General features: G+C 38.8%; 3 protein-coding genes across 8 annotated transcripts in view; 1 reads left to right on the top strand and 2 right to left on the bottom strand.

The window, feature by feature from the left end:
- LOC311624639 (myosin regulatory light chain 12B) overlaps positions 1–3,569 on the bottom strand; it is a 14,992-nt gene extending 11,423 nt beyond the window's left edge. Inside the window, exon 1 of one of the 3 annotated variants that reach the window (XM_084888151.1) lies at positions 3,246–3,569. The gene's annotated coding sequence lies outside the window, so the exon portion shown is untranslated. Of the gene's footprint in view, positions 1–2,245; positions 2,362–3,242 lie in introns of those variants that run through there. The other 2 variants (XM_084888152.1, XM_084888153.1) reach the window with 2 other exon arrangements.
- Positions 3,570–7,369: 3,800 nt separating this feature from the next.
- Positions 7,370–18,204, bottom strand: LOC311624637 (myosin regulatory light polypeptide 9). Of its 2 annotated transcripts, none has more exons than XM_084888148.1 (4): positions 17,811–18,204; positions 12,199–12,400; positions 11,408–11,569; positions 7,370–7,870 (listed from the first exon to the last, which is right to left on the bottom strand). In XM_084888148.1, exons 2-4 carry the CDS (start codon positions 12,380–12,382, stop codon positions 7,698–7,700), a joined length of 519 nt encoding a protein of 172 aa, XP_084744274.1. In that variant the 5' UTR covers positions 12,383–12,400; positions 17,811–18,204; the 3' UTR covers positions 7,370–7,697. The 2 variants fall into 2 exon arrangements, with proteins under 2 accessions (XP_084744274.1, XP_084744275.1); XM_084888149.1 differs by lacking the exon at positions 17,811–18,204 and adding an exon at positions 13,679–14,466.
- Positions 18,205–34,050: 15,846 nt separating this feature from the next.
- On the top strand, positions 34,051–142,987 carry MYOM1 (myomesin 1). 3 transcript variants are annotated; one of them, XM_084888077.1, is made up of 38 exons: positions 34,051–34,460; positions 37,776–38,112; positions 50,690–50,830; positions 55,731–55,962; positions 56,557–56,714; positions 64,620–64,712; positions 66,459–66,547; positions 66,657–66,719; positions 67,788–67,952; positions 69,792–69,953; positions 74,902–75,043; positions 77,690–77,889; positions 79,708–79,764; positions 84,889–85,013; positions 87,277–87,460; positions 88,245–88,419; positions 92,464–92,585; positions 93,757–94,044; positions 95,955–96,151; positions 99,042–99,168; positions 102,496–102,680; positions 108,284–108,398; positions 117,867–118,023; positions 118,593–118,699; positions 118,900–118,944; positions 121,505–121,641; positions 123,999–124,143; positions 125,300–125,359; positions 125,884–125,951; positions 128,894–129,007; positions 129,504–129,591; positions 130,622–130,660; positions 130,751–130,856; positions 133,978–134,144; positions 136,805–136,841; positions 137,088–137,110; positions 139,367–139,422; positions 142,228–142,987. In XM_084888077.1, the coding sequence occupies exons 2-38, from the start codon at positions 37,799–37,801 to the stop codon at positions 142,516–142,518; spliced, it is 4,974 nt and encodes a 1,657-aa protein (XP_084744203.1). In that variant the 5' UTR covers positions 34,051–34,460; positions 37,776–37,798; the 3' UTR covers positions 142,519–142,987. The 3 variants fall into 3 exon arrangements, with proteins under 3 accessions (XP_084744203.1, XP_084744204.1, XP_084744205.1); XM_084888078.1 differs by lacking the exon at positions 93,757–94,044 and adding an exon at positions 84,039–84,074; XM_084888079.1 differs by lacking the exon at positions 93,757–94,044.
- The last annotated feature ends 1,192 nt before the right edge of the window (positions 142,988–144,179 follow it).

Genomic DNA, 144,179 nt, shown 5'->3' with positions numbered 1-144,179 from the left:
ATCTACTTTGGCAGAGCCAACTTCTGAGCAAAGGCACAGGGTGAGACTGAGAATGGATGAACACAAAAAAAGCAGAGAGCAGCAGTTCTTGGGCTGAAACCTAAGATCACTTCGATTCAACTGTCATCTTCACCAAGGTCTATTTTATAAATTTCTTAGATTCCCAAGGTCATTACCATAGTTCAGACAAATGTTTGTGCTCACTGGATTCATGAGCAACAGTTTGAAAACAGCAATTATAAAGAAAATTTAGTACTTATGTTAAAATACCCCACAAAATTAACCTCATATATTTAATAACGTGATTGTTTTTAAGATGCATATTTATGCAAATATGTAATCAATTCAATAAATTATATCTCCCCCCCCCCCAAGAGCTTTACTCAATGTTTACATCTTTTTTCTTAGCACCAGTTAAATTTTCCTTGTAGTATATGGTTAAATTTTAATATTTAGCACATGCTGTCATTTATTTTTATTTTTATCCTTACTGGAGGATACTTTTTTTGCTTGTTTTTAAAATTTTTTTAGAGAGAGTAGAAGGGAGAGGGAGAAACATGTATGTGTTGCCTCCTGTACCGACCCTGACTGGAGATGGAACCTGCATAGGTTATGTGCCCTGACCAGGAATCAAACCCGCAACCTCTTGGTGTACGGAACGATACCCAAACCTAGCCACAATAATAATATTAATATAATTTCATAATAATAATATTTCTTCATTATAGATTTTATGATTGTCCCAGTTGGCAGTAAACTTTCCATGCTTTGAACTCCTATATAACTTTGTTTTATTACAATAAAATTTATATATGTTGAAATGCACAGATCTTAAAATAAGCTTTGGTAAACGTGTATACTCATGTAACCACCACCCCAATCAAGTAACAAATGTTTTCATCACGCCAAAAAGTTCCCTCGAAGTCAACCATCCTCTCTCATGGGCAACCATTGCTCAGATTTCTATCACCATAGATTCATTTGTCTTCAACTTCTTATAAATGGAATTATACTGCGTACATTCCATATGCCTGACTTCTTTCACTCAATGTAATGTTTTTGAGATTCGCCTATCAGTGATTCATTCTTTTTTTTTTTTTTTTTTTTTTTTTTTTTTTTTTACTGTCTAGTAGTATTCCATTGCCATGCCATTTACATATACATGTTTATGACATTTAGCCTTTCTACCTTGGATTGCAGGTCTACTAGAGTGACTTACACACGGCAGGTGCTCAATAATTACTAGTTAAGTAAATACATAAACATGCTTCCCTCCTATCACAAATAGAGTTACATATATAGATGCATATTATAAGGTAGGACATGTCTCTGATTCCCAAAACAAGGCTTTTCTCTACGATCTACCCATGGATTAGCATAAACTTCACTGAACCCTTCCTGCAGAGATCCTTACCAAAATTACCAGCTACCGTTATTTTATACCTGGAAGAAACAGTACTAATAGCCAATAACCCAGTGCTAAATATGTGCGAGGAATTGGTCTAAGCATGTTATGGGATAACATATTTAATCCTCACAATAACTTACAATACAGATGAAACTATTATCCCCCTTTCTTAGATGAGAAAATCAGGGCAAGAAGAATAATCAATTTGCCTATGGCCATGCAGCTAGAAAAAGGTTGAGCTTAGATCCAGGATCTGTCCTCAGGAAGTCTAGCCCCCAGAGCCTGTATCACTCACTAATCTATAATATCCCGCATATCGGCAACTGAAATTCTCGACCATGAAAATACACATAGCCAGATGGGAGTAATAAGCAATGCCACCACACTGCTCAAGTGTGAAATGAGGAAGATCTCAAAAGTTGGCGGCAATGAAAACCATTCTTAGATATCTGGTGTCTGAATCTTGGGAGAGGGACAACCAGCCTCATTTAGGGGGTCCAAGTCCTCGTATCTTTGCTAACCCCTCCAGCCTGGACCTGAGGATTGTCCTTCCTTCAAAGTTGCCGCTCATCTTGTCTAAATGTGGTCCTGCTGAAACGTAAATGAATGTTGACTCAGCCATGGTAGTTGTATCACTCAACAGAGCCTAAACAAACACAAACTTGTGTGTTTTGTTATGAAGTCCAGGAGGGTCCACCTGATGCTTTCAGAGAAAATGGGTGACATCCCCTCAAATGATCTTAGGCCAGTCATCTCACTTCTCTTGGTTTATTTCCTCAGTCATAAAATGAAAGATAATCTATAAAGTTCTCTTGAATTCTAAAATGCTTTTCTTACCAACGGACCAATGCAATTTCACCTTAAACAAAGGCTGCCAAACTAATCTCTAAATACCCTTTCTTCATATTACTTCCTGGGTGAAGAATCCAAAACGACTCCTTAATGCCTCTTATGTAATCTTCTCTTTTTCCTCCAGTTTACAAGGCATCCATAAAAAGGCCACATTTATCATACCTACCCATCCACCCACCTTTAGTTCCAACTATTACTCCTTATAGTTCTGTTCCATTCAAGGTCGTCTTCCCACCACCTCCTTTCCACTCGACACAATTTCCCACCTTGGCTGCTTTTGGACTTGAGACCTCCTACCACAGATCCAGCCAGAAAATACTAAATTCTCCCTTCTAGGGCTGACTCCAAGGCTTCCAACGAGGCCACAATTCAATGGAAATCCTTCCTAATTTTTATGTATCCTTTTCTCCAATCAACACGAATGCATTAAATCTTTATAAGATGCAAGCTGCAGTGAGACAACTCCTAGGGACGTCATGGCATTGTGTAGCCTATACTAACCAGCACCCGGTATAGGTTAAAATGTTTCTCGAATAGTTTCCTTGGACGTTTCATCGAAGGCAGGAACCGTGCGTCCCTAGACTCCTGCATCCCCCAAAGGCTCAAGCCCTGGGTGCGGTACAGAACGGGGGCTCAGCCCCCGAAAGGACGGGCTGGGCCGGCGGGGGCAGGGGCAGGGGCGGGGGCGGGGGCAGGGGCAGGGGCAGGGCAGGCACCAGGTGTGATGTCATCCTGGGTGCCGCGGGGCCGGGGCCCGGCCACCTCTTCCAGCCGGGCCTTTTCCCAGGCGGCTCCCTCCGCCCGGAGCTTCCGTTCAGGCCGGGCCGGGCGGCGGCCAGGGCTCCGCGCCCACCCTGACAGCTCCCGCCCCCCGCCCCCCGCCCTCCGCTCCCAGTAGCAGTCCGACCGCCGGCGTGTGCCGGGAGGCAGAGGGGGCCATGGGGGCCCCAAGGGTGTCCGCGCGGGGGCAAGAGCCACTCACCACCGCCGCCGCCAGACACCAGAACGCGGGCTGCCCTGCACCAGACGACCGGCGACTACGACGATCGCGGAGCTGTGGCGCGGCAGAGGCGGGGCCGGCACTTCCTGCCTCGGGAGGCGGACCGGAAGGCGCACCGGAAGGCGCGGCGGGAACCACTCGGGAAGGGGGGGTGGGCGTGCGGCGCGGTGCTCCGTCGGGCTGGAGCGGAGCCCGCCGCGGCCCCTGGGAGCGGGGCTGGCCGGCGAGCACGGCCGGGGTCTTCGCCGGCTTCCTCAGCCCGGCAGGTGCGGGGGGACGGGGAGAGTGCAGCCCCGCCGCCGGCCTTGCCCCCCTCCGCCGCCGCCGCGGTCCCCGCGCCCTTCCGCATTCCCGGCGCCGGCCGGGCCTGGAATTTGACCCGGGCGGGGCGGGGCGGGGCGGGGCGGGGCGCAGCCCCTCTGGGTTTCGGGGTTTCGGGGTCCCGGGCGTCGGGGACCGCCCACCCTGGGCTGCAGAGTTAACCCATAAAAGTACAGCGGGACTAGTTACATTTGAACTTCAGGTACAAGTAATTTTTGGGGTATGTCCCACGAAATACTGGAAAAGGGAAAAGGGCGCGGGCAAACCTTTTTAAATTGCACTCCAATCCGAATCATCTTTTACTCTCTCCCCTTCCTCCCCCCCCTCAAATTATAAGGTTTACAGAACCAGGTCAGGTTTCATTCTCTTTCCAACCACAAGGAAGTTTTATTCAAATTACTTGCTTTCCTTTGGGTCATTCAAGAGATGTCAGAAACACACACGCATACAATCGCTCACATTACTGAATGCTCTTGGCCAAAAAGGAAACCACGAAGCTACATTATTCAAATTTTGTTTTGGTTACTGTTAGTGGCTGTGACCTCACTCTGGAATAATATGGATAGCACTATTTCTGAATGGAGGATAGGCAACTTAGTAGCAAACCTTTATTGAGCACTTGTGATTGCTTGAATGCTAGCTGGATGCTGGGGAGATGAATAATTCAGTCACTTATACTCTAGAAATGTTTGATCAGAAATTCCTAGATGTTAGAAACTGTGTTCAGCACTCTATACAGTAGTTCTTAAATAGTAGCATGCATAAGGAAAACCTGGAGGGCTTGGTAAGATTCTTGAGCCCCAGCCCCAGATACTCAGATTCAGTGGGTTGAGGGTGAAGTGATAATTTGTATTTCCAGGGGATGCTGATGCAGTGGTCCTTGTCCCAGACCAAATTCCAGTTCCTAACTGAATGCAAGTCATACCTGGGTTCTAAAATACTCAATTTCCCGTTGCTGCATTCTGTTCTTGGTCCAATAGTTAAAATAATTTCCCCCCCAAACCTAAGGTTTTGGCTTCTTAGGTCTTTTGTCTTAGTACTCAGATTCTAAGTATGGTCTATTACCATTGCATAAACCCTCAACCTGGCCACCTTAATAGCTGAGACACCCTGACTGTACTTTGACCATTACCACAGAAAGTTCTATTAGGTAACAGTTCTAAAAAAATAACTCTAAGGTATATTTTTCCTCTCAAGATTCAAAAGAAAAATAATATTAATGAAAAGCTGAGTATCTAAATATCTAGCACTTGGGAAATGGTTATTTATGGCATATCCTTCTTAAATATGTCTAATATAACTGAGAAACTAAAATTTAAATTTATGGTTTTCATAATGTTTTATGGCTCTATCTCCCTCTCTTCAGCCCTTTTACTGTTTTCTGATTCTTCTTACAACTTGCTGGCACCCCTCTAAGTCTAGGTGTGAGACCTCTTGCTGTCCTTTCTCTCCTACTCTGTAGAAAATCATTGCCTTTCCTTTTCAGAATTTGCTTCTGTCTCAGAGTCTGGCTATCTTCCCTCTTTCCCAGTAGCACTCACCAATTCCTGCTCTCCAGTTATAGGCTTCTGGATCAAGTAAAATTTGGGATCTGGAGTCCAAATGACAATATAATCCTAACAAGGCTACCCCTGTTAGGTTGGTTTCAAAGAAGGTTTGAAATGGTTTGTTTCAAGTATGATTTTCATCATGGAGACTGGTTTTCAGTCAAATCCACTGTTGGAGTAGATGCTTTAGCTTTTTTTTTTTTTATAAATATATTTTATTGATATTTTACAGAGAGGAAGGGAGATAAGAGAGCTAGAAACATCGATGAGAGAGAAACATCGACCAGCTGCCTTCTGCACACCCCCTACCAGGGATGTGCCCACAACCAAGGTACATGCTCTGGACCGGAATCGAACCCGGGACCTTTCAGTCCGCAGACCGACGCTCTACCACTGAGCCAAACCGGTTTCGGCAGATGCTTTAGCTTTTTATTAAGCAGTCAACTTCCCTTAAGCAAAACCTACTTACTACATAGAGAATGCTATTACTAAATTAGGAGACTTATTTCACTAGGGAGCCCATGCACTGCTCCTAATGGCAGCCAGTTCTTTGAGCAGTTATCTGAAATGGAAATGGGGACACTGCAAGAAATAATTTTAGTAAACGAGACCACTTTTCTTCCTAAGTGGAAAACAATGTTATTTGTTCTTAACTAGAAATCTGTTAACAAAGCAGAAGTGATCTTTTTTTCAGTTGAAGTGGAAGTTCGATTCAGCAAAGTAAGATTTTAACATCATGGCTATAGCCTGGAAAAAATACTTAAGGCAGGTGGTTAAGATTCTAAACTTAAAAGGGGCAAAAGGCCGAAACCAGTTTGGCTCAGTGGATAGAGCGTCAGCCTGCGGACTGAGAGGTCCCGGGTTCGATTCCGGTCAAGGGCATGTACCTTGGTTGCTGGCACATGGGATGATGTTTCTCTCTCATCAATGTTTCTAACTCTCTATCCCTTGCCCTTCCTTTCTGTAAAAAAAAACAATCAATAAAATATCTTCAATAAAGGGGGCAAGAGCAGTCATGGTACTGGTCCTTCTACTCCTGTTCTATAAAGCTGGCTCATCTATCCTGTTGAGTGCAAAGGTCTGCCACCCTGAAGGTATTCAATTAATTGTTTATTGAGTGAGGTAATGATTTTGTCCAAAGATAGTTTGGTTAATAGTAGCATAAAATGTAAAATTAGAGTAATTGTCAATTACTCATCTTTATAGGCCAATTGTAAAATTTTTCAACCAATTCCTCCCACAATGCTTTAACTTTTAAATTCATCAATCTTTCAGCTTTTTGAAGTACAAAGCAAATGAAAGTGTCAACCATTTCCTTATTAACTCTGAAACAGTCCTGCATTTCTGAAATAGCAGAAGTTATTTTGAGTATTGAAATAATGATCTCACTTTCCCAAGCACTTAGCTTCAGCTGTTTTGTTTGTGGGCAGGGCAGGAATGTCCAAAATTCACACATGGACTCATGGTGAATCTCTGCATAAACAAACATGGTATTTCAATATGGATTATTGTGTTAAAGAAAAGCTTTATATAATAAAAAAAATGGTGTACTGTATTTCCAACGTTTTGAAATACAAAAAAAATGTATCTTGTTAGAAGCATTTCATAGACACTTGGAGTCTAAAATAGTTTTAAAAATTAGGACAAATTAAAATTAAACTCATTGGCCTGGTCTAATTTTAAATGACACGAAAAGCTTAGGACAGATAAGGAGGAATGTTGGTAGGTATGTTAAACTTAAGGATTTAAAACTACTGAAACTATCATATATATGCAAATTCTATAGCAAATTATTATTATTTTTTAATATATTTTATTGATTTTTTACAGAGAAGGGAGAGAGATAGAGAGCTAGAAACATCAATGAGAGAGAAACATCGACCAGCTGCCTCTTTTGCACAGCCCCTACCGGGGATGTGCCCGCAACCAATGTACATGCCCTTGACCGGAATCGAACCTGGGACCTTTCAGTCTGCAGACTGACGCTCTACCACTGAGCCAAACCGGTTTCGGCGCAAATTATTTTTAAAATTGGAAGACAAAGTGCAGGAAACGCAGTTAAGGAAGTTAAACTTGTATTTCTTTGGGAGGGAATAAAATGAATAGCAGAGGAGATAGGACTGTTAGAAAAACTGGGAGAAGTAAGAAAAAGGTCTAACAACCACACCATTTTCTTTCATTGGAAGATGCAACTAAAACCAATACAAGTCTATTTTGATAAATAAATAAGTCTTAAACAAGTAAGTTTTGATCATAAAATTTAATTATGTTTCAGAAAAAAATTGAGCTAATTACTTTCTCTGAAAAAATATATTGACTCTGTGTAGTTTGCAGTTATGGGGGGAGATGGAGGCTGGTAAGTTCAATGACCTATTTTCTATACTGAAAATAACAAAAAGTCCTATTTCCAGTCTGATTATAGAGATGCATGTGCCCCAAATGGCTGAGAATAAATACCACAAGAAAGGCAAAAGCTGCAAAGCTAGGGCATGTTATAGACTCTAAGAAAAAGTCTCAGAAATACCCAATGTGGCGGCAAAGAATATTTGGCTACAACTTGGAGTTCTTTTCAGTCATCTTTATCTTTTGCTCCATGTTTAAGGATGCGTGTGAACTCGATGTAATTGAAGTTTCCCTTTTTATCAATGGGCGCTTCTCTGTACAGCTCATCCACTTCCTCATCTGTAAACCGATCTCCCATTGTTGTCAGCAGCTCTCTCAGGTAATCTTCCTGAATGGTGCCTAAAAAAATAAAGAATGGAGGTTCAGAATATATACTACTCTAAAGATTAATTACAAGGAGCATCTACACTTCACTATGCATGCTCTATGCTAAGAACTGTGAATATGCACATACATGAAATACAGGACTCTACATGGTTAAGTCAGCCTGAGCAGTTGCCTAGAAAACGGGTAGTTGCCTAGTGGTATTAACCTGCTCTGCTCTATCAATCTTCCTCCACATCCATCTCCTGATCTCTTGATAATAAGGGCTAAACTTATGCCTAAATAAAAGCAATACAATATGATTAAGGAATCTATGCTGCATAGTTCCTTAAAGTAACATGAATGGTCATACGTATTCTATAAGTAAATAACTCTAAAATCAATACCACATTATAAAATCAATAAAGTGCTTCAGTGGAAAGAATGCTGGAGTCTTGAGGTCCAGTTCTAATAAGCTATGTTATTTCAGGTATTTCACTTTAACTCTGACTTTGTTTTTTAATATATAAAATGAGATTCTTAAATGTGTTCTGGTTTTTTTTTAAACAAACCTAATTTAGATTTCATAACAAATATGGCCAGGCCCAGAGTGTGCAAAAATATTCTATAAATATCTGAGCATTAATTATGCCACAGTCACTGGGCTAAAAATTGGGGATAGGAATGATGAGCCGACAGGTGTGCTTTCTTCTCGGGAAGTGTGAAAGCAAGTTTCTTATAAAACCTAACTGCACATGACAATCAGAATCATCCAGAGAGCTTAAAAAAAAGAAGTCCTGATGTCACCCTTGCTTCATTATATGGCATTGATATTTTTATTCTTTAAAATTGATTTTAGAGAGAGAAAGGAAGGGAGTAGGAGAGAGGGAGAAAGACATCAATGTGAGAAACATTGATCAGTTGCCTCCCCCACAGGTACCCGGACCAGGGATCAAACCCGGAAACCTGGGTATGTGTCCAGGCCGGGAAATGAATCCGCTACCATTTTGTGTATGGGACAATACTCCAACCAAATGAGCCACTTGGCCAGGAAAAAGAAAAAAAAGAAAAAAAAGAAAAAAAAAAAATATATATATATATATATACATATACATATATATATATTTTTTTTTTATTATTATTATTTTTTAATCTCAGATTAAACTGGAAAAACAACAAGAACCATAGCTCTAGAGTTTCTTATGGGAAGTGACCTTATAATTTAAACTAATTTTATAGGAAATATATTATCCTTGGGTGAGGATAAAAAAAACAAGTAAGAAAAATCTTAGATTTTCAGCTTGTAGAAATAAATCATCATCTATAGCCAAGTCATTCAACTATCACATGAACTAATCATTGACTATGCGCAATGGGCTGTGGTGGGTGGTAGAAGGGCTTACAGAGATAGGAAAATAATGCCATTGAAGACACAGCCATTACCCTAGAAACAGAGAGAGACAGTGATAACGAAGTAAGTATACACAGTATGTATCAGAAGAGAGATAAATAAAATTATTTGGAAGTGGAAAGAAAGGAGAGATGCTCTAGCTGGTTTGGCTCAGTGGACAGAGTGTCGACCTGCGGACCAAAGGGTCCCAGGTTCATTTCTGGTCAAGAACACATGCCCAGGGTTTCGGGCTCGATCCCCAGTGAGGGACATGCAGGAGGCAGCCAATCAATGATTCTCTCTCATCTATCTCTCCTTCTCCCTTCCTCTCTGAAATCAATAAAAATATATTTTAAAAAAAGAAAGAGACTTTAAATTTTTTGAGTAGGAAAAAACTATGAAAATATAGACTAGGCTCTATAAAAAATATGACAATTGAGGAGTTTGAAGAATGGATAAGACATTTTACTCTTATGGTTTTATTCCCCTCAATTAAAAACAAACATCTGCTTACAATTTAAAAATTCAATCAATACATAAGTGTCTTTAGGAGGAAAAAAAAAGTAAGTGTCCTCTGCCTGCCTCTTCCCCGGTCCTCCCAGGGGAAAAAAAAAATGTTAAAGAGTTTCAAGTTCAGGAGTGAGAGGTGGTATGATGAGGGAGCCTTAGAGGCAGAAATGGTGGAGGTAAATTAAGACAACAATGCATGGAAGGAGGCTAGAAAGATGATATAAAAGTCGAGAGTGGTATACTTGAATAGGGCAAAAGAGGCTATATTGTGGGGAGCCTGGAAAGCCAAACTGGGGACAGTACACTCCCATTACCAAACTGTGCTTGGCTTATTTAAACTACTCCAAGTAATGCATAACCAAAGGGTGTGCCTTCCTTTTAAAAGCTTGCCCCCTTGCCGAAGCTGGTTTGGCTCAGTGGTGGAGCGTCGGTCTGCGGACTGAAGGGTCCCGGGTTCAATTCCGGTCAAGGGCATGTACATTGGTTGCGGGCACATCCCTGGCGGGGGGTGTGCAAGAGGCAGCTGGTCGATGTTTCTCTCTCATCGACGTTTCTAGCTGCTCTCTCTCTCTCTCTCTCTCTCTCTCTCTCTCTCTCTCTCTCTCTCTCTCTCTCTCCCTTCCTCTCTGTAAAAAAATCAATAAAATATATTAGAAAAAAAAAAAAAAAAAAAAAAGCTTGCCCCCTTATCTTTTCTCTATATACACTCTGTCAAAGGATCAGGCATTTATGTAGTTATCTTTTTGGGTTTTTCCTGAGAGTTAATTCTGGACCAGGCAGTAATGCTATTATCTCATTTTCTCATTTAATACAACAACTCTATGAGGTAGCTAATATTATTGCCCATTTTACAAATAAGAAAACAGAGATTAGTTAGTTAAGTAACTTGCCCCAACTCACACAGTTATTAGGCAGAAAAGGAATATGAAACCAGAGAGTTTCATACCAAATTTAAACAATCTCAGAACTGAGAGGTACCTGATAAACACAGGACTGTACTGGTGTCACAGCCTATAGCAATTTATACTTTACCCAAGATTGCACTGGTAAAGTTATTCATTCAACACATATTTACTTTAAGCCTAACCCTTATGGAGTATAACTTCCTAAAAACTTTCAAATACACCCATTAAATTTTAAATAAAATATTTAAATGCAGAGGCAGTAAATTGAGTGATGCCATAGGAGAAGCATATCTAAAATAAAACTGAAATCAATAAAATGGGGGTGTGCAGGAGGCAGCTGGTTGATGTTTCTCTCCTATTGATGTCTCTAACTCTCTATCCTTCTCTCTTCCTCTAAATAAATAAATAAATAAATAAAATAAAATAAAACTGAACACACAGGTAAGGTATAAACCTGAGAGTACTATATCATCATATTTCAAGTTATTTTATATATATATAAAATATATTTTATTGATTTTTTTTCACAGAGGAAGGGAGAGAAAGAGGGACAGAGAGCTAGAAACATCGATGAGAAACATCGACCAGGTGCCTCTTGCACACCCCCACCAGGGATGTGCCCGCAACCAAGGTACATGCCTTTGACTGGAATTGAACCTGGGACCTTTCACTCCACAGACCAACACTCTATCCACTGAACCAAACTGGTTTCGCCAAGTTATTATGTATTTTAACTACCATAACTAAAAATTAAATCATGGTAATTACCAGTTGCTTCTTCATCAAAGCAAGCAAAAGCATTTCTGATGACATCTTCTGGATCTGTGCCATTTAACTTCTCACCAAACATCGTGAGAAACATGGTGAAATTTATGGGACCCGGAGCCTCATTCATCATGGCATCTAGATACTCATCTGTTGGATTTTTTCCTAAATGAAAAAGAGGACCATAATTTTGATTACATCACAAAATAGATCACCTATTCATCATAGTACATATTTTGGCAAAAAAAGACTGTCAATTTGCTGTTTACCTTCATGATAGCAAAACTACTAGGAAAATAGTCTTCTTAATGAATAGGGCCTATATTAAGAGTGGAGATTATATACTATTCCATTGTAATGTTAAAAGGAATGATAATGCTCTCATAATCAAGATCAGTCCTTGCAATACAAAAATAACTGGCTCCTAGCCCAATCATGAGGCCAGAAATATGCAGGTGGTCCAAGGACCATACTTTGGGAGACAATACTCTAGACTTTGAATCTCATTTAGTAAACTATAACATCATTAGACTGGCTTCACAGAGCTTTAAGACTTAAAAAATAAAAATAAAAGACTTTACAAAAATCCTATCTTTAATCATAAAAACATAATATGCTAATTAGACCGGAGGTCCTTTTTGATGTCCTTCCTTTCAGACAAAGCCAAAGCGGACGAGAGCTGAGGCAGAGGCAGCAGAGGCCCCAGCCATGGCAGCGGCAGGGCCAAGGCCCTTGCACAAATTTCGTGCATCGGGCCTCTAGTCTAGTATATTAATATTAAAACTGATCATTACCCAGGGAGGCAAGCATATCATGCAAATCTTCCTTGTCAATGAAACCATCTCTGTTCTGATCAATCATGTTGAAGGCCTCTTTAAACTCCTGAATCTGTGACTGATCAAACATGGCGAACACATTGGATGTTGCGCGCTGGGGGCGCTTCTTGGTGGTCTTGGTCTTTGCCCTTTTGCTCGACATGGTGGTGGTGGTTGGATCCTAATTAGGAAGGGAAATATAAAAAGACAAAGAACAACAAAAGGTGAAATGAATCTTCCTTATATGTTTAAGCTACTTAGAAACGTGTCTAAAAATTATTCAGCAAGATAGTATCACTTGGCAAAAATCTCTCAATTAATTAACATTACTCTTGGAACCAAACTACAAAGAGAACCAGAATTAAGCTTTGAGTTCACTCATCTTAGTAGTTGTGACATTTAATCAATAGTTGATCACTAACTTTAACTTCCAAACTATAACCAACATTAATTCAAAGCCTAGAGCATATCAAGATTGCATATCCCCATGTTGCTGTATACCCTAATAAGAACTGATAACCAAATCTACTGGTTTAATAGCAATACAGAAACAAGAAACAAAAGAACGCAAGTACCCTGGGGAAGCAGTTCCAGTTCTATACTTAAGTGACTTGGAAGTATTGAGGAATACTAATTCATTTTCAATAGGTCTATCCTTCTACAGCCCTAACCTATACTAGTTATTCCATTCTAAAGTAGACAGAAAGTAGGACGACTAACTGGTGAAACACATCTTCATCTCTTAATTTTTATTGCCAAATATTTTCACTTCTAACTAGCATTTTTTACTGCACCCTTACTTCTGGAATCTTTGTCAAGAAAGTTATTTGTTGCCCTAGCTGATTTGGTTCAGTAGATAGAGGGTTGGCCTGAGGACTGAAGGGTCCCAGGTTTGATTCCAATCAAGGGCATATGCCCAGATTGCAGCCTCGATCCCCAGTTGGGGGAGTGCAGGAGGCAGCCAATCAATGATTCTCTCTCATCATTGATGTTTCTATCTCTTTCTCCCTTTCCCTTCCTTTCTGAAATAAAGATATATTAAAAAAAGAAATTTATTGAAAGGCTAACTGAAAAGTATAGAAAACTCTGAAGTTAATTAATCTATAATTAATATTTCCACTGATATTTCCACTGATATTTCCACTCTACACAAATCAATTTCTTGCACAGAGTCAAGCTTGAAGTGACTAAGTTTTCTATACAAAATCAGAGCATAGTATTTTTTAAAACTAATTTAGTTTTTCTTTTTAAAGTTTGGAAACTTATCTTTGCCCTTTAATAATCTAAATTTATCCCTATAAAATTTAAGTTAAAAGCAAGAAGAATACTAACACCTAAAATGAAAAGGCTGAATCTTTAAAAAACAAACAAACAAAAAACAAAACAAAACAAAACAAAACTATAACATTTTAGTTGGGAGTTAAAAATCCCATTATCATCAGATAAAATTTTACCATACCATCCTTCAGAGCTCAGGTGGTGATAGTAGTCTCCAAAACCTCTAATGAGCAAGACTAAGACACTGTACTGAGTTATATTCTTCCAAGAAGGTCTAAAATAGGCACCACTGATTTCATTCTCTGACCAGGATAACAATTTTAAAGCTTACGTTCTGAAAACATTTAGCTATGATGTAGCAAAACACTATGCCCTTGGTCTAAAAATAAGTCCGTGGGTTGCAAAGAATGAAGCACTACCTAGATCTCAGCACTGCAAAGTGACCTTAGAATACAATGCTTTGTATGAGTTTAAAGTTACTTCTTACATTCTTTCCTTGGTTATACCATATTTTCCAGACAAAATTCAATCATGGAAATAATTAGAAAAGCTCTGCCTTAGTTTCCCCTCCCCCAAGCTAAATATGTTCTTAGATTTTAGTAGGAAATTCCACAAAGAAAACTCACAAATTCTAGTCCATCCAATACAGCACCCTGTGGCGAAACACTGGAATGGGTTGTTGGCAAGACATAACTTACATGACACTGAAATTATGACATATACTTTTTCCCGATTTCCAAGTTTCCTTTAATCACCCTTTAGAAGACTGTCTTTCATAATTTACCGAAACCATTATTTTCATGCTGTAACATGAAATTCACAAAAGCATTATTTTCATGCTGTAACACCTTCTCTGGATAGTAAATTCCATTATTAACTACATAAAGCTGTAACTTCCCCCTCTATTCTAAATGTAGTTTTAAAAACTGCAAGAAGTATGGAGTATATTATCCCGTCATCTCCTAACTGTTCTGAGGGACTGAGGGTAAGTGGTTGAAACCCGATGAGTGGCACTTATTTGCCAGTGCAAATCTGTTTATTATTTTAGGCATGCCATGTCATTGCAAACCAAAGCACATGTTTAAAAATAGTCTGTTTTGTTTGACAACATTGTCTTCCTCTAATGATGCAGGAATGTCAGTTATTATAAGACCAAAGAAACGGATGAGAATTTTAAGTCAATGGTTGACAACTGATTTTTGAATCTACAAAACCTCATGTTGTATGGGGGGCGGAGAGGGGGCGGCCTCTAGGTACTTTTTAAAAATACTTAATTTGGGTTATAAAGTAATATACATATGTTGAATTCTGATGTATTTCCTATTTGTCTTTCTTTTAATCATACATTCTTTAAGTTTGTAAATGAGTTATAGTGTTTTTTTTAAAGTTATAAAGTTTTTTGGGTCAGCACTTACCTAGAACTTTTCTTTAGCTCATTCAATATTGATCATCAACCTTTAATATAATCAATTAATGGCAATAATGTGCATCAAATGCCACTAATGTTGAAAACTATTTAAAAATTAACAAATATAAAGCAAGTGTCCTATCTTTAAGGAGCCTAAAATTATGTTGGGGAGGCACGATAAAGAAATAAAATGATTGGTTCAACTTATGAAATGAGTCACATAGTTTTCATTCCAGAAGTATGACTCTCAAGTTAAAACAATGTGTGACAATGAAAAATAACTCAAAGGTAGTACATGATTACAAAATACTGTGATTTCTGAAAAGATCTTTGTTTCTAAAAGAGGGGGGATAAAAAGACCCTGAAAAACCCTGTTCCACTTAAGAGCTACAAGACATTAAAATTAAGAGATGCAGATGTTAGTCTTAATTTCTACCAAACATTGGTAGTGCAACATTGGGAAAGTTATTACCTTTTCAAGGAAGTTATAATCTATTCTATTCATTTATCTCCTATCAGAATTCCTGGGCCTTTCAGGATAGGGAGTTTAGCTTCACAGCTAGTTGTTCCAAAACAAGGAAAGTCAGTGTATTTTTTCCTACCAAACTAACAGTATGGGGTGGAATAAACGCCAGTGGAGAGGGAGCCAAATCAGGAACTGTGCTATGATCCCAAGGAGCAAATTCGTATGATATTGTCATCATATTCCTTGCTATGACTAAGTTTTCAGTACATTTTCACTTTCCCCAAACAATTAAGACTGTAACTGTCTTAATATAACAAGACCTCAGAAAATGCGTAATTCTCAGAGAAATTTAAAAATCTGGGATAAAATGAAAATATTTCATATAGCAATGTGAGTATTCTTTATTTAAGATGGGAAGATTACCACATAGACACCTGAGAATTCCCAATTATGAGGATCCTCACTCATTCTAGAGTCTATTATATTTTTCAAGCATTTAATGGAAGATCTTTGGTGTGAAGGCATATGTGTTGTATGAAACTTAAAAACGGTGATTTGCCGAAACCGGTTTGGCTCAGCGGTAGAGCGCCGGTCTGTGGACTGAGGGGTCCCAGGTTCGATTCCAGTCAAGGGCATGTACGTTGGTTGCGGGCACATCCCCGGTAGGGGGTGTGCAGGAGGCAGCTGGTCGATGTTTCTCTCTCATCGATGTTTCTAGCTCTTTATCTCTCTCCCTTCCTCTCTGTAAAAAAATCAATAAAATATATTAAAAAAAACAAAAACAAAGAAAAAAAAAACAGGGTGATTTGCAGATCACGCTTCTTTCTATGAAATACATCAAGATTTCAGATGCTTGAGCAAGTCAATAAACAGTCAACAAAGGTCAGGGAGATTCAGTTTACAGATCTAAAGGAACAAAATGTTTTAAACCAAGGGAGTGGAGTGTTGGTGACAAATGACTTTGTGGTTTCATTTATTTATTTATTTTTGCTTGATTAAATATAAAATCATTTAGGGGTATGACAAAAGGAGAAATACATGCAAGGAAGATGTTAGCATAGATTAAATAGTATAAGTGAAAAATAAAAATCCTCAAAGAGGATTTCCCCACATACCAACGGCAACCAGAAGATTTTTCAGAATCTCTCCATACTATGGTTTCATTTATAAAATGAGATTAATCCATAGTAGTATTACATTAGGCTACTCTTAAAGTGGTAATAAATGTCAGATAACATAAGACCTTTTCTGTAGAATTACCATTCAAATTGACAGTATTGTGGGAGATACGATATATTCTTTAAGAAAAAACTCCCATCTTGGAAACACTTCCTAGTATTTGGTCAGCTTCCCAAATACAAACCAAATAATTTAACCAGTGCACCTTTTTTTCAAGCTAATTATATGTAACATTTTTTGTGCCAACCAGTTTTTTAAAAGTACATTTTAAAGTAGGTGCTTCTGTTCTAACTAAACCAAGTTTTCAATTCCTGTGCAAACTTCCGGCTGCCGGTAGGGTGAGTTTTTTTTAAGACTGCCACACCCAAAAAGCTCTCAGCACTTGACAAAGGCATTTAGTTGTCGGGGTTGACTTGCCGGTAAAGCCTCATGTTGGAAAAGAAAACGTTTTTCTGGTTAACTTTCATCATAGCAATTTTAAACACTTTCTTCACCTATGGATATAAAAATTTTTTGCACTTGTTAAATTCTCAACTGAACACATATTTCTGTTCCAAAGTTCTGTAAAGAACGAATATGTGTCCTCATACGCCCAAAAGTTAACACTGGCAAACTGACTTAGTCCAAAGTCTCCACTCCAAGGGAACACGGTGTTATGTTTTGGAATTTTTCCGCAAGCCGCAAACAGTCTCTCTCTCTCTCTCTCTCTCTCTCTCTCTCTCTCTCTCTCTCTCTCTCTCTCTCTCTCTCTCTATATATATATATATATATATATATACATATATGTATGTATTCTAATTACAGAAATGGGATACTGAGCTGAGGAAGCTAATTTAATTAATTCTTCCTACTAAACGTAGCTCCGCAGCTGCAACAACAGCTGCGGCAGCGGGGCGGGGCTCGGACGCCGGCCTCTGGTTTTTACGCAAATTCTCCCGAATCGGGCAAGTCTACGTTACAAACTAAACATAGTCCCGGAGTCAAGAGCCGGGAGGCTCGGGTTGCACGGGCCGGGCTTTCGCCCAAGCTGGCGGCGCCGGCGGGCTGAGCCACACTCCCCGAGCCCCAAATTAGGCGAAGGCGTCCAGGTCGCCGTTGGGCCGCTTGGGCGGCGGCCTCCGACCCCGGAGCTGGCCCCGCGGCTGGAAGCCGGGCACCCGGCTCGCACACCTGCCCAGGTGCGCCGCCGCCCTCCCGGCCGCCCGGCGGAGACGGGTCCGCGGGTGGCGCCCCGCGGGCCGGGCCGCGAGCACCACTCACCCCGAACTGCCGCGAGAATGGAGCGCTTCAGAGACCCTCCTCGCCGCCGCTATCGCCGCCCTGCTACACCCGGAGCCGCTAAAACACAACACTTCCGGCCTCCCCTCCGCAAACCGGAAAGGAGCCTGGTCACCATTCTTTGCCAACAGGATGGGCCTGACTTAATGGAAAGGCGACGGGGGTGCGCAGTTGCCACTGTTCTAAAAGGGCGCAATTTTGACCGAGTGCACAGGAAGGACTATAAAGCGGCGACTTAGGAATGAGTCACGTGTAGTGGCTCGTTGGATATAACGTCTGAGTTTTTGTGTGTTTTTGTGCCACTCTTCTATGTATTTCTCTCCCCCCCCTTCCTGTGAGCAGATGGTTGGGTCTGTCCTTGGGGTTAGCCGCTGCACACCTACCAGGGTACCGCCAGGGGCGGGGCTTGTCAGTCCAAGTCCTTGTAAGGGAAAGCGCCGAGAGGGCTGCGCGGCCCACGTGCCTGGCTTAGCCCCGCCCCCCGGCGCCCAGGTCGGCCTCCGGGTCGTGCGCCTGCGCGTAGGACTCACCTCAGGGACTGAGGGTCGCACAGATGCGCGTTCGCGTCACCGCGTAGGTGGCCTTAGCGCGAGCGATTTGATCTCCGTGCACCGTGTTATTATTATATGAAGAGGAGCCAATTTTGTGAAGTCCCAAGGGCCCTCAGCCAAACGGCCACTACCGCTTTGGCCCAGACGGATTTCAGAAGGTCACAAGCGGCCGAAGACTTCCTTCTTCAGAAACGTTTCCTATTGTTTTTTCCTGTCAGAAGAGCCCCTCTGACAACTAGGAGAGCTGACTGGATCCGACCTGGAAGACAGGCGACCAGATACCAGAGCTTACTATTGATAAATCTCTCCCCAACCTCACTGTGGTGCAGATTTGTGGCCGGTTGCAAATAGGAGTAAAAGAGTCGGGACTATTTCTCCCCCCCCCCCAGCTCTCCTGGCCTAGGGACAGCTCTGAAAATGCACCTTGTTAGGGGAAAAGAGAAAGCGTTCCCTTATTCTGTCTTTTTCCGCCCAGAGTCTGGTGTGGTGCGGGTCACCTCAGATCTCTGACCTCGTCCAAGAACAAGGTGAATGGGATGCGGTCATCCTCAGGTCAGCACTAAGGTTCAGTGCCCGGCCTGGCTCCTGTGCCAGCACAGTTCTGAGGTGTGGAGTTGCCCCATGGTCCCCTCCTTTTAAAAGCTGCTCTCACTTGAATCGCCATGCCGAAAAGAAAGGTAAAGGTGCAGAAGAGTACATTCTAAATATCGAGCTGCACTTTCAGGGACCTCAGGAGCATCTCATCTGTTAAACAGACAGGGTGGCCTCCCAAAATGTATACACACTTTGAATAATTATTAATTCCAGTGGGTTAAATCTGAAAAGAAAGAAATAATTGAGCCATCAGCTGCTAAAGTGCATATACATTTTTGGGAAGACACCCTGTATATTTCAAGTTAAAAGAGTTAAAGTCAATGAAAAATAAATGACAGCCCCAGTTCTATAGCATGACTGAAACAAAGACGGTTAATTTCCTAAACTGCCTTGATATCACTTGGAATACTAGTTAAAAATACAAATTATTCAACCAACTGAGTGAGAATCTATTAGGGCATGTCCAAGGAAGTCATCAATTTAACAGGGTTTCTAAGCGACTCATCACAAAAGGTGGGAGCATAGAGTTAGATGGCTTAGGGTCTAAGGCTTGGGCAGTGACAACTCAGACTCCAAATGACTGGGTGGGAGACTACAGTTCTTGGAATTGGCAGCAGTGACAGGACCCTACAGTTGAGCACCCTGCAGTGCACCCACAGCCCAACTGAGTGGAGGTCTGCCACCACAGAGAGCTCAAGCCTTCCACAACTGTCCTTGAGAAAGAAAACTTTAACCTAGGGGTGTCGAACTCAATCAGAGAAGGGGCCAAAATCTAAAATCCAGCCTAAATCGCGGGCCGAATGGTTTACTGAACAGTCATAAACTGACAATGTCATAAACTGACAGCGGAGTGCAGTGATGACAGCGCAGTGCGGGCCACATTGCAAGGCCTGGCCCGCGGGCCTTGTGTTTGACACATGTGCTTTTAACCCATAATAATGAAATCATTTTGTTTCCCCTTCAGCTCCGAAGGGAGCAGAAACTTTTCCTTCTGCAGTGTCAGAGAATTGCCTTGTTCATCTTCCTTTCCCCCCTCAAAGAACAGGTAAACAGTGACTGCATTGCCAACGTGCCTTTTAAATATACACGGTGCTGTGGTTTATGGTTTTTTAAATAGAACATCATTGCTACCTGTTGGATGGAGAGAGAGGGGATAGCAAGGACCACAAAGGCACAGGGGCTGTTGGGGAATAATTGTGGTACAGATTATTACAGTACAGTATCGGTAAGGCCTATAGAAGGAGCACACAGGAGGAAATAAATCTGTCTATAGAGATTTGTGGAAGCAGAGGATTACTGAAGAACTGATTCTAGAAGTCAGTGGGGAAAGAGGAGCGATTCCAGGCAAAGGGAGTCGCATGTTTGATTGTATGAAGGTGATCAGGAGGCAAATATTTTTTAAATACCCACAAATAAAGTTAATACCTAAAACAAAAATTAAGGGTTTAGGCTTATTTCAACAAATTCTTTCGTTTCCTCATCTGAAAAAGGGCATAGTATTAATACCCACTATATTCAACTATTATGAGAATTGAGACAATCCATGTTATTTACTTAGAAATATTTGGTTGCATTAAGGCACTGAAATTTGGAGTTCGTAGAGTAATTAGCCTACCCTGACTAATTAATATACCAGTGCTTTGTCTACTCTCCTGGAGGAAATAGGCTGAACTTCAAGTGGGCCCTTGATGCTACCTTGATGCTCATAACATTTCTGTAGTTCTTCAATGCTTCTGCTCTCTTAGATGTCAGTTTTATAATTTGTTTTCCTATACCTTCAACACCTCCCATTCTTGCTCTTCTTTCTAAGTCGCTGAGTAAAAAATGACTCCCACAAGCTCCCACCACCATACCTACCCACCAGCTAGCATCTGTCCCCATATGTTATCTTCACCCTCCTCTCTTCTTTCTTCACCAGTCCTCCATTTGCTCTCATGTCACTCCAGTAATTCTGTCCTCTCCTGCATCATCAAGTTGTGTTTCTCTCTCTTTCTCTCTCCATCTCTTTCCCTCCAAGTATTCCCATCAACAAGTATGCTGTAAGTGTCTCATATGTGGCAGGCAGAACCAGGATTCCTCAGAGATGTCCACATCCAAATCTCCAGAACCTGTGAATATGTTTGGTTATGTGGCAAAGAATTAAAGTTGCTAATGAGCTGATCTTAAGATAGGAAGATTATCCTGTGCTATCCCAGTGGACTTGATATAATTACAAGGGGCCTTAAAAGTAGAAGAGGAAGGCAGGATAAGACAAAGGGAGGTAGAAATGTGGAAGAATGGCCAGAGTGATGCAGTGTTGCAGACTTTTCTCAAGATGGAGGAAGGGGAACATGAGCAAAGAATGTGGGTGACCTCTAGAAGCTAGAAAAGGCAAGAACATGGATTTTGCCCAGAACCTCTAGAAAGGAATACAGTCTTGATTTCACATTATCTGCCCCTCCCTCCTAGTGAGACCCAGTTTGGACTTCTAACCTATCAAATAGTAAGATAATTAAGATGTGTTGTTGTAAGCCACTAAATTTATAGTAATTGGTTATTGTAACAATGGAAAACCAATAATGACAAAAACAGCAATCCTCTTCCTGATGCATGATCCTTCAGCTATTGTCTTATTTCTTTAAAAAAATATTTTTTTATTGATTTCAGAGAGGAAGGGAAAGGGAGAGAGAGATAGAAACATCAATGATGAGAGAGAATCATTGATTGGCTGCCTCCTGCATACCCCACACTGGGATCAAGTCCACAACTTGGGCATGTGCCCTGACTGGAAATTGACCTTCTAGTTCATAGGTTGATGCTCAACCACTGAGCCACGCCAGCTGGACTTCTATTCCGCTCTGCTCCCGCCGCCCCCCACCCCCGCCCCCCCTTAGTAAGACTCTCAAAAGAGGCACCTATTCTCACTGGCCCTAATTCTCTTTTAACCCTTTCTAATAAGACCTTCCCCTCCCAACCACCCCACAAAACATGGGCTTATCAAGGACACCAATGACCTCCATGTCATTATGACCAATTAGCATTCCCCATACAGGTTTGGTAAGGTATTCACTTCCTCACCTTTGAAGCACTTTCTTCTCTCTTTTCTAGGATGCTGCATTCTCCTGGTTTTTCTCCTTCCTTATGGCTACTCTTCAGTTTCCTTTGCCAATTCTTCCTAATTTCCCTATTCCCTTGGAGTAGCTGAGGACTCAGTGCTTGGTTCTCCTTTCTGTCAACACTCCTTCCCTAGCAGATCTCATTCACTCTGAAGCTTTAAATACTACTTAAACAGTGAGTGCCCCCTGCGGGGCTGAAAGAACTGGGGGACTCTGGCAGGGCTGAAGGGACTGAGGGGACTGGGCACCACCATCTTGTGGCTATGGGTGCCACCACCTGTGTGACAGTGTGATGGTCAATTTGCATATTCCCTCTTTATTAGATAGGATTCATATAACATCTGCATGAAGAGATCTACTAGGCCTCTCATCCTTCATATTCTAAAACGGATCTCCTAATCTTACTTTGTCTTCCTACTAGCTTTTCTATGCAGGTTAATGGCAATTCTATACTTTAAGTTGCTCAGGTCAAAAACCTTTGACCCATCTTTGTCACTTCTTTTTCTTCCATGACCCTCATCTAACCTTTTTTTTTTTTTTTTAAATATATATTTTATTTATTCATTTATTTATTTATTTATTTATTTATTTATTTATTATTTTTTACAGAGAGGAAGGGAGAGAGATAGAGAGCCAGAAATGTCGATGAGAGAGAAACATCGACCAGCCGCCTCCTGCATACCCCCCACCGGGGATGTGCCCTCAACCAACGTACATGCCCCTGACTGGAATCGAACCCGGGACTCTTCAGTCCACAGACTGACGCTCTACCACTGAGCCAAACCGGTTTCAGCTAACCTTTCTTTTTTAAAAAATATTTTTTTATTGGTTTTGAAATAGGAATTTTAGGGGGATAGAGACAGGTTTAGGAAATTTGAAAAAAATGAAAGAGGTCCATGGAAAAAAACACAGGGCTACAGACTGGGAGAAATTACATTTTCATAAGACAAGAAAGTTGGGGGAGGAAGCAGTTACATTTCCACAAGACAAGAGAGAGGCAGCAGTTACATTTCCATAAGATAAGGAAGCTTGGAGTAGCAATGAGGGAGGGCTTCACATGCCCCGGTGAGATTTGACCTTTGAGCTCAGGAGTTGCTATAGTGACCAAATCAAAGGGATTTTTAAAACACACACACACACACACACACACACACAAAACACACACTCACTCACACACACACACACACACACACACACACAAAGGGAATATTGACCAATCAAGGAGATATTAGGACACAGGAACGGTAGCCTTCATAAATCCAGGAAAAAAGGAACTCGGTGGGACTCTACCCCTCCTCATGTGGGAATCTGTACTTGTTCTTCAGTAAATTTCCACCTTTACTATATTGTTGTAGAAGTCCAAAGAAACCCAAGCAACACTCTAGAGAGATGGAGTTACACAACTTAATTATGCCAGTGGTCTCAGAGGGGTCACCTCCAAAATCTGAGCAAATCAATATGGTGGAAGCCATATTTGGTCTATTTGTTCCCCTAAATATGGACGGGGACTTCAGGACCTTTTGTGTGTATGAATCTCTTTCACGGCCCGCGTAGAAAGAGTTCCAATTCAGGGTTCAGGTTCTGGAGAAGGGCCACACACAAATGAAGAGACTTGAGACTTGAAGAAATTCAACTTGGCGATATGGGGGGCCAGGAGGTAGTCCAACTCTAGTGGGAGAACTACTCCTGCTCTGGCCCTGCCATCCCCTTTTATTGAGGCTTTGGGGAAAACATCTTAGGCAACATAAATAGAAATTTACATGTAGCCCTTAGGCAGGAAATAACAAAAACTTACACGGGACAAAACTGGGTGGAGGCTGCTTCAGCTAACAATATCTCAACTAAAGATTAGAGCAATTAAGGTTGTTGACCAGCCTTCCTGGCTTCCTGTCAACATCTCTTTTTTAGTGAAACTGACTTGTTTTCCAGCATTTGTGGACTTTGCAAAAAACCCCTTGGGTTGGGATGGGGGTCTTGAGATCATATCTAAGGGCCTGGCCTGGTGCCAGCGCTGATAACCCCCCTCTGTGTTGGGAGCCAGCAGAGTTGAGGCAAGCAACTCAGTCTTAAGGAAATAGAATTAAGTTCCTTCTAGCAGAAGTTATGAGGTGCCCTGAGGGCTTGGCCAGAAGATAAGATAGCCTGCAGCTTAGCATCTCCTGTCTTCCTGCCACTTCCCCTTGCTGATCCTCCCCCCCCTAGATAGCCCAGCCTTGGAGTGTTGCACCTTGGAATGTCACACCGCCCCTGGCAGTTAGCCAATCCTGTGTTGCCAGTTACCAAAGACCCCCCTGCATAGGCAACCCTGCCCCCCTTTGTCTCTGCTGTATAAATACAGCCATTTCAGAGAATAAAATCGGAGCTTGATCAGAACCTTGTCTTGCTCCCATTCTTTCGCGTTCCTTGTTTGCCTCATTCTCTTAGGTGGTTCCTGCGGGTCCCCGTTGTTGTCCCGCAGGCCGGGACAAAATGGCGCCCAACGTGGAGTGCTCCTGAGGACCGCTGACGAGAACATCTACCGGAGAAGCCCTGGCCAGGCACCCCCAGAGTCGCCGCGAGGACCCGTGAGTGAAGACTCAGCATTGGATCGCCACGGTCACGCCCGCCGTGAGACAGATCGGAGTAAAGGTAGGTAGATGATTTTTCAAACAAGATTTCAGAACATTTCACCCCTTTTTTGCTCGATTGTCATTATTGGTTCTCTTGGTCGATTCCTTTCTGTCCACTAATAAGCACTCACTTGCCAATCTGGGGAAGAGTGAAAGGTACCCACTTTTGGCTGTGAGAACTCCGAATCACTTGAACTAGTACCGTCTCCCGGTTTTTTTGGCGAGAATTCTCTCCAATTAGATCTACTCTTAAAACCTTGAGCTTGCTTTGAACAAAAGGTCGTTCAACCTCACAGACTCAACCACAGGGAGATCTGCGCGCCTGAGGAGGGCAAACGGGGTCTCCCTGTCTGTGAGGATCCGTGTAGGCGGATTATACCTACCGACTGTTTCACGCAAGCAAGGGAGTAAAGGGTAGAGTCGAAAAGAGAGTAATTCCGCCTGAATTCCTGGGTTGACGAGAAAATTCAAGCTGACCCGGCACGGGGTTTATACGTCCCGGAGGCTTACGTGGAGAAGGGATCTCTTTGAGAACCATCCAATCGACCAATAATGGGGAATTCTCTTAAGTTGTCATGAAATGTTCCTTGACGGTGTCAAGATTTCCCTCAGAATGCGAGGAGTAAGGGTTAAGAAAAAAGAATCTTAGAAAACGGACTCAGGGAGTCCCCTCAGACACGAGGAATTAAGGCTAGGAAAAAGGATCTTAGAAATGAAAGTGCTCTTTAGAGTGAATGTTGAAGTCTATGTGATCACAAAATAATGTTGTTTTTTGTTGAAATTATAATCTTAGTATATGTATGGAATTTAAAATCTATAATAAGTGGAACTCCACTGCTGAAACTACCTGTGACTTAATGCCTTGTTTAAAAATTATAAGAAAACTCACAGGGAAATGCAAATCTTGGCCAAATTGGGTATTAATTATTATTTCAGAAATCCAAAGGGAAAAAAAAAAAAAATTTTGAGATCTGTCTATCTTTTAAGCATGAAAAGAAATTCAGCCAGATCTGTTGCTGATGCTTCCCCTGAAGTAAGCAGAATGTGGGGGAAGGGAGAGACATGAAGTGATCCAATGTAGAAGCCCGCTCTCCTAGTATATTAAATTAACAATTTCCTTTCTTGCCATAAAAAAGTTTTAAAAATTTAGAAATGCGTCTGGGATATCTGTGCACCTGTAAAGAGAAAGCTAGTATAAGACTAAATACGCGCACGTCCGATTTCGGATTTTAAATAAGTTTGAACTAGCTGTAACTTTTTACAAGAGCTACAGAAATGAAAAACCCAGAACTGATTCTTTTTCCTGAGAAAAACAGCTAAAAAATCTTCTTGAAAGAAATTCGAGCTAATTCCAGCAACAAGATTCACATTTCCATAATAAGAAATAGTTTTCAAAATGCTAGTGAACCTTTTTAAAAAGTTAACTTTTAAGGCCTTCAAGAAAATAAGTAAATTTGTCTCTGTCATAGAATTTATCCAAAGTAAATACTTTAAAGATCTAATCTAAGTAGTCCAGATAACTGGCTACATCCTTTGTTGAGGGAGGAAAGGGTAAAGTCCCTTCCCCCAGCAGACAGTTAAGATAGTGTCCTGCCAGTAGCTGTCTTAAAGAATGTGATAATTTACAGTCAATAAACAAAACCTAGTTTCCCAGAATCACTGGCAAATAAAAATTAAAGTTCAAATTTGCCTCATAAAATCCTAGAGGACAGAATTGAATCTATTAATTGATTATGTCTTGTATTTTTCTTAGAAATATAAACTGTTAGTTGGTCTGAAGGTTGTGGGTTATTGTTAAGCTGATTAACATAAAGTGTTATTAATCTAAGAACTACTAAATATATTTGACTTGCCAGCTTTAAAAATTCAAAGTTCAAATTAAATTAGGAGAAATTATAATAGAGTTGTAATGATTAGGTACTTAAAGCATAAAAACTTATTTTTAAGATATTTCCTCTAATAATTAGGAATTCAAAATAAATTGCTTATTATTGATCTAATTAAAAAGAAGATTAATTCTGTGATCTCCACCAAAAATTTTTCTATACAAATACTAGTCTAAATCTAATTGATATCTTTAAGATGTAGATATTTGTTGGATGGTTTTTTCCATGTTAAAATTTCAAGGCCTTACTTTTTAAAACAGATCTAATATACTTGAAATTACATGGAAAGTCTTATCAAGTAAAAATTAATAGGTATATATTAAATATTATGAAGGTTTTCACCTGTGGGAAAGGCAAGGACAATATATTTCTTAAAAATACCCAAATTTTTCAACAGCAATAAGATTTCAAGAAAGATAGAAGCCATACTTTTGGATCAGACCAATAAAATCTTTGCCATTATTTTTTAAATTAAAAATACCTACTTAAGTTACTTTATAAATTAGCTTTTACAATATAATCAATGTCATACAAATTAAGTTATTGTACATGAGAAGCCAATGTTTTATAAATAATTGAATCCTAACTGTATGTGGCCGCCTACATTTTAATCAAGCTAAAGGCAAGGCAACATTTGTGGCTTGTGAATTCAGAAATAAATTTGCTTTATTTTTAAAGTAAAGATACCTTGCTATGATAGCAGTCAGCATCTATGCTGCCCAGGACAGGGCAAGGAAGGTCAGTGTACTCACCCTTCTACATAGAAGTCAAAATACTTAATATTTTATATTCTACCGGGGCTTAGGGGCTTAATTTATATCTAACACAGAATAGTATTAACAACCACATTAAAAGAAATTTTTTATCTCAGGTATTAACCATTTTTACAGATAGATCCAGTTCTAGAAAGGCTAGATATACAGCAGCAGAGGAGCAAAAGTCCTTCAAACCTCTTATATTTCAATAGAAATACAAGCTCTTACTTATGCCTTAACAGATTTTACTTTATGGAGCCCTTCAATCTATAGTAATAGTACTTATATGGTAAATATAGCAGAAATTATTAAAACAGCTATTATAAGGCACATTAATTCAGAGGAACTTTTCATTTAATTTTCAGTCTATAAAATGTTTTTTGAGAATGACAATTTCCATATTTTATTAGAAACAATGTCCTCAGAATATTATCCAACTTCCTATACCAACCTTACGAATAAATCCCCCAGGACTTAAACCTAATCAAGTCTGGTAAAATAAATGTCACTCAGTGGTGGAAAGAGCCATTCGTACTCTTAAGATCATTTTAAAAACAAAAAAGGAGAAGACAGATGTGTCACCTCAAAAGAAGCTCAGTCATACTTTTTATACTTTAAAATTTTTTAAATTGTGATGCAGATCGTACAGCAGGCGAAAGGCATCAGGCCTCCTGTACAATAGCCTCCACCGAGTCAGCTAGGTAGAAGGAAGCATAAACCAGGAAAGAGTTTTATCAGATTCAGTAATAATGCGGGGCTAGGAGTGGTTGTACATTCTTATACTAAGTTATCTAACCAAGTAATCAATGATGTCCAAGGCCTCTCTAGTATCATTAATGATCTCCAAGACCAAATTGACTCCTTAGCTGAAGTTGTTCTACAAAATAGGAGCAGGTTAGACTTACTCAGAGCAGAACAGGGAGGGATATGCTTAGCCCTACAGGAACGTTGCTGTTTCTACGCCAACAAGTCTGGAATCGTCCGAGACAAAATCAAGAAACTACAGGAAGACCTGATAAAGCGGCGGAAAGAACTGTTCGAGAACCCTCTCTGGAGCGGACTAAACGGACTTCTCCCCTACCTTCTCCCCATCCTGGGCCCCCTCATAGGTTTCTTATTAATCCTATCCTTTGGCCCCTGGGCTTTTCGGAGGTTAACAGATTTTGTAAAACAACATATTGACAGCATCTTGGCCAAACCCATCCAGGTACATTACCACCGTTTAGCCGTAGCTGACCACGAGCAAGATTATGAACTTTACCATCACTCCCTCCCTGCGGGGACAGCATGATGACCAGAGGGATGCTTACCTACTCCTCACCAAGGAGAAAGGTATGGGTACCGATATGGGTGCAGAGCAAAGCACTGCAAGGGAAGGTCCAAAAAATTTTCCGACCCCCTCTTCCCAAGGGAAGGTCACGGGAAAATTTCGATCCCCTCTGGATTTCCCTGTGAGCATACCTGGTTTGCATAGAGGTTGGTATCAATACAAATCCAATCGGCTCTGCCTCTCCTCCCCAAAAGATACCAAGAGCCACTAACACTGGTGGGCCTGGGAAGCCCACGGGAGGAACCAGGTCACTACTCCCCCAATCGGTTAAGGCCCACCCTCAATTAAGACAAAGGGAGGAGATGTTGGGAGCCAGCAGAGTTGAGGCAAGCAACTCAGTCTTAAGGAAATAGAATTAAGTTCCTTCTAGCAGAAGTTATGAGGTGCCCTGAGGGCTTGGCCAGAAGATAAGATAGCCTGCAGCTTAGCATCTCCTGTCTTCCTGCCACTTCCCCTTCCTGATCCTCCCCCCCTAGATAGCCCAGCCTTGGAGTGTTGCACCTTGGAATGTCACACCGCCCCTGGCAGTTAGCCAATCCTGTGTTGCCAGTTACCAAAGACCCCCCTGCATAGGCAACCCTGCCCCCCTTTGTCTCTGCTGTATAAATACAGCCATTTCAGAGAATAAAATCGGAGCTTGATCAGAACCTTGTCTTGCTCCCATTCTTTCGCGTTCCTTGTTTGCCTCATTCTCTTAGGTGGTTCCTGCGGGTCCCCGTTGTTGTCCCGCAGGCCGGGACACCTCTGGGGCTGTGTCTTGTTCATGGTTTTATGGCCTCTGTTAAATGTGAGCATTTAGGTAACAGGTCTTGCAAGACCAGTTTGTGGAGAAAGGGGCAATGACTTAATTATAGGTTATCAAGAATGTACATTAGCCAAAACCGGTTTGGCTCAGTGGATAGGGCATCAGCCTGCGAACTGAAAGATCCCGGGTTCAATTCCAGTTAATTCCAGTTCCTTGGTTGCAGGCACATCCAGTAGGGGGTGTGCAGGAAGCAGCTGATGGATGTTTCTCTCTCATCAATGTTTCTAAGTCTCTGTCCCTCTCTCTTCCTCTCTGTAAAAAAAATCAATAGAATATATTAAGAAAAAAGAAAAAAAGAATGGACATTAGACTGCTGGCACAGATTCAGATTGCTAGCCCCCCAAATATCAGGGTTACATTGGAATTAGCCTTTTAACCGTCTCAATACCATCTTCCATCTTCCAGTGGATTCATTTTTCGACTCTGAAGGACAAAGAATCAGGGAACCATCCTGCCCAGGGGAACACTGCATGTACCAGTTTAAAAATCCCATATCAATTTCAGAGAGGAAGGGAGAGAGAGAGAGAGAGAGAAAGAAACATCAATGATGAGAGATAATCATTGATCAGTTGCCTTCTGCATGCCCCACACTGGGAATCGAGCCCACAACCCAGGCATGTGCCCTGACCTGATCAGGAATTGAACAGTGACCTCGTGGTTCATAGGTTGACGCTCAACCACTGAGCCATGCCAGCCAGGCACCCTCACTCATCTAACCTTTCAAACAAAGTATCTTCAGGGTTTAGAACAGTAATTAGTGCAAACCTAGTGATCAAGTCCTTTAAAATATGTCATAATATGATTGTTTCACTATCTTAGAAATGACACAGAGGAAAGAAGAGAGAGACCTGAGCAAAAAAAAATTTAAAGAGCTCTATGAGACCTAACTGACTCCATCAGAAAAAGCGATCTATAATAATAAAAGCATAATATGCAAATATTTGAAAGGATTACTCTCTCTCTCAAGCCTAGATTTTTGCAGTAGCCTTTTAACTGGTCTTCTTCCACACAGCCACAGAGTTATCCTTTCAAATCATCAGTTAAATCATGTCATTATTCATCTTGACAACTCCAATAGTATCTTACCTCATTCAGAGAGAAAACCAAATGCTTTACAATGGCCTGCTAAGTCATTTCTAGATTCCTATCTCTGATATCACTGATTCTTTCCTCCATCTGGTTGGCTGTGTTTCTTTTTTCTTCTTCTTGTGTTTTTTGTTTTGTTTTGGTTGGCTGTGTTTCTTATGCTCAGGGGTTCACTACTAATCTCTTTAGTTGAATGCTTCATTTCCAGGATTTCTGATTGGTTCTTTTAAAAGTTTTGATCTCTTTGGCAAAGGTAGTAGGAAAACGTAAGGGAGATTTAGGAAGTAGTTAAGTGAGGAAAGTAGCCCTGTATTGAAATTCAACCAGATAAATGTTATCAAACTTCTGTATGGCCTGCTAGGTCCACAATAAAAATTCCTGAATGCATTAAATTGACTAATTGTGTTTTCTCACATCTTATTGAATGTTTTCAGAATTGCAATCTTAAATTATATGTTATTTATATCACATATTTCCATGTGTTCTAGTTTGCAGATGTTCACTACAGCATTTTCTTTCTGAGCTACCTCGCTACCATGGTTACTCGCAGTATGTGTTGGTCTCTTCTGTCTAGGTATCTGGGTATTATTGACCCTTCTCTAAGCAGGCTTCTCTGAGAAGTATTTCTACTATTTTCCAGTAGGTGGAGCTGAAACACAAAATTTATATTTCTGTGGTCTACCTCAGCTAACTTCCCTGGCTGCCATTAGACAGGATAGCCATGCTGCTTGCTGCTTGGAGGTGGTGTTGTTTTGTTTTTTTTTGTTTGTTTTTTGTTGTTGTTTTTTTGCCCTCACTGTAATGGTGATCCTGGACCTCCAAAGGGTACTCTACCTCCCACCCCACCTGACCTGCACGTGACCTAGGGATCAGTCACAGAGGGATTCTGCTGCAATAGCTTTCCATTTACAGGTAATATACTCCTCAACCCAAAACCAAGAGTGACAGAAGGTGAGTTTTGCGAGTCCAAGGGGTGGCAGGGCTCTGTGGTCCCATTTCTTTGTCTGAAACACCAATCACCTGGCAGTGGATGTTGTGATAGAACCCCTGTGCTGTGCCCTTGCCCCAGACTATTAGCAGATCAGCTGCTGTTCACACCACTTCTGCTGGAGTGCCCACCGAGATTCCCTCTTGCTCAGGCTTTCTTCAGTGCAGTAGCCAGGTTTTTTTGTGTGGTTTTTAAATTTTTTTCTTATATTTTTATTGATTTCAGAGAGGAAGGGTGAGATAGAAACATCAATGATGAGAGAATATTTGATCGTTGCCTCCTGCACTTCCCCCCACTGAGCCTGTATCCTGGGCATGTGCACTTGACCGGAATAAAACCTGGTACAGTTCACTCTGCTGGGTGATGTTCTATCCACTGAGCCAAACCAGCTAGGGTTGTAGCAGCCAGTTTTATTATCTCTTTCTCAGAAGGCTGCCAGGTGATATATTTGTACTACTGGGGATGTGGGTTAGCTTGGTATCCAGTTCCTCTTCCTCTGAGATCTTAAGAACATGGCTATATAGTCAACCACCATAGTGGGTAGGTCAGGACAGCCAGAGATCTCAAAGATGTGCTCAATGTAGGAGAGGTTGTCTTTGTCCAGCTTGTTGTGACTTTCCAGTAAGCTAAACCAGGCACTGCCTGTTGTCATCTCCTCAGACTTCTCACTGGGGATGTCCTCCTGATTTGAGCTGTTCCAAATCATCAAGGGTGATGTTGTCGATCAGGTCCTGAGGAGGGTCCTGTACTTGGCCTTGACACCTCGGAGCTGAGTACACAGAGTACAGGCACTCCAGGGTCCCTGGTTCAGGCCAGGCTGAGGGACAGCGGCCCCCCCCCCCGCCCCCCCCGCCCCCCCCCCCCACAAATTTGTGCACTGGGCCACTAGTGTTATTAGAAAAGGTTGTATCAAGATGATGTTATAGCAGAAAGATCATTTAGGTCTTGCTCATACTTCTTTTGTAAAACTTGTAAGAATATAAATGGTCATAATACAAGTTAATATTTAAATATACAAGTGAATACTTGGGGAACATAAAGCTTGGAAAATTCTCCTATGGGTTCCAGACAGTGCACTTATGCACACTACCCAGGGGTCTATTTAAATAAAGAAACGCCAGTTTAAATTTTATCAGAACTAAGTGAAATATATCCTTTTATATACTTTAGGAAGCTCAGAAGCTGACCATTAGTTATAAGTGGAGACCTATATTGCAATTGAAAAACTATTTCCAAATATTTAGTTTCTAATAAACAAAATGTCACTGGCGGGTGGATATGACAATGCATGACAAAAAGTATATAGGCTTTGGAATTCAAATATCTCTGAATGTATTGCATTTATGTCATTCACTAGTTGTGTGCTCTTTGGCAAATGACTTGGCCTCTCAAAGCCTCCGTTTCTTCAGCTACAAATTGAAACTAATGATACCTGCCTTTCAGAGTATTATAAGAAATAATGAGATTATGTATCTAAAGTGCCTATCACAGTATCTGGATTTGATAGGTCCTCAATAGTGTTAACTGTGGTTATCAAGAAAGTACTTATAAAGTAGACTACAATATAATAGTACTATCAGAACATAACCTGCTCAATACAATGAGTTTAAAATTATTGTATCAGTAATAATAATCTGACATTTACTTAATCTTTATTCTATGGCAATCCTGGGTTGTGTGTTCTCTGCATTATCACATTTAATCTCCACAGCAGTCCCACAATTTGGATGTTGTTATCCCCATTTTAGAGAGCAGGAAAATGAAGCTTAGGGAGAAAAAATGAAATGTTTGAGGTTATGTGGCTATTAAGTGCAAAAAAATGGCCTGGAATCTAGGTCTAGTCTTAATCAAAAGTGCAGGCTCTAACTACCAGGTTTTGCCACCTCTTACTTAGTTATAAAGTCTGAAAACACACACACACACACACACACACACACACACTCACACACACACACAAAGAAAAAGAATCTCTTGCCAAAACCGTTTTTGGCTCAGTAGATAGAGCGTCGGCCTGAAGACTGAAAGGTCCCAGGTTCGATTCTGGTCAAAGGCAGATGACCGATGATTCTCTCTCATCAATGTTTCTAACTCTCTGTCCCTCTCTCTTCCTCTCTGTAAAAAATCAATAAAATATATTTTAAAGAAAAAAGAATCTCTTGTTATATAGAATGACCCTACTCAACCTTTAGCAAAGATAAAACATGTTGCTTCTCAAAGGCTTTAATTAATGACTAGGAAATCAAACATTCAAACTTTAAGCTCTGACTTTGTAAATGTTTCTGAAATGAAAAAAACGCATGGCTGTATCATCAGGTCGCAATTGCCATCACGTGTAATCCATTTCTTACTTGTTTTGCCTCTGGCTAGCCTCAAGTTCTTTTTCACCTGTGTCTTTTAAATGCACTCTACATGCGTTATGAACAGCACACCCAGAAACATATCTTGGCATTAAAATTCCATGAAGTCCATGTTGGGAATCAGATTACTACTTTTATTTTTAGCTCTCAAGATTGCACTCTTTCCATTGCACTTTTAAATATTTAGTGATAAAGTAATATTGATAATAGCTCCTCTAGCCAAATAAAAATCCTAACTTTGGTTTAATCAAGCCAGACCCATTGAGTGTCATTAATATAATTACGTTACTAAGGCAGCTACCAGCCTGTGCCTCTCTTCTTCCTCTCAGTTTAGGACTAGCCTCATTTGCTGCTATATTTATCTGCCTTCTTGGCCATAAAAGGCTGGCTGTGTGGCTCTGACATTCTACTGCCTGACCACATGCATTATTTTTGAACTGGCCCCCAGGGTCCTGTCTTCAGTCCTGCCTCTTAACTTTTTCTGGGATTCAAACTACGTAGGTTTTTCATCTCTTATCCAGTCCTACAACCACGTTGGAACATTTTTTTTTACCACCGCCACTCTTTTGGAACCTGGTAAGTGTGACAATGAGACAGAAAAATGCTCTAGATATTTTATGTGCTTACCAGTACTATGGTGTGTGTGGTTTCTTACTATCTTCTGAGTTCAGCAGTTTTCTCAAAGAGATGTCAGAATAGCAGAGAAATAGGACAGTGGAGCCCCTGGGAAGGAAGACAAGAGCAACAGAGTGCCAGTTTTTGCTGGCCCAGCTCTTCTCTCAGCTCATTGTATTATTTTTAAATCAAGCTACCGTTCCTGGAAATAATGGCTGTCTCGGATGGAACTGTGTGAGTTAGGTACTCTTTACAATTGAGTGGTTTGGTTGAAATCTGGAATGGAGATGTGGTGACAGGAAATCATGTACTTTCTATCCTTTGTACGCCTACAATACTCCCTGATTACAAATCAGACCTAAAGGAGGTAAATTAACTCTGAAGCCACTAGTTTCTAACTCAGTGATTTTACTCTGACATTGCCATGTAGGTAAATGTAAAAGGGCATTATTATGATATTCCTGACCTGAAAATGGTCAGACAGTATTTCAGAGGCAACATAGATCCCCACATAATGACCCTGAAGTTAATTTAACACTTTCTGTGACTAGTCTTTATCAGCTTTTGGCCTCTAATGTCTATACAAAAGTATCACATTAGGATTTCAACTATGGGGTTAGCATTTCTTCCTAAATTCCCAAATTATTTTCTAGCAGAAAATGCAGGTCTTAGAGGAACAGAAGACAAACCATTTTTCCTCCTTACATACTCTAGATGTCTTGTGTTGGGGATAATCGTTGCTTACAGACGAAGAGACAGTAGTTGTACCTTGATTCCAGAGGTCAGAGCTGTGACGATCAGCTCTGTTAACTTAAAGCCAAACTCTGTATACTTGTAATTCGTTATCTATGTGCTTGGAATATTAGGTCTTATTAAAAATAAATATATTTGGGGAAAATAGAAATCAAGTGGAAAATGTAATTGGGGCCCTAACCAGCTTGGCTCAGTGGATAGTGCTTCGGCCTGCAGACTCAAGGGTCCTGGGTTCGATTCTGGTCAAGGGCGTGTACCTTGGTTGCGGGCACATCCCCAGTTGGGGGTGTGCAGGAGACAGCTGATTGATATTTCTCTCTCATCGATGTTTCTAACTCTCTGTTCCTCTCCCTTCCTCTCTGTAAAAAATCAATAAAAAATATATATTTAAAAAAAAGAAAAGAAAATGTAATTGGGGCAAGATATTTAAAATTTTTATTTTGTGAAAATAACAGCATTTCAAGTCATCCAAATTGTGAATTTAGCTTATAACACAATACATAGGAAGGTCACTAATAATTTATTTGAATCTCATTCTAATAACATTTGTTATGTTGCAATGCAGTATGTATCATTACAGAAATATCTAATATCTTTATCACTTCCAAACATGATATACTTTTATATTAATTTTATCCCTTTGTTTTATCAAAATTTATGTAATAATTATTAATTACACATGATAATTATGTATATTTTAGAACAGAAAACAGCAATCTATTTAAGGGTTGAAGCAAAGTTGCTTGCTAGTCGCTATTTTTTTCTCTTGGGAAATGCGATGTAGACTGATATCCTTCATGAGCCCGAAGATAAATATTTCTGGAGTGAAGTTTATTGGATTTTCTTCTATAGGGAATGCATGCTGACTTTTTAAATAGTTTAAATAAAAGTAGATTTAAACTTTGACAAGAAATATGGCAAATTTGAAGGATTTACTCCTCATTTAGAACTTAAAGGTTTTGGAAAAAATGACTTTTACTTGTGAAATTTAAAAAGAACACAGGAAAAGCATTAAAATTGGAATGGGGACTCCATAAAACTATTACTGCATCCAGGGTTGTCAGTGTGGCTGGTAGGCTTCTGTCAGTGGACAGATTATTCAAGAAAACTAATGAAATCTCCCCACTCTATGCTAAGCAAACATATTTAACTTTCAGTAGAACTGTTGGCTCAAGTTCACAATGAAAATTGCTACACTGGTAACTGACATTTTTATGTTATAGAATTAGAAACCTTCATATTTTTAATGGAGCAAATTTTTCTGGTTTGACACTATACCTTTTTTTTTTTTTTTTAAACTATTTGTGAGATTTGAGAGAGCTCATGATATAATATAAGCACATTCCAGGGTTCAGGCTTTGGACTTCCTTTTCCATTTTCAATCATTCTCTCTCTCTCTCTCTCTCTCTCTCTCTCTCTCTCTCTCTCTCTCTCTCTTTCTCTCTCTCTTTCTCTCTCTCTCTCTCTCTCTCTCTCTCTCTCTCTCTCTCTCTCTCTCTCTCTCATTTTTCATTTAAATATCATGTGTAAGCTGGTGAGTCCCAATAGTCAGTCTTCATCTTGGACATTTACCTTATTCTCCAAAGTCACATACCCAACTTTCCATTTTATATCTCCAATTGGACGTCTAGCAGGTATCTCAAATGTAGAATGTCTTAATCAATCTTATATTTTTCAATCCAAACTGCTGATTTCTTACAATCTTGCCTATCTCAGTTAATAGCAACTTCAATCTTGCAATTATGCAAAAACCTTAATTTCTCACTCTTTTTCTTTCACATCCCAAGCCAGTACTTTCAGCAACTACTACTGATCTACCTTCAAAACATGTGGGGAGTCTGATCACTTCTCACATTTCCACTGCTGCCTTTATCATCTCTAGCCTGGACTAGTGCAATGGCCTTTATATTAATTTGCTAGAGCTCCCATTACAAAGTGCCATAGTCTGGGTGGCTTAAACAACAGAAATTAATCTTCTCACAGTTCTGGAGGCTAGAAATCTGAGACCAAGGTGTTGGCAGAGCTGGTTTTTCTGAGAAGGTCACGTTGGATTTCCACTCAGGGCACATGCCCTGGTTGCAGGCTCCATCCCCAGGATTGGAAGCATGCAGGAAGCAGCCGACCATTATTCTCTCTCAAAGTTGATGTTTCTCTCCCTCACTCTGAAATCATAAAAATATATATATTAAAAAAAAAAGTTCTGAGGAAAAGCACGATGGCCAGGAAAGGGAAACGTTGTAAAAATTGAATATATATATATGAAAGGGAGGAAGGAAGGGGGGAAAAGAGAAGAAGGGGAGAGGAAGAGAGAAAGAAGAAAAGAAAAAGAAAGCTGCACAAGGACAGCTGGGCATGAACTAGAAAGTTCAATGGGTAACAACCAGTTAAGCTATATTTCACACCATTTTCCATTTACTCTTTGGAAAAGATAAGAGTATTAATGTTTACACATTGGTTTTGATTACTTCTTCTCTAGGATTTGTTTCTTAATAATTTACTCAAGCAATTGTTGCTCTCTTATAGGTCGCCTGGTCCCCTGGGGGTTCATGATGTCTCTGCCGTTTTATCAGAGATTGCATGATCACTATGATCGCAGCTACCGTAACAAGGACCTTCGCACCACCATGAGCCAGTACCATGAGCAGGAGAAGAAAAGTTCTGCCATCTACACACATGGTTCAACGGCCTACAGCAGCCGCTCATTGGCTGCACGCCGCCAGGAATCCCAGGCCTTTAGCCTGGCGTCATCGTCATCGGCCTCCTACCTGCAGCAGGCGTCCCAGGCCACCACCGAGTCCTCTCTGGCGTCTGCAGTCAGTCGGAAGGCGGCCTCAGCCTACGATTATGGCTACTCCCACGGGTATGTCAAAAGCAGCCTTCTAACCTTAGGGCAAAGGCTCATTCTTCAAATAACCCCTCCCATATCACGTTTTCTTTTCTTTTCTTCCTGCATTTAAACCAGATGTGGAGCAACTGTGTGTATTTGGGAGACCTGGGATTTCCTATTTCCCTTCACCCCATCTCTTTAAGTTTCACAAAGTGCTTCACAGTCATCTTGAGGAGCCTTGCTTGATTTTTAGAAGCAGATACGGCTTGCCACAGGTTGCATTCAATATCAGAGAGCCAGAAATATCATTTCGACACTCTCAACAGGTTTCCTGGCTTTCAGAATGTTTCTACTTAGATGAGAAGGCAGTAGAAAACTTAAAATTCACAGGTCACAGGAGTCCACACCTCCGCAAAGATGGGTTCCAGTTTTTCAGTATCCAAAAGCCAGTGTTAAAATTCAGCAGTTATTTAGGCAGCAGATATTTTCTTCAGCTGGAACATTTTATTAAAACACTAGAGGCCTGATGCACGAAGATTCATGCAAGAATGGCCCTTCCTTCCCCTGGCTGCTGACACTGCCTTCACTCTGGCCAGGAGCCGCCTTTTCACTTTCCCTTGCTGCCCAGAGGCCCAGAGCAGCTGGACAGTGCAGAAGGTCTGGTGGTTGCCATGGCGACGATGCAAGCCTCCCACCCTGCCCCTGGCTGCTTGGTGCCTACATATGCAAATTAACCAGCCATCTTTGTTGGTTAATTTGCATACTCCTGATAGGCTGGTGGGCATTGGTCAATTTGCATCTTTCTCTTTTATTAGTGTAGATGCCCTACTTCACTCAACCGAGGAATACTAGGAACAAACCTGGAGTCTCACAGAATTAGATTTATTGACCCATTTCAAATAAAGAGTTACTATAGGATTCTAGAGAGAGTGGAATTTAGATGTAAGTCTGGTCTGCAAAGGGAACCCAGGATGCCATTTTTTTTGAAACAGTGAAGTTGAGGGAAGTATGAACTGTCCTATTAAACCCATTATGTGGAATCAGCTCTGGGGCTGAGGATCAAGCTGCTTTTCTGTGTCAACAGCTCCTGAGGTCTTCTAGGCAAGAGTGTGATGTCATATTCTTACTGATAAAATTTCAAACAGCAACCTAGTAGTCTTTATATTAGAGAAGAAAGTTTCAGTGGTCACTCAAAGAAGGAAGTTGCCATGACACCTTATAGCAGCAGTGTTCCTTGGGAGAAATGTGTCCTGTGACTTTGCTGTTGGCTTCTCTGTCTGTTGTTCCAGCCTGTTGAGTAGATATTTACTTTCTCAGGCCAAGCTAATTTAAAAAATATATATTTTATTGATTTTTTTCAGAGAGGAAGGGAAAGAGATAGAGAGTTAGAAACATCGATGGGAGAGAAACATCGATCAGCTGCCTCCTACACACCTCCTACTGGGGATGTGCCCACAACTGGGGATGTGCCCGCAACCAAGGTACGTACATGCACTTGACTGGAATCGAACTAGGGACCCTTCAGTCCGCAGGCTGACGCTCTATGCACTGAGCCAAAGGTAATCCAAGCTAATTTTATTTTTTTAACACCCAGAATGAAATGTTTTATGGGATTAAAGCCCCCTGGTAAGATGTATGTGATTTCATTAAAAATCAATCTATTGCTGAAACCGGTTTGGCTCAGTGGATAGAGTATCGATCTGCAGACTGAAAGGTCCTAGGTTCGATTCTGGTCAAGGGCATGTACATTGGTTGTGGGTACATCCCCGGCAGGGGGTGTGCAGGAGGCAGCTGGTCGATGTTTCTCTCTCATCGATGTTTCTAGCTCTCTGTCCCTCTACCTTCTTCTCTGTAAAAAAATCAATAATATATATATATATATTTTAAATCAATCTATTGTCCTCACAAAGAATTGCTGAATTTTAACACTGGGCTATGTGGTAAATAAGGACCTGCTGCCTCAAATTCTTTCCAAACCATCTGACATAGGTTGCATTTTTGTTCTAAATTTGAAATTTTTGTTCCAAATAATGAAATTTTAACTCTTATAAAATTTGAGCCCACAAAATATCTGTTAGGACACCTGGAAAAGGCATGTGTTTTTTGAAATTAAAATAGTGATTGAGGAAACAACACAGTGGTTTGTATGAACAGAAGTGAAGAAGGTTTCTGAAGGCAGAAATTCCTGATTTCCTATTGGGATTAAGTAGCACCTGAGGTAGAAAAATAATTACAGTACTGTTTCCTATAGAAAGTTTATTATGTGAGACTCTTTATAGCTAAAATGGCTAAATCTTCCAATAATTACATAGAGCAAATATTTTTTGAGAGGAGGGCTGTCATTTCATGGGCATGACAGTGACTTCCTGGGAGCTTCTGCTATGTTCAGTAACAGAGCCAGAGTCCGGTGGGGTTTACCTGGAATGTATGATGTCAACATTTTTAAATTCCAGTTAAAATGGAACAGGCTCATTTTGCAATCTCACTTTCATGAGTCATATTCTGCCATAGGATATTCATAAGGATCTCAAATTGGCTGCAAATGTGGAAATATTGTCACTGAGAGAAATTAATTTCTTTTAGCACTTGCTTCAAATGAATTGTCTTGCAAAGGAAAGTTGGAAGGAATTAACACTATCTGTATGTAATAGCATCATTTTGCTATCCTGAACACTATCCCATAGATATGTTTAATAACCTCATTTAGGAAAGCAGCTGTCTTATAAAAGAGGAGGGTTGTATTTGAAATATTCATTTTCCTGGACTATCTGTGCTGACTCTATAGAGGATGGTATTTTCATTATCATACCATTGTTAATTAACTCCTTGTGTACTTACTAAATTTTCCTAATGTTATAGAATCTATAGAATTTATGAATTTGTATTGTTGTGCTCTTTACTTCTTCAACTCTACTAGTATTGCTAAATTTTATGTTAAAATTACTTCAATTTTACACATTTTTAACCACACATGCAATATTTATATTTATTCATAATCTGATCTATTACAACAAACATTAGTAATTAAACTTTTGAGAATTTTTATATTTTATTCAGCAAAAAATATTTGCTCTATGTAATTATTGGAAGATTTAGCCATTTTAGCTATAAAGAGTCTCACATAATAAACTTTCTATAGGAAACAGTACTGTAATTATTTTTCTACAGTCAACCTCATACCTTGTAACTTCCTGCTATGTATGTATAAATATTTATGTAGGTAGGTATTTATTAATGGCTTTCTGTATTTGAATAACTCATGTTATTCATGTAAAAACATGTTAACCTATAAATGAAAAGGATAAAAATGCCAATATTTTCCTTTGTATAATGCAATGTAAAAGAAAAGAAAGCCAACCTAATTCTGGAAATATTTTAATCTTTCTTTTTTTAGACCTAGAGCTAATACATGCAGGTAATATTTCTTGAACATTTCAAAATCTTCATAGTTCTTATAGGTCCTATTTTAGCCTTTTTAAAAGTGCAGCAACTTTTTCCTGCTAAGTGAATATCTCTCTGGATTGTGGTCAGTTGTTTATTAAAACCCCTATGGTTGGAACTGCAATTCTGTGGAGTATGTATAAGCACTAGGTGTGATCTAATTTTAGCCTCTGCTTTGTAGTTAATGTCTACCCTGTTTCCCCGAAAATAAGACAGTGCCTTATATTAATTTTTGCTCCCAAAGATGCCCTAGGTCTTATTTTCAGGGGATGTCTTATTTTTCCATGAAGAAGAATACGGTACACATTTATTGTTAAATGAAAATAAAGGCAATTTATTACCTGTATACGGAACAGTAGTACGGTAGTTGTCAACACAAACCAGACAAACTGTGAATCCTATAGTATCAAGAATTTACTCATTCATTCATTCAATGACAATCATGTCATCATCTTCTGGAACATCATCATAACAATTCAATTCCTGAATTTCCTGGTGAATTTCTTGTGACTCCATTTCTTTCAGAATCAGTGGACCAAATCTCTCATGTTTAGCAATAGCACTGTCTTTAAATGAGTACTTCTTGTCAAGGTAGCCTGCTCCCAGTGCATTTGCAATGCAACTGTCAGTGATTTTCTTCCAGAATTCTTCACCCAAGTTACAACTTCTTGCAGTTTAGGTTTCACAAAGTTTCCACGCTGATTTCTCTCCATTCTATTTTTAATGTAGTTATTAATTTCCATGCGCAAATTGTCTTTGAATGGCTTGCTTATTGCATATCAAGAGTCTGGGGATAGGCCCTCATTCCTGCGGGAATCATTATCTGATCTATTTTTCTTTCGTGAAGAAATGTCTTCAGGTCTTTAATGTGGTGAGTGCTGGCTGCATCCCAGACTAGCAGACCTCTTTGGCTCCCTCGCATAACAAGCAGCAGCATTAAATCGACCCACTTCCTTATAACTGCTTGTGTGGCCCAGGCTTTTTCAGTTTCAAGAATAAAAATGCCCAAAACACGTTCAATCTTTTCCTTCTTGCCCTTAGAAATGATTAAAGGTGGGATTTTAGTGCCATGCAGACGAATTGCCAAAATACAGGAAACACGTGCAGTTTCGTAAGCAGTGGAGGGATTGTACACTAAGGAGGCACCCCGCTGTTCAATTGTTGTTTGAGATGATTGGCCCATAAACACTGCAGTTTCATCCATAGCAATCATGTTGGAAAGATTGTATTTAGAGATGTCAGCATCATCAATAAAGGACTTGAATGCAAGTGCTCGCTTAATAACTTGAGTATCTTCCAACCTAAACAATGTTGTACTGGTAGATCTTCTTAAAGACAGTTCACTTTGCTGAAGGAAATTATCCAGCCAGTGTTGTGATGCTTTGAAGTCTTCGGGGGCTATGTCAAACTGTGGTGCCATTGCAAGGGCAAATTCTTGAATCTGAGCTCTATTCACAACCAAAGCCTTTGCTCTCCTCTCAACAACCCATTCACAGATCAGGTCTTCCAGCTCGGAAAATAATGGTTGCCGACCTGATCAAAACTTGTGCTTTTTAGCATTTCCCTTGTCCATTTGTTCAATGAGGTTACCATACTCTGCTCGCCATTTTCGGACCAATCGGATACTCAACATCTTCTCTTTGCAGAAAGCAGTAAGATTTTGGCCCCAAGAGTCTTCCATGATTCCTTTCTTGTACACCACGGAGTAGCTTTTTCTTTTTGCACTCATTTCTAGGGGTAAAAAAAAGGAATTCGGGTATCAAGGTGGGGGGAGGGGGATCACTTAAAATGACACAGGGGGAATCAGAGGAGGGAATCAAAATGGCACAGGAGAATCAGAGGGTGGATTACCATTTTAGTAATCCCTTTGGATTTTCCTGTGTCATTTTGATTGCCCCCTCTGATCCTCCCGTGTCATTTTAAGTGATCCCCCTCCCCCCACCCCTGTGCCACTGAACACCTTCACCAGACATCCCCCCTACCCCTTTATCAGACATTTACCCCCTGGGGCCTGCCTAGGGACTGTCACTGGGCTTGCTGGGGCCTGGATCTGGGCTGGAGCAGTGTCTGCCACTGACTAAGAACCTTCAGTCATCATGAGGGCAGCTGCGAGCATCAGGTAGTGTCATCAGAGACAGACAAGCACTCACCACCTTCGCCGTGTCCCGTCCGCTCTAATCCGCCTGTTCTTCTACATGCATCTGCAAAAGTCTCCTCCTCTCTCCCACCCTGAGCTCACTCTGACCTCTGCTCTGTCTCCACACAGCAGTGATGTCAGGACTTCGCATAACGTCACTGGTTGCTAGACGCCAGTCAGGGCGGCCCTAGCAACAAGTTTACAGTAAATTAATTTTCATTTTGAGACGGAGCCTAGAAGGGGCCTTATTTTTGGGAGGATGCCCTATATTTCACTCAGAAGGAAACCTGTAAGTAGGTCTTATTTTCGGATGATGTTTTATTTTCGGGGAAACACGGTATTATCCTATATAATAAAAGCCTAATATGCTAAGTGTCTGACTTTTGACAGTTCAATCAATTGCTATGACATGCATTGACCACCAGGGGGCATATACTCTGATGGGTAGGTTAGCTTGCTGCTGGGGTCTGGCTGATTGGGACTGGGCGAGATAGGCCAGACACGCCCTGGAGCACTCCTGCAGTCCCTCCTCAGCCCCAGTTGTGTACTGGTGGGGTCCCTCTGCCTGGCCTATGGGAATTAGGCTGAAACTGACTCTCCGACATCCGCTGAGGGGTCGCAGTTTGCGAGAGGGAGCAGGCCAGGCCAAGAGACCCAACCGGTGCACGAATTCGTGTATCAGGCCTTTAGCTATACATAAGGAAAAATGTATATTGTATATTGGTATTGTAGCCTGCACCCTATCCCAATATAACACTTTCATTTCTTGCTTAAAAAAGGTTATATTTCGGATGAATAATCAATACAGCAGGTCCTCAAATAATGTTGTTTCATTCAATATCATTTTGTTATAATGTTGACAAGGAAAAATAAATTGATTCTCAGCCGAAGCTACTGACTGTGTGGAGTTCTCCCCACATATGTGTGGGTTTTCTCCAAGTATTCCAGTTTTCTCCCACTTCCCAAAGATGTGAATGTGCAGTGAGTTGGCTTGTCTATATTATCTCAGTCTGAGTGAGTATGGATGTGGGTACTTCTTGCAATGGAAGGGCATTCCATCCAGGGTGGGTTCTCACCTTGCACCCTGAGCTACCAGGATAGGCTTTGGCCACCCTTGGCCCTGTTCTAGGATATGGATGTTAGAAAATCATTATTTTACTTGTTTTTATTAATCTTTCTTAAATGTCTGTATATCTCACATTTATTTCAGTACTTAATATTAGAAGTGTTTATGTCTCTATTTAGAAGTTTAGTGATGTTTTTGTGACCAAAAATATGCTGAAGGAACATAAGAATTATTGATAATTCTTATCTATATCAATTAACCTAAGGTAAAATTTATTTTATTATACATTCTTTCACTTAAAGTTGCAGTTTCCACAGACCTATTAAAAACGTTCAGTGAGGACTTACTGTACAACGTTCTGGGATTTGTCTTCCAGAATTTAAGTAACAAGAAATTGACAAGTCGCATTGCTTCCTATGGAGTAGGAGAAGGTCAGAGGAAAATCTAATGCAAGCAGAAAAGCCACTTAGTTCTTTAAAAGGCAGTTAAGTTATGCTCTGAATCCCAAAGGTAAGCCCTGAGTTCCAGGAGAGGAGCTTTCACCAGGCACCAATCTCTTGCCTCCAGTCTCACTGCTATAAATGTGCAGCTCTTTGGCAGAAAAAGTCTCACTTCTGGCGATACCAGTTTCATATAATCAGCAATTTGTAGATGAAAAGGACTGTGGAATGTTAAAACAGGAAGAGGCCAAAAGTTCACCTAAGTCAAGCCCCTCCTTTTATAGGCATTTTAACCGAGGCCCAGAAACACGTGATTCATACTCTGCTTCCTGTGCGATACTATTTGCAGGTAAAACTCAAGTTTAGATGATACAACATACTCTCAGAAAGACATTAATCTTCCCTAGGCAGGTGAGTTATGCTGTCAGAAGGAAAGCATGTCCTTTAATAGAATAGGAATGGAATGAGTCAGCTAGAGGTAGAGGAAGGACAAAGCCGTTACCTCCCAGAGCTGGAGGTGAAATGTTAGCTGTGTCCACTGTTAGTTCTGCCACGCAGTTGGGTGTAACTGAGCTTCCCTGCAGAGATCTCGGAGTTCTGGAAGGTTAAAGGATCCATTGCAACAGGCTTGACCTTTTCCACAGCAGGCTTTCTAAATGAAACAAGAGAAATCAGGAGCACCTCAAATAAGGATGGTAACTTTCATAAAATGTCTAATAAACCACAGGGACCATCCCCAAAGTGGAGTAGGATGTGGATATCTGGCTGCTTTGTAAATAAGTTAATAAGACTAATCTTTATAAACTCTGGACCATGTTTAGTCTGCAGACTTAGACTCCATAAGGCATCTTCTGCTACCATTGTCAAGTGTCCTGCTTACTATGATTTCTAGGAAATATGAAGTAAGTTCTTCCACTTCTGCTTAAAAATAGGTCATAAGCTAGTCTAGTTAAATTAATTTCTTAAATAGTCAGAAACAGATAAAAACGGAATAGTGTATGTAGATAAGACCCATAAAAAATTTAAATCTTTCAGTGTTTTACCCACCTACCCTTTCTGGGACACAGGATTGTTCTACATTCAGGGTGAGAAGTGTTTCAGACCCTCATGGTATTTGCTTTTAGGTCAGCTGAGAAGAGTTACTGAAAAGAAGAGTTTAATATTACTTCTCAGTAGAAATTTAAATAATAAAAAAGCAATAAATTCAAGAAAAAACTATGGTTATATTTCTATTTAACCTCTCAGTTTCTTCATCTGTAAAATGAGGAAAAAGATTATCCCTCAAGTTGGGAGATCTTAGCTAAAATTTTTTAAAAAACTAAGAGTGAGATTTTTATGGCCATGAGATTGAAATGAAAAAGGGGGGAGGGGGAGGGCTAAGTGTATGGTAAATAATGCAAAAAAATAAAAACAAAAAGCCAAGGAATACTTATTTATTATGATGCTACATGTCAGTAAATTTCAAGGGTGATGTTGGTCAAACTAAATTCATGCTTTCCCAGCTGGTGTGGCTCAGCAGTTGAGCATCAACATATGCACCAGGGGGTCACGGTTCAATTCTAGGTCAGGGCACATGCCTGGGTTTGCAGGCTCAATCCACTGTAGGGGGCGTGCAGGAGGCTGCCAATCAATGATTTTTTTTTTCATAGCAGCTTTATTTTATTTTATTTGATTTTTTTAAATTAAATTATTATCTTTGTACATATACCATTACCCACCCTCTCCCATCCATGCCCTCCCTCCCCAGAGTTTTGTGTCCATTGGTTGTACTTATATGCATGTATATAAGTCCTTTGGTTGATCTATTATCTCCCCCAGATCTCCCTACCCTCCCGCTGCAATTTGACAGTCTGCTTGTTGCTTTACTGTCTCTATATCTATCTTTTGTTTCTTCAGTTTATAATGTTGTTTATCATCCATAAATAAATGAGGTCAGGTGGTGTTTCTCTTTCATTGACTGGCTTGTTTCACTCAGGATGATATTCTCTGCTTCTCTCTCTCTCCCCTTCCCTTCCTCTCTGAAATCAATAAAAATGTATTTTAAAAAATAAAAATAAATTCATGCTTATAACTTACAAGATACATTTTCTGCAAAGTGTATTAACACAAGATGGGCTCTTTTCCGTATCCTACATGTCTACTAAGTTTGATGTTCTACTGAGACCTATATAAGTGTCCATATTGGGAAACCAGAGAATGAAAGGTCAATAGAAAGTATTGAGGCTGACATGATGCCAATATCAAAGGAACAGCATAGAACAAAACTGTTCTAATTCAAAAGTATATCCACATTTTTTTTTCCACAAAAGCTTAAAGAAACTATTTTCTTTTAAGAGGAGGAAATGTGGCTGATAGAAAAGTTGACATGAGAAAACAGAATGTGAACTTCAAATGCTTATTCCTGACCCTCCTGGAGATTTTGAAGGTGAAACAAATGGAACTTCAGATACTAGAGGTCCTGAGCAATGATAGCCAAGAAAGGCATTCTTGAGAAGCTGGCCCAAGGGTCAGCAAAACCACTGCTTCTTTCTCCTCTGGTACACAGCTGAGCATTTTGTTTATAAGCAACAGTATTAGGTTGTAAATGTATATAAATATTTTAGTTTTAGCCGAAACTGGTTTGGCTCAATGGATAGAGCGTTGGCTTGGGGACTGAAGGGTCCCGGGTTCGATTCCAGTCAAGGGCATGTACCTTGGTTGCGGGCACATCCCCAGTAGGGGGTGTGCAAGAGGCAGCTGATCGATGACTCTCTCTCATCGATGTTTCTAACTCTCTATCTCTCTCCCTTCCTCTCTGTACAAAATCAATAAAATATATTTCAAAAAAAAAAAAAAAAGAGGGTTTAAAATAAATAAATAAATAAATAAATAAATAAATAAATATTTTAGTTTTAAAGAGAAATTTTTAGAATAATAAAAACGAGTTCAGCTTTTTAATGATCCCTCAGTAAAGTTTAATGGCAAACATATATAATTCACCAATCAAAATTAAGCTTTAATTTTTAAGCTTTTTTACATACAGCTCATTCTGGGATGTCTTACCCATCTTTCAGTGCCCAGCTTTTCACAAAGGATTCCCTGATAAGCCCAGGCAGAAATTCTCTGTAAGCCTGTGAATTCTAATTTTGTTTGCATTTATCTTTCTGCTTATCTACCCGCCTTCTTCTGTCCTTCCATCCTTTTTCTATTGACATAATACAACTTGCCAGGGCTGGTAGTATTTACTCCCCTACTAGATATAAAGCTCTCAGAAAACAAGGGTATTTATCTTCATATCTCCCTCCCATCCCAGTGTTAAGCACAGTACAGAATTTTTCACATAATAACGCCAAATAACTTTCTGTTGAAAAATGAAATTGCTATAGAAAATTCAAAAATAAAACCTGAAAATTTCAGTGGTACTCTAACATATAACATAATCCAAAAGTCTATTGTTCCATAAAATTTGAAGTCAACTTATTACTGTATTTTCTAAAGTATCAGCTGGTTTGGATGCTAAGTTTATGGCAACTTTATAAGGAGCTACGCCATTGTTTTCCAAAATAGTTATACCATTTTACATTCCCAAAACAATATATGAGGAGTCTAGTTTACAAATATTGTTTTTATTCTGTGTCTTGTCTTTTCTTTCTCTTATCAGAGTCTTTCAAAGACTAGAATTTTTAATTTCAATAAAGTTCAATTCTCCAATTTTTCTTTTTGAATCATGCTTCTGGTATTATATCTAAGAACACTTTAGCTAACTCAACACCATAAAGAGTTCCTCTTATCTTCTAAGAGTTTTATAATTTTAGCTTTTATATTTAAAAATATAATCTATTATTAATTATTTTGTGTGTGTGATGTTGAGTAAAATTACAAATTAATCCTTTGACAATGGATATACAATAGTCTCAGCACCATTTGTTGAAAAGACTATCCTTTTGAGATCAACTAAAGGACTTGTATGCATGAATATAAGCCTAACCAATAGACATGAACACCAGGGGGGTGAGGACATGAGTGTTGGAGGGGGTGTTGGGGGATTAATGGAGGGATGAGGACACATATGTAATACCTTAATCAACAAAGAAATTTAAAATAAAAAATAATAAAAATGCTCATATACGATTAAAAAAAAAAAAAGACTATCCTTTTGTTCATTAAATTCCTTAGCACCTTTGTCAAAAATCAATTGACCATGAATGTAATGGTTTATTTTGGGACTCTCGATTCTGTTCCATTGAACTATATGCCTATCCTTATAATGTACATTTTTTTTTAGACAAATTGCGTTGGCTAGAAGCGCCAATAAAATGTTGAATAGAAGTGGTAAGAACAATATTATAGCCCTGTTCTAACTTTATTTATTTATTTTTTTAAAATATATTTTTATTGATTTTTTACAGAGAGGAGGAGAGAGGGATAGAGAGCTAGAAATGTCGGTGAGAGAGAAACATCGACCAGCTGCCTCTTGCACACCCCCCACCGGGGATGTGCCCGCAACCAATGTACATGCCCTTGACCGGAATCGAACCTGAGACCTTTCAGTCCGAAGACCGACGCTCTACCACTGAGCCAAACCGGTTTTGGCCCCTGTTCTAACTTTAGAAGGAAAGCATTTGGTTTTTACTATTAGATATGATATAAGCTATACATTTTTTATAGATGGCCTCAATCTGGTTGAAGAAGTCTCCTATTCCTATTTTGGCAAAAGTTTTCAAAATGAATGGATGCTGAATTTTGCCTAGTATTTTTTCTGTATCTATTAATTGATAATGTAGTTTCTTTTTTTTTATTCTATTATACTAATTGATTTTCCAAATGTTAAAGAAACCTTGCACTCCTGGGATAAACTCCACTTGCTTTTATATGTTGCTGGATTTAGTTTGCCAAATATTTTTAAAGGATTTTTACCTCTATGTTCATGAGTAACATTGATCTTAGTTTAAAATTTTTTCAAATGTTTATGTTTTGTTTTGTTTTTTAATTGTGAGAGAGAAGAAGGGGGAGAGAGAGAGAAATATTGATTTGTTGTTCCATTTATTTACGTATCCATTGATTGCTTCTTGTATGTGCCTAAGACCATCTGAAAACACAGATATTTACATTACGACTCATAATAGTAGCAAAATTACAGTTATGAAGTAGCAACGACCCTGCTAGTGGTTCTCAACCTGTGGTGACCCACAGATTGAAAACTGCTGCTGTAGAGCCTAAGACCATGAGAAAACGCAGATATTTACATTATGATTTATATCAGTAGCAAAATTACAGTTACGAAGTAGCAATGAAAATAATTTTATGGTTGGGGGTCACCACAACATGAGGAACGATATTAAAGGGTCACGGCATTAGAAAGGTTGAGAACCACTGGTCTAGAGGTCTTTCTCATTCACTTTAGTTCTAAAGATAAAAGATAATTATAATGTTAGAGATATAGGATTCTATGACACCCCTCCCCCCAGTTAAAACCTTATTTTGTAAGTATTTTGAATATTTTAAAGACATTTTTGCTTTTGTCTGATATTAGGGCTTTTGTTTCAGATTTACAGATTCCAGTCTGATGTTAGAAGATTATTCATCCAAATATAGCCCCCAAACAAAGAGAGCCAAGAAGAGCCTTCTCTCTGGGGAGGAGAAGGAAAATTTGCCAAGCGACTATATGGTACCCATTTTCTCAGGACGGTGAGTACGCATTCTGTTCCTGGCCTTGATTATAATAAAATGGAGAGTAAATGTCAAGTAATAATAATAATAATAGCAGCTACCATTTATTGACCATTTACTATGTACTATGAGAAAGGTCTGAAGAACCTTGAAACTCTATGTAGAGGGAGATGTGATCATTGTTAAAGTCTTTGCCATCACATTGGATGGCTACATGAGAAAAGAAAATGATCAGTAACTTAAAAACAACAACACTGATTTCTATGCCCTAACCTGTTTGGCTCAGTTGATAGAGCATTGGCCTGCAGACTGAAAGGTCCCAGGTTTGATTCCGGTCAAGGGCATGTATTCGGTTGTGGGCCCAATCCCAGTAGGCAGCTAATCAATGTTTCTCTCTCGTTGATGTTTCTAACTCTCTATCCCTCCTCCTTCCTCTCTGTAAAAAAATCAATAAAATATATTTAAAAAACTGATTTCTAAAAGGAAGGGAGAGAGAGAGAGATAAAAATATTAATGATGGGAGAGAATCACCAACTGGCTGCCTCCTGCACACCCCACACTGAAATTCAAGCCTGCAACCCTGACCTGGAACTGAAGTTCAACCATCGAGCCACACGAGCCAGGCAGTAATTCTACTTATGTAACTAGTTGAAATTAGAAAGAGTTTTGGATGCTAGTGAATAAATACTATACCTAGTCACTATAGAGTGAAAGAAAGATTCAAAACTCTAAGATGTTGGATGAACTGAAAAACAAAATAAAATGATATGTTTAGGTAAATGGAAAATATCTTGGTTGCCTGTGTGGTTTTAATTATTATTCATTAGGAGGAAAAAATGTTAGAAAACATAGACTAAGGAAAAGAATTACATCATATTTTGATGTCTGGCTTATATTTGTTGAATGTAGAATAGATTATTGGAGGTAAATATCAAACAAAATAACCACTGAATCACAAGTCTGAGTAATTTCTCAAGTCTGAGTAACGCCAAATTTCTGTGTTTATAATATAAACATGTTTTTTGAACGATAATAATATCCAAAGGAATCTTGAAAGAAAACTTGTCTGAGACACCAAATTAAAATTTAAGGGGAATTTTGTGAGCTTTCACCTGTTGATTTTCCTTTGAATGGAGGAGTATTAACAGAGTTAAGGTGATATTCAAAATGAGGTCATTCTCTCAGGAAAATGCTGTCAGGAAATTCAGTAGGCAATAATGTAGTTATGATCTTTGCTTTACTATGATTTTCTTCCCCCTGCTCTTTGATGGCTCCTTTCTGAATCGTTTCAGAGGCTAATGTCATAATTGCTCTGAACCCAATTAGGAAGATAAGGGAATAAATAATATTCAACTTTTAGCCTTTTATTTGATATCTTTAATTTTTTGATATCTGATTTTTAAATGAACTCTCCAGAGAAACATGCTTATATTACTAAGTATACCTGCCCAGACTTAGCCTCTTCACAGTTAGTGTAATATGTACTCACATTTGTTATAGGAGATGGGCAGGGGAGAGGAGGTGAAATATTTTATTTTTTATTTCTGTCCTCACTGTCCTAAAAAATTATTTAAAAACCATCAACTTAGCATTAACCCTCATGGCATACTTCTCTACCTGTGTGGCATGAAATGAAGTTTTCCACTGTCTTCTCCCACCAAACAATTTTGTGTCTTCAAGGCCACTCTCAAGAAATCATCATTTATAAAATAAACTGTGATAAAAGAAAATGTGAATTAAAAATAGATATTATAGATTTTATTTCCAAATCTCCTTTATTTTTTAAATGGAGTCATCTCCTATATTTATTACTATTTTGAAAATAATACTTCATAATATGTTTACAGTATTAGCAATCTAAGAGAAGGATGGGAAGGAAATGAACATTTGTTGAGTACCTATTGTTTTCTGGGAATAATACTTTATAGAAACTATTTTGCTAAATCCCCAATATAGCCCTAGAGAGGTATTAGTATATCAATTTTTGGAAAAGAAAATCAAAGCTCAGTGACTTGTTACAAGTCTCATGGCTGGTGATAGAAGAGCTGAGAGTCCCCTTAACACTGGGCAATGTAACATACATGTGTTGTATGTATATTTTTGGAAAATACAATTTCTTTGCATGGCACTTGAAAATTCTACTTCTTACACTAACATACTTTGAGTTTTCTGTGTCACCACAGGTTTTGAGTTGAGACCATCAGAGATAATCACAGCATCAGGGATGTTTTAAATTTATTTTAAACAGCATATGTTTGTCAGCATGTTAGCATCATATTATTGTACCCAGATTATAGCAGGCTTATCACTGACCTGCATTTATATTTACTTAAAGGCAAATATTCTTGCTGTTCTGGGTTAAAAATATTTTTTTAAGTGTACTTGAGTTTTCATGTGAAATACTTAGAACTTTTTTGAGGTTAAGTTTATTTGTAAATGGAAAAGGCATGGAGATTGTGACTCTATTCTGCCCTCTAGAGCTATGCCAACATGTCCTCAGAAGTAATGTGAGCTTAAAATTAATGTTCTCTTACATAGTGTTATCACAATTCAGGGCAATACTAGCACTGAATATAATCCATTATTATATATATTAGAGACCTGGTACACAAAATTCGTGTGGGGTGAGGGGGTCCCTCAGCCTGGTCTGCACCCTCTAGCAATCAGGACCACTGGCTCCTAACAGCTCACCTGCCTACCTGCCTGATTGCCCCTAACTGCTTGCCTGCCTGCCTGATCACTCCTATCCCTCACCTGCCTGCCTGATCACCCCAACTGCCTCTGCCTCAGCCTCTGTCACTGCAGCTTCGTCAGGAAGGATGTCCGGAATGACATCTGGAAGGTCGTTTGGCTGTCCAGTCTAATTAGCATGTTATGCTTTTATTATTATAGAAATTGAATCATACTAGGAAGTTCATTTAAAATATTTCTATTGTATTTTAACCTCTATAGAGAATTCCAGGCACTTTCATATGGTTTGTTTTGTATTTAGTTATTAATTCATTCCCAATCTCATTAAAAGAAGAGAAGGAGAGGTAATTATATTAAGACACTAAGCTAAAATTGTTCTTTTTATCTTTTTCTCCTCCTCAACTATACTGTATATACTACTAAATTCCTTAGTAGAGACTGGGTTATTCATATTTGGAACAATAGAGATATCGAAAATGAAATTACAACTTATTAAGTTTAGTAAGAAACAGAGTAGATTAGTTTTGTCTACCAGATATTTTAGTAATATTCCATAAGAAATTCCAAACTTGGGAAAATGTTGACTCACATTCTTCAACAATTTGCATAGATTCAGGTGCCAGGAACTTGTAAATACAATGGCAGTGTTTGCTTAAATTTAGAGGTAATTATTATTGTAAGAAAAGCAAATATACAATTCTGCCTTGAGAGGTTTAGGGAGACTCAATTTCAAAAGAATCTTCAATCTAATCAATATACTTCCTCACTGAAACATCTAATGGGTTCATAACAAAGGTATTGAAAGAGATAAAAATAATCCAAGTATTTTTGACAACATTAATAAACCATAGCACAAATTCTATCATAAACTACTGCAGAGCACTTTTGGATATTACTACTCACTTGCCATTATCATCAATTATAAATAAAAACAAGTAACTTTTATAAATGTCACTTCAAATGCAAGTTTTAGCATCTCATTAGAACTACTTATACGCCGTATTTTCTGGCGTATAAGACGACCCCCTAATTTTACAGTTAAAACATAGGTTTAGGCCTATATTCGCTGTATAAGACTACCCCCCACTTCAAAGAAAAGACTTACTTTGCCGTCAAGATCTGCAGGTAATTTTTGTGCAATTTTGGTCTTTTGCCCCCAATTTTCGGTTGACTTTTTTTCTGTTTCAAAAGTCGTCTTATATGCCGGAAAATACGGTATGTGCAAGTACAAATAAACACCATCATATTAAATATATACAAAAAAAAATATATATATATATATATATATATATATATATATATATATACACACACACACACACACACACACACACACACACACATATATGCACATGAAACCTTTATTATTTAGAAAAGAAATTCAGTAAGCATAAGGATCTCATGTAAATTTAGAACTTATTTATACATGCAATAGCTCTGGCCAGTGCCTTACATCACTGTTATAGAACTGAGTTATAGAATCCAGATTAAGCACGTTAGTCATGTATCAGAATCACAGCACACAAACTGCATTTGATTTTATAGTATCACTAAGAGGCCTGGTGCATGGGATTCGTGCACTTGTGGGAGGAGTGGCCTGCGGGGATCGGCCTGCTGTGGGAGCGCTGCTCACCCCGGTCAGCAGAGAGGCGCTCCGGCTGTGGGAGTGCACTGACCACCAGGGGGCAGCTCCTACACTGAACTTCTGCTCCCTGGTGGCCAGTGCACATCATAGCAATTGGTCGACCAGTTGTTCCGGTCATTCCACCTTTCTCTCGCTGGGCTTTTATTATATAGGATGTTTTCTGAAAGGAAGTCATAAATTAAACTTTTATTATGGATTCAATCATATTTATACACACCAAGGAAACGACCATGGGCAAGTTATCTAGCTTCTCTGAGCCTTATCATATATCTAAAATTGAAATGATAAAGTTTTAAAGTTTACCTCATAAGGTTGTTGTGGTAAAATGAGATAACGTGTGTAAAAAGCACTTGGCAAAAGTCCAGGGCCACCAAAGATATTATTATCATTGTTACCACTTTTTGTTAAGGTGACAATCACTTCATATGTAAAGAGTTAGTTCCTAATTAACAGGTTTTTCTATCAAGTTTTCTTTGGGCATGGTGCACAATGTCTGAGGTCTGGTAGTTGGAACTTAGTAAAATTAGGCAATGTTATCACTGCTATCCATAATATCTATATTTTGCCATTGTTATATTCTAGCCAAGTGCATGTCGGTGGAATTACAGACACAGAAGAAGAAAGAATTAAAGAAGCTGCTGCTTATATAGCCCAGAGGAATCTTCTTGCTAGTGAAGAAGGAATCACAACATCCAAGCAGTCCTCAGTATCGAAACAGTCTTTGTCCACTCTCCACCAGGAGGAAGTTTTTGAGAAGAAGTCAAGAAAAGTTGCACTTCGAGAAAAGGCAGAACACCTGTCACTAAGAAAAACAGTAAGAAAAGACAAGCTAATATAACTTACAAAAGTAGAAATGCATGTTGTGTGTGTGTGTGTGTGTGTGTGTGTGTGTGTGCGTGTAGATAGAAATTGACTTGTTTCAAAAGAAGAGATATGTGATCTTGTGGAGAAATAAAACTAAAGAAACTAAGAAGAAAACATCAAAATATATTTTCTTCTTTTTAAAGAACACTCTTTAATATTTCATTTAATACTGGTTTGGTGGTGATAAACTCTAGCTTTTTCTTATCTGGGAAGCTCTTTATCTGTCCTTTGATTCTAAATTATAGCTTTGCTGGGTAGAATAATCTTGTTTGTAGGTCCTTGCTTTTCATCATTTTGAATACTTTGTGCCAGTCCCTTCTGGCTTGCAAAGTTTCTGTTGAGAAATTGAGTACCACATTTACCTACTTAGTACTGCCATCTTGATCAGAATAAATGGTGTATTTATTTTAAAAAAGGAGCAAGGAATATGCATTTGACTTAAATATAAAAGTCAGGTTCCAAATAGAAGAATTATAATTTTGGTTTTTGCTTATTTTAATAAAATAAGTAACTCTGATTTTATAATATTTTGATTTTTTTCCAGTTAGAAGAAACTGAGGCATTTCATAGAAAGATGAATGAAGATCATCTTCTCCATGCTCCTGAGTTTGTCATCAAACCTCGTTCCCACACTGTTTGGGAGAAGGAAAATGTAAAATTACACTGTTCTGTATCCGGTTGGCCAGCACCTCGTGTCACATGGTATGTTATCTTTTTGAAAACTACTCCTAAAATCAACTATACAAAATTATCATTACCTCTAGTGAAAATATTCAGCATTATAAATATGCAGGATTCATTGAAAGCATTTACAAATTTTTATAGATTTTTAAAATAGTGAAGAAAGTATACTGGGATTAATATTTTATGTATGGGAAAAACAGTCTTGTATACATTATGATACATACATTATAATTATACTGGAGGCCCAGCGCATGAAATCGTTCATGCCCCAAGCCTTAAGCCACCTCACTCACCCACCACAGTGAGCCAGGGGGCAGGACCAAGAGATGGTCAATGCATGTCATGGCAACTGGTCAAGCAGTTGTTCCAGTCGTTATGTTTATGGTCCCTGGCCTTTTATTATATAGGATTATACAGATGGGTCTTTATCTTATAAAAGTGTTAAAATTTTATCAACATATTTACATACAAAGACAATGTATATCTATAATTGCTATGGATCATAAAAATTTGTTCTCATAAAATATAGATATCATTTTGTGATGAGAAGCAATATTGCCTTTTAAAAAATAATTAAAACCCAAAGGGATCCAACTCTACTAATCATCTGATTTGAGGTCTCAATGTGTTTTTTCTAAAGCCAAGAAAAAGAGGGGATTTGATGGTAAATATCCTATATTATAAAGATGTAATATGCAAATTAACCCTCATGCCCTCACAAGATGGCTGCCTACCAGGCTGGCAGGGGAGTTAGTGAGGGATGACCCAATAACTGAATAAGCAGACTATGTGGGGTCACCAGGCCAGCAAGGGCTTAGTGAGGGATGACCAAGTGACTGAATAGCAGACTGTGTGGGGTGACCAGGCTGGTGGTGAGGGGGGCAGTTAGGGGTCACCAGACCAGCAAGGGGGGGCAGTTGGGGCAACCAGGCTGGCAGGGGGGGGGCAGTAAGAGGTAACTAGGCTGGCAGGAGGGGACAGTTGAGGGTGACCAGGTTGGCAGGAGGGGCAATTAGGGGCAATTAAGCTGGCAGGGGGGCAGTGAGCGGTGACTAGGCTGGCAAGGGGGCAGTTGGGGTCAACCAGGCCAGCAGCGGTGGCAGTTAGGGGCAACCAGGACAGCAGAGGGGGGCAGTTGGGGGCCATCAGGCTGGCAGGGGTAGGCAGTAAGGGGTGACCAGGCTGGTGAGGGGCAGTTAGGAGAGACCAGGCTGGCAAGGAGTGGGCAATTGGGGGCAACCTGACTGGCAGCAGGGGACAGTTAGGGGCAACCAGGCATGCAGAGGAGGGCAGTTAGGGGCAACCAGGCATGCAGGGCTGGGCAGTTAGGGGTGATCAGGCTAGCACGCAGAGGCAGTAAGGGGAAATCAGGCCAGCAGCGGAGGGTGGGGGGGCAGTTAGGGGTGACCAGGCAGGCAGGCGAGGAATTAGGAGCAAGTGATCCAGGATTGTGAGAAGGATGTCTGACTGTCGATTTAAGCCCGATCCTTGTGATATCCCCCAAGGGGTCCCAAATTGGAGAGGGTAATGACTGGTCTGAGGGGACTCCACCCCCCCCCCCCATGCATGAATTTTGTGCACTGGGCCTCTAGTTACTAAATATGGGGCCTGAAGGAATCTTCTTTTCATAAAGAATAAATGCTCCCTTTTTCTTTCCATTATATATGGTAACAAAACAAAAAAAAATGTGCCAAAACCGGTTTGGCTCAGCGGTGGAGCATCGGTCTGCGGACTGAAGGGTCCCAGGTTCGATTCCGGTCAAGGGCATGTACCTTGGTTGCAGGCACATCCCCACTAAGGGGTGTGCAAGAGGCAGCTGGTCGATGTTTCTCTCTCATCGACATTTCTAGCTCTCTATCTCTCTCCCTTCCTCTCTGTAAAAAATCAATAAAATATATATTTTTAAAAATGTATACACACTTTGAATGATTACAAAGTCAATATTTATTAACATACAGTTCATTTTCAAATTTTAAAAATATCTACAGAAATGAGTAACTTTTTTTGTCAATGACTGTTTTTAAACTGATGACCATTTTGGTCTAGGAATTGCTGATAATGTGAAGCAATGGAAATTGCAAATATCAAGAATCATTTTGTGCGGTACTTGTATGCCCTCAGTTTATCAACTGTTGCTGTTATGTATTGTAAACACTATCCTTTTGTAGCCCCATAAAAAGCCTAGTGGATACATTTTCTTTGTAAGCTTAGTCTGGCTTCACCCATTATTTCAAATCAATTAAACCCAAAAAGGAGTGAAAATTGAGTTATCAGCTGTTAAAGCATTTATGGGGGGACACTTTGTGACCCCCCAAAATGTATACACACTTTGAATAATTATAAATGTATACATACTTTGAAAATGTTTGTATTTCAACCGCATTTTCAAACATATATATATATATTTTGTTGGTTAATAATAGGAATAATTGTGTGATAATGCTTCATGTAGTCATGCTGCCTCTGTTTGCGACAGTTAGGTCCTTAGCCATGTATTTCAAAGGCATGTGTGCCTGTGCCTGGCTCCCTAAAAGCCCTTTCCAAACTTGACTCCAAGTTTCCACTAGGCACCCTCGGTCATGGAAATCCCTGAGGTCTAGCAAACGATACGCACATGCAGCAGCTGCTCTTTTGTCAGTCCCACGTTGTTTTTCTTAATAGGCAGTATTTATATAATAGCTTGTACGACAGGTTATATATTGGTTTAAAAGGCAGGGGAACATTTATATCTGTATAGTCAGGAAATTCCATATCCACAGTTTCATGTCCACGGATTCAACCAACTGGAGAATGAAAATATTCTGGAGGGAAAAAAATCCCAGAAAGTTCTAAAAAGTAAAACTTGAATTTGAAACATGCTGAGCACTGTGCTGAATCCATGCAAATGAAATTATGTGTAGGCATGCTTTATTGTAGCCTATTTGCAAATATAGATTACGTGCAAACATTACACCATTTTATATAAGGGACTTGAGCATCTGTGGATTTTGGTATCTTCAGGGGTCCTGGAACCAACCTCCTGTGCATACCAAGGGAGGGTTGTATTTGTATAAAGGAACTCTGGAAGAAGAGGTAAGAATGGTTGAGAGTTGACCTATGAATCAGGAGGTCATGATTCGGTTCCCAGTCAGGGCACATTACCAGGTTGAAGGCTTAATCTCCGGTGGGGGATGTGCAGGAGGCAACCAATCAATGATTCTCTTTCATCATTAATGTTCTATCTCTCTCTCATTTCTCTCTGAAATCAATTAAAAACAAACAAACAAACAAACACAAACGAAATGAATCTAAGGAGAGCAATAAGCTCTGGGGAAGGAGCTGGGTAGAAGACAGACAAGTGTGAGAAGGAGACTGCTCCCTGTGCACCCTTATACTTTCTGGTTCTTGGACCATACAAATGTATTGCCTAGTCATTTAAAAAAATTATATGAATTACAGTAAAAGAAAATAATTCTTTTTAAAAGAAGAAGAGAATTAAAAAGAGCCAGATTTCACTGGGTTTCCAACCCAAAGTCCAGATCAATTTTATCAATGAGAATATGGATTGTAATCTGCAAGGAGATTCACACAAACTCACTGGAGCATGTGTTGGTATCGGTGAGCAGCATTCATTCAGTCAGTCATTCAACACCTTTTTGAATCTATATGTGGATACTGGGCTAGATCCTTAAGTGAGACACGTAAAATACATGTTTGGAATTCTTCACATTGCCCCTAAGGTTATCGGCAAATAAGGACACTTAAAGAAATTGTCATTAGGCATGATAATAATTTAAAACCTAGGAATGAAATAATAGAAATATATTTTAGAAATAATGTAGATTTGGAAAGGTCTTATTCTATTTTTGAATATAATGAGAATTTATAAATTCTATTATAGATTTTGTATTGAATTTGTTTATAAGAATAGAGTTATTCACAATGTATTTAAATCTAGTATTTGCTGCCATATTAACTTAGGAAAACAACGTACATTTAGAAAAGTTAAAATTATTTGTAATTTTTAATTACCTCCCAACTTAAGGGTTTGGGGTTTTATTTTAGATTTTTTTCTATTTATATAATTTCAAAATCTATTCAAAGGGGATAGATCTCTCTCAGCTCATTGGTTTTTAAATTGGGTAATAACTATTTACTCAAAACATAAGGTTGAATTCTAAGCAATAGTCACTTTTGTGGTGGGATTCAATATGATAAATACCATTTTGCATGCATTATTTGCTGATAGAAAAAAATTAGACTGAAGCCTTTTTACTTGACGATGCTTTATACCACCAAAGACCTTTCATTGTTACCCTTGTATCCAAACAGACATTTGTTTAGGGGAATTTAGTGTGTGTTTTACACACATAAACTAAGAGTTTATTCTAGAAATAGTTATAGTAAAATACAAGCTCATTAATTGTTCATAGAGGCTACATTAAAGTGATAAGTGAAATAGTAAACATCTGAATATTCATGAGAATTTCAGAAACCTCTTGACAAAATATCCCAGGTTGTAGATTGCTTTCCAGAATTAGCTGATGACTGGCCACTTTGGAATTTCACTTTCCAGAAATAACAAGCTGTGAGGCATATACTAATACAGAGCAGGCCAAACACCCTTCCTTTCTTTTCTGACTTACTGCTGAAGATAGCCAATGTCAAGTGACCCAGAATCTGAATGCTTTGGTGACTTCCTTGGAAAACAGAATTGAATTGCTTTTTACTCCTTGCCTGATGCTTTAAAACAGGCTTTTCTTACAGTGACAGCTGGCATACCAGAGGACTAGGAAGAACCTCTAAGTGGTGTGTGTGTGTGTGTGTGTGTGTGTGTGTGTGTGTGTGTGTGTGTTAAACTGATTTCATGTGCCAGGTGGTCACCTTAAAAAAGCCGTTCAAGTGTTAAGTTGGTTAGTACTTGAGAGCAAGGAAGGGGAACAACCCTGGGAGCTGCAAAATCCTGTTTTAACTCAAACTTTATGGAGATATGAACAACATTTTTTGTCAGAAGCCAAATGGACTGTCACCAGTTGTTGGGTCAAGTAGCACATACCACAGCCTTTGGTGTCATATTTCTCCTCTTATGCAAAAAGGAGCGACTGAAAACACCCAACACATGAAAACTGAGCAAGAGGGAGCTTTGAATCAAGTGTGAAATTACCTAGCCTAATTCAATCAAAAGAACATGTCAATTAACAGATTCTACCCTGTCATTTGTCAAAATGAGGAATGTTTGAAATTAGAAGCGGCCAGCAGATTTCTTGTTACAGCCATCTGATCAGATAGTCCTGTCTGCCTGGGGCCCTGTGGGGAGGCAGCTGTCTGAAGCTGCTTCTGGGCTGGCAGGAAGCAGCTGGCGATGTGTTCTATGGTAGGTTATGCCACTACGACTGCCACACAACTGCAATTTTTTTTTCCCACTTAAAATTTTTTTTATTTTCCAATTACAATTAATGTATAATATTAAATTAGTTTCAGGTGTACATCCCAGTAATTAGACATTTACATAGTTTACGAAGTGATCACCCTGGTAAAACCCACCTGACATCATGCATTCAACTGCAATTCTTAAGCCAGTCCAGCCCTCTCGTTTTTAGATATGAGAAAACTGAGACACAAAGAGCCTCAACTTACTGTTTTTATGCGCACTTATTTTAAATTATCCATACCAGAACTCTGTTTCTTTGGCCCAAAATTATGGAGCTATAATTAATCAATTGCATTACACAACAATTCCATTCAATTTCACATACACAGGGTGCCAAAGATGTGCCCATGACTCATATTTCCTTGAGAATGGGAATAGAAATAAATATGGATGAAACACAGTCTCCATTATCAAGGTACTGGGAGCTTAGTGGAAGTGACACATATTTAGCAATAACTTAATAGATTATACCTTGCAATTTGATACAAGTAACACTGGTGCAGAGAGGCAGGAAAAATTAATATTGTGTGGGATCTTAGGGAGGAGTTTATTGAAGTGGCATTGGATATGAATGTTGAAGGATGAATTGGGATTTTGATAAATGGAGAAGGAGAATGATACATTTTAAAAAGTGCAGAAAATGGCCCTCGTGGGGTGACTCATTTGATCATCCCATGCACCAAAGGGTTGTGGTTTGATTCCTGGTCAGAGCACACACCTAGATTGTGGGTTAGATTCCCAATTGAGGCATGTAGGGAAGCAGCCAGTAGATGTTTCTCACCTCCATCTATGTTTCTCTCTTTCTGTCTCCTCCCCACTTCCTCTCTCTCTAAATTCAATCAAAACATATCCTCAGCTGAGGATTAAAAATAAAATGAAACAAATACAAAGTATAGAAAATGGATTTGTGTTTTAGGGGCATAGAGGCTGTGTGCACACACGTATGTGTGAGTGTGCAAGTTGGCAAGAGGAAGGAACTGATTAAAGATTATTTTCTTTCTTTCTCTCCCTTTTCACCACTTTCCCTGATCCCAAACCTCTTTATAACCATTTCCAGAAGTCTGAAGAAATAAAATGCTGCTAGAGAAAATGGAAGCGTCACATGTTATCAGGAGCCAGACTGTCTGGGTTCAAATCCCAGCTCTGCTATTCCTAGCTGTGTGAACTGGGACAAGTTACTTAGCCTCTTCGTGCCGGGGCTTCTTCATCTGGAAAATGATGTTAGAAACCGTTCTGCCTCATGTGGTTGTTGTGAGGGCTGCATTTACAATCTATTCATAAAGCACTTAGAAGCTTGCCTGGCTCTAGTAAATGTTCTGTGTCAGTTGTGGTTATTCATGTTATTTATGTTATCTGTGCACATAAAGTGGCATGTCTGAAAGGAAAACAAGTGAAATCCAGCTCCTCTTTTGGAAGGAAATAGCTTAAGCAGGAGAGACTGGCACCATAGCTGCTGGCTACTGAGACCTTGAGGACATAGTAAAGAATCAAGGTGCCACTTCTAGACTTGGGAGACAGTGTCTCAGGAAGGACCCTTCCATGTAACTTCTCTCTCTGAGGTCTGAGAGGCTTACCTAGAGGTGGGACAGTCAGAAAAGGGGAAGCCTTCAGCTTATATTTGTCAGATTTTTTTTTCATGATTAATATTTTAAGTTCTTCCAAGCCAAGAGCCATGCTTGCTTATGAGTGAATAAAACTCTTACATATAATGAGCTTTTAATATAACTGACATTGTTTTTTCACAGCATGAAATGTTTTATAATATTTTATAAATGTTTTCACAACAAGAATGTTTTATAATAACCCACAAATAAATGGCATATGATAACCCACAAATAAATGTTAGTAGGAAGAATGTTTTACTTTAATCCTACATAGACAGCCAACAATAAAGCCCCTAACACAAAAATTTCCCCTCTGTTGTGTCAACAATGGTCAAGTTTTTCTTTAGATCTTTTACTGAAGGATAATATGCATACAAAAAGTACATATTATATATGAATGTAGAACTTTGATGAATTTCTGTAGACTACACATACCCTGTAACCAAGCACCCAACTTGCCTCCTTGGTATTTCCTCCACCCACCCCTCCGCTCCACTGCCCTCCCTGACCCCAGCGGGAAATCACTTTCCTGACTTCTGGCAGCATGAATGGGTCTTTTCTGGTTTTGCACTTGATATAAAAGCTATCATTGTACTGTGTACTTTCTTGTGTCAGGCTCTTCCACTCAACATTATATATGCAAGAATCAACCACATTGTTATGAATGGTCAGCTTCTTAAATGTACTTTTTATGATGAAGAACAGGAAAGTAAGTGCATTGAGGAGTTTTATTGCATTAACTGTGCATTTTTATTTAATCTACTGTAGACTTGCCTTTGTTGAACAGATGTTGCTGCTGACTTCAGTGCCATGTTTACAGGTGTTCCTTCAAGAATTGTGTGTGCTTTTAATCATGAAGCTATTTGCATACACTTCAACTTACTTCCTCTTGTTCCCATTGTCTCGTAGGTATAAAAACCAGGTGCCAATAAATGTCCATGCAAACCCTGGAAAGTATATTATCGAAAGTCGATATGGAATGCACACGCTGGAAATTATCAAGTAAGAAGACATCAGGGTCTGTGTGTGTTGCCTTACAGTGTCTCATGGAGGCATTTCACCTCTCCAATAACAGCTATTCCCCCTCCTTGTTCCCAATGCAGCACGATCACCATGGGGGAGCAAGCACATGCTTTGCTTCTCTAGGTGCCTAACTAAGAATGATATGCATGATTCATTCTTACCAAGCCCACTTTACCTATTAAAGTGATCTTAAATTTGAATTTAGGCAAAGATGAGAAAAAATTCACAACTTTTTATCTTTTATATGCTGGAGAGTTTTTCTTAGATATCAGTAAGAAAATAAGTTATATAAATAGACATTAATATTTAATTATTTTTTAGTGTTCCAAATCATCATCATCATCATCATCATCATCATCATCATCATCATATTCTTTTGCCTTTAATTAGTAAAGGCCATGAAGGTGGGTGGATGGCAAAGAAAGGAAGTAAGCTGGACTAGGAGAAATTGCTCTTTCCGTAAGCTCACCAGGAACTATGGAAAATTATCCACCTGCACTATCAACCTGTAGATGGAGGCAGGGTGGACATTAGGATGTTTTTAAAGCAAAATTCAAAAGCAAAACCCATATTAAAATGTCTAAGTCCTCAAAAGTTTATTGTGTCCCCTCAGATGGCTTTGCAATCCAAAAAAGTTAAACAAACTCCCACCATCTTCAGTTCACATAAAACCATGACATGCTGAGATGTCAAAGTAAAACCCACAGCATTCTGATCTCAAAAGATTTAGAGCCTTCTCTTTAGATCAGAGCAATTGACCTGTGATGCTGGGTTTCAAAGAGATGCCTGGCACCATGTGACACCACCAACCTCTGACCCTGACCTCAAGTCATGTCAATTCTGCCGGTCAGTTGTTCTATAGAGACAACAGTGAGTAACGTGGTTGCTTGATAATTAAATGTTATGAGAAATACAATTGCATCGACCCTCCTGGGGTTCTATTCATGTCTGTGAAATTTCAGTAAGAATTAAGTTTTTATGCCTGGAACTAAACTTTCAGGGACAATGAACAACACAGACACTGGTAGTGATAAGACACAAAATAACCTGCTTGGTAATCTTAGCCTGTTCATCTCTCTGTGTGATCATTGTCTCCCTAAATCCATTATTAAGACATCCCAATTTCCGTATTATAACTCAGAGGACCTTCCAAATGGCAGTTCTTGTGTCGTGCTGAGGGCCAAAACTCTAAGTGTGGCCTGAACCTTAGTAGAATTAAGGGATGAGTAGCTTGTTGTATTTTGAGGCTAGAATCACACATTAGGCCCACTGGACCTGGTCTGGGGCTCAGGGAGGCCATAGCAATCTAAAAGGAGAGATTGTTTCTTTCCCTGTCGCCCCTAGACTGAAACTCACCCTGAGGGAAGCCAGCAGGGAAGCTGTGCCCTCAGTTTATCATAATGCTCTTCATGCTGCAATGTATGTGCTTAGCATTTTATTAACGTTTTTTGACATTAAAAATGAACCCGGGCAAGGGTCACAATGGACTCCAGGTCTTCTCCCTTTCTGTGCTGCCGGCTTGAATCTGCTGTAAATCTCATGAACTATTGTACATAAAATCCCACAGGGAGCCAGATCAGAGAGCAGCTTCTTCAAGAGATCCTTAGAACCAGGCTAGCCACTGGTTTACAGTGTGCCGTGGTAGCAAAGAGACCCTTGCAGGAGCAGCTAGTAATTACAGGGCATGCCACTGTGAGGGCCACGCGTTTCTCTACGTTCTTTCAGGTGTGATTTTGAAGACACCGCTCAGTACCGGGCCTCGGCGATGAACGCTAAAGGAGAGCTTTCAACATACGCCTCGGTTGTGGTAAAGAGTAGGTTTGCTGGACTTGTTTTATTCAAAATGCACTTTTTAATAATTTTTTCTGATTGCTAAAAAGCTAACTAGAAGAACCTCACATGCATTTCTGCTTTCTCTTCTAGGATATAAGGGAGAGTTTGATGAGACTCGCTTCCGTGCTGGGGCTTCCACCCTGCCCCTCAGCTGTAAGTTTAAAAATAGATTTGCTAAGTGCCATCTCCATTTAAAATTCAGCATAATAGGCTGCACACCTGAAACTAATATAATATTGAGTATTATTAAAGTAGAGATAATAATAGTACTTACCTAATAGGGTGATCATGAAGCTTGAGTTAACAGATATTAAACATGTGGAACAAATTGAACTCAATAAATGTTAGCTTGCCTTTTCAAATTAATACTAAGAGATCTTAGGAACAGAGATGAAGCATGAAAGAAAGGGCCCAAGTGTTGGGAGTTGAGCAGTTATAGGTTTGAGTTTTAATTTCCCATGTGATACCTTTGAAACCTTGTCATTAGCTCTGTATTTGTGAACTTCTACATCCCATCTGGAAGAGCGGAAAAACTAATATCTATGCCATGGGGTTTTTGCAAGGATTAAATGGCATGCTAATGGTAGCTTGCCTGGCATATAATAACCCACAAATAAATAGTTGTTATTTTCTCAAGTCCTTTCCTTTGAGAAAATAGAAAATAAAACCTGGGAGACTTTTTGATGCATGCATTTACACAAGCTATAAATAAGACATTTCTAAGAAAAATATTTTTAAAGTTACAATATTTTAAACTTTTCATTTTCCCCATTGACATTTCTTGTAATACATCTTTTACTCAGATTATTAAAGAAACTAAAGCAACTTCTGAAAAACTAAATTTTTATGATGAATTGATATAGCTATTTGTTACAAGCAACAAAGTTTAAATGAACTCAGAATCTAAAATTAAAAGTGCATATGTATATTGCAACTAAGTCTAAGCTAAATGTGGTATTAATTTATGTTTTATATAAAATGACCTTTAAATTATATTAATTATAAATAAGCTTTTCTGACCAATGAAGCAAGAATTTTCATGTATAGAGTTTCCATTTCTCACAATGTGCTATGTACTTCTTTTATAAGACTTCATTTTTGCTTAGATAAATTATTTGATCAGCATTTGTTGTGACTGCTCTCTGCCTGTGGTTATTAAAATGCTTGTGTCTCTTTGATGAAAAGAAATAAATTGCTGGTATTTGTTTTTGTTGTACCCAGTTGCCGTGACCCCTTATGGCTATGCGTCTAAGTTTGATATCCACTTTGATGACAAGTTTGATGTGTCTTTTGGGAGAGAGGGTGAGACGTTGAGTCTAGGCTGCCGTGTAGTCATCACCCCTGAAATAAAGCATTTCCAGCCAGAGATCCAGTGGTACAGAAATGGTGAGCCTTGATAATGAATTCTCAATTAGGTTCTTATTCACAAAAGGTCACAGACTGGGCTTGGCACTGGAGCATGAATGTCTATTAGACTTTTTCAGGGTTGGCAGAATTTGAACATTAAAGGATGTTTTAAAAGATTTTTACACATATATTAAACTAGCAGAACTTCTATAATATTTGTGAAAATTATAACTTACTGCTAAGTAACATGAAAAGGATTACCAAAAAATGTTGTTTTGCTATTATTGTAAGTTGGCTATACATTCATTTTATAAGTTACTTTTATTTATTAAAATAAATGGAAGTTTATAAACCAGTGGGATTAGGAAACATGTCAGTTGTGCATGGGGTCCCTGGGCAGTCTGGGGCAGCCTGGCGTTCCAGGGCAATGGCTGGGACCTGGGCTGGGCTTAGACTGAAACCAGCATGGTGCAGCAGCAGCACTGATGTGGACGTGTCCCTAGAGGAGGAGAGGGGCAGCATGGGAGCCATCCATGGAGGCCATCTTGCCTGTCTATCCCCACGACTTACCTTTGAGGAATCTGCATAGATATTAACTCCCTGGCCTGAACACTGTCAAGAACTGTCAGCAATCAGACACTAAACTTTGTCAGTAAAATATTACAAAATAAATGTGTGTACATAGACATTGCAATAATGCATGTAAGGTAGTTGTTAGAATTCTTCAAAGAATTTAGAATCTCTGATTATGAAAATTTCCACAACATTGCAAAGCAACTACGTAGAGACTTAGAAATAGAAACTAAGTTTAAAGATTGTCCCATTCAAAAGAACACTATTTTTGTATGAAACTTTGGATGAAACAATTATTAACAAGTAAGATCATTTTGAAATTAATTTTCCCTCTTAATTGAAGAGATAATGATAGAATGCATAAACATGTGTTTGAATTATATACAAACCATGAAGTCATTTTCAGTTTCTTGTATGGCCACCACAAATTATGGGACATGTTAAAGAAAACATTAAGATGTAATTATGTAAATTACATTTAAAATTAAATTTAGACTTACATGAAACTGATTTGTATGGGGATTAAATCTTTTTAGAAAAATTGTTCTTCAAGAATAATCATCTCTAGAGTAGTAAAATTTATATTTTGAAATAGTTTATCAGAAAGTTAACTTTATGACACCCTAACTATGAGACTATTTAATATAAATTTATGTAACACCATAACTAACACTCTTAACAGCTGTAATAATAGTGGCATTAGCAGAAGAATTCTTCTCAAAATGAAAAGTTTTCAAATTTTCTTTGTGATCTTGTATTTGTAAAGCATGAGCGATGTTGCTTTCAATTATATCCACTTAAAATGAAATTGTTAAAGGTATGAATTTGATGGCGTAATAACTGAATTTAAAAAAAATCAAGCCAGAAATATTATCATTAAGATATCACAGTAATAAAGTATTATTTTTTATAAAATCATGGCACAAAAATATTAGTTTTTGTAGTTTATATTATTCCTATTACATTTTATAAGTGATAAACTATCTTTAGAAGAAAAAGCCTTATACTTTTTAATGTACTTTTTTCTCTGCTCTTTGAACAAGAGACCTTTCCATTTTATTTGCATTGGAGGTTATGCATCTGGCACTGGTCCCTTGCTTCTGATCTAGTATTTTTACCAATATAAATATGGCAGAATGACTCAAAGCCCTAGAGAAATCCTCTTATAGTCAAATAGCCTTCAATATAGAAAGGGAGAAATAGAGAAGGGTAGAGGGAGGGAGAAGAGAGAGGTTTGAAGGGGAAAGAGGAAGAAGGGAGAAATAGAGAAAAAAAATCAGTTAATTTGCTGACTTCTCTCGCCAGGAATACCTGTTTCTTCATCAAAATGGGTTCAAACCCATTGGAGTGGAGAGCAGGCATCACTGACATTTTCTCATCTCAATAAAGAAGATGAAGGCCTCTACACAATCCGTGTACGAATGGGAGAATATTACGAACAATATAGCGCTTACGTCTTTGTTCGAGGTAAGACCTAGCAGAAAACATCTTTTTTTTTTTTTTAAATATATTTTATTGATATTTTACAGAGAGGAAGGAAGAGAGATAGAAATGTCCGATGAGAGAGAAACATTGACCAGCTGCCTCTTGCACACCCCCTACTGGGGATGTGCCCGCAACCAATGTACATGCCCTTGACCAGAATCGAACCTGGGACCTTTCAGTCCGCAGACCGACGCTCTACCACTGAGCCAAACCGGTTTCAGCAGAAAGCATCTTTAAAGAATCTTTAAAACACCAAGACCAAATCAATCTATCCAAACATGTTTTATGTAATGTTAAAAGAGCTGTTTGAAAATTCTTCCAGATTACATGGCATAGGTATATCAACTTCCAGACCTGATGCAAAGAAGTTAACCCTGAAGGCACTATCCCAAAAGTAACTAGTTTCAAAATTGTGTTACTGTCACTAATGTTAGTACTTTCCTCATCTTCAATAAACTAACCATGCAATTTTTATAGGTGTTCGAGTGGAGATGTTAAATCCTTTATGAAAAGCGATCTTAATTTATAGAAGCTGCAACAAAAGGATGATGTGTTATTTGGGAACTCACTCTTTAATATCTATTTGGGGAGCAAGTTTATTATTTCATTTCTTAGCTTTTTAAAATAGTTTTGGCTTTAATGGACTAGTAAGCAAAGTGATACAACTTAATTCTTTTTTATTTTTTAACATTTTTTAAAAAAATCATTTTTTAGAGAAAGAAAAAGGAAGAGGGGAGAGGGGGAGAGAGAGAGAAACATCCATGTGAGAGCAAGACATTGATGGCCACCTACCTGGGATCGAGCCTACAAGCCAGGCATGTGCTCTGACTGGGAACTGAACTGATAATCTTTCTGTTCATAGGGTGATGCCCAACCAACTGAGCCACACCGGCCAGAGCTATAACTTAATTCTTAAAACAAACTATAATAATCAATTTTAGGATTCTTTCTTTTTCTTCAGCAGTGTCTTGAATGGATCATATATGTACAAGTGGGAATGTTATTTCTACATGAGGCCCTAGCACATTGGGAGGGCCACTAATACATCTAGGCTGGTTTTCAGTGTTCTTTTATGTGATGGTCTGCCAGGTGTTGCTACAACAGAAGTAAGAGGAGAGGCTCAGGGAAACAGAGAGGAAGGGAGAGGGAGAGAGAGAGAAACTTCAGTGATGAGAGAGAATCATTGATCAGGTGCCTCCTCCAAGCCCCCTTCTGGCATTTTAGCCAGAAACCCAGGCATATACCCTGACCAGGAATTGAACTGTGACCTCCTGATTCACAGTTCAATGCTCGACCATGGAACAACACTGGCCAGGCAAAACAGAGTATTTTATACTTACAAATCCAGAGACAGGAGGCAGAGCTTACCATGTAGAGCACATGGGAAAGAACTTCCATTGGTTGGTCAGGAGGCAGAAGGGGCAGGAGTTAGGGGAGAGCCTAGATGTGACCTTTAATGAAGTTTCTGTGGGAAAGGCAAGACAGAGCAAAGAAGTTTAGGATTGACTCCTGTGAATAATTTAAGGATGGTAACCTAGTTATGCAGTACCTGGCCCTGGGATGATTAAGGCAGAGGAATATTTCCCTCTAGGGCCCATGGGCCAGACAACGGAGGCCTGGCTCTGGATGAATTAATTTGCATATCAAATACATGCGCCGGGCTGAGGCCTCTGCTATCTCCAAGAATTGGCTAGCTCCAGCCAGAAAGGTATATAAGATGTCAACATATCATATGTACAGAAAATAGATAATATGTGTTCTTCGTGGGGAAGAAAAAAGATAAAATAAAATAAATAAGGAAAGAAAAAAAAAGAAAAGCCTTTCATTAGTTTACCATTCAGAGATATCCAGTGTTATAATTTTGTTACATAGCTTTCTAGACCTTTGTAAATGGGGTGGGCAAATACAGGTTAATAGTTGTGAATACACAAAAGAAGTTTATTCTTATATTATTATTTTTTAATTATTGTATTATTTTCCATATTAACAACTATAAACCTACTTTTGCCCATCCCTGTATTCTTTCCTCTACATCCCCTATAGAGAGAGGGTGGAGGGAAGAGTTGATAATATGATAAAGGATGGGATAGAAATGTCATGAAGAAAGAATTACAAATGGAAAATATGTAAAAAAAAAAGAGTTATCACTAGTAATCAAAGTAATTAAAATGATATAATGTGTTAATCTATCAGATTGAAGAGAATGAAAAGATTTTTTAAATCCACTGGGATAAAGGAATGGAGGGACAAATTCCTATTGTAGAGAGTGTAAATCTGCTTGACTTTTCTCGGTGTGTTTGCCACTAGGTATTGTAGGCATATTTTCAATAATTCTAGGAACTTGAATGGACAAAGTTGAAAGAACAAATTGTATGCTTATATGAAAACTAATGATGTATGCTTATATGTGAGATAATATATCAAGAAAAATCAGTTTACATGAAATTATATAGTACCATTCCATTTTATTTTAAAAACAATCACTTTTGAGTTATAAATATAGAGAAAAAAATCTAGAAAAAATGTAGGCCAATATGTTGGTAGTAGTATTCTCTGAGTTATGGCATTTAAAAGATATTTTCATGTATTTTTTTGATTATCATATATTTAACAAGCATGCAGTACTTTTATATATAAACTAGTGGCCCATTGCACAAAATTTGTGCACAGGGGCGGGGTGTCCCTCAGGCCCTATAGGGATCGGGCCTAAACTGGCAGTCAAATATCCCTCTTGCAATCTGGGACTGCTGCCTCCTAACCTCTCACCTGCCTGCCTGCTTGATTGCCCCTAACCACTCTGCCTGCCAGCCTGCTTGCCCCCAACTTCCACCCCCTGCCAGCCTGCTTGCCCCTAACTGTCTCTGCCTCAGTCCTGCCACTATGGCTTTGTCTGGAAGGATGTCTGGAAGGTCTCCCAGTGTAATTAGCATTTTACCCTTTTATTAGTATAGATAAACATTAGAATTATTTCCATTTTGGATAAAGTTATTAATAGCTTGTGTCAGATGTCAAAATATAAAGAGAAGCAGGATAATCTTTGACCTAATTAATCAAACCTACAAAAAGTTTGGCTATTTGGAGGGTTTGGAGAAGGCAGGGCAGAGGCTAAGGAAAGGTTAACATTGACTGACTGGGGGCTGTGAGCCAGAGAGTCCATAGCAGCTGCTAGGAGCCAAGAGCACAAGTGTGAAGTAACATAACACAGTATTTGAATTTGGCTTCCAGCAGCTGCTAAAGAGAAGCTGTTTTTGAAAGACTGTCAAGCCCATATCTTATAAGCAATTTTATAAAAGTACTGAAAAATGACTCCCTAAATGCCAACTGTTAAGTACAATGGATGTTCAGTGAACTAAATTTCTTTTAATATATTTTTAAAAATGTATTTTTACTAGAGGCCTGGTGCATGAAATTCGTGCATAGGCAGGAGAGGGGGCTTCCTCTTAGGCCAGCTCTTGGGTCGTTACTGTGAGGGCATCATGACCAATTTGCATGTTACCCTTTTATTAGTATAGTTTTATTTCAGAGAGGAAGGGAAAAGGAAAGAGAAATAGAAGCATCAATGATAAGAGAGGATCCTTGATCTGCTGCCTCCTGCATACCCCGAACCGGGGGTGAGCCCACAACCTGGGCATGTGCCCTTGACTGGAACTGAATCTGGGACTTTCAGTTCTCAGGCTGATGCTCTATCCACTGAGCCAAACCGTCTAGAGCTTAATTTAAAAATATATATATATTTGTATTGATTTCAGAGACAAAAGCACTCTCTGTTGTGTGGCATGTGGGCATTCTGCATTTGTTTCAGGCACCAATTAGTTTTCCTCTAGCAGGAGACATTTCCCCAGAGACAGACTGCAGATCTCATGGGGCAAGAAACAGAATGTTCCGAATCAAAGTGACTTGAACTATTCACAATGCGCACTTATTAAATTCAGAAGTAGACAAATATTTCTGCCCTGTTATCAAATGTTTTAGTAACTCAGAAGACCTATGCAAGTGTAGCAGATAGAAAAAGAAAGTGTTTATTCAGTCAACAAGAGCATTTTCCCTTGGGTAAGTGGCTCCTACATATCTCAGCCTCCTCTCAGACTAACTCCAATTCTGAAAAGGCTGACCAGATGTCAGAAGAAATTGTCAAATGTGGATGGATTCCTTCCCTCAGGGACTCTGCCTCCTGTCTTAATTGTTCTCATTTAAAAGGCTACTGATTATTTTTATTCTTTTTCCTCTCCTCCTAAAAAAACATCCCTGATTCACCAATTTAGCTGTGACTGAAGACACTGCTGAGAGGACCCCACTGTCAGAGGATCCCATTTCATAAATAGTCACTGTCCTCTGTTTCGTGTATAATCCTGGACTTTTATTAAACTCAGATAAGCCAAACTCAGATGTGGGTATTACATCAGAGTTCCTTTCACAAAGGAACAAACATTTGATTGAAATAAATGTTTTTCTTTTCCAAAACAGTAGTGCCCAGCATAGGAATAGGCAAAGCTTCATGGTTCTTATTCTCTTGTGGATGCATCCAGAAGGTAACAGAGGGGGCTATTTGTTCCCCTTTGGAGACATTCATAGTTTCTGAGTAATATGACACAATAAATATCTTAAGAACAGACTTTCTGGCACAACTTACATTTGACTTTTCTGATAGTGATCCTTAATATCTACATAATTATTTTCTTTTAGAGCATTTGGGAAGTCAAGGGCCTTGAGGCAAAGGTCATGAGTCCTTTTTAGAGCCCTTTCTAACATAATGTTCTTGATGCTGATGGTGAAAAGCACACATTGTTATGTTGGTAAGCATATTACAAGTCTGAAGCTTGCTCTACTGGGGTCAAAGATGTAGCCTTTGAAATGTGTGCACTCAGAACCCAGTCTGAGGGCTGCAGAACACATCTGAGAGTGCTAATGGGATCCTTCTGTATCTTCACAGATGGTGATGCAGAGATTGAAGGAGCCCCAGCCTCTCCCTTGGATGTGGTGTGCGTGGATGCCAACAAAGATTATATCATTGTCTCCTGGAAACAGCCAGCTGTGGATGGAGGGAGTCCTATTCTGGGATATTTTATTGATAAGTTAGTACTTAGTCTAACTTTAGTTAGAGTGATTTGGCCATAGAGATGCATGCTTGATTTCTCCCACTATTTCTAGATGAAATATTTTCTTTTCTGGTCTCCTCTCACTCCTTCTCTCTCACCCTCTCCCTCTCCCTCTTTCCCTTTCTCCCTCTCTCTCTCTCTCTCTCTCTCTCTCTCTCTCTCTCTCTCTCTCTCACATAAATGTGTATATTCATATATGTGTGTATGTATAGAAGATGTATAGAAGATGTAGACAGATACAGATATAGCTATAGATAGGTATATACCTAAATTCTAAAGATAATCTTTGAATTTGATGACCAGCACATGTCACTGATTTGGCAAGAAAACTATAAATCCATAGACTTAATAGAGGCCACTTTAGAAATGAAATAGTGGTATTCAATATATTTAATGTCCATATTCCTAGTATGTCAACAATTTAGGAATATTACATGAAGAATAATACTTTATAAATACTAACAAAATTTTATTTAAATCTCAGGAAGTGATTTCAAATTAAAAAAAGAAATCACAAATATCAATAGTATTAAATTATATTCTATTACAAGTTCTTACTGTTTACATTCTCTAAATCTTAGAGACTTTGATTTATGGTAATTGGGTTTTACATATTAATTATACACTAACTTTAGACAACATATATAAAAATTTCATATTATCAACCTAAATAAACTATCTGACTTAATTTTTATTTAAATAGTTGCTCTAATTCTCTTTCCATTTTTTGAGCCATAAAATTTGGTTGTAAAAACCACAAGGAACAGATAATTTGGCTACTATGATACAATAAAGTTGTACCAAGGTATATTAAGCCTGATATTTATAGCAGTAAGTAAATATATATCTATTGGGCTCAATACCATACAGAGAAAACTTTATAATAAATTACATAACATTTAACTGTGTACTAAATACTTCTACGTTATTTTATTTTTTAGTAACGAAGAACTGTGAAGTTTAAGATAGATTCTTTTTGCATCCTTACAATTTCTGCCTTATTATCTTTGGCAAATTTCTAAGGGATTTTCAAACTTTGATCATTGAAAAACCAGAGGCAATAAGTACATTTTGTTTTTCTCTTGCCTTAGTAAAAAAAAAAAAAAAAAAAAAAAAAAAAAAAAAAAAAAAAATAGCAGTATTATGAGTAGTATTTATTCATCATTTGTCATGTAAATGACACTGTTCTAAGCCCTTCTCATATATTGACCGCTAACCCATAATTATCCTTTGAAAGGTAGGTACTGTTATTACAATTAGGAAATGAGTAGCTGACCCAAGGCCACATGCTAAAGAGGAAACAGTCACATAGGGTAATTCCAGCAGAACTAGAACTCAGAGAGCAGCCCTACTGTGTGTGTTTTTTCTGCCCCATCATGCGGTAGACAGCTCGGAGCAGCGGTTCTCTGCCTTTGACCTGCCCACAGGAGGGTTAGGAAGCATGCTGTAGGATCCCTGGGTAACCACGACAGAATCTACAGAGGGAGGGTGGGAGGCAGGGGCAGTTGGAGAATTATCCTAGCCTCACCCATTCATTTATAACAGCTCCATAATTTCTACAAAGGAAGATTTAGGGGAAAGTGGATGTAAGGCAAGGAGTGAAGCTATATTTGCTAACACTTTACATAAAGTTGAAGAAATTATTTATCTCAAAGAGGAAGGGTGTTGGTAAGGAAATAAAGACAACCCCCTCCCCCACTACAACCACCTTTGCACTGTTATTGGAACCGCCCGGCCCCCATGAGAATCATTTGGGAATTATACATGTTGGACATAGAGCTGTGTTGGGGAAGTGATATGGACAGAAAGTCCAGTACTCTACTCATAAAAAAAGATGAGTTACTTCAATGCTATACACTTCAATCACATGTTGCAATCACATGTTGAGCCTCTAAAGCCCTGTGGATCAGGCTATACATGATAGAACTCACATCTTTGTCTCCTGAGGTGTGGCCACTCTATCCCCAGGCATCAACTTCTGAAAAAGCACCCAGTTAAAATATGAGGTATCAAGTTTTTAAATCCAGGCCTGGGAATTTCACTGCATCTCATCAATCTCATCTGCTAAGAAACGATTACAGTTCCCTCCTCGCCCTCCCACCTGCACAGCAGCCAGTGACCATCATGTGAGCTCTCTCCAAACTACAGTACAGAAATTTATTTTAAGGTGCTAACTTTCTCAGCAATGGTTTCATAATTTAAACGAAAATGCTTAACGAAGTCGCTAATGGTGGAACTGAAGACATCAGCCAGGCGGAAGTTTGAGTGATCCTGCCCCTTAGTCTACTCAGTGTAGAGATTGTACATCTCAGCCTGCTTCTCCCCCTACCCCTGACCATAGCTCCTCTACTTAACACACAAGGCTCTTAGCTGCATATCTTTAGTGAGGTCAAAGGACATGTGTGTGTCAAGAAGGAGCTGAGCTTCTTTTACTTGTTAGAGAAGATACGTTACAGTTGAGTGGAGTTGAGTACATACCTGAAATTAAATAATTATTGAACTGCACATGAGCTGGATATTTTGTAGAAAAATCTGAAGCAACTGGGTAGTTTTGCAGCATTGGAACTATGAACTTAGCCATACTTCTCTTAATATTCTTATTGATGGCTCTCTTTTTCTTAGATGTGAGGTGGGCACAGATAGCTGGTCTCAATGCAATGACACACCTGTGAAGTTTGCTCGTTTCCCAGTCACTGGATTGTTAGAAGGTCGTTCTTATATATTCCGAGTTCGGGCTGTGAATAAAACTGGAATAGGTCTACCATCTCGTGTTTCTGAGCCTGCAGCTGCTCTGGATCCAGCTGAGAAAGCAAGACTTAGAAGTAAGCATTTTTCATTTTCTAGAATCTTTCTGAATCTTTTTTTAAAAATAGAACTACAGATCTCATTGCAAAGTTATTCCTCCCCCTTCCACTAGAGGGAACAGAGAATAAGAAATCCTTTATTGATCAGAAAATCCTTAAGGTGGGAAGGGGGACTGAGGAGCATGAGAACAAAAAAGTATTCGTTTTTTGACTCATCTATTCACTATTAATATCTCAGTACAGTGAGTTTCTTTATATTAAAAGAAAAACAACATTATATCTAATCTATACTTGAATTTCCTTATAGACAATCAAAAATAATCTGTCCATACAGTGAGCCTTTAAGTATCGATGTTGAAACTACGGTACATGAATTATGTTCTGCCTTTGTTTCATGGGAACCCATATGGCACCCTCAATAAAAGGAACTATAAACTGGCATTAAACGAATTGTTGTAAATTAACATTTCCCTCTATACCAGATTTCTCAACCTTGATCCTGTTGATATTTTAGGCCAGATAATTCTGTGTTATGGGGGTCTACACTGTACATTATAGGATGTTAGCAGCGTCCTGGCCTCTACTTACTACAGGCCAATGCGCTCCCCCACCCGCTCTGCCCCTTGTGACAAAATTATCTACGGACATTACCAAATGTCTCTGGGGAGCAAACTCACCTTAGATGAGGACTTCTGGTCTGTGGTTTATTTTCAGTTTTGTTGTTGTTGTTAATCCTCACCCAAGGATATTTTTTCATTGATTTTAGAGAGAGTGAAAGGGAGAGGGAGAGACAGAGAGAAACATCGATGTGAGAGAGAAACATCAATTGGTTGCCTCCTGCATGCACCCCAGTCAGGACCCGGGAACCTGCAACCAAGGTTAGTGCCCTTGACTGGTAATCGAACCTGGGACCCTTCAGTCCAGGCCGATGCTGTATTCACTGAGCCAAACTGACTAGGGCTGCAGTGTTGTTATTATTATTATTTTTTTTTACCTTAAGTACATGTAGTGGAATCATAAAAATCTAAGTAAAATAATGCTTCTTTTTCTAATCACACTACTTGATAGCTTTCTGATCACTTTTCACCTAACACCCAGCTTCCATCTCTCTTTCCTAATTCCATCTCATACATTCATTTACTCTTTTTTTATAAATGCAAATAAAAAATAGGATTTCTTTGAGCTGAAAATAAGTTATACTGTTTATTACCTTTCTGTTTTTGCACAAAATCTGCCCAAAAGTCCTTTGATTAAAGCAGGAGTTGAATTATTTTCTCTTTCTGGTGTCTATGGGATCACAGACATGAATTTCCTTTTTAACTTTATACTTCTCAACTCATCCATTTCCCCACTCAGGATCTAAGCTGGTTTCCTTTGTAGACAACAGTTTTTTAATGCAACGGCAAGAAATTGCTTTTGTTGAGCCTTACTGCAGCATCAGCGCCCCTCTCCTCTTTCATCTTTGTTATGACAGATAAATAGCTACTGGGCTAGCAATTGTTCTGGAAAGGTTTCTCCCTTAAGGAGATATCAGAGAGCCTGCATGTTTCAGGAGATCTATATGGAACAGTAACTGAACACAGGTTATTTACCTCCCTTGGGTAAATACAATTCTAGAAATGTCGACTCAGTTCAGGTAGGTTCCAAGCTCTAGGAGACTGTGAATTTTCAAGGACACAATACTGTATACATGCTCAGTAAGATTCTTTAGAACAATACATAAGTCAACTAGTAACAAACCCATTTGTGACTAACCTGGCCAGTTAATCAGTTTATTAAGTGCAGTTGAAACTGCTTTTGTGAATGTTTGTGATTTTTATTTTTATCTCTGTTCAGGTCAACCTTCAGCACCCTGGACTGGACAGATCATTGTCACTGAAGAGGAACCTAGAGGTAAAAACTACATTTCCTTCGAATACTATTGCCAATGTTTTTTTACTTTGCTGGTTAGCTGTAGTGGATGGTACACTGCATATTAAGATGTTTTATAAAAAAAACCATTCTGAAATATTTGGATATCATAAAAGTAACATATTGTCAGAGAAGCACTTTTCCTAAAACGTTTTACTGAGATATAATTGACATACACTAAACTACATATCTATAGAATATACAATTTGACATTTTTTCAATGTGTTCACCTGTGAAACCATCACCATGATCTGAATAATGAGCATATCCATCACCCCTAAAATTTCCTCACGTCCCTTTGTAATACTTCCCTTTCATTCCTTCTCCATTTCTAGGCCATCACTCATTTGCTTTCTGTCATTGCAGTTTGCATTAACTCACAATTTTAGATAAATGGGATCATACTCATTTTTGTCTGGTTTCCTTTACTCAGCATAAATTATTTTTCATTTTATTCATGTCGATGTTTGTATCAATTCATTTCAGTTTACCCATTCACCATTGAAAGTTTCTATGAAAAGCCTTGTGAAGTGTTTGTGTGGACATATGCTTTCATATCTCTTGGATAAATGCCTGTGAGTTGAATGGATAGGTCATATGGTATGTGCCGCACCAGCACAGCCAAGGGTGAACCTGAGGAGGGGCAGTGAAGGATTGAAGAAAAAGCAGACAAGAGAATACAGCTGGGGCTCTGTGGACCTCCCGTGCCGTGATGAGGACACAAAGGGCCCAGCCTGCAAGCCGATTCGTTATTTTATAGTCTGATTAAAACAAGGGTAGATTAACATGTATACAAATGTTCTTGTTTTAGCAACACTTGCTACAGCTCCCACAACCCATTGGCTACTTAGGAAGGAAATAGGGAGGGCTACAAGGTCAGGCTGAACTATAGGAGAGCTCTGCCTTCCAGGCTGGGACTTATTTGTGGCTCTGCCACAGGTCAGCCAAGGTTGACCCTAGAGCTGCTCCCTACAATGGCAGGTTTATGTTTAATTTTTTTTTTTTTTTTTTAAATAAAGGGTAACTGGAGGTTACATGGAAAAGGGTTTTTTGTTTTTTTAAAATATTTTATTGATTTTTTACAGAGAGGAAGGGAGAGGAATAGAGAGCTAGAAACGTCGATGAGAGAGAAACATCGACCAGCTGCCTCTTGCACACCCCCCTACCGGGGATGTGCCCGCAACCAATGTACATGCCCTTGACCGGAATCAAACCTGGGACCTCTCAGTCTGCAGACTGACGCTCTACCACTGAGCCAAACCGGCTTAGGCGGTTTATGTTTAATTTTTAAGAAACTGCTGACTGTTTTCCAAACTAGTTGTACCATTTTACATTCCCATCAGTAGTTTCTCTATGGGAGTTCCCCAGTTGCTCCACATTGTCACCAGTACTTGGCATGCAGTCTTTTAAACTTTAGACATTCTGGGAGTGTATAGCGGTGTTTTATATTATAGTGATATTTCATAGTGTGGTGATAATGGTTTCAATTTGCATTTCCCTAGTAACATGGAATTTGATTGCATGTTTGTCTATCTATTTCTGCAATATCTTGCAGAAATTGGTAAAGTTTATTTTCTCTTCTATGTAGCTTTATAAGCCTTATGGTTTTTTTGTTTTGTTTTGTTTTTAAGTTTCATTGTTTTGAAGTCAGATAGTTGTAAGTCCTCTAATCTGACCCCACTCCCAAAGTTTATTTGGCTACTCTAAATATTTGCATTTTTATGTAAAATTTAAAACCAACTTATACATTTCTACAAAAATCTGCTGGGATTCCAATTGTCTTTTATATCCTTAACTAGAGGCCCAATGCATGAACTTTGTGCAAGAGTAGGCCTTCCTTCCCCCGGCTGCCGGCCCTGGCTTCCCTCTGGCACCTGGGATCCCGGCTTCCCTCGAAGCCCTGGCTTCATCCAGAAGGTCATCCAGAAGGTCATCAGATCCAATTAGCATATTATTATTATAGATTGTTTTCTATCTACTTGTTCTATCAATTATTGATAGTAATGAAATCTTTGACTAAATGATGCATTTATCAGTTTCTTCTTTTAGTTCTACGAGGTTTGCTTCATGTGTTTTGATGCTGTTATGAGATACGTAAACATTTTTATTGTTATATTCTTTTATGAATTGACCATTTTATTATTATGAAGTAAGTCCCTTTATCCTTAGTAATGTGTTTTTTCCTTCTTGGAAATCTACTTTGCCTGGTAATGTAACCTTTGGATTTTATATTGATTAGTTTTAGCATGGCATATGATTTTTATCCTTTTAATCTACATGTGTGTTTATATTTAAATCATGTTTCTTGTAGGCAGTATAAAAAAGCTAGATCTATGCAATATGGTAATCTTTGCCTTTTCATTGGGGTGTTTGCATCATTTACATTTTGTGTGATTAGTTTTATGATTTGACTTAAACCTACCATCTTGCTATTTTTTTTCTGTCTATTTCATCTGTTTCCTTTTTCATATTTTTCTACTTTCTTTTGTATTAAGTATTTTTTATTATTCCATTTTCTGTGTTATCTTATTAGCTATAATTCTTTTTTTTCTAACTTTATAATAGTTTGGAATTTATACTACACATTGTATCACAACCTATCTTCAAGTAATATTATATTACTTCACAAGTAGTATAAGAACTTTCAATTATATTATTTCATTTTCCCTCTGAACCATGGTGCTATTGTTACCATACGTTTTATTTGTATATTTATTTTTAACCATATAATTATTATTTTTGTTCAAATCATAGCTAATCTTTCTAAAAGACTTAAAAAATAAGAAAAATATTTTCAATATTCACTCATTTTTACCATTTCTGTTGCTCATTTCTTTGTATAGATCTGGATTTCTATCTGATATGACTTTCTACCTAAGGCATTTCCTTTCATATTTTTTGTAGTGCTGGCCTGATGGTTATGACTTATTTTATTTTTTCTTTGTTGAGTCTCTATTTCATCTTCATTTTAAAATGTCTTCACTGTGTGTAGGATTCTGAATGACAGTTTTTAAAAATATATATATTTTTGATTTCAGAGAAGAAAGAAGAGGGAAAGATAGAAACATCAATGATGAGAGAGAATCATTGATTGGCTGCTTCCTGCATGCCCCCCACTGGGGATTGAGCTCACAACCAGGACATGTGCCCTGACCTGAATCTAACTGTGTCCTCCTGGTTCATAGGTTGACACTCAACCACTGAGCCACACCAGCTAGGCATCCTTTTCTTCATTGGTGTTTGACCTGATGTGAATTCCAGCCAGTGGTTTTATTTTTAAATTTTTGAATTGTATATAATTTTAATATTTTTCATGTTTTTAATTAACATGTTCAATCTTTATCTTCTTGGACTATAGAATATATTTATAATACTTTTTATTATGTCTTTGTCTTCTAATTCTATCATCTGTGACATTATCTGGTTTTGTTTTTATTGATTAATTTTTTTGTCCTCATTATGGTTTGTATTTTTTTGCTTCTTTGCATACTTGATTTTTTTTTTTTTTTTTTTTTTTAATGAGATGCCAGACATTTTAAATTTAGTGTTTGGTGATGGATATTTTTGTATTTTTATAAATACTCTTAAGCTTTGCTCTGGGGAAGTAATCCTTTCAAGGCTTGCTTTTGTTGAGTGTAATCAGAGAAGCCTTTCGTCTAGTAATTTGGCCTCACTACAGAGGAAGTGCCCTCCTGAGGACTGTCCCGGATGCCCCATGAATGAGGAGATTTCCATTCTGGCTGGTGGGAACATGAATTCTCCCAGGCCCAACATGAGCTTTGAGGATTGTTCCCTTCGATTCTTTTGTGTGGATTTCTCACATGTCTGAGCGATCAGCACTCACGTGAGCACTCCACAGGAACCCTCTGCAGATCTCTGACGCCTCGCTCTCTGGGAAGCCCTTTCCTCCAGTGTTCACCCCTATGATTCTGTCTGTGGATCATTACCCTCTGGGAAGTCCAGCCTCTCCTCCACCCGGGGAGACTGCCAGGCCCTGCCTGGACTCCTCTTCGTGAGCTGCTGCCTTGACACTCTCTCCACACAGTAAGCGAGGGCTATGGCAGGACTCACCTACTGGTTTCCTTTCTACAGGGAATCATTGTCCTACGCTGACTAATATGTTCTAGGCTGTAAACAATCATTTCATATGTTTTGCTCGGTGTTGTAGTTGTTTCACATGGAGGGATCACTTTGATGTCAAGAACCATGGAGGGTCTAAAAGTCTGCCCTACTTACGAGCTAATGTTTCCTATTAGTTTCACAGATTCTGGCAAGAGACATGAGACTCCTGGGTAAGAGACAAAGGACTCTTCTACTCACAGCACTGCAGACAGCATGAGCTTCCTGTTCTCACTGGTTTCCCTTGCCCCTCCCCACCAACCCTACAGCAGAGGTGGAGGCTGCACACACAGTAGATCTGTGTCTCAGCTGAGAAACCTTACTCTTAGGAAAACCGCAGTCTTATTCGGGGGCGTCACCTAACCAAACCTAACCAAACGTTCTCTGGAGAAATATAAACTTTTTGTTATCCTGGTCAGAAAACAGTCAACTCTTTGCACTAGAGGATATGCTATGTCTATATTCCAAGGTTGTTTGCTATTCAAACATCCTTGAAAAGATATTCTATTAAAAAATAAAGCTGATAGAAGTTGTGCCCCACCCTGTACTGTAATAACTCTATTGTGTCAGGTGGGTACTAGGAAGAGGGATCACTTTGTAAACTAAATAAATGTCTAACCATATGTTGTGCACTGAAACTAATATATTATGTCAACTGTAATTTAAAGAATTAGAAAACTTCAATCAATCAATTAATTGCATTAGAAAAAACGATTATTCTACTCCTTTTGGTAAAAATATAAAAGATAACTTGTGTCATTGCAACTGTTTTTTAGGGCTAACAAAGAAATTAAAATTGTCAAGCAAAGAAAGTAACATGTGGCTTTGAATTAGGAATGACTATTTTAGGAGGAATTTTAGAAACAAGGTACTTCTTTATCCTACGAAGCAGTAACTAAGTCTTCCTTCAGCTTTAGAGAAACATCTGTGCCTGAGTGTCCTGCGTCTCCCAGCGTGTGTGCGCTCACTTTCCTTGTTGTTTTTCAGAGGGTATTGTTCCTGGGCCTCCCACAGACCTCTCTGTCATTGAGGCCACCCAGAGTTATGTGGTGCTGAGCTGGAAACCCCCTGGCCAGCGTGGCCATGAGGGCATCCTGTACTTTGTGGAAAAGGTAAGACTCTGGGATCAGCATTATTACCTCATGCCACTTTCTGAAGCCTTCTTTTAAAAGCAGACATTACATTTTCATTTTGTCCTGGACTCTTTAAAACTTTAAAAACTGTGAACAACCTCCACAGAAAAAATACATATCACACAGAACTTTGCTGGAAAGTTGAGGGGATTTCTGGACGCTAAGGCTCATCCATGGACCCTCATTATCCCTTTATGAAGAAGGATGTTCCCGAAACTGCAGATTTCCTGTGTGACACTGCCTTCCGGAGACGTTCTCTGCCTCCCTTGCTCTAGTAATGGCTTTTCACCTCTCTGCCCCTAGTCCCTCTGCAGTAGGGAATGAGCATCAGTGAGGGTAGATGTGTGAGAGGAGTGGAAGTTAAAATACTTTCTAATGGCTGAGAGAGTTGAAGACAGAAAGTCCTCACATGCTGCCACACATTTGAGCAGCACCACTCTATGTGCAGTTTGGGATCAGAAATGACAAAACAACATAACATATTGGCTAGTTCTTTCCCTCAAATATCTTACAAGCATATTGCACTTATGTTAGAAAGGGTAGCATACAATGAAGGCCTAAAATGAGTGAAATCCTGTCCAGGGTGCCTTCCTGCCTTGTGTCTTGAGCTGCCAAGACAGTGTCAGGTCGCCCACAAACCTGAACTGGAATAAGCAGGTTGGAAAAGCATTATCTTACTTGTTTTTATTCATCATTCTTAAATCTGTGTACAGCTCACATTTATTTCAGTGTTTAATATTAGATGTGTTTAAGGTCTTTATTTAGAAATTTTTTTGTTTTATTTTTGTTTTGTTTTTTGTATGACAGAAATATGCTATAGAAATGTAATTCTTGTTTGTATCAATTAGCCTGTGATAAAATCGTTTTCATTATACATCCTTTCGCCTAAAGTTGAAGTTTCCCAAGAACCTATTGGCAATGTTAAGTGAAGAGTCGCTGTGTAGCCCGATAGAGAGGCTTGTACGGGCACAGGTGGCACATTCAAAAAGTCAGAGATGTTCAGGTGTTGGGGAGCAGCACCGGTCCTGGGGCACATTCACAGAGCTATCCACCTGCCAGACCCTCCGAGCTGACTCTCAGATTATTTCTGATAACGGCTTCTCATGCATCGGCCTCTCAAAGGGAAACGCTCCCGGGCTCTTGTTCTGAGGCAAGTGTCCACCTCCAGAATGCTCAGGCCCACAGCAGTGCTGCTCTTTGGCTGTCGCCATGCCTGCACTTCTCCGTGGAGCTTTTTACCTGGGATTTGCATGCACATAAAGCACTTGCCTGTCATGGCCACAGGCTTAACACCGGTTACAGCATGTCCCCAAGCCCTGAAATGGTTGAAAATGAGGGGTTTATTAGCAAGGGAATCGGATGAATCGGTCTCTAGGGCTCCCAGCCTTCCTATGCTACTGTGGTCTTTTCCTCGGGTGTCTTATGTCTTGAGCTCTTTCTCTCATTCCCCTGTCAACATCTAGTCTTGTCAGAGACAGGGGCAGCCTCACTCAATAGCTCTGTTTCTACCAGCAGGAATGTTGCTCAGGACCAGGCACTGAATGCCTGTCAACCCACTTAAACCTTATAGTAACCCTCAGAGGGAAATACTTTTCATCATGTTATTTTGTAGATGAGGAAACTGAGTCACACAGTCAGTAAGAGGCAGAGCGAGGATTTGAACCCCGCAGTCTGACTCAGGTTCATATACATTCAACAATTACACATTGCTGCTTTTAAACCTCCCCAAGCCTAAGTCCTCCCTCAGGAAAACTTTGATAATCACACAACACTACCCCCACAATGCCTACTTCAGAGCACAGTGTAGAGGACTGAAGAATGACAGTGGTGAATAAAGCTCTTAGCACAGTGAAAGGCAGCTATTATTTTTATTGTGAAAGTATAAATGACTGATAATTGCTTCTGTGTTCCCCAGGAGAGAGTGTGTCAAAATGAATGAAAGCCATAAACTAACAGATTGAGAGTGGGAGAATTTTATTCCTCAGTGGGCAGCAGATTGACTGTTTAGGGGGAGTTTACACTCTTTATCTCCCCCCCCCTCCCCTACACACACACACACACACACACACACACACACACACACACACACAAATGACATTGTTATGAAAGGCACTGCAAGAATTTTAAAGGTTACCTTGTCAATTGAAGTAACAGGAAATGATAAATAGCACTGAGATGCCCTGCCGAGAGTCCCCATTTATTCCTGCTGTGCTTTCAATGCGTCTCCCTGTTCTGGCTGCAGTGTGACATGGAAACAGAGAACTGGCAGCGGGTGAACACGGAGCTCCCTGTGAAGTCTCCCCGTTTCGCTCTGTTCGACCTGACTGAGGGGAAGTCCTACCGGTTCCGTGTCCGCTGCTCTAATTCAGCAGGAGTTGGTGAGCCCTCAGAGGCAACGGAAGTGACTGTGGTTGGGGACAAACTTGGTAAGTGTAGAGCTTGGTTGAACAACTATAAACTTATTTATTTTTCTTCAAAAGGAAATTCTAAAGCAAAAATTTTATTAGAATATATATATATATATATATATATATACACATACATCATATTTACTAGTATGCATATTGTGAAATAAATGTGGTGACATCTTTCTTTTCTACTATAAATTTAATTGATGACTATATTTGACAGATACATTTTTTAATTTATTATATGTATTATCAAATTTTGTAAGTAAATTTCTTCAGGAGTTTCAACAGTATTGATAATGTATTTTTTCTGGAGTGGGTTGGTAGGTTCCTGGGTATTTGGTTTATCATTATTCTCTCAACCTAATATATTTATTGGTTTTAACAATCCTATATAGTAAAAGGTAATATGCAAATGGACTGAACAGCAGAATGATTGGTCACTATGACATGCACTGACCACCAGGGGGCAAATGATCAATGTAGGAGCTGCCCCCTGGTGGTCAGTCAGCCAATGGCAGTGGTGGGAGTATCTCCTGCCTCCATGTTAGGCTGTCAGTTGGACATCCCCCGAGAGCTCCTGGACTGCTAAAGGGCACAGGCCGGGCTAAGGATCCCCTTCTCCCCCTCTACGTTGTGCCCCCCCCCCCCCCCCCCCGTGCAGGGCCTCTAGTATATTATAAAATAAAGCAACCATTTACTTGATATGATTATTTATATAAAATTTATGTATGTGTGTTTATGTTAAGAATGATTTTTTTTAAATCACCTTGAGTTCATCATTATTTTTCTCTTTCCTCAGATATCCCCAAGGCTCCAGGCAACATCATCCCAAGCAGAAACACGGACACATCGGTGGTAGTTTCATGGGAGGAATCCAAAGATGCTAAGGAGCTGGTTGGCTACTACATAGAGTCCAGTGTCGTTGGCTCTGGCAAGTGGGAGCCCTGCAACAACAACCCGGTGAAGGGCCCACGGTAACTGCACTCTGTGTACGCGTGTGTGTGGTCAGGTGGTAGGGACATCTGACTAGAGCTACAGAGGCTGTGAAGAGGAAACACAGCCATGGACCCACACAGCAGCAATGAAGGGATTTTTAAAAATAGTTCAATACTTCTTTATAATTTTTATTGAGTTTATTATGGGTGACATTGGTTAACCGTAAGTTTCAAGTGTACAACTCAATAAAACATCTGCATACTGCGCTGTATGCCCATCACTCAAAGTAAGGTCCCTTTCTGTCCCCATTTATCCCCTCTTTGCACTTGTCCACCAATGCTCACCCCCCTTTCCCTTTGGCTATCACCATATTATTGTCTGTGCCTATGTATTATATATAGTATTTCCTCTTTGCTTAACCCCTCCACCTCCTTTTCATCTACCATTTACCCCCCCACATACAGCCTGCAGCCTACTCTATATATCTATGCCTCTGCTTCCACCCTGTTAGTACAAATATTTTGTTCATTAGATTACACATATAAGTGAGATTATATGGTATTTGTCTTTCTCTGACTGGCTTATTTTACTTAGTATAATACTTTCCAGGTCCATCAGGCTCTCACAAAAGGTAAGATTATCTTTTTTTACAGCTGACTAGTATTCCATTATGTAAATGTACCACTGCTTTTCTTTCACTCAAGGATGTTTTTCCTATTGATTTCTAGAAGGGAAGGGGGAGGGGCAAGAGAGAGAGAGAAACATCCATGTGAGAGAGACATATCGATTGGTTGCCTCCTGCACACAACCCTACAAGGGCTAATAAATCTGCACCTGAGGTATGTACTCTTGACTGGGAATCAAACCCAAGACCCTTTGGTCCACAGGTCGATGCTTTAGCCACTGAGCCAAATGTATCACTGTGCTTTTTTTATCTGCTCATCTACTGATGGACTCTTGGGCTGCTATTTCCAGATCTTGGTTATTGTAAATAAAGCTGCAGTGAACACAGGGTTGCATGTATTTTTTTCTATTATTGTTTTAGATTTCTTCAAATGTATTCCCAGAAGTAGAATCACTGGGTCAAAAGGCAGTTCCATTTTTAATGTTTTGAGGAAAACTGTTGTTTTCCACAGTCACTGCAGCATTCTGAATTCTTACCAGCAGTTGTACTAGGGTTCCCCAACACTTGTTTGCTGATTTATTGATGATAGCCATTCTGACAGGAGTGAGATGATATCTCATTGTGGTTTTAATTTGTATTTTTCTTGATGCTTAGTGACATTTAGCATCTATTCATATGTCTATGGACCATCTGTATGTCCTCTCTGGAAAAATTCTTTATAAATTTTGGATACTAAACACTTTTCAAATGTATCATTGGCAAATATGTTCTCCCTCTGTTTGTTGATGGTATCTTTTGCTATGCAAAAGCTTTTTAATTTGATGTAGTCTTATTTGTTTATTTTTTCATTGTCTCCCTTGCCTGAGGAGATATAGCAGAAAAAATATTGTTGAGAGATAGCTGAGATTTTACTACCTATGTTTTCTTCTAGGATTTTTTAGTTTTGCAACTTATATTTAAATCTTTAATCCATTTTGAGTTTATTCTTGTGTATGTTGTAAGTTGGTGGTTTAGTTTCATTTTTTTGCATGTATCTGTCCAATTTTCCCAGTGCCATTTATTGAATAGACTGTCTTTACTCCATTGTATATTCCTCCTTCCTTTGACAAATATTAATTGACCATAAAGTGTAGGTTTATTTTTGGACCCTCTGTTCTATTCCATTGATCTGTATGCTTGTTCCATACTGTTTCATATGGCTTTGTAGTATAGTTTGATATCAGGGAGCATGATACCTCCAACTTTGTTTTTCTTTCCCCAGATTGATTGCTAAGACTATTGGGGGGTCTTTTGTGGTCTATATATATATTTTGGAATATTTGTTCTAGACTCATGATATATGCAATGGGTATTTTAATAGGAATTGTATTGAATCTATAGATTGTTCTAGGTAGTATGGACATTTTAATTATGTTAATTCTTCCAATCCATAAATAAGGTATATGCTTCCACTTATTTGTATCTTCTTCCATCTTTTTTCTTCATTATCCTATAATTTCAATTAGAGAGATTTTAAAAAATACTGTACTTTAAATGTCCAAATGAATTTAAAATTGAATATATCTACTATAATATATTTGATAAAAGGCTTACTTGTTATATTAAACACTTAGAAATACTTAATGGCAGCTATGATAAGAGTTCATTTAGTAGCTCTTTTCTGGTTCTTTCCTTTATGCTATTTGCCTTTTTACCCCTCTGTTCTTGTCTTTAGTAGTCAATGTTATACTAGATTCTAAGGATATAATAGGCTCTAGCTAACACAAATTACCCAGATATTTTAAACAAACAGAAGAAAACATCAAACTCTGACCATCAACATGATTACACTCAGTGCTGATGAAACATAAATAACCAAACCAAGGACACTCAGAATATTTTACCAACACTTTGCTTCTAATGTGAGGATGGTTATTTTTCTTGCTCTCAAATAATTTATCAACCAGCTTTACAAGTTGATGATGAATTCTGGCCTGCACCCAAAATCTGGGCCTCCTTTGATTTAGGATCAACCTGAGAGGAGAATTCCACCCACAAAATTGTCACAGGCTTATTAGGCAGCTCCTTCTTTGACCACTTACTTCTAAGTCCAAGGACACCCCCACCGGTTGAGTTGCCTCTTTTCTAAAACTTGAGAGAATAGAGACAAACCAATTAATGGGAGAAGGCAATGTGTTTTTACAAGGGATTCATTGCGCTTGTCTGCTCATTTCACTTTTACTCTGCATTCCCAGCATTTTCCTGGGACTATTTAGAAACATTCATGGAGGAAATCCAGCCTTTCTGGAAACTGACAGATGTAAGGGCGGGCACCATCTTTTATTCGTCCTTGCATCCACAACACCCAGCTTAGTGTCTGGAACACTGACATGCTCAATAAATGTTCTCTGAACTGAGCCGACCTAAGGGTTGGCCTAAAATTAGGACTGGTGTAAATCATAGCAGACTTTGTTAAATATTTCAACATGCAAATAGTAATAGAATCCTTAGCAGACCTGTTATTTCCTCTGGTTACAGTCCTTAGAATGGGTTAAAATGTTAGTGATTCATGAAACGGCTTTTTATAACCATAATAGCTATTAAAGAGTGAGGTTGTTTTGTGTGAAACGGCCCATAAATTCACACCTTGTTACTGAATTTTTATATCTAACTGGCAATTCTGGAGCCAATTTTTCACTTTACTTTTAAATTCAAGTAAAATTCCTCAAGTAATTGTACCTTTCCTGGCATGCAGAAAGGCAGAGCATAGACCTCAGTGATGAGGAGCCTCCTATGCTTATGGCTCTAAGTATGCACCTGAAATAACCATTTATTTATGCCACCTATTATTTATTAAATGCCTCCTATATGCAGGCCCTGTAATAGGTAATTTAAATACTTTATGGACAATATTTACACAAAATTATTATGTAGCTATAATTATCCCCATGTTACTGATGAGCACACAGAGGCTTAGAAAGGTTAAAGGACTTATGCAGGGGAATACCAGGACTCCTCATTGTTTGACAGAGTTTAGAAAACTGCCTTAACTGCCTTCTTGTCTAAAGTACATGTTACCTGCATCTCTCTACATCTTTTTCTTCCTTTTTAAAAGAATGAATCATGCCCTAGACAGTTTGGCTCAACCGATAGAATGTCAGCCTGCAAACCAAAGGATCCTGGGTTCAAATCCTATCAGGGGCTTGTACCTTTGTTTCACGCTTCTCCCTGGCCCAGGCTCTGGTAGGGGCTTGTTCAGGAGGCAACCAATGGATGTGTTTCTCTCCCATCAATTATCCTCTCTGTCTTTCCCTCTCTCTTCCACTCTCTTAAAAGACCAATGGGAAAATATCCTTGAGTGAGGATTAACAACAAGAACAAAAAATGAATCCTTTTCATAAAGCCAGATCGTTCATTAACAATCATCTTCTCTAATTTTCCTCCATAGAAATTTTTTTGAAACTTCCTTTCCTTTCAGATTTACGTGCCATGGATTGGAGACTGGTCAAAGTTATATTTTCCGGGTCAGAGCAGTTAATGCAGCTGGACTTAGTGAATATTCACAGGACTCAGAAGCAGTTGAAGTAAAAGCTGCTATCGGTAAGTTCCTTAGGCATGACTTTGCTAAGAAAAAAATGATTTTTTCTAAGTTATAAAGGCAGATACCACCCTTTCCAGAAATTGTTTAAAGCTTCTAATACTGCTCCATGATTCCACCCTCAGATGATCATTTTCTCTGACTCCAGGTGACATCTAACCTTCCCTAGCTGTCATTTTACAGATCTTCACCACTTATCCAGATTCTGTTCATCTTCACAAGTCCAAGTTTCCTCAGATATTTCCCATTGTGGGAAACTCCATTCTAACTTCGTGCTCATCACAGGAGTGTGAGGGGCCATCCAATTCCATGAAGTGGTATATCACCCATAACACAGACCATCTTGTACCTAAAAGCCATTTCATCTGCAACACAGCCTGGCTTATTTTCACTAACAGCACACTAGCATGCCTTTTATAAACTCCTCTAAAATCCCTGCAAAGACACATGTGGTGGCTTAATCATGTTTCATCTCTGCTTGCAAAATAACCAACAGAATAAAACCAGTAACAATGTAATTCTATGTATGTACATGGTGTACCTCGCAATCTTAGATGACATAGGGAATGGATCCTGAACTTTCAGAGCAATCAGAATGAAGTTTGTCATATAGTAACTCATTTAAAGAGAAAGACCATTAAATATAATTTGTCTTCAGTTAGTGTTCCATAGTACTTTTTAATATTCCTTGTAATATGGGGAATAGTGAACATGTTGCTTTGAGGTTGAGAGGTACAGACCATTAATATTTCACTAATATACACCATTCTGTTAAAAAAAAAAATCAGGAGCTTTAATGTACGTCTCTTGTGTACTTTATGTTTCTTTCCTCCATTCTGTTGAATAATACAACTTATATCTTCCAAGAAATATCTGAGATTTGCTTTCTCTTGTGTACCCTCGGGTTCTGCAAATTTAAAATTGTTCCTGTTCTGTCTGTAGTTTTTTGTTCTCATTTCTTCTTTTCCCAGAATATGGAGAATTGAAATATTTCCTTGTTGTACATTATGTAAAATGTATTCTCTCCATATTTCTGACAAATCCAAGTGACTTAACTGAGATTGTTTTTGTTCTGTCTGTGGTCCTAATGTTTTTCTCTTTGTTCTATTAAGTAAAAGCAGTTTACCCTGTGTCTGGGCTTTAAGTGTTTCTGTTGTTATCTGGCGATTGTAGGGGGCGGAGTGTCTCCAGATGTGTGGCCTGAACTGAATGATGCACCTGGTGGACTAACAGACTCCAGGGGAGGCATGCATGAAGCCTCCCAGCCAGCCTTTATGAAAGATGCTTTACTTGATAGCAAACTTAGCAAACCTTCACTGCCCAGTAGCTCTCACAACCTGGGCCAAAAAGAAGTGAGTGATGTAAGTGAAACAGTTCAGGAAGAGCTTGCCCCACCACCACAGGAAACAGCTCTTAAGGGGGAAAGTAAGTCTGATGATCCAAAAAAGAAGAAGAATCTAGGTGAGAGTTCGATGAGTAAAAATGTTCCATCTGTCTCCATCAGCGTCCTCGCCTCTCATTGTCTAGATCACATTCCTCCATCTGTGTTCACTTTCATCCATGTTTATCCTTAATTTTATGTTTTCAGCTATTTATTTACAATACTTTTGTAATCTTTTATGGGTTTGCTTTTATACATAATTCATTGTGCTTAATGACAATAGCATATTTAAAGTAAATTGGTTATACAGTCCTTTTAGGTTTCTGAGGCAGATACACCCCAGGCCTCATTTTGCTAAGGGAATTAGAGATGAGAGCAGGAAGGATTTGATCATCATAGCTTTGTGAGGTTCTTTGCAACACTCTTACTTAGTACATGCATAGGAAAAGGATTTCACAAAGAAGGGAGATTTTACCAAGATCAGAGTTATCAACTTCTGTTGTTCATCTTAAAGGTTTTCAAATTACCCTTCACATTTAATTAAAATAAGTAAAAGTAACATTACTCTTTGAATTTCCATGAACAGTTCAACAGGGTATTACAATCACATATACTAGTAGCTATGTTCTGTGATACATGACCCACATTTCCAGTACTGTTTTATTTAAGACTATTTATCAATAAATTAAGGATTTTCCGGTTAAGATAATTGGTACTTGTAACATATAGTCTAGGAGACAATGTTTTTTTTTTTAAATAAAATAAAAATGAAATAATAAGCATGTAATGATACATTAAAACATGCCTCTCATCTATCCCCTATCTCTACCGCATCCCCCAAACTTCTGTCAAGCCTTCTTTTTTTTTTTTTTTTTGACACTTTTATTTGTCCCTTCAACTCAGTGGAAGATGGGATATTCTTGTTTAACATTGCTCTGAAATAGGGAGAAAGAGAGAGAGTGCTCGTTTGTAAAATGTAAAGAATGAAGGAGGTTGGGGGTGGGGAGAGAGAAACAAATGTATTTTATGTTTTAAATATTTACTGTTCTGAGATTCTTTTTAAATGGTAATGAGATAGTATCTTTATATTTGAGAAGCCAAATAAATATTTAGAAAATTCTTTTTAATGCCATTGCATTTCTAGATAGATTTTTTTCCCACCACCACATCATATCTATCTTTATAAAAAAAAAACACACTATAATTTCAGTAGTTGATCAGCAAAGCCACATAAATGAAGAAAGATTTTTAAAACATCCTCCAAATATTTTTATGGCTAGACACTAATAAACACAGAAATAGCTATGTAATATTTTATATATTCTATATGAGTAATATTCCAACATCAGGTTAAAAATAATGAGACAAAAAGTATTATATACTAAAAAAAAATCACATGGAAGATTGTGCCTATTTATAAAAAAAATTTAAAGGTGACATTTAGCCTCAGAAGAAGATTTTTCCTGTTTGTAGACAGAACCTATATAGTTATAATGTCTCACCAGGGTACCTGTGCCTGAATGGTTCATTGCTAATAACTCTGGAAACACATAGAAATTCTCAATAAATGAGTTAAAGCAGAAATTTATTTACATATTCCATTTTCCTGAAGGATCAAATAAACACAAAATGACACAATGAAACAAAAATGTATATCTTGGGGAAAATAATCCTTTTTCAGGGGAAACAGAATCATTTTGCTGAATATCACACCATTTTGCTTTTAATGTTTCAAAACTTATCCATCTCAGGGACCAGGAGGTAGGTTTTTAAAAAAAATCTTTAGACTAATAACTGCAGTGCCCTTTTGGCCTTGCATAAATTTTTTCCTCATAGACCAAATCAGATGCCAAGTTACTGATCAGTGCCACATTTTAGTTTTATACCACAAGACCTAGTGCCTTGTTGCATGGCACCAGGGAAACAAGTTTAATATACAGAGAATCATAAATGCATTTCTGTCTACTCACAAGTATTCATATTGCAACAGCGGCACCATCTCCACCCTATGACATCACTTGTCTTGAAAGTTTTCGTGACTCAATGGTTCTTGGATGGAAGCAACCAGATAAGACTGGAGGGGCTGAAATTACTGGCTATTATGTGAACTATCGTGAGGTAATTGATGGGGTGCCAGGAAAGTGGAGAGAAGCCAACATCAAAGCTGTCAGTGAGGAGGCATATAAGGTAAGAATGTACCCTTCTGTAGTGTGGAGTGTCACATGGATGACATACTCACATGCACACATTTGCACATGCATGCACGTGCCCAGCACCTTGTAAAAGATTTATGTCATTTCTCCAGTGTCAATTGCCTGCAATGACATGATTTTTGTAAAATGTATATGAAGATAAATAGGGTGTATATGTATGTTTATTCATACACATAAACATAATTTCTTAGAATGTTTACTATGAAAGTATACTAATTGTGAAGATTAATATTTCTTACAAAAATTAACTTACAAAATATAACAAGTAGCTTCAAGAGTCCCAGAATCCAAATGAATCTGGATTTTATTTTTTAATTGAGAGAGGAAAGGAGAGAAAAACATCAATGTGATAGAAATATTAGTTGGCTGCCTCACACACCAGCCTTGATGGGGGAATCAAATCCACACAACCTGGTAATGTGCCCTGGGAATCGAACCTGCCACCCTTTGACATACAGGACAAATGCTCTAACCATCTGAACCATACAGGCCAAGGCTGGGACTCCTAATTTTAACACAAAAATGTCCTATATCCTTGGGAACTCTGTACTCCCAGGAAAACTGTAATGGTTGGTCACAGTAATAGAGCCCCAAAGCAACCCTGGTACCTAAATAAAGGACATTTAGATCTAAGTTTTCTACCACATGGTTTCCCCATAATTAAAAAGATTTTTTTCTTCTTAAAGGGAGCGTATGCGTTTAACCAAAAAGGGTGTTTATATCAATCTGCTACTTTAACAGCCACTATATTCTACTTATACTCTAAATAACTGATTTTGGTTGAACTTATGACTTTATGATCAAATCAGATGTAGACTGGATCATCTGATTTGTCTTGGCTTAAGTTATACAATAGGTAAGATTTGTTAACAGCTTTTTCCAGCAATAGTTCCATTTTAATGTTTAAAGGATTGTGCAGTCCATAGATTTTTTCCCCACACTAATATATTCCATCATTTCTATTTTGCAAATGCGGTCATAGTATTTATTTTATTATATATATTTGCCCTCATAATAACCCAATTCCTACTGAGGGATATAGAAAATATTAGGTTTCTCAGTAAAGAGCAGAAACATTACAAGAATTTGAATTTTTTTATTTCTAGTCTAGAAATCATTTCATTTTCATCTGTACATGCATTAGGTTTTTATTGCTGTATAACAAATTACCATAAACCTTGTGGCTTAAAATAACTCATGTTTGTTATAGCACCATTTCCACAAGTTAGGAGTTTAAGGCTCAGCTTAGCTAGGTCCTCTGCTCAGGGTCTCATAAGGCAGCAATCTAGGAATCAGCTGGGCTGCATTCTCCTCTGGAGCTGGAGTGCTGCTCCCAGGGTCATTCAGGTTGTTGGTAGAACTGAGTTCCTTGCAGCTCTAAGTCTGAGGCTGCCCTTCTTCAAATGCCAGGGCTAGGTGGTTCTCAAAATGACATTTGCTTCTTGATGACCATTGTGACAGTGCTTAAATTCAGGAAGATTCCAAACCCCAATTTATGAGACCCTATCTGATTAAAGTCAGACCTTTAAAAAAACTCACTCTTTCTCCTGTGTGTTTCTCCTTTATTGCTTGTTTTTTAAAATATATTTTTATTGATTTCAGAGAGAAAGGGGGAGAGAGAGAAAGAGAGAGAGAAAAACATCAAGATGAGAGAGAATCATTGATTGACTGCCTCCTGCACGCCCCACACCAGGGATCAAGCCTGCAACCAGGCATGTGCCCCAACCAGGAATCGACCAGGAATCCAACCGTGATCTCCTGGTTCATAAATGAATGCCCAACTACTGAGCCACGCTGGCTGGGCTCCTTTATTCTTACACTGCAATCACACCCGACACTTCCTTCACAACAGCTGGGTGTCCTACAATTTAACTCAATTCTGACGCTACCTGGAGATAGAATCAGATCCCACATGTAGAGGGTTTGATCCCACAAATTTACCCCTCCCCTTCAAAATCCAGTGCTAAGACTAGGTTGTCACTGAGCTTCTGACCTGACTGATTGGCTATAAATCAGAGGTTCCCACAGCCTTTTCCTCAGGGCCCATTAATTTGTTAGAGTGACTCCCAGAACTCAGAGAAACATTTTGTTTATTAGATCATCAGTTTATTATAAAGGGATTTATAACTCAGGAACAGCCAGATGGAAGAGGTGCACAGGGCAAGGTATATGAGACGGGCCAATGAGCTCTCATGCCCTCTCCAGTGCCACTCCCCCAGCACCAACCTGGAGGCTCTCCAAACCCTGCTCTTTTGGGGGTTTTATGGAGACTTCATTATGTAGACATGGAATAAATCATTGGCCAACTCAATCTCTAGCCTCTCTTTCCTCCCCAGAGATCCCAGTTGGTGAGGCTGAAAATTCCAACCTTCTAATCACATGACTGGTTTCCCTAGCAACCAGCCCAATACCTAAACTACCTAGGGGCTTCCCATTTCATTAACACAACAAAAGAACATTTAAAGTTTGCATCACTTTTAGGAGCCCTGTGCCAGGAATGTTGACAAAGACCAAATATATATTTCTTCTTATTAATTATAAAATGGAAATCAGGCAGGCCCACCAAGGATAATCTGGTTCTCTTTTTACTAACTCAAAATTAACTGATTCATTACATCTGAAATATACTTTCTCCTTTGCCAAATAATGTAACATAACTTCAGAACTGATATTACCATATTGTGTGGCTAGAAGCAGGTACCTCGTTTTGCCTACATTCAAGGAGAGGAGATTACAAAAAGGTATGACTCACTGAGAGTCATTTTAGAGTGTGTTCAACACAGGAGGTAAATAAATAAAATGTTGAACAATTAGAAAAAACAAACCTGAAACATTCACTCCCTGTGATATTATCTATGTTGCAGATTAGCAACTTGAAGGAAAACACGGAGTATCAGTTCCAAGTGGCAGCCATGAACATCGCTGGGTTGGGAGAGGCCTCGGCGGTAAGCGAATGCTTCAAATGTGAAGAGTGGACCATTGCTGTTCCAGGTAAGCCCTGAGAACTCAGACTTTCTTCCAATAGACCCTACAAACTTCGAGCTAAATTTAAGTGCTATAAAACAAGTTCTAAGGGAAATGAATTCTCTTGGTCCCTCATGTTTTCATAAAATATTTTTACAATACTATTAAATAACTAGAGGCCCCGTACACAAAATTCATGCATGGGTAGGGTCTCTAGGCCTGGCTGGTGATCAGGGCCAAGATCTGGGCCTTCCTTCCGCATCACCCCCTGGTGGTCATCGCACATCATAGCGAGTGGCTAAACTCCCAGTTAGTCGAACTCCAGAGAGGACAATTTGCATATTAGCTTTTTATTATATAGGATAGATACCAATATAAAACTGAGTATAAATTTCTTATGCTTGTATTCCAAATAAATCCTAGAGCTCCTGCAGCTCAGCCTCAGCATGGAGTAAGATTGACAGAAGCATACAACTTGAGTGACACAGGATTATTTAAAAGGAATTCCAATTTTTGCCTGTGTGTGTGTGTGTGTGTGTCTGTGTGTATTTTTTTATTGATTCCTAAGCATGTGCCCTGACCAGGAATCAAACCATAACCTCTAGGTTCATAACTCGGTGCTCAACCACTGAGCCACACCAGCTGGGCTGCTTGTGTTTCTTAAAGGCCATTAAAGAGAATCCAATTCATATCACACAGCAACATTCCTCAGATATGTCTTCCTGTACTCCCTAGTTCTCATGCCTTCTCCAACTGTTCAGAAGCCTGCTCATTTACCAACCAAAATCTCTCCAGAATCAGGCATTGTGCCTTCTCTTCCTCCCTGGCTCCCTGCTCTTTGCTCTTCATATCTCCCTTTTCTCTCTCTCTCTCTCTCTCTCTCTCTCTCTCTCTCTCTCTCTCTTTTTTTCTCCCCCCCTCTCTCCCCACTTTTTTTCAACTCTACATCACAGTAAAGATCCTGGAACCAAACTGGAAATACTCTTCTTTGGAGTTCATCATGGGGATGGAGAGTGGGGGGTGGTGATGTTTGGGCAGGGAAGAAAATGAGAAAAAGGCTTTAAAAAAAAATCATCACCTGAGGATACATTTTTATTGAATTTAGAAAGAGTAGAAGGGAGAGAGAGAAACATTAGTATGAGAGATAGACATCAATCAGTTAACGCCTGACTGGGAATCCAACCAGCAACCTTTTCGTGTACAAATGACACTCCAACCAACTGAGCCATCCGGCCAGGGCTATCTATGCTTTTAATTCTCATATAGTTACAACAAATTTAAAAATTGAATATAAAGAAATTTACTAAGTCATAAGATTCAGAGTCACAACATTAATGTATTTGGTAGATGGTTTTCTTTTGCTTTAAATGGTACTAACTTCAGAAACTGAAATATTTTAGTGCTACAGGATGACAATTCTTCCACCTGGGTTTGATGTTCAACATGTGTAATAGCCCAGCATCAACCATATTAGAACACCAGGCCCCCAGTGCCACCCACTTCCTATTTGAAACCTTAATTGCCTTTGGAGAACCATCACTTAGCTTTTAATTAGCAAGTGCCCATCTGCATCACTTCTCAAGTGTGAATAAAATGATTTCAAGATAAACTTAAGAAAAGTTGAAATTCTTATTCAACTTCAGTAAATACAAGAAGCAAATACTGCCTTTCTTTGCACCTCCTTAAATTCAGTTGATATTTTGTAAGTTCTATCTCCTACCCCAAAGTGGATCTGTTTTTACATTCTTGCAATTCCCGGATCAAGTTAAAATGTGAGTAACTAGAAACTAAGAAATTCTGAGCAAGCCTGTGGAAAATGTTTTGATGGAAAGATAGTTTGCAAAAGAGGTGGCAGGATGTGGTCTTAATTCTGAGGAGAAATGAATGGGATAGTTCTCTGTCCCATGATCTCTGGTTTCTCAGATCCATCCTTGACTTACTGAGTAATGGCAGACAAGCCATAACTCAAGAAAGCTCTTAAAGAAGAGAGCATTAAGGATGTTTTGTCATCCCTTTGTTTTACAGATGAAAAATTGAGACTTGGTTTAAATGAGACCCAGAAGGGTCCACAGGTAGAAAGCGGCAGTAGGATTGAAAACTAGGTCTCTTATTCCTAGAGGAGAGGGGCTAGGGAGCAGCAGAGCTGAGTTCCTTCTCAGTAAAACAGAGGTGGTGTTACCTATCTGTTTGCGTCACTGGTTCTGAGGATGATACAAGGAAATCATTGTAGAACAGAACATGCCACATCCAGTGTTAGGTATTGTTATTATTATTTAAACCTATAAAAAGAGTCACAAATATGTGTCATCCTTGTCTTCCCACACATCTTTGTGTGGGAAGACAAGGATGACACATATTTGTGACTCTTAAGCCATGGTAAAAGGTCCAATGATGAACTATCGATTGCAAAATCCTTAAGCATAGCATGCTAGAGTCTGTGTTTATAGTTGGCTTTCAGGCCACTGTGAGTCCATTTTGATTGGCTGGTTAGAAATCAGTTGTTATTTTAAACAAATGAAAATAAACAAATCACCTGCATAGCAGCTAGTGGTCATGCAACGATAATCCACTTAGTAGTTTGGATCCTCCCAAAGTTCAAAGAACATACATGCAGGAAGAACCTTCCGGCTTTCTTTCTGAACAGGTTGATCAAGTTACTTGGCTTCTCTGAGTTTTCTAATAATTGTCTTCAGAATGAATGAGTTAAATGAGTGCAAATTACCTCACAGTGTTTGGCACAGATTCAGGACCCACAGGATTGATTGTATATATTTGGTGAAAGTTCTTTGTAAACATAACGATAGTTTGTTTTGACCCCTAGATGGAATATATGCTTTATAGAAAATATTTTCCTCCAGTGGGTAGTTGTTTTATAATATATTTTTCTTTCTTTTGTAAGAAATATGATTACCTATATCCATATGCCATCAAACAGAGTTGCTTTCTTCATGCTAATTTGAGATTTGGGAGAATTTTCAGATATTATCCAAAACTGAATTTGCAACCAAATTAAACTGTTTTGATAAAAGGTGAGAAACACAGGCCTGAGAACAGCCTGAAAGGCAAGTTTTCATCCAGCCTCTGAGGAGTATCCTGACTTGACCTTAACCACCTGCTGCCCATGTCTTAAAAGGATAATGTAGAGCAATGAGGAAACTTGATATGTAATGACCACAAAGTACCTATTTCCATGGAAGTGGTAGATTTGAAAACAAAACAAAACAAAACAAAACAAAACAAAACAAAACAGCATCAGATTCAGCTGTAAGACCTTAAATGTGGTTCTAGATTTATACGTATTTAAGTTTCCTTATCTCCGTTGTGATTTTGATGCACTTTCTCTCTCTTTCTTAGGACCACCACACAATCTTAAGTATAGTGAAGTCAGGAAAACCTCCATGGTTCTACAGTGGAAGCCTCCAATCCATTCTGGACGAACTCCAGTCATTGGCTACTTTGTGGACATAAAGGAGGCCAATGCCAAAGATGACCAATGGCGAGGACTCAATGAGGCGGTTCTTAAAGACAAATACCTGAAGGTAAGAGGATGCTCATAGTCTAAGAGACCTGTTTAAAAAGACAAAAGGCTCTTCTAATGATATTAACTTAATAGGTAGCAAGGTAAGGCAATATTTCTGCTTTGGTCTGTGTCACCCATTGGGCTCCTGGTAAGATTTCATTTGGCAGTAGTTGGGGTTTGGCAAGGTTTCTGATGCTTAAAACAATTCGGTTAGATTTTATCTGAATTCCTTAGCCAAGCTTTGGAAAACATCCACAAGTCCTCCTCTCTCTAGTCTTTCCCTTCTTGCCTCCACTTACCCACCTCACATTTTGTTACTCATAGTCTGAAGACATTTTTACTTACGATTCCTCAAAGATGACTTCCTTATTTCTTCCTGTAATTTTTTGAAGGTTTTTTGGGGGGGATCTATTTTTATAGGTCTCGTGCCAGTAAGCCTTTAACTGCTAATTCCTTTGAGTCTAATTTTGTCTCACTTAACTTGTTCCCTCACGCTTGTGCTCATGTGAGTTCTCGGAGACAAGTAGAATAGGTTCACTCAACTCTTGACCTTATCCTCACCCTTATCTATGTCATTGCCTTCCAGATTCCTCTAGATTTTTCTAATTGAATCAGTTTCCAACTCTGTCTACCAAAGACTGTTCTGCTAAAACCACTGAATCTCTCACCTGTACTAAGAAATCTCAAAAGAATGTTTTCCTTTATTGTCAGCGGTATCCAGAGACCCTGACTCCACTGTAGGGCCTCAGAATCTAGGGGCTGTCTGATTCTAGTTCTTGTTACTTAGAATGAAGTGTGGCTTCACCACAGCCAAACAGAAAGCTGAACACTTCATTTAGTGTGCAACCCCATCTGTTGACAAAATAGGCACTGCCTAGAGGGTGGGCCTTAAAAGATATTCAAAGAATACCTGGTCTAAAAGATCTCTCCTGTAGACCTGCCACTATTAACTAAAGTTTATGCCATCTGTCAGCTAATCTCTGGAATGAAGGCATTTATAGTCCCCATAAAAAAATGTATATATGTGCTCCAGGAGAAATGACCCTTAAGCCATTACACCCAATATGTCATTGACTCAATTTAGCATATACCAATTTAGCAAAAGGTCAAAGATGGTCTGGAGCCAAGGATGCTGTTTAATTGTCCAGATGAGTCAGGAGGCCTCTAGATGCAAAGAAACCCCCAGAAGCCAATATAAAATAAAGGACAGGCACATTCTGGATAATGATGGTAAGAGTTTATGGCCAGGTGATTTCTAAATCAGTCTACCAAGAGCCTGAAGTTGGACCTGACTGGGGTAAAGCAAGGCCAGATGTCATTATTCCTTAAAGAGTGGGAGGGTGTTACCGTCACTCCAGTGACTAGATACTAGGATGTGGACTCACCTCCTGTGTCATGATGCAAAAATCTGACTCACAGCCACATCTTAACCTTAGTGGCAGGTGCAGATGTGGCACACACCTGGAAACTGTTCTATTTTTATCACAACAAGGAAATGTTTTTGTTCCTTTCTGTAAGTCCACACTTACTTGGCATTATTTCTAAACATAGAATTTAAATACATCAAACTCCGTAAATTTAGTCTGTACCTAAAATCAAGTTCATTTACAGGTGAAAATTCACTTCAAAATTCTATTAGCTACAGTGAAAGCTATTACTACATTGTGACATTCCATTATCACAAACACAATACAATTAAATTGTTAGATTAAAATCCTAGTGATTTAATATATAGCTCATTTAAATGAATAGTCACACCAAAACTGGTTTGGCTCAGTGGATAGAGCGTCTGTCTGTGGACTGAAAGGTCCCAGGTTTGATTCCGATCAAGGACATGTACCTTGGTTGCGGGCACATCCCCGGTAGGGGGTTTGCAGGAGGCAGCTGGTCGATGTTTCTCTCTCATTGACGTTTCTGGCTCTCTGTCCCTCTCCCTTCTTCTCTGTGGAAAATCAATAAAATATATTTTAAAATAATATCTTAGTTGAATAAATATATTCTAATTTTATTTTATTTAAATCACATTTTGGATAGTGACCTCTATCACAACATTATGGGGAAAAATTAGACCATCTGTGTGTAATTTATTTCTCCTTCAAATAAAATATAGCTTTTAAACATCATATATTTTAAAAAGAAAAATAATATTTGGTGAAATAGTAACATGTTTTATAATAGTAATAAGATTGTACTGAACCCAAAGAAAGTTACAAAAAGTTATGAAGTGGAACTGTCATATAAAAAGATATTTAAAAAATTTTATAACCTTTATACTCTTATAACTCTAGGTCAATGGTACATATGTAATAACTTCTCAGCAAACATCTTCTTGAACAATGAAAATGTGGGGGTTTTACATTTTACATTTGAAACCAGAATGAAAGTAGAGGAAATATACCTCAGCATAATAAAGGCCATATATGACAGACCCACAGTCAATATTATGTTCAATGGGCAAAAATTAAAAGGGATTCCCTTAAGATTAAGATTTTATCACTCTTATTTAACATAGTACTGGAAGTATTAGCCATAGCAATCAGGCAAGAAGAAGAAATAAAAGGCATCCAAATTGAAAAGGAAGAAGTAAAACTGTTATTATTTGCAGGTGGTATGAAACTGTTTATGGTAAAGGCTCCACCAAAAGACAACTGGAATTGATAAATGAATTCAGTGAAGTAGTAGGATACAAAATTAATATCCAGAAATAAGTAGCATATTTATACACCAATAATGAACTATTATTAAGAAACTAAGAAAACAATCTCATGTATAATTTAAAAAAGGAACTAAGAAAACAATCCCATATATAATTGCATCAAAAATATACCCAGGAATAAATTTAACCAAGGATGTATAAGACCTGAACTTGGAAAATTATAAGATACTAAAGAAAGAAATTGAAGAAGATATAAATAAGTGAAGTCAAATACTCTGTTCATGAATAAGAATAATTGAGATTATTTTAATGTCCATACTACCCAAAGAAAGCAATCTATACATTCAATGCAATTCCTATAAAAATACCAATGACATATTTCACAAAAATATAACAAATATTCTCAAAATGTATGTGGAACCACAAAACACCCCAAATAGTCTCAGCAATCTGGAGGGGAAAAAACAAAGTTGAAGATATCACATTACCTGATATCAAACTACACTATGAGACCATAATAATCAAAATAGCCTGGGATTGGCACAAAAAGAGGTACACAGATCAATGGAACAGAATATAGAGTCCAGAAATAAACCCATACGTCTGTGGTCAATTAATATTTGACAAAGAGGGCAAGAACATACAATGGGGTAAAGACAGTCAATAAATGATGTTGGAAAAATTGGACAGGTACATGCAAAAAAAAAAAAAGAAAGAAAAAAAGAAAGGAAGAAAAGAAGGAAGGAAGAAAGGAAGGAAGGAAGGAAGGAAGAAAGGAAGGAAGGAAGGAAGGAAGGAAGGAAGGAAGGAAGGAAGGAAGGAAGGAAGGAAGGAAGGAAAAGAAAAGCAACTACAGCCAAAACCAGTTTGGCTCAGTAGATAGAGCGTCAGCCTGTGGACTGAAAGGTCCCAGGTTCAGAGGCAGCTGATTGATGATTCTCTCTCATCGATGTTTCTAACTTTCTATCCCTCTCCTTTCCTCTCTGTAAAAAATCAATAAAATATATTTTTTTAAAAAGAAAGAAAAGAAAAGCAACTACAGAATCTTCGTACACCATACAAGAAAAACTCAAAATGGACTAATGACTTAAATGTGAGACTTGGAACCATAAAAATCTTAGAAGAAAACATAGACAGGAAAATCTCATACATTTATATTTTCCCTGATATATTTCCTTGGGCAAGGGAAACAAAAGAAAAAATAAATAAATGGGACACCGAAACCAGTTTGGCTCAGTGGATAGAGTGTTGGTCTGCAGACTGAGAGGTCCCAGGTTCGATTCTGGTCAGAGGCATGTGTGTTGGTTGCAGCACATCCCCAATGGGGTGTGTGCAGGAAGCAGCTAGTCAATGTTTCTCTCTCATCGATGTTTCTAGCTCTCTGTCCCTCTCCCTTCCTCTCTGTAAAAAGTCAATAAAATATATTAAAATAAATAAATAGATAAATAAATAAATAAATGGGACTACATCAAATTAAATTTTTTTTGCACAGAAAAGCAAACCAACAACAAAAAAGATAACCCATTGAATGAGAGAACACATTTATCAGTGATACATCTGATAAAGGATTAATATTCAAAACTTATAAAGAGCCGAAACCGGTTTGGCTCAGTGGTAGAGCGTCGGTCTGCGGACTGAAAGGTCCCAGGTTCGATTCCAGTCAAGGGCATGTACCTGGGTTGCAGGCACATCCCTAGTAGGGGGTGTGCAAGAGGCAGCTGGTCGGTGCTTCTCTCTCATCGACGTTTCTATCTCTCTATCTCTCTCCCTTCCTCTCTGTAAAAAATCAATAAAATATATTTTAAAAAAATTATAAAGAACTTATACAACTCAACACCAAGAAAACAAACAATCCAATTAAAAAAATTGGCAAAGGATCTCCAGGGAGGACATACAGGTGGCCAATAGACATATGAAAAGATGCTCCATGACACTAATCATCAGAAAAATGCAAATTAAAATCACAAGGAGATTATACCATTATACCAGTCAGAATGCTATCATCAATAAATCAACAAACAATAAATGTTGGTGGGGATGTGGATAAAGGGAACCTTTGTGCACTGTTGGTTGGAATTCAGATTGGTGTAGCCACTGTGGAAAACAGTATGGAATTTCCTCAAAAAATTAAAAATGGAACTGTCTTATGACCCAGCAATTCCACTTCTGAGAATGTATCTGAAGAAATTCAAAACACTAACTCAAAAGAATATATGCACCCCTATGTTCATTGCAGTGTGATTTACAATAGCCTTGTATTGGAAGAAGCCCAAGTGCCCATCAGTAGATAAGTGGATTAAAAAAAGCAGTGGTACATTTAGACAATGAAATACTACTGTAAAAATAAAAAAAGAAAGAATCTTACATTTTGCAACAGCATGGATTGACCTGGAGAGTGTTATGCAAAGTGAAATAAGCTGGTTAGAGAAAGACAAATACCATATGATTTCACTTATATGTGTAATCTAATGAACAAAATAAGCAAATAAAAAATAGAAACAGACTCATAGATATAGAAAACAGACTGTCAGCCATCAGAGGGTAGAAGGGTTTGGAATCTGGGTGAAAAAGGAAAAAGGATTAAGAAAACAAAACAAAAACAAAACACTCATAAACATAGACAACAATATGGTGATTACCACAGGGAAAGGGGTACGGGGGAAGGTAGAAGAAAGCAAAGAGGGGGAAACTGGTGATGGAAAGAGACAACTTTGGATGGAAAACACACAATACAATATATAGATGATGTATTATAGAATTGTATACTTGAAGCCTATATAATTTATTAACCAATCATAAATTCAATACAATTTTTTTTCAAAAGAAAGAAAAAACTGTGTATAATTGATCCATGCAATTCAAATCTGTGTAGTTCAAGGGTCAACTATAAATTGTTATTACAGAGGAAGAGCACTTATGTTTAAGTGACACAAAATTCCCATTATATTCATACCTGTTTCTTCCAGGTGCAAGGCCTCCAGGAGGGTGTCAGCTATGTGTTCCGTGTCCGAGCCATGAACCAGGCAGGTGTTGGCAAGCCATCCGACCTTGCTGGGCCTGTTGTGGCAGAAACTCGACCAGGTAGGCTTTTGCTCTTTCATGAAAATTAATCTCACTGTGTAAGATACCAAAGTAACATTCAACCTAACTTTCTGTGCTTTCCCTAGTTTTCAAAATCATCAATATATGGGTATTTGCATAGTTGATAAGTATGACCTTAGGCATGATAGTCATTTGCCACAACATAGGAGCCTCAGGGCAGGGGTAAGTCAGGTTTGAGATAGTCCAGGGATATTCTGGTTCATTACTAAAAACAGGGGTGTTCTTGGTCAAATTATGAGTCCTGGACTGATTGTTTGAAGCATACATTCCTGGGACATTATCTCTATTATACCATGGTCATAAAGTCCACAAGAATATTTTTCCAATCATAGGGAAAGCTAGAACGGCAGTTGGTAGTCACAATCCTTAAACAAATGCAAGTTTTTAAATTAGCTTAAACCAGGGGTCAGAAAAAACAAAACAAAACAAAACAAAACAAAAAAAACAGGGGTCAGCAAACTTTTCTTGTGAAGGACCAGATAGTTAATATTTTTTACTCTATGGCCACCTGGTTCCTGTTGCAATATTCAAAGCAGCCATAGACAATGCATAAACTAGTGAGCATGAATATGTTAAAAAAAAAAAACTTTCTTGTGCACATTATATGCATTATATAATGCAATGTATTATATGCATTGTGAAATTTGAATTTTCAATAATTTTACATGTCCTGGAATATTAATCTTCTTTTGATTTTTTTTCAACTGTTTAAAAATGTAAAAATCATGGTTAGCTTGCAGGCCATAAAAAAGAGGCAATGGGCCAGATTTAGCCTACAGGCCATAGTTTGCTGACCCCTGGGTTAAACTAACAGCAGGCCTGGCTGAATGATCTATAGAGTTGAGGCAGCCCTCACTTCACAGTTTTAAGAGATGTCATGATTAGACTAGGCAAGACAATCTTTCCCTTTGTTATGGAAACAAAGTTTATAGTGTTCACTATGCAAATAGTTTCAAATCCATATATAATAATTGTTTGCTTTCTCATTTAACCTCTATCACTTTTCAAAGTTACATATTTCAGTTCATTAAAGTTGCATAAGAGAAAGCACTAGAAATGAGAGAGGATAAAAAAATATTAACCAGTTATTTTAAATTTATATTCATTTTAGCCAAGCAGTTCCACTTTAATTTATCCCTATTTTCAGACTGAAATAAAGAGCAGATAAATAATGTCGTATTGATTTTTATGATGAGAAAACAATGTAAACACAGAAAACTCTGCTCTCACTTTGTTATATGGAGAATACCTCAAATGTACCCTTTGAGGAAATATTTGTCCCTTCCATTCTATTATTCATAACCTGCTTTTAATTATTCTTATAACTTCTCTCTAGTGTTAGGTGGGACAGAAGTGACCTTCTTATAACAAAGTGTGTAAGTGTGCTGGTGAGAGTGCCACACCTCTCTAAGTCCCCTTTGCAAAATTTCATGAGAAAACAGGAAAAATGCTAGGAACATATATGCCAGGTAAAAGGTAACACACAAAGACCCCAGCACACATATTCCTATAGAAATCAGAGCCTTCATGTGCCAACTATGAGAAAATATAAGGTGGCAAATGGACATATAAAAGGTCCCAACTGCAGAGTCTATCCCTGTAAGTATAACATTTAGACTACTATAAAAGTAAAATCTTAATCTAGTCCTGTGTAAACTAAACTATTAATCTAGTCACTTTAAGCACTGGAATCCAAATCTGATTGGCTGAAGAAAGCTTAAATTGATTTATTATTTTCTTATCAATAGCCTCAGAGTAGTAGGTGACTACACATGCCATAATGAAGCCTTCACTATGAAAATTTTACCACCAAGAAAGGATCTGCTGGTAGGCTCCTGGGTAGAGTTTAGTTTCATTGATTTGGAATAGGCACCAAAAGTCACTTTGGTGTGGCCATTCCATTCCCAGAATATAACCTCAAACCACAAATACAGACATTATCACATAACAGCACCAGATTAACCCCACTTGGGAACCACTGGATCCCAGCCTAGAAAAGAATCTTGGGTGCACAAAGTCAAAATGTTTTGCCATAAAGGAGCACCAAGACCCAGGAGACACTTGGACTTGTTCCATATGCAGCAGGCACATTCATTCTTGCAACATGTGTTTTTTGAGATGCTGTGTGGGCACCAGAAGTAGAGTAATGTGACATTTGTCATGCTTACTAGGCTTATGATCTGGTGGAAAACCCAGAGTTTATAACAAGCTGCAGTGAGAGCTAGATAGATGTTCATAAAATATTTCCCATAGCTGAAAAAGGCCATGAGCTAAGTATTAAAGTTTTATAACTCCTTGTAAGAATTTATATGTAGCATAAGGATGTCTGTATTTATTAATTTTGTTAAATGCTAATATGTTACTTTTAACAAGATATTTATTTTATGTTAGATGGATGAGAAGGGGGTGGGGAGTATGTTATCAATTTCAAGATTTGTGATGTGAAACCCATATTGTTATTTCAGAAGAACGACTTCTTTTGGAATGCATTATTAACATTTCTGATAGAAAATAAAGCTTATCATGTAACAGCAAACCTTTAATACATCTAACAGGACACCTCATGTGTAATTTGAATTCCACTTAAAAGTTAACCTAATCCACTGGGGTTTGTAGGAACACAGGTCTCCCTTTGATGTCAACAAAGATGCCAGTAGAAATAGCTCAGCCATTGCCACAAAGTCTAATCTAATGAGGATCTAGAAAATGAATGGGCTAAGTGTGCCATGCTCTACAAATAAATCTATTAGTTAAAAAATACCTATAAGAAGAATAAGCTGAAAACTAGTGTACATTTGTTGGTACACAAAAGGCACTTCTATTCTTGATATTTGATATTTATCAAACCGTATCTGGGTTGATTGCATCAGGCCTGGGGTGAGATGGAGATGGAAGCAAGGTGAGCCAGATCAGACGGGAGATAAGAAACAGACCTGCCAAGATGTGGCAGGTGATCTGGAGGGCAACAAATAACTGGCAGTACAGGCTACAGCTATTCTTAGCAGAGAAACAGCATGGGCAGGAGGCTTCAGGTGATGGGCAAAAGAACCCAGACACAAGGCAGCATCCCAAGCAGAAACTGATGACTGGAAATTAGAACGTGGTCACCGAGAGCAAGAAGAGCACAGCACCAGATGACATAATGATCTGGGATTGGGTTGACATCCCACTAACCAATCCCAGTTTCTAAAAACTGGTTAGTCATGTAATCTGGCAGGGCTGAGAATGTAAATGTGTGCTCAATGGCTTAATGGTGGTCTTGAAGGTCAGCTGATTTAGAAAACTGCACTTGTATTTGCTTAATCACTGGTCTCTTCCATCCATTAAAACAATACTTCCCAACCTTGGCTGTGCGTTAGAAGCATGCCAAATACTTTCTGAAAATACTGCCTGTGTTCCAGACTCCATCCCAGGCCATATTATCAGAGTCTCCAGGACTGAGCCTGGGCATGGTTTCATTTTTGTTTGCTTGCTTGTTTGTTTAGTCCCTTGGGTAATTATAGGTTGAAACTCATTTGTAAACTATGGCCTCCTTCAAAATAGAAACTTGCTTTACTCTCTGTACGCTGAGAGCCTAGACCTGGTGTATAGTGGTCACTTATTAAATGAAAAACTAATGAATGACTGCTATGTTTAGGCCAGTGAGTGTGACTCCATTTTGAAGCCACAGAATGTGTACTGAACCCTAGATACCTTGTAGTGAACACCCTGGCCATGAAGCTGGGAGAGAAGCATCAACAGGGGCTGCATATGGAAGCAAAGTGAGGGATCAGCCAGCAGTCCTCATCTTAAATATAGGGGAGCCCAGCATTACTTGTAACTGATTACATTAATTCACCTTTTTATCTTAAGCATTTATAAAAAGAACAATTCATTTGAATAGTGTATTACTAGGATATATCTTTTGTAAAATTGCAGTAGAATTTTTTTGCCCATTCTGCATCCAGTACCCATTTATTTAAGGAATTTTACTAATTAACGCCTCTGAGATTTTAATATGTGGAAAATTGGCCTTTCCAAATTAACATATACACTGTCTTTATTAAATAAAGAGAAATCTACAATCCAACATGCCTTTCCTTTTTCAGATACAAAAAATTCTGAGCTCATTTTTTAAATTTTTAGTCTACTTTTAAATTTTCCAAGAAATGCCTTTTTGTTTTAAACTGTTCTCATTTATTCTTTGTTGTTCCAAGTAGTTTTTAAAGTAATTCCAAAAATACCCAGCATGCAGGAAGGGTCTACCTTTTTTCCAAATGCAACTCCAATTTCTCATTCTAGGTATTATTGTAAAATACTTGGTCTAATGAGTCACTCTTTAAAAACATCTTTATTGCCCCGTCAGTGTGGCTTAGTGATTGAGTGTCAACCTATGAACCCAGAGGTTACAGCTCAATTCCTGGTCAGGGCATATGCTTGGGTTTTGGGCTCCATCCACAATAGGGGGACATGCAGGAGGCAGCCAATCTATGATTCTCTCTAATTATCATTGATGTTTCTTTCTCTCCCTCTCCCTTCCTCTCTGAAATCAATAAAAATGTATTTGTAAAAAATAACATCTTTATTCAAATAACTATATTAACAAATTAATTAAAACTTAATAACCGCCGAAACTGGTTTGGCTCAGTGGATAGAGCGTCGGCCTACGGACTGAAAGGTCCCATGTTCATTCCGGTCAAGGGCATGTACATTGGTTGTGAGCACATCCCCAGTGGGGGGTGTGCAAGAGGCGGCTGATCAATGATTCTTTCTCATCGATGTTTCTAACTCTCTATCCCTCTTTCTTCCTCTCTGTAAAAAATCAATATAATATATTTAAAAAAACAACAACTTAATAACCTCCGAAACTGGTTTGGCTCAGTGGATAGAGCGTCAGCCTGAGGACTGAAGGGTCCCGGGTTCAATTCCGGTCAAGGGCATGTACCTTGGTGTGGGCACATCCCCAGGGGGGGTGTGCAAGAGGCGGCTGATCAATGATTCTTTCTCATCGATGTTTCTGGCTCTCTATCCCTCTCTCTTCCTCTCTGTAAAAAATCAATAAAATATATATATATTTTATAAATACATAATTTGAAAAGCCTATTTAAAGAGTTTGATAGCATCAGCATTGTAATTAGTGTGACAAATAGGCAACTACCTTGTAGCATTGACCATTTTTAAGACAATAACCTGATGACATTGTCTTATGTTTACACAGAGATACTATAGAAACTGCATTCTTTCTCTATAATACAGTATTAAGTTATTCCGACTAAACATTATTTTCTAATGAGAATTGTTGGAGTTCAAGAAATATGCTTAAATAACTAATATTGCAATTATTTTCAGTAAATTTGATTTTTCAAAATTTTGAGATTCTGATTATATAATTTTTAGAATGATACTTTCAGCCAGTTTGTGGCAGGATAGTAAGAAGCTAGAAAAATTCCTGGGCAAGTACAATGGGAAAACTGAGACAAGAAAATTAAACAAGGCCAAACAGTTTGGAGAGCTTACAGCCAGCTTGTGAATCAAAAGACCTTATCTTCCCCAACCAAGGACACTTGAGAGCAAATGGTTTATACCTCTCCTCCCTAACCAGATAATACATAGCTTAAATCACCCTGTTCTGGGAAAATAGAGAACAAAGATTCAATTAATGACATTTGTGCCAGCGAAACCCAAGGACAAATATCACTTGGGGAATGTTAGGCAGGATACATAGCTGCTAGGGCAGCAAAGTGGGGAAGGAGGGAAGAAGCAGGAATTTTATCTCACCTACTAAGCAAAACGTCTTAGGACAAGAGAGCCAGATGTATAAACAAACATTCCAAGATAAGGCCCAACAATGTAGAAGAGAACTTTGAAACCTAGTCTGCTACCCAAGATATCTGGCAGGAGACTTTAAAACCTATAGAAGGAAGGGTGTAAGACCCCTTGAACCTCCACAGGAGGGCACACTCAGACTAGCTGAGTTGCCCACTTGTGCTTTATGCCAAGTATATTTTTAATAAATTAGTTTGCTTTGCTTCTTTAATAAATTCACTTACTTTGCTTCGATGCTGCTTTATGTCATTCGCCTAAATTCTTTCTCATGAGAGTGACAAGGGCCATAGAGAACGGGAGAGCCCTCCACACACACACTCAGGGAGCTGTCAAAGAGATCAAACTTTGATTCTAAGTATAAAATTAAGTAGGAAACCCACTGTCCCTAGAATTTTTTTCTTTATTGCTACTTTCATTTTATCTTTCAAAATTTTGCATTTACACTCAAGCTTTATTAAAACAAGTTCCAATAAAATAAATGTTGCAATTCTAAACTGACATTTCTCTTTTAAATCTGTTTTTTCAATCTAATCCCTGGCACATATACACATGGAAAATATGGAAGAAAAAAAATCCCTACCCTTGAAGATTTAACCCTATACTCGATATAATAATCAACCAGTGAAAGCTTTTTGAAAAGTGAAAATCTAATGAGATATTCATCATCATAAGTATTTTATTTTAAAAACTGAAGTGTCAAATATGGTTTAAATAAATCAACCAATAGCACCCATTGGAGCCACAATTAGAGCATAAATTGAAGAAATATTCATGCCTCTCTTTCCGATCCACTATATTGTCTACAATGTGCTGATTTGACCTGATTGATCAGGAGAAGCTACACAGTTGAGAAGAACTCTGTTATGAGTTGACATTACATTTAATTCCTACTTCTTTTGACTCTCCTGGCAATCACTTATTTTTAAATTACAGATTTTAATCTAAAACTTGCTATAATGTCTTTGGGCCTGCTTTTTAGTTTTGTGTGTGTTTTTAAAAAATATATTTTATTGATTTTTTTTACAGAGAGGAAGAGAGAGGGATAGAGAGTTAGAAACATCAATGTGAAAGAATCATTGATCAGCTGCCTCTTACACCCACCCCCACCGGGGATATGCCCGCAACCAAAGTACATGTCCTTGACCAGAATCAAACCTGGGACCTTTCAGTCGCAGGCCTATACTCTTTGAGCCAAACCGGTTTTGGCTGCTTTTTACCGTATTTTCCGGCGTATAAGACGATTTTTGAAACAAAAAAAAACCCTGCTCAGATTGGTCAGAGTCAGAGAGGCGGTCTATTAAAAAAAGAACTGGTGTTGCCTCGGAAGTGGGGGGTAGTCTTATACAGCGAATATAGGCCTAAACCTATGTTTTAACTGTAAAATTAAGGGGGTCGTCTTATACGCCGGAAAATACGGTAGTTTTTTTTTTGTCACCTCTCCTGCTGTCATGTTCCTTATTCTCAGTGTGCCTGCTAATAGTAGCATCTTACTTCTCTCTCTTTTGGGAGTTTAATCTTCTGAGAGAAGCTAACCAATGAGGCTTGTTAGAATCATCTCAAGCTAAGTATAGCTTGAGATGATTCTAACAAGCGACAGTCTGTGAAGTTCTCCAGTGAGTTTCCAGAAACACTACTAATGTGTGGACTTTGTCACATCAGCACTAGCTCTTAGAGGCTTGTTTTCCTTACTTTTTCATTTTGGGCAATATTCCAGATGGGTGAAGTATTAGAGCGCAAAGGTTATCTATGGAATTTAGAGAAAGGCGAAGCCAATTAAATTGTTTCTAGTTTTTCAGTTTTGTGACTCCTTTGCCAGAAATGTCAAATGTTTGACATAACATAAATCAAGATTCTTAATTTAAGCAATATTTTTTTCTGTTGTAAACTTATGGCATACCTCTAATATAATAAACAGCAATCATATGGGTGATTCACACTTCCTTTAAAAGGGATTACAGATAAGCAATGAATGATTAACACGAACAATTGCGGTGCCTTATAATGGGCTTTATACACATAGCAAGAAAGGTTTAGATAACTTCCATTGCTTTCTTTCCCTCTTCTAAACAACACAAATACACAGAATGTTTCTGATTTACATTCTCTCTGTGACTCAGTCATGTTAACTGTGTATTATAACTGCCTAAACCTCAACCTACTTCGGTGTTAGTCTTTTCTTAAGTTTTAAGTACAGTACCTGTTCATTATTTGATATACAACAGTGGATTGTAAGGGTGTTATTAGGAATAAAAGTTATTATTAGGAATAGGAGTTAGTTGTGTGTTATTGGGAATAGAAGTAACACATGGTCTGCACTGTCCAATGGAGTAGACCCAGCCCCTTAAAAGTAATACATGGTAGGTTTTTCACTTAAGAAATAATTCTTTGCCCTAACCGGTTTGGCTCAGTGGATAGAGCGTTGGCCTGCGGACTGAAAGGTCCCAGGTTCATTTCCGGTCAAGGGCATGTACCTTGGTTGTGGGCACATCCCCAGTAGGGGGTTTGCAGGTGGCAGCTGATCAATGTTTATCTCTCATCGATGTTTCTAAGTCTCTATCTCTCTCTCTTCTTCTCTGTAAAAAAAAAATCAATAAAATATGTTTTTTAAAAAGGAAATGATTCTTTAATTGATCATTATTTCCTTTTACCCATATGACCAAATATAAAAATAACCCAGTTTGTTTGTTTTTTAAGTAATTTTTAAAATCTCCTAGAACTAGTCTTCCCTAAGCTTTCCATCTGTTAAAAATCGCTTTTTAGACATTTATAATTGAAGCACACACTGCCATCAACAAGGACATAAATTAGATCAACTGCCAGGCTTATTAGCCTCATGTCACTGCTTACTATTTGGGCACTCATATTTTTTTGGCCTTCCCCTCAATGACATTTTGCAATTTCCCACCCTGACAGTGCAGTTATCTTATGATACAGTATAAAGAGAAACCCTTCCATCCCTTGGGAAGTATCTATTGGAAATAAGTTTGTGCTTTTAAAAAATGAAGTTGCATCTTTTAAGAATAAATATAATATATTTTTCTTGATACATGGAAACACACCAGGTTTAGATTGGTAATTGAATGCATGTCAATTTAAAAGGATCATTTTACTTTTCAAACTGAATCTAGATGTAGGTCTAAACACTTTATATGCTGTACAAACTCTCTTTGAATTGCTATATTATATACAGGTGCAATTTAGTATAACTTTAAAAAAATAAAAGAACTCAAAACATGAACAGAATTGTTTTCTTTTAAATTCTAAATGCCAATCTTGAAACATATGGCTCTCTTGAAATTTGTTTCCATTTAAATTTCCATACAATTTCATAACAGTCATTTCTAGGTTGCTGTTGTTTCCATCTAGAAGGGCATTTTTAGGTTGATTGATGGTTGCCTGATCAGCAGAACAAGTTTTCATATATTTCTCCATTTTTAAATGGTCTAAAAAATTTGAATAGGTGACTATAGACAATTCTTAGCACCTCCAATTTCTCCCCTTCAATTTCTCTTTGGTTTTCTTATCTCTTATCTATCCTTTACTGATGATGAGTTGGATATGCCAAGGATATATCAAGGAATTCTTGGTTGATTTTTACCAGAAAGTATCAGTGCCTCTTTTTTCTTTTTCTTTTTCTTCTAGGAACCAAAGAGCTTGTTGTAAGTGTGAATGATGATGGAATAATTTCCTTGATCTTTGAATGTGATCAGATGTCTCCAAATTCTGAGTTTATCTGGTCCAAAGATTATGTAGCCACCGAGGACTCGACACGTTTAGAAGTTGAAAGCAAAGGCAACAAGTACGGACTGTTTCAGTTATAATCATGGGTTTCCTTTTCATAATAAGAGGCTGAAGTAGGCTCTTTGCTTTCCACTTCAAATAGTATTAAGTGATGAAACACAAATATTTTATATCTGGTATGTAATATAAAAAGTAATAATCAGCCAAAACCAGTCAGTGGATAGAGCGTCGGCCTGTGGACTGAAAGGTCCCAGGTTTGAATCCGGTCAAGGGCATGTACCTTGGTTGCGGTGACATCCCCAGTGGGGGGTGTGCAGGAGGCAGCTGATCGATATTCCTCTCTCATCGATGTTTCTAACTCTCTATCCCTCTCCCTTCCTCTCTGCAAAAACAAACAAAAAAAAAAAACAACAACAACAATAAAATATATATTTTTTTTAAAGTAATAATCAGTATAAACTTTAAAAAATAACAAACCTTGCCCTGGCTAGTGTCGCTAAGTGGTTAGAGTGTCAGCCCATGCACCAAAGGAAGGGAGTAGCAGGTGCAGATGCCTAGAAACAATGCAGGAGCAAGTCCCTGGATGCTGCATGGATTCATTTCTTACAAAAATATTCTGTTCTTAAGGACAAAATTGACCTTCAAAGAACTGGGGATGGAAGACTTGGGCACTTACTCCTGTGATGTAACAGACACTGATGGAATAGCAGCAAGCTACTTGATAGATGAGGAAGGTAAGTTTAAAGCCAGTTCATTCACAAGTCCAGACTACTTTGTTTGTTTTGTTTTTCGTTTTTTGTGTTTTTATCTTTTTAAATTAAATTATTATCTGTGTACATATTCCGAACTACTTTGAGTTCTCAATGATTCTCAATCATCAAGTGACATTTGTTTTAGTAATTTAAGGTTTAATTGTTCTCTTTTCTCCCTACAGAGTTGAAACGTTTACTTGTTCTCAGCCAAGAGCACAAGTTCCCAAGTAAGTGTCCACAATACTTTCACAGAGTTTAGCAATCCTACTAGGTGGCGACTTCTGGAATAGGGCAGATAACAACTCTGACAGGAGTAAGAGAAGAGGCTCTTGAGAACAAATAATGGAACATACATTGATAATTACAGATGCACTTTATAGAAGTGCTGCTCTTCTCTTTGTTCTCAAGAGCTGAAGAGAATACTAGCATAGGAACTATATTTCATGCTCTGTTTCATAGAGAAGTGGCAGATTACAGAGGCATAACAGCTGTGTAATTAAGTTCTCTTTTTGCCTACACATTTTAGAATTTTTGGATACATTAATTCCTGTGTCTTTTAGGCAAGCTAATATCCTAATTAAAAAATAACAAACCTTGCCCTGGCACTTAATAGAAGAATCATACCTCTAAATACAGATCTTACCTGCCTATCATTTTAAATTCCTGAAAAATACAACTTGGTCAGAAAAAGAATTTCTCTGATCTACAAACCTTTCAATAAAACATTTTCCACAGAAAAGATTAAATTTCACATTTGACACCTAAAAGAAAAGAAAGAAGTCTGAAATGACACTCGGAAAGTTCCACTGGCCTGATAAGGTCTCTTGTCATAGGTACCTGTTGACCAAAGTAGGTACTTATCCAGAAAGTTACACCCTAGTGTTTGAGAAAACAAATAGAAAGATATTTCATATACTCACTCTTTTACATCACTATTTTTTTTAACTCATTAATCACTAGACTATATTTCATTCACTGCTATGGGAGTTTCAGAACCCAGGAAACTATACTGTAACCCCAGATTATAGACAAAACTTTGTGTTTGTATATGTGCATTTTTCTAGGGAGAGGCTGTATAGCTTTTCTGAAATTCTCAAAATGAGACTGTGATTTTTTTAAAAATTGCTGCCCTAGAATCAATTTCCGGGTATCTCTTTCATCTCTAAGGAATGATTGATGATGCAGACTTTTGAATTCCAAGGGAGAACCATTTCTCTTCTGTATGCTTAGTCACCATAAAACTGGAAACATAAGCCAAAACCGGTTTGGCTCATTGGATAGAGCGTCGGCCTGTGGACTCAACGGTCCTGGGTTCGATTCCGGTCGTGGGCATGTACCTTGGTTGTGGGCACATCCCTAGTGAGGGGTGTGCAGGAGGCAACTGATCGATGTTCCTCTCTCATCGATGTTTCTAATTTTCTATCCCTCTCCCTTCCTCTCTGTAAAAAAATCAATAAAATTTATTTAAAAAACAACAACTGGAAACATAATACCATGAATGGTGTCTTAACAATTACATATATTTTAAAATTGTATGGAAGGTAGAGGTTTGGTCTGTTGGAACAACCAAATTTTATAGTGAATATAAAAGTGCAAATGGAAGGTATCCCTTAAAGCTTGGAAAGGGTGGTTTTAAGATAAATACAAATAAACATTAATATATATTTGATGCAAGTTTAAGAAGCTTATAATTTGAAATGTAGCAGTGCTACATAAAATTCTGAGATAGGTCTAAGGGCGATGATTTCTCCTAAAGGAAGTAGAAGGACTACTAAACTTGGAGAAACAACCATGCTTTTCCACAAAGTCTGCCCTGGAGCCACCTCTGGTATGGAACGATTGGCTGAAGGAGGCTTTTAGAGAAAACCTTCACATTACAGGAAATTTAGAAACTAGTTTTAAGAGCTGTCAGCCAACTTTTAAAATTTCACCCAGACTCAAATGGCTTAAGTGGTACAGATATAAATCAGAGATACGTGGTTCTTTCATTTCTTTGTGAAGTCATCCATGTGTTATTTTAATGTAGCTTCTCAATAGTGACTCGCTATTTGCCGCTGAAAATTTTTTGCTTGGTCTGAGAACTTAAATGAACTGGTATTGCATGGGGGAAGATAGGGTTTAAATGACAAGCTAGTTCATCTATATATGCAATTTAATATATATAATTAAAATTAATTCTTTTTAAATTTTATTTTTAAAAACATTTTTAAGAACCTCCAGAGGGAGATAAATTGTTGAAAAAAATCAAACTGAAGTCCTTTCCAAATATTTTGAAGTGACTCTGAGATGGGGAAACAGGAGAATATCTTGGTTAATTAGGACTTTCAGCTCAATTTCATTCATTTATAAATGAGTTGAATGAGGCCCAGATATGCAAAATGGCCTGCCTAACCTCACAGCTTGTTAGTAGCTGACGTTGGAGTAGGCTCCAGCTCTCCTGGGGCCAGCCCAAGACTCTTTTCATCGCACTTTGTCAAAGCCACAGAAGAAAGTCACAAAGGTTAACTGAAGGACCTCAGGGTGCAAGTTCACCCTCTGCATTTTTACCGTGGAGACATCTGCGACTCACAGGAGGCAGATGACTTGCCCAGAGTGACCGTCAGAATCAGAACCCAGGTCTTCCATCCTTCCATGCCGGGCTTTCCCTCCAACGCCCTCACTGCCTCCAGGCTTTTCAAGAAGCAAGATGCTCCATTGCCATTGCCCTTGAGTATTTTTTCACCTGTTGGAAAAATCTGTGTCAATAAAATTGGTTACCGACATAATTGTTATTTCTATTTGTCATAGCTGTCGCAGTTAAATCAGATTTGGCAGTTGAAATTTTGGAGAAAGGTCAGGTCCGGTTTTGGATGCAGGCTGAGAAGCTGTCTGCCAATGCCAAAGTCAACTACGTATTTAATGAAAAAGAAGTTTTTGAAGGGCCGGTAGGTTTTCCACTTCCAGATTTCTAAACATATTATTATAGAATGTGCTGGGGGAGCCTATGAGAATGCAGGTAAGTTGTTATGAAAACCACTCGGTGTGGGGTGGGGAATCTAAATTTTCTCTAAAAATGCAGAGATAAAACATAAATTGATTGTCTCATACTATCCAAACTGGAGCACTTTTGAGAATGAAAGAGGTTACTGGTAATTTTCCCAGTCATAAAACAAAACCGTTCCCGGCAAATCAGGAGGTTTAATCACCCAAGAAATAGAGCTTCTCCCTTTAAAAGGCAGAGGAGCCAGCACCCTGATCTGAACTCACATGCTCACATCAGAACCCCCAGCAGGGATTTGGTTCTTTATGTGGAGGAAATGGCCTCTATTGTTCCAATGGCTCAGAAAAAAAAGAAAAAAAAAACTGCAGTAAAATATATTTATTGCTTTTCTGATTAAAAAGGTAATACATCCTTATTGTAAAAAACTTTAAAGACTTAGAAAAAACAAGACACAAATTTTTGCAACTTTTTGATGTACATATTGGTATGTACTTTTTGATCTTTTCCTATACATCTGTGTGTATATGCTCATTCGTATCTTATTTACATAGGCGATTGTGTATATCTATTAATTCGCTTTTAACATAAGCATAGTTTCCATAGAAAGAATGACGACATTTGTGCTTTCTTCATCCTCTCCAGACATCAGCAGAGCCAGGATCTGGCCAGTGCCTGGTGGGACTGAAGGACGTGGGTTTAGGGGGCCCTGGCTCTCATCTATGTTACCATGGTATAAATGGGAGACTGAAAAGACAGGGGAGAGATATGGTTTGTGGCCACTATTAACAGCCTATTCTCCTTTGATTAAGATAGGTTTGTGAAAGATTTGAGGGGTCATTAGTGAGGGAAAGAATGAGTGACATTATGAGTAGATGGGTATGCATTTTATTCCTTTTCAACTCATACAGTAATTATGTGTAGATATGGGTCCACTATGGCCCATCTCCGCCCTGTTTTCAAATGTTCTCGTAAACTGCTGTGATCACCACCTGGCCAGTGGAAAGGAATGAAAAAATTTGTTGGCATCAAATTTGTTGTCACCAGAGCCATTGAGGGAACAGTTGTGCACATGTGTGCAGAGACCCACTCCCTGTCATGTGCTCACACATGCTTACATGTTGCTACATGCACACACAGTTTATTGTCATTGCAATAGGCTGTAATCATACTGTTTTATTGGGTGGAAAATACCTTAGGTCAGGTTTTCTAGAAGGAGATTCTGCAGTAGTGTTTCTCTTTCAAGTGGACTAGAGAGTAAGAGAAACAAGGGAGACAAAAGCTAAGCAAAAAAAGTGGTCTCAGTTGGAGAATGGCTTCCTTGGGGGAGGCTCCAGGACCTGAATTGCACCACAGAGTTGATCCCAGACCTGAGTCTTCATTCTGTAGCACTTCATAGAAAAACACAACAATTCAGATTCATCATGGAACTTGTACTGGTATGTCTGAGAGCTAAGATTTATCTTTACACTGGAAAAAATAGCTGCCCAAGCAACAGGATAAAATAAGCATAGTCTAACAGGGCAATTTCATTAGGAGAAAATGGACTTCAAATGCTTTGGAAGCATTTTTTTTTCCTCATATTAATTTAGCTCATTCTTATTCATTGCCTGCTACATACCATGCATGTGCTAGATAGCAGGGATATAGCAATAATGAGACAAACACTTCCCTCATACTACCTATAATTAATTTTGCATTATTCTGATAATTAAAACAAAGGTAATCTGGAATGTAAATGGAAATCTAAGAACAACTTTTTTTTATTCACATGATTTATTAGATGTCTCTATAATTAACAGTGGATAATTATATTTGGAGAAAATGTTGGACTTTTTAATTAATTAATTAATCATTCTTCATTTTTATTGTTGACACTTGTGAATGAATGTTCCCATTTCCCACCCCACCCCAACCCGTCCACTCCCCCTTCCCTCTGGCCATCACCACACTGTTGTCTGTGACCATGGGTTGTGCATATATGTTTTTTATGACAGTAGGTGAAGGGATTAGCTAAAAACAACTTTTGGATAACATTTTGTGGCTTGGGATAATAAAACTCTATTTATATTTAAAAATTAAATTTCAGTCTTTTAGTAATCATTTCTGGTCATGGTCATATATATTCCACATAATATTTTATCCTTCCTGGGCACAAAATTTTGAAAATGTGTTCATCTAAAAAAGTGTTAACAAGAAATTTTATTAAAATTATGATTCTTTGGAGTTTGTATTTCTTTTATCAGGCTTATTGTCATCATATCTACCTCATTGATTTCTCTTTTTTTCCTTTTCACATTTAAGAAATATAAGATGCATTTTGACCGAAACACTGGTATAATTGAAATGTTCATGGACAAGCTCCTGGATGAGGATGAGGGAACATATACTTTCCAGCTTCAAGATGGAAGAGCAACTGGCCATTCTACTCTTGTCCTCATTGGAGATGGTAAGACTTCTGTGAAACGTTAACTGCTAACTGGAAGACTTTGCTGCTCTCTTTAATGAAAATGGCACAAAAGTGGTTCTGTGGAAGATAGTAGGAATTGTTCTTATTTGGATTCCCTTGCTTGAAATACAATTCTCAGCTAATACTTCATAGTATTTCATTACATGTAAGTGAAAGTTAATTTAAAAGAATACCAAATGTATCCCTGACCTACAGGCAGAACTATATATTATGGGAACCCCTTTCACGTCCCACATGGTTCAGGGTTCCAGTTCTGGAGAAGGGCCACATGCAAACTAAAGAGACTATGAGAAATTTAATTTGGTGATATGGGGGGCCAGGCGGGAGACCACCTCTAGTGGGAGGCCACTAGGCTCTGATCTTGCTATCCCTTTTATTGAGTCTATGGGATACACCCGTTACCCTTAAGCAGGTTTGAGATACACCCATAGCCCTTAGGTAATAAGTGAATTATCATGTCTGTAAGGATTTATATGATTACAAGATGAGGAAGCTGCCTCAGTTACCATTGTCTCAATTAGATAGGGAGTGGTTGGCTCTGACTTTTCAGAGCTTCAAGGTTGACCAGCCTTTTACATCTTTCTATTAGTGAGACAATGATCGGTTTCCGGCAGTATCTAAATTATCTCTTCTATAAACAAATATTTACTACTAAAAGTAGCAAAGTGAAGGACATTGCAATGCAACCAAGATTGTACACGTGTCTCAGAAACAAACTGTGATACTATCTTATGATGTGTGTCTACCTTAAATTACTTAAATTAAGGAGAAAAATATGTAAAAGTAGAGCATACCACATTATTAATCATTCATCAGATTGTATGTCAGCTGCTATAAACCACTGTGGGAACCATCAAGATTTAAAATGTGGCATTTAACAAAGCAATGGAAGGGTGGCCTGCTCTCTTCACTTCCAATATCCAGTACCATTTCTCTATTTCCTAGCTTCATGACCTTGAATAAATTGCTTAACCTTTCCAAGCCTATTTTGTTATCTATGAAGACCGAAGATGAGTCTAGTGTCCATGATGTATGAATGTTATAATAATGAAAATAAATCACTTATAACAGTGACTGTCATGCACATTTATACCACTCCACTTAGTTTCTTACTTTCTTGTTTTTCAATTTTTAGTTTATAAAAATCTCCAGAAAGAAGCTGAATTCCAGAGACAAGAATGGATCAGGAAACAAGGTAAAAACAGTCAGTGAGTCAAGAAATAGCTTCAGTTTCTTGAACAAAATATTCCAAGATTATTCATACAACAAATTAAAATGAATGTTACTACTTATGTTAATAAGGCTACAAGTAAAAATAATTGAAAATTTTATTATTAAATAGGTATTCAGTTAAAATATTTTAAAACTAAATCTTGATTTTAAAAAAATTCACTTTAAATATAAATCACATTAGAATTTAAGAATGAGCTTTGATGGTTGGGAGCATCAAAAGGTTGCAGGTTCGATTCCTGGTCAGGGCAAATGCCTGTGTTGTGGTTATGATCCTGATCAGGTGAGTACAGGATGCAACTAATTAATGTTTCTCTCACACATTCAGGTTTCTCTCTCTGCTTTCCTTCCTGTCTCTCTAAATAAATAAATACATACATACATACATCCTTGGGTGAAGATTTAAAATAAAATAAGTAAAAAAGAATGAGCTTTGATTTTGCTTTCATGACTAATAGAGAGATCACTGATATTATTAATATTTTCTAGGTCCACATTTTGCTGAGTATTTGAGCTGGGAAGTGACTGGCGAATGTAATGTACTATTGAAGTGTAAGGTAAGAAGTAGATAAATTTTTAACATTTGAAACAAGGGAAATAAAGATAAAATAAAATGTGCGAAGAGGAAGATCAACTTTTCAACTCCTCCATTTGGACCAAATGATAAGCAGCACATCCTTACTGTTGAATGTTACTGTAATTGTAAGAAATTACAATTTGTAGGAAAAATTTAAAATAAAACAATATAAAAATATGGGAAGGCAACATGATCATTCTTACCCACACCCTAGTCAATAAGGACAGATTACTCTGTGTGTTTTTCTAAGTAAGACTTTTCAGAGCAGCTTTAAGTTCACTGGAAATTGAAGGGAACATAGAGAGATTTCCCATAATCCCCCTGTCCCCACACTTCATTGACAATATCCCCAACCAGAGTGGTTCATGTGTTACAATTGAAGAGCCTGCACATGGGTCACATCATTATCACCCACAGTCTGTAGTTTACATTGGGCTTCACTCTTGATGTTGTACATTCTGTGGACATGGACAACTGTATAAATGACATATGCCCAACATTGTAGTATCATAAGAGTATTTTGACTGCTCTCAAAAGCCTCTGTGTTCCACCTGTTCAACACCACCACCACCCCCTTTATTTTTAAATTATTAATCTCAGAAGAATCTCACATTGTCTTCATTTTAGGTCAAATCTATATTTTAAGTGGTAGATCTATTCCATAATCATTCCAGCTACACTGCTTTTCATGAAAATTTAGCAATTTCCTATCGAAATTGTGTGATTAGTACAATAATACTTTTGTGTATTGGCCAGCTCTGCTACTGGTTTTGAGACCACCATGCTACCATGAAGAGAGGTAAAGTGTTTGAAGCCCAGAACCAATGGTTTAGTTAGGCCTTTGGAAAGATTTAGAAGAAATAATTCACATTGCATTCTGAATTATTTTGTACCTTAGCATATGGTGGTATTCAGCTGAGTGAGTCAAGTTTTGGATAAGGAACTCTGAGGGATGAGGTTGAAGTGTGAAGGTTGTGATGGTTAAAAGGTACTCCAAAGTAGAAGTGAAGCTTTGGCATTTGGCATGTAGTTGTCATTATAAAAGCAAGAACCCAAGTGCCCCAGTCTCTTCTAGGTCTGATGAAATTCAAAGAAACAGCAGTCTACCAGAAATGTATAAGAAAAATAAATTCTAGGTTTTATCCTCTCAGGAAATGGCAAAGCTTAAAAACAATTTCTCAGGTAGCAGCTAAAACCCTCACTACCTCTCTCTCCTCCTAACTGTCCACTTCCATATTGCCCCCTACTGACTTTCTCCTGCACGCTGCCTACCCCATAAACCAAAGAGGCCCACATGTGCATCTTCTTTCTTTGTGTGCTACCTATTGCAAATACCCTTCTGGGAGGTGAGCTCTAGGGTTCCATCTGATGGCTTTCCTCAGGAGAATTAGCCCCTTACCCAGATTCTGGTCAATCAAGGGAGCCTAGAAAGAGGTCCTGAATATTCATAATACATACTGTATTGATGCTGTTACAATGTCTGGAATGGCTTTCTTCTTTCAGTTTCTCTGATAAAATGTTTTCTCAAGGCCCATATCAGTCATCTCTTCCATAAAGCCTTGCCCTTCTCAGTCTTGGTAGAATGAACCTTCCTCTGTCCTTTCATAGTTCTTTGTTTCATTATTATAGCAATTTATATACACTTGGCAATTACATATTCATTATAGTTAATGCAGTATGTGTAGCCAAACATTCGAACTCCTGGACTATCATGGGCCCCACTTGGAACTCGTCTACTCTAAAGAATATAGGATAAGAACCCCAGGTTGCCTGCAGGGTGGTACAGGGCATTCCTCTCCTTTAGGAGTGCATATTAGAAGTGCCAGCTCAGTTGCAAGGAGATAAGATCCATTTTGGTCCGGTATAGGAAACACTGTAGCTTTTAAAACACTTCATTTCCCAAGGAGCCCATACCCCTTACAATAACTCCCTAGCAGAGCTTCCATGGTCTCCATGAGGGACATGCACAAATTACAAGAATCAGTATAGTCAGGGAATCCCAAAGCTATGGAGTCCATTTCTAGGCCTGGGAGGGATGGATGCAGCTCGCCAATCAGGGGTAGTTTCTATTGTAAGCAGTGTTGCCTAGCAACACACTTTCTATAATTCAGAAACCAATTGACAGGATCATAAAGAACATTTATATTGGTCTCACTGTGTTGTTACCCATGTTGGTTCTTATTATATAAACCAAAATGTTTTAACATTTTAAAACTTGAATATTCTTGTTTTTAATGAGTTATAACTGACATATAAGCTATAAGTTTAAAGTATACAACATAATGATTAGATATGTGTATAGTGAGATGATTAACTGAATAACTGGACAAATGTATTTACAATTCTCCAAAGAGGAAATACAACTATAAACAAACAGATGAAGGAGATGTGTAATCTTATTTTTAAAAATTTAAACATAATCCCCCTCCACATTTATTTGCAAAGCTTCATTTATCTTTATATATATATATATATATATATATAGAGAGAGAGAGAGAGAGAGAGAGAGAGAGAGAGAGAGGAGGCTTACTGGTTCTGTTCTTTTGATAAGCCATTTGTTTTATCATGTGACACAGACTATACTTTAATCTGATAGGATATGTCTTCCTATAGTTTTCAGATCTTTATTTTCATTTAAGTCTGTTTGTTAGTATGTATCTATTTTTTTTCTTTTCTTGTCCACTAGAACTATTAAAGTCAAGTTTTACTGCTAGAAATAAAGATACTACTAATTTAGGTTTATCCATTTGTATTCACTTCATTCTAAACTTTTTATCAGTTAAAATTGCTTTGAATTAATTCCTTTAGCATCTTCTAACTCTAAGGTTAGTGCTTTTCCTTTTATCTGATGCCACATTAACAACTACTCATAAGAGTTGCATTCTCTTATTATGAGAAGTGTAATTATGGTTTTCCTTCTAGGTGGCAAATATTAAGAAGGAGACCCATATTTTGTGGTATAAAGATGAGAGGGAGATATCAGTGGATGAAAAGCATGACTTTAAGGACGGTATATGTACCCTGCTTATAACAGAGGTAGGTGACTATAAGTGTAAAGCGTGATATCCAACTAATATCAGCTGGACACTACAACTTTCGTCTCTGAGCTACTTGTTTCCATAGATGGGTGAATGGCAGGGAGTTAAGTAGATCCTTCTTCATTTGCTCTTAAGCCTCATGATAACTTGTTTCCTAAAAGTACAATCAGAATAGTATTCAAGTGTAGATTTTTATCTCTTTTTTTTTTTGTCTAAAAAAGCATATATGTGATCATTAGTCTTTAATATTAAGGCAGGCTAAAAGATATGGACTTATAAGTCTCAAATCAATTATAGCCATAGAAGATGAAAAATCAGGACTGCTAGGTCAAATTATAATGAATAGGTTTATCTGCAAACTGTTGCTCACATGGTTAGATGTTGTTCAGTGTGTGTTTTGATGGCAGTTCTATAAATAAGAGGGCTTTAAAAATGCAAATACCAACTCTGAGGCCGTGATATGCTACAATGTGGTATATGTATCCCTCCCTTAGTTTTCCAAGAAAGATGCTGGGATTTATGAAGTTATTCTGAAAGACGACAGAGGAAAAGATAAGAGCAGGTTGAAGCTTGTGGATGAAGGTCAGTCCCGCAGCTGCTGGCGTCTGTTTTGTGTGTTCTATAACGGGTGACCAGAATTATGAGTGAGGCTGAGCAGGTGATCAAAGTCATACTGATTTTTTTGTCCACAGATTTTGCTTTAATGGAAATTCCAGCAGAGTGAACTACTGTTACATTGAAAAATATTTCATTCTAAATTCCCCTTGAAATCAGAAGTGTACTTTTGATCCTCAGAGAATTTATAGTCCACAACCCACCAGGGGTTTATTTTCAATATAAATCATTATTTTTGTTTCAACCCTATAAAAAAATGTTACAGGATCAAAAACTGTGAAAAGCATGTTGCAAAATAATCCACCCTTAAACGATGACAAGAAAAATTTATATATGAAACTCCAAGCCTCTCAATTATTAACTGAACATGAAAGCAATTTCCACTTTTCAGAGACTACTAAGGACATAATACATCATGATAGCAAAGACCTATATGTGACCCACAAACTTCCAATTTTGTTCCTGAACAAGATCTTTAACAATATTGGTAACAAACAGCAGAAGTCTGACTTTGATTTCACCTTCCTAACTCTTGGTGGAGACAGGACTAAATGTGTTTACTGGCAAAAAGTATTATTAGGCTGCAAAATATCAGATGAAAGATGGTTAATGTATTATGAATTGATAACACAGATAAGAAAACTTTCTCTAATAGGAACTAAGGCTTCCTGGGACTTAAGAAGAAGAGATTCTTAAAGCCAAGAAACTTTCTGGAAAACTCATTGTGGCTCTTTCTCTAGAATGCAAATGTGATGAAAGTTATAGAGAATTAGAAGGGAAAATATCAAAATGAGAGCAAGGATCTTTTACAACTTGATAAACATTGAATTATTCACTCCAAGACCACTTATTTTCAATTGGTCAACAAATTTATCTTGTGACCAGTACCCTCCACCAGACAGATAATTTTTGAGAACACAATGCTGATAGTTCCAAGATTTGATCTTAAAATGAGAATGTCTGTGCTAAAGCTTTGTCTGTGAATCTCCATCCACAGCCTTTCAAGAACTGATGACTGAAGTATGTAACAAAATAGGTAAGTTAAAACATTCTCACCATGACAGTGCTTCGTTATTTTTCTGGTTGGGTTTACAGGTGTATGAAATATGCTATTTTCTTCTTTCAGCTTTGTCTGCTTCAGACCTGAAAATCCAGAGCACGGCTGAGGGCATCCGGCTGTACTCTCTTGTTTCTTACTACCTAGATGACCTGAAAGTTAACTGGTCCCACAAGTAAGTAATGGGAGCTTAATTGCTGTGTAGAAATTCTTTCTCCATTGAATTGAAAAAAAAAAAGTTGGAAAAACAACAACAATCCTCTGTCCTCTCAGCTAAAGAGTCCTCTGATTTCTCAGGCCTGACCTTGATGAGTATAGGACAGAGCACCCAGACCATTCCCTTTGCGTGAGTTAGCACTTTGCCTCAACACATATAGGGCGAAGCCAGTGAGGCCTAAGAGCATGTCTTTGTGATCTGAGAAGGGTCATAATTCATGCACATCTTTATAATGTGACCTCCACCTCCAGATGGTTGTGTTTGGACTCCCTCAGCATCTGAGAGCCAGATGCAGATTCTTTCTTTCTACACACAGCTACCCATGCTACGGTCTGGAACAAAACTGAAGCAGCATGTACCAAGAGACACCAAATTCCCCACTATATGAATTAGTGGCCTAATTCACCAAAGAAGCCTAATCTGAGAAGTGCCCAGCTTTGTTATTGTTGTTTGTAGCACTTGGCATCTTTGGTCCTTAGCATGTATCTTGTCCCCCCCTCAAAAGGCTTTGAAGATCTCAAGATCACTTTGGGAAAATGCATTTGAACTGAATTGAGCCTGAAGATCTGTTCTAATCTCGGGCTTCCTTTGTAGAGTTCTAGAGGGGTTCCATTCAGGTTCACCTCTGGGATTCCAAGAGCCAAAATAGGTTTCTAAGTCAAACCAGTTCTCCCATTTATATTGTGGATATTACCCTTAACCTCTGTGCTTCTTTGAAATTTCCTGAGCTGAAAGAGAGCAGCATCCTGGCAGAGAAATCTGATGGGGCACAGCCGCCTTGAGTCCACACTAAGGATGCAGCTGACAATCCCCAATCTGATGGCACCCACTGAGCAATAGGTCACTGCAGCACCCCCCGGAGGACACAGATAACAATGTTCATATCTTCTCTTCAGTGGGTGGTTACAATATGCCTGGTACAGTACTTCCAAGCCATTTAGATGTATGAGTTCATGTGACATAGCCAACTTTTGGAGGATATACTTCTTACTTCAGTGAAGAGGAAGGTCAGGCTGAGGGATGTGACTTGCCTACAGTCACAAAGCAAAGTGGTGAATGGAGGGCTGAGTTCAGGCAGCGTGGCTCCAGAGACCCCCTATCGTGGCACTAGCCCTGTGTTCAAGTTGCATAAGAAGTCTAGGTTAACATTTAACCTGAGCTGGGTCCCACAGAGCAATCATTTGTGTTTTCTTTAAAATGACTTTCCTATTATGTAGAACAGTGTCTTATTATTAATTTCCTGAATTCTTAAAAAACGAGAAGTGAAAGTCCAATGTAGAATTCTTAGGGTTTCATTCCTTTATCCAATTTCTTTCAGAATATATTGTAGGAAATTATAAGTTAAGATAGATCAAATTCCAGGAAATTCCTCTGTGACATCTAAGACATTCTAATATATCAGTCTGAAGAATAAGAGAAGATAAGGTAATTGAATCATCAATCAAGAAGCTTTCTACATCATCTCTAAAAGAATTACTTGTTCAAAAAACTTAGAACTATGAGTTTTGAACAAATTGCTATTAGTCTAACAAGGTATAAACTTCTTACATCACTTGGTTTAGTCATTTAAATAAATCTTTTTGTATCCACTTGCCTATGAAAGATTCAGGAGTCAAGGATTGTGTTCACTGTCTTTATGTAAATATGTGACATGATGAAAAAAATACTTGAAATGGGTTTTAGTCTTGACATTGCTCCTCTCTTTCCATTGATATTAAGCAAGTTATTTAATTTTCTGAATATCACTCAATAATACCTGCTTTATCTCATAACACTGATGGACCCAACGAAAGAATGAAATTAATTATAAAACATAAAGTGCTTTACAAGTTTAAGGTATTGTTATGCATGTTTGCCAGAGATTAAAGAATTCAGACATTTTTTATAGCAAAGCAGAGAACTGCCTGTCTTTCTAGCTCTCTAAGACAAATATATTGCTCAGGCTAAAGTCTATGGATACAGATGGGTTCCTTTGTCTTACATTTTATGGTATTTTAATTTTACTATCTTTTATAGAATGTACTGTGTAAGAAAAATGCTGACTATTTGAAAACAGAAACTTTTTAATGGAGATTTTTATTTTTCTATGTTTTTTTAAAGTTTATTTTGCTTATTGTAATGATAAGCAGAACACATGTTTGTTTAAGAAAATATATTTATAATATCATATGATAAGTTAGAAAGTGTTTATAATATGATATTATCCATAGTTTTTCTAGTCATGTTATAAACATTTCGGGATTATACCTTAATTTTTTTCTATGCATAATTCTTAATAAAATTAGGTAGTTCTAGTGCCTTTTCCCCTTATTTTTTGAAGTTACTTTTAACATATTTGAGAGTACATCTACCTCTACCTTTCTCTTACTTCCTCTATAACGGCAACATTTCTAGATCCTCAGATCACAGAACAAAGGGTTCTATTTGCTTGTATTCTCTTGCAAAGAACACAATGCTTGGGTCTGCTCTTGACCTACTGTAGAACGCTGCGAAACTCACATCCAGGCACAGAGAAGGTGCCTCATTCATTTTGGCAGCAACTCTTCTTTTCATTCACTCTTGGCCTTCCTAGTGCAGAATTACTTGTGTTTTAAATAGCTTTCTAACAACATAAGTCAATAGATGCCAGCCATAGATGAACCTCCTCAGGTCTGCTTTTGATTAGCTTGTAAAAATCCGATTTATATTCATAGAGCATCTGCATGAACTATGCAGTAACATAATATGTACCTTGGCCTTTTACTTTAAAGATTCCCTTAGTCTTACAAATAAGCGCAAGCAAAAATAAAGATAATTAATACCACTGAGAAGTATTAATGTTGCAATCTGCCTGGGCCCCAGACTGCTATTGTGAGTTAAATGTGAGCCTCTCAGACGCCCACCTTCACCCTTCACCCTGGGTCTTGAAATCCAAGTTCAGTGATTCAGGGCCCATCATTGCTCTGAAGCTGTAGACCACATGTGGATCCCATATTATTTAAAAGCCTATAAAACTTTATGGTAAGACCATCAATAAAGAAAGTAAAGGTCAGCTCTGGATGAAAGCAAACAATAATGATGTTTTCTTTTATTTGAACAGTGGGACTGCTATTAGGTACACAGACAGAGTTAAGAGCGGAGTCACTGGGGAGCAGCAGATCTGGCTGCAAATCAGTGAGCCCACTCCGAACGACCAAGGGAAATACGTAATGGAGCTTTTTGATGGCAAAACAAGACACCAGAAGACAGTGGATCTTTCTGGACAAGGTAAATGGATATTTTGCAGGTTCAAACTTACTATATAGGAGTGGGCTTTTTAAAAAGAATGAAAGGTGAACCCTAGCTGGTTTGGCTCAGTGGATAGAGCGTCAGCCTGCAGACTGAAGGGTCCTGGGTTTGATTCCAGTCAAGGGCACATGCCTAGGTTCTGGGCTCGGTTGATGATTCTTCTCATCACGGATATTTCTCTCTCTCCTTCCCTCTCCCTTTCTCTCTGAAGTCAATTAGAAATATATTTTAAAAATAAAATAAATAAAAAGAATGAAGGGTGATAAGTGGTCAATACATTTACCTATTGAAAGATGATTGGAGATTTTAGTAAAGCAGTTTAAATTCAGCAACAGTGGTAGAAGTCAAGAATTTCAATGGGTGGAGAATCATTGAAAAGTTGGCACTACTCTTTCAAGACACGTACAAAAGAAAGGCAGGTTGATTTATGATCACTCGAGCAAGGACAAACATTGGAAAAGCATAGTTGTTATGGGATTGAAATGCGATCATGTTCATGGAGTCCAAGAAATCCGCTGAGTTGGAAGGACTAAAGATGTGAGTGAAGGGAACAATTGATGTATCAGAGTTCAGAAGGATGGAAGGGTGGAGATCCAGGGCAGGGTGGAAGTAAGTGTGAGTAAGCAATGACAAACACTGAGGACAGAAAGAAGCAGGAAAAGTTGGATCCTTAGGGTCATCGGCTGAGAGGATGGCGGGGGCGGGGCTTCTGGAGAGACAAGGTAAGAGAAGAAAGTCACAGGAGATGAGGAAAAAGGCCTTCCACCTGAGAACATAGATGAAAGGCGATGTGTAGCCGTTAATTAAAATTTAAGAAGTTAAAACATACAGTCATAAATAAAAAATTAAAAACACTGTGCCATTTCTCTCTCCTACTACTGTATTCTTCATCTTATTTATTATTTCCTTAAAAAAATAAAATAGTCTGTCTGAAGTTACCAGAAAAGATTGGGGACTGACTTTTTCTTCCACTTCCTCATATATTAAAATGCAACCTAGCCCTGGCTGGTTTGGCTCAGTGGATAGAGCATCGACCTGCAGACTGAAGGGTCCTGGGTTCGATTCCAGTCAAGGGCACATGCCTGGGTTGCAGGCTCGATTCCCAGTTGAGGTGTGCAGGAGGCAGCCAATCAATGATTCTCTCTCATCATTGAGGTTTCTATCTTTCTCTCCTTCTCCCTTCCTCTCTGAAAAAAAAAAAAAAAAAAAATGCCACCTAAATTTGTAATAGCTCTCAGTGTTTTAATCCTCAGAGAATAGTCTTTCAACCCTGCCTTGAGTGGTTTTGTGCTGTCTCTTAACCTTGCCCTGCCCACCCGTGATTGCTGAAGGGTCTCTGTAGGGAATGAGAGGCTGCCCCCTGGGACTCCACACAGGGCCACACTGCCCAAGCCACACCCCGCAGTGACAGGGGGTTTCTTCTGCAGCCCATTGGAGACTTCAAAACACAGTAGAAAAAGGAAAATAAGAGGTGGATAGATTTAAAACTTAAACTTTTTTCTTTTTCTTTTACTCTCTGGCCCATCAGGGCTTAGTTAACTACCCTGCTCTCAAGTCCCTCTTAAGCCAAAGGCTGTGGATTGCCTTCCAGCAGGACACGGCCACCCAAGGCACATCGGTTCGCCCGTTCCTGACTCTCCCTCCGGGTGGCGTGGGCAGAAAGAGTACTGAACTCTCAGCCTGGTTTAGCCTAGCGAGTCTACCTCCAGAGACTTTAAGCCTGGCTTGATGCTCACATTTCTCCATCTGTAAAAGGAAGGGGGTGGACTAGTGTTAGATAAATATTTTCTTGATGTACAATGTTGTGATTCCTAGACCACAGAGGCTCTTTAAAGGAAAGGTGAGGGCATGTGACAGGAGGTAGGGGAGGCTGGGGGAAGGTCAAGGGGGGGAAAAAAAAGAAGATATATGTACTACTATATATAATACTTTAAACAATAAAATTTAAAAAAAAAATAACATGCAAAAAAATAAAATCAAGGTGGGAGAGATTTCAAAATGACGCTGCCTTTTCACCTGACGTCTTCCAAGTGGCTCACCCTGCAGTCTCAGGGAAACAGATCATGTTAGAACTCTGTAGCTCTCCTTTCCTTGTCTGGTTCGCCTTTTATCTCTTCCCTGCACGCAGAGAAGCATTGTTTCAGGCAAGCATGGGCACGCGCTGTGGCTGCAGGAATTCCTGGTGCTCTTTCATACAAATAGGTGGGCCAGACCACGGGACATAGAAACATTTAACTGTCTAGCAAGGAGGCCATGCGATGTGGGATGATTTCATAAGAGAAAAGCCTTTTTGAAGCTCAGGATGCTTATTAGACAACTGACTTTTATTTGAAACAGACCTTTACTCCCTTTTTATCCTTGCTGGAGCTAATTCTCAGCCTGCCCGTTGGAAGAGTTGAGGGGGAAGAGTTCTCACAGAACTGAGAACTCCTAAAATCCACTGTTTCATATTTTCTACCTAGAAAGTATTTGCTTATGTCCATCACGTTGTAGAGTGAACACATAGGTGCAGTGTCATCCAGAGTCAGCTTAGTTTTATCTGCCCTGATCACATGGTCCTCATGTTTGACTTTCAACAGCCCCTCTGTGCTGTTCATTCTAGCTGAACAAATTCTAAACTTCTCTTTTTCCCCTTAAAGATTATGAGGAAGCCTTTGCTGAATTCCAGAGATTAAAGTAAGTCTTTTTTTCCCCCCTCACAAAGGCCCCGTGCATGCACTAATTTCTCTGGAGCACCCTGCGTGCTGCTCCCCCAGGGAGGGACTTTCCTTTAAACAAGTGCAGGGAGGCCAGTGCTTCCCCCTGCTTTGTTGAACAATAAAATGTATCTGGGGCAATGAGACACAGTCAAGGTTAGCTGCTCTGAAATACCACTAACGCCACGTTCTTCTTTGTTTGTGTGTTTGTTTCTCTCAACCGCAGACAAGCAGCCATTGCTGAGAAAAGTAAGTAAACCTTGTTCTTGTTTATTCCTGGCATAGTTTCAAAATGTAACTTTTATTTTCTATTTTAACTGCACATGGAAAAAAAAAAGTGGAAGTAGGTTTTTTTCCTTCTTTTTTTAAATCGTAGGGTTCTACACATGTTTTCATTTAGTCTCTTGAGTAAGGATGCCTATGGAAAGAAGGTCTCAGGTTACAGTATGAGAATGTCACCCAGCTCTTAACTTGAGCCAGCGATTTGGAAAAATCTCCAGGCTGCAACTCATAAAATAGGTTGTTAATCACCTGCATCAGGCACAGCATATCAGAAACATTTGGGTACATTAAAGAAAAAAAGAAATGAGGATCTTTGTAAATTCACAGCAGGTATCATAAATCACAAGCACTCCCCGTGTTCCTGAGAGGCCTGTGGGAGAAACGACCCCCAGTCAGGAAGGCCTTCCTCTCCTTTCACTGGACACAGTCCCGGTGAACACACACCAAACTGTCAAGTCCCCCCAGAAATGAGTTCTACCAACTGTTTGCTTCACACATAGAGATTTTGAGAAGGACTCAGTCTCATGGCATTCCACAAGTCACAGACTGATACGTCATAATAATTCTGGTTCTTCAGCAGTGGGGGAGGCATGACTTGAAAAATGTTGAGGGTTAAAACTTGGAGTTGTCCTGAGCTGGAGTGGAAAGGGCCTGAGCGGGGAAGAAGTAGGAAGTGAAGTCATCTGTCTGCCTCGCAGTGGCTCCAGGCGACTTGGAATAGAACTTCTCACCTTTGCCCCGTGCTGCTGTCCTCCCCCTTCTGCTCTTTCCCTCTCCCTCCCGCTCAGGCCCTGGCTTGTGAGGTGGCTGCTGGTGGTGAAAAGGGCAGACCGTGGCCTGAGGGGAGTGTCCAGGGACAAGGGAGTTTTTCTTGTTGGCACCTCCCACTCGAACACACAAGCAAAGCCATGCCTGAGGCAGCAGCAGTTGACAGCCACGCCCGTTCTTGAACTCTCTTGTGGGCAAAGAGCCCGACCTTCCCTCCAGTTCCTGAACAGTTTCCTAAGATCTCTGGGCCACCACAGTTTAGAGCTGGAAGAAATGTTAGAGCTCTTCTAGCTCCATGTTTTTAAACTTCCACAAGCCATAGTACACTGAATTCACACAAAACCTTCCACACAGACCCAGTATAGAAAGTAGGTAAAAGCGGAGTTATTATATCTTCATTGGCTCCTTGACTCAATACCCCATCTTGACCTCCTCTCAGGCCCCCTCACAGGAATCCCGTGGACGCTGTGCACATGTCTAATATAACCCTCCCCCCATTCTGTAGATGAGGAGACTGAGGTCCACAGAGTGATGTGACTTGCTTAATATCACACAGCAAGTGGCACAGGGACCCACCCAGCTGATGGCTTGGGCTTATAAGTGGTGTCAGGTGCAGTGGAATCAGTGGGAGAATGCAGTCAACACTCAGCTAAAGCTTCAGCCTGACTTAACGGAGGAGGAAATTGTAGAAATATGGATCAAGGGCTACACATTCACGAAGCAGGCCTAAAAACGAGACATGGCAGCCACAGCATTGGTGTCAGAAAGGAGGATTTTGAGTGAGTTATAGAAGGCGTCCTACCCTGGGGCTGAGCAGTCACACACAGAATACATGGCTTGGCTAGGGAGTCAGCCCTGGATTTCAGCACCTTGGCTGAACTTTGTCTCCTCACCATGGAGCCTTTAATACTCATGGCCATAGACAGCAGCCCTGCCAAGAACTACCAGGAAACGAGAAAGGGAAGGTGTATAGGGAAAGCCTCAAAGAAAGCCCATGTCTGCTTGAACCCCCAGATCTCCCTGACATAATACTTCTAATTATGCAACCTTTTTTTCATCAGAGGGAAGCCCATAAAAGAGGCCACACTGAGCTTGGAGGCTGTCCACAGAGATCTGCTCTGCCTCCTCGAGCTGAGCCCCACTGAGCTGCAGAAGGGCCAGGGCTGAAAATAGCCATGAAAATGACAGAGCAGGTCTTGGTCCAACAAAGAGATCTCAAGCTGATATTTTAGGCACAGATAGAGGCTCCTGCACTCATGAAATATGTGTATGAAGAAGGATTAACATTTCAGCATCCCTGGGTCATTTTTAAATTTTACATGTTAAAAGCTGGCATAAAGTAACTGTAAAGGAGAGGGAGACTAAATTGGAAAGTTAGTTCCCTGGAGTGGTTTTGTGAATATGATCGCTGATGCTCAATGTTCAGTGATTAAACAGAAATGCTTATTCTTGCAGATCGTGCCCGGGTGGTGGGTGGTCTCCCCGATGTGGTCACCATCCAGGAGGGCAAGGTAAGCATGGAGCACTCCTGTCCCTGCTTCTTCCACATGAGGAATGTGTTCCAGTGCCTCACACTTTGTTCTGTCTTTGAAGATACATACCATCCTATGCAATGACTGCGTGTGCTTGACTTCAGAATAGCCAATACAAGGTTCAAAAGGCAGCCATTTCCCCAATCATCTTAATATTTTGGACCAAGCATCAGGATGCAAGTTTGTCTAATGTGAGCACATGTAGTCCACTTAGTATCTTTCTAGAGTTACCCTCTAAAATCACCAGGAGTGGAAAATGTTCAATCATAACTACATGACAAATGCAATTGAAGAAAGAAGTGACCTCTAACGCCTAGTGGCAAAGGGCTATCCTATTAAACGCCTCCACCTTTGAAAGGAGACATGCTGCTCCATGAATGCCTATAAGCTCTATTTCGGTTGAAAACTGATTTCTGTTCGTAAGTTTTAAATTAGCATTACCTGGCTCCATCATGATCTCTGAAAAGCAATGAACGTAATTTCTAACCTGGATTCCCTTTCTTCATCCCTGTTTCATTAAAACAGGTTTAGTATCAACTCATGAACCAGGAGTTACAGTTCGTTTCTAGTCAGGGCACGTGACCAGGTTTCAGACTCAATCCTCAATAGGGATCGCACAGCAGGCAGCTGATCAATCTTTTAAAATTGCATAGATTAAGAAATCTGTTTTGATCAATGTTTCTCATCGATGTTTTTGTTTCTCCACCCATCTCCCTTCCTCTCTCTCTAAAATCAATTAAAAAAAACCCACAAGTTTAATATACCAGTCATAGGAGTATGGGTATTTGTAGTAGAATAAAACCTTTTCTCACCTCAAATGGTAATGAAGACATGTGATGGGTGATTGGAACTAGAGTGATAAAACAAGGTATATCTAAAAATTTAGTGAGAGGCAGGTTTCATCCACCTGTGTTTCTTCGTAGTGAAACATGACTACAGTATAAGCTCAACCATTTATAGGGTTGCTTTTGTTTTAAACTCTATTTTTCATTTTCCTCACCTTATTCAAAATATACAACTCACTGGGTCATAGTGAAAATTAAGTGACAGAATGTATGTGAAAGTACTCTGTGATCTATAACTCAAATCTAGAGTATAGATAATAGTTTTCCATAACATCTAAGGTACTTAGTTTTGTTAAAAGTTTTAACTCCCAAGTAATCACAGTTTCCAAAACTGGGCCCACTTGGCGAAGACTAATGGCAATAGGTTGACTCATATTTTTCTTGAAATGTATTTGTAGAATAATTCAGTAAGAAGTGCTAATTAATCCTAGAAAGAAAACAGATTTCTTAATCTATGCAATTTTAAAAGATACTCATATAGAAGAGATCACAAGTGATCATGTTATTCAGAAGGATATTGTGTGCCCTAGTTATTTTTCTTATAATTACTGGACTTTAGGAAGAAAAAAATGTGAGAATGGAATTTAAAATGTGAAATAAATTCAACATTTTTGGCTCTTGGGAAATGCAAATTAAAACCACATTGAAATATCATAACACACCTATCAGAATTGCTAAAATAAAAAATAGTGACAACAGATGCTGACGAGGATGCTGAGAAACACTCACTCACACAATGCTGGTGGAAATGTAAATCAAAATTGAAGCAGCCACTCAGGAAAATAGGTTCACAATTTCTTAACATATGAAACATGCATTTACCATATGACCAAGCAAATGCACTCCTGGGCACTTATCATAGAGAAATTAAAACTTATGTTCACAAAAAAACAAAAACCTGTACACAAATGTTTCTAGCAGTTTTATTTATAATGGCCCAAAACAGGCCAGATAACCCTTAGAGATATGACACACCATGGCACATACTCAATGATAAGAAGGAACAAATCATTGGTACTTGTAACAATTTGGATGAATCTACAAGGAACTATGATGAGTGGAAAAAGAAATCCAGAAAGGTTACATATTATCTGATGCTATTTATATAATGTTTTTGAAATTAGAAAATTTTAGAAACAGAAAACAGATTAGGAATGAGATTGGGAGATTGGGAGGTGGGGAGGGGTGGTTATAAAGGGCAACATGAGAGATCCTTGTGATGGAAATGTTCTGTATCGTGACTGAGGTGGTGGATACATGAATCTAGACAGATGATAGAATTAAGTAGAAGTAAACATACACATACACAAATGAGTACAAGTAAAACTGGGGAAATCTAAATAAGACCGATGGATTGTACAATGTCAATGTACTGGTTGTGGTGTTATGCTATAGTTTTGTAAAATGAAACTATTGAGGGGAACTGGGTAAGGGTGCACAGGATCTCTCTATTATTCATTACAACTGTATATGAAACAGATTGGGTAGAGTCTGGGGGAGAAATAAAACAAGGAAAATGGAATTTGAAAATTCATCACATGATCTGAAACAGCTGTTAGGATTCTGCTGCTGGGCTCTGTGAAGAGTTGAAATGCAAATGTGAGCAGGTGGTGATTATGGCAATGAGACTTCTCTACCGAGACAGAGTTCGAAATGCCCTATTGGAGTAAAAGGCATCTATTTGTGTGTTTATGAGAGTGAAAATGGAGATGGGATCTGGAATAAGCATTCCCAAATCTGAGTCCCTAAGAAACCTTCTCAGGTTTGTGTTCAAGCTGTAACTCACACAGGTGCATACACATAACCGGTTCAAACCCTGATCTGGGAGGGTTATATTTATCCTCCATTGAGTCATGCCACACCATCAGAGGACCTTTGAAGTTGGATCATCATTATATCTGATATCTCTCTTTTCCTCTCTCCTAAACCTGTTTTGCAGACACTTAATCTCACTTGCACCGTGTGGGGCGACCCGACTCCAGAGATCTCCTGGCTGAAGAATGAGAAGTCCCTGGACTCGGATGACCACTGCAACCTCAGGTTCGAAGCCGGCAAGACGGCCTTCTTTACTGTCTCCGGGGTGACCACCGCCGACTCCGGCAAGTACGGGCTGGTGGTGAAGAACAAGTACGGCTCAGAGACAATGGATTTCACCATCAGTGTGTTTATCCCAGAGGAGGAGGCGAGGATGGCTGCCGCAAAGCCTCAGACGGGCAGTAAGGCCAAGTGACCGGACCCGCTGGCAGGGCACGAGAAGGAATCTTGTGCTACTAGTGTGCAAATGGTTTGGTTACGTGTAAGGAAGTCATGTGCTTTCTACTCCCTATTTTTGGCATGGGGGAGGAGAGTGGGGATTGTCAAATCTTTTATTCATATTTTTAAAAAAGCACCAACTAATATTTTAATAGATAAGAAAATGCCATTGGTAGCACAGATATTAGGAAAGGGTTTTAAGCAAAAAACCGGAAAAAAGAGGGACATTGAATAATGATCAGAAAGCAGACGAATGTGCTATGGAGCCGAGTTTGGATGTAGATTGCAGTTATGCTCCAATATCCTACTGAGAACGAGACTAGTTGTTAAGCAAACCAGTATGTCCGCATGTTGTGGAGGTAGCGGTGTGCATTTCTGTGCGCGGTCTTTTGATTTGGAACTTCCTCGGAATTAATAAACAGCCCTCACACCTTTTCTCTTCTTCATCAGTGTTTCATTGTTACTGTTTGGCTGCTCAGTTGGGTCTCTGCTGCATCTCTCTTGTTGTTTCTTGTAGCTCGTCTTCTGATTTAAATTCTTTTGGGTTAAAGCAGTACCTTCATAGTAACATCAGGTAAGTCATCCAAGGTAAATTGAGGTTCAGAGGTGTGAAATTGCTCTGTCACTGTACATCTGTTATCTTACTGGACAATCAATGTATTCCATTGTTAAGATACCCAAAGTAATTGAATGAGTTGTGTCAATTAAGGATAATAAAAAGGTCAGGTATATCTAATGCTAGAAATTGGTGACTAAGGAAAAAAGAGCCCTCGTTCTAAATGCAGAGAACTGCCAGATTCGGGGCCTGCTCCTCTTTGCAGGACATGCCTCCAGGCAGCATTCTGCTTTAGAAAATTTGGCTCTTCTCCAACTCTATTCTCAACCCACTGCCCCTCCCCATCCTCCTGACACACACACATGAGTGCACACACACCACTGGAGGAAAATAGTAATGGTGAAAATAGGTTCCTCTCTTCTTCCTCCTGTCAAGGGTCAGGAGTGGGACAACAGACTCTCTTATACTGTTAGAAGGAGCACCTACGAATCCTCTCTGTGCAAAGTTCTGGACTGGAAACTGCATCTCATTTGACTGTTGCCAATTCCCTTGTCCAGCCAAGTGCCCCAAGCTATTGCTGTGACATTGAACATGGGCAGGAGAGAGATGCTGTACTGTCACTAGCAGGCATGGCAAGTAATGAGATTCCTGAGAGTCAAGAGGACCCAGTGGAGGGCAGCTGACCTTAAGCAGCCTGAAGTTCTCCCTCCCTCAGCAAGAAGGCTCCTTCTGGACAAGTGGACCCAGAAGGAAAGTGGACACAGCCTGGGAAGAGAGAGGAGAAAGGGATGAAGTAGGGGTGGATTTGTGTGTCAAGGAGCTGTGCAGATGAGAGGCCCCTAAGACTTCACACCGAACCTAAGTGCACCCCTCACGAGACCAGCAGCAGAGTGCCAGTGTTGGAGAAGATGGGGAGGAAGGTGTGTGCCAGCAGAACCCACTACTCCATTCCTCATTTTCATGCCATTGGAGTCAAATTGGAGCGAAAACAAGAAAGATTTTTAATCCAATAAAAACACAATTTTAAAACAATGTGTTCTAGCCCTGGGTCAGTGTGGGTCAGTTGGTTGGAGCATCATCCC

This window comes from Pipistrellus hanaki (genome assembly GCF_964339955.1).
Source record: "Pipistrellus hanaki genome assembly, chromosome: 6".
In the NCBI taxonomy this organism is placed as follows: Eukaryota; Metazoa; Chordata; class Mammalia; order Chiroptera; family Vespertilionidae; genus Pipistrellus; species Pipistrellus hanaki.
The sequence above is the reverse complement of the archived record's forward strand: the minus strand, read 5'-3'. Positions and strand labels throughout refer to the sequence as shown.

Coding starts and splice junctions, on each gene's coding strand:
- MYOM1 (XM_084888077.1), top strand. CDS start 37,799: ATGATGTCTCTGCCGTTTTATCAGAGATTGCATGATCACTATGATCGC. Junction 94,045..95,954: donor AAAAAAGAAGAAGAATCTAG/GTGAGAGTTCGA, acceptor ATATTGCAACAG/CGGCACCATCTCCACCCTAT. Junction 124,144..125,299: donor TCTTGTCCTCATTGGAGATG/GTAAGACTTCTG, acceptor TTCAATTTTTAG/TTTATAAAAATCTCCAGAAA.
- LOC311624637 (XM_084888149.1), bottom strand. Junction 11,570..12,198: donor TGATATGCTTGCCTCCCTGG/GTAATGATCAGT, acceptor TTTTTCATTTAG/GAAAAAATCCAACAGATGAG. Junction 7,871..11,407: donor CTTTGATGAAGAAGCAACTG/GTAATTACCATG, acceptor TTATTTTTTTAG/GCACCATTCAGGAAGATTAC.